This window comes from Miniopterus natalensis, chromosome 21 (genome assembly GCF_054644295.1).
Source record: "Miniopterus natalensis isolate mMinNat1 chromosome 21, mMinNat1.hap1, whole genome shotgun sequence".
Lineage (NCBI taxonomy): Eukaryota > Metazoa > Chordata > Mammalia > Chiroptera > Miniopteridae > Miniopterus > Miniopterus natalensis.
The window spans coordinates 13,599,348-13,711,507 of NC_142101.1; the positions used below are offsets into that span (position 1 = coordinate 13,599,348).

Below are 112,160 nucleotides of genomic sequence, written 5' to 3' on the forward strand. Positions count from 1 at the left end.
ATTGGGGGAGTGAAAACTCCCCTTGCGAAGGCCCCGTGGGGCTCAGAAAGTCAAGAGCAGCCACAGATAAGATGGCAAAGTAATGGTTATGTTTTATCGTCTCATATTTTTCGGAGAATTACAGGCAGTCAGGGGTAGAATTGGCGTCACTGTAAGTACACACATCAGGGTTTTAATATCTTAAGTGGATGCTGCTGCTGGTTGATTTTTAAATCACATACACACATCTCTTGCTGCCCGCATGTGGTGAGGGGAAGTGACGATCAGGGACAGGGTCTCTGCTGATACATAATTCTCATGACCCCACGGGTGCCTCACTCCCAGAGACCTGCTATCCTGGCCTAAGGTTGTGTGTCTCTGCCCCTGGCGGTCATTCCCCCCCCACCATCTACAGCATTTTATACATATGACAATCACATGAAGAGTTATTTATGGGGCACTTTGCAAAGTGCTTTACAAATACAATTGCTATTCAGTTATTCCTTACATCTCCCTTGTGAGGGAGACAGTGTCTACACATCAAGCGCTAGAGGATCCGGAGGCAAGAGAAAAAGCAGAGCTGGGCAGAGCCAACTCCGGGAGGGCCTGTGACTCGGGCATTTTGCGGGGACCTGGTGTGTGTTACTTCAGCCCTATTTGTCCGCACACGGCACCTGCCGCAGTCGGGGACCAGCCCTGGCAGAGTGAGGTTCACCTGGGTAGAAACCGAGCAAAGGCACTGCTGGGAGTATAACTTACAAGACACCCACAAAGCCTCCAGATCAGCGATGTCTGTGGTTTAGGGGTGCTTCCTGGCCCCATTTCATCTCTGCACGGCCTCCCATCTCAGCCCAGGTAACTGAGGATGGATGGATGGGAGAATCTTTTTTTTTTTTTAAATGTTTTTTATTGATTTGAGAGAAAGGAAAGGAGAGGGAAAGAGAGAGAGAAACATCAGTGATGAGAGAGTCATTGATCAGCTGCCTCCTGCACGCCCCCGACTGGGGATTGAGCCCAAAACCCGGGCCTGTGCCCTGACCAGGACTCGAACTGTGACCTCAGGCCACTGAGCCGCTCCGGCTGGGCTGGATGAATCTTTATTATTGATTAGGCAGTTATGGTTGACTTGGCATGTGAACCGAAGCTTTGACCAAGAAGAGCCAGCAGGTGAGGGAGGGAAGGGAGGCCTGAGCACGCAGAGCAGAGGGGAGGGTGCGAGCCCTGGGGCCTGCAAGGACCAGACTGGGTCTCTCTGCAGTTTAGGGGTTGGACAGTGATGTCTGGAACAGGGCTGTAGTCCTTTGTGAAGGGGCCTGCAAACCCAGATAGGCCTGGAGTTGGCCTTTTGGACAAAGATTACACCCGTTGGCACATCACCGGTGTGGCCCCAAGACTGAGCTAGACCCAGAGAGGCTGCTGGCTGGAGTTTCCAGCAGGGCTGGGAGCCACCCTCCTGAACAGACAGGATTCCTCTCCTGCCCCACATCCCTGACTCCCAGGCCTCACCTGCAGCCACCTGAGAAAGGGTGCCCCACTGTCCCATGGGGGTGAGACACTTCTCTCCCTGATTCACTTGCAAGTGCCCATGCCCCCTGCTAGCCGAGGGCTGTGCCTCTCCTTCCAGGTGATCTGCCTGTTACCTGGGGGGCAGGACAGGGCAGGGCAGCCTCAGCCTGGAACGACAGAGGGACACAACTGAAGTCGCTCCCCCTCTGCTCCTACATCTTTTTCCCTTTGGGCAAAGATCGAAGCAAAGTCAATTAAATGAAAAAGTCAGTATGGCTGGGCCGAGAAATTAAACAGAAAATTCAACCAGCCAGCAGAGCGGTTCTTGTAGGAATGTGAATTCAGCCTAATAAGGGTGTTGGGTCGGGCAGTGGGTCTGGTAACTGGAGGCCCGCTGGAGCCCTGTGTTCATAGCGTGATGCTTGTCACTTCACATCGAAGGCATTCATAATACAGAAGGAGCCTCCTTGCCCAGGTCACCGTCATAAATGAGAAGTTGTTCCCAGAGGATCTTATCTGGTACAATAAGCGGATAAAATTATTGAATTTATTAACATCTAAATTAAAGAGTGTGAAAAATGGAGTTCTAATTAATCAGCTTGCAAACAGCTACCCCCAAGGAGGAGATAACAGGCCTCTTAGCAGCCGCTAGTGACTGCAGACATTATATTTGAAAACAATAATAATATTTCCATAGCAGTGCCTATCCGAGGACTTCAAAGCCAGCCCATAAATGTTAATTTTTTAAAGGCTTTCTGAAACAGAAGCAGATAATTACTGTTTTCTCGGGTTTTCTAATGAGGAAAGGGCACTGGGAAGGGAGGGTGAGTGACTTTGCCCAAAGTCGCGGGGCCGAGTGTCAGGAAGAGCGTCAGGAAACTCGCAGTTCTGTGACCTTGCTCTTCTGTGGCCTCCGGCCTCTGGCTTTCTGGTCCCAGCCATGTGTTTGCTCACCGACCTCCTTCCACGCACTCACCCATCCACCACCGTGTTTCACGCCCCGGCCCCGTCTTCGGTGTCACCAGCTTCCCACCGACCGGTCCCCGGACCCGAGCTTCCCCAGGTGCCGTGGCCGTGGGAGCCCCCTGATGCCCGGGCGAGCTGTCAGGTTGAGAGGTTGAGAGGACGGTGACCCGACTGGCTCCCACTCCAGGCCTCCCCCAAACATCCTTTCTCCTCTTTGCCATCTAAATGCTTTCTTTTCCCCTCGCTTCAGCTCCCACCTCCCTCGTGATGGCTTCTCGGACTCTCACCCACTGTTGATTCATTTCTTTGCTTTGAAATTTTATTTCGGTTGGACTTAGGGCTACATTCTCAATGACGATTGCTTTCCGATGGTTCAATGTCTATTGATCTCATTTCCCCGGTTAGGTTATAAGCACCATGTGGGCGAGGCCATGTCCTAACGCCTTGGAACATTCACAGCATCGAGCACAAACCACAGCCCCTCTCCAGCTGGGCAGCCGCTGGCATCCCATCATTACTCCCACGACCCTGTTCTAATCCAGACCCTCAGTTTCCTCCCTGCACCCCAGCAGTAGTGGTTCTCTGCTGAGCCCTGTGTCCCCTCCAACCTCTCCTCCTCCACATCACTTCATTGCCCACATCACCAGAACAGACTTTCCAAAGCATGCGTCTGGTCCCCACCCCACCTGCACTTACAAAGCCTCCCTGCCCCTCTCTCCCTGTGGACTGACATTCAAGGCTCCAGCCCTCTCTCACTGGCCACTGCCTGCCTCAGCCACCTGGTTATCCAGCCCCAGGAGCCCAAAAGAGCTGGGACATTGGGGCCACTCTGCTCCAGCTCATTCCTGTCCTCCCTTCAGTCTGCCTGGAAAAACCCTACCCATCTCTCCAGGCTCAGCAGAAATGTCACATTGGCACTTCAGAGAGGATGCCCCAGGCAGAGTTAATCTTTGCGTTGATTCCACGGCACGCCTTCTGTTTTTTCAACCCGTTTCTAGGCTTGTTGCCTGGGCTGCTAAAGCCCTGTTTGTAAACGAGGCTCAGTGGGTTTTCGGGAGGTTCCAGTCCTCGGACCCCAGCACCCCCCCTGCTCTGGGGCTGAACCTCACGTATGTTCTTCTATAGCTCTCGCCTCTTGTTTTACGATTTCTGTCAAGTCTCCACCTTACAGCGATGCTGCAAAGACAGATGAGATAATATGTATAAATGCCTTAAGCTCCAGAAGATGAACTGTGTAGTATTACGGCTGTAAAACTCTCTATTGGGGAATCAGACTTGACGATGGTGACTAGGGAAGGGACAGAGGGAGGGAGGCAGGGACAGAGAAGGAAGGAGTGATAGAAACAGAGATAGAGGAGAGAGAGAGATAGGAAAGAGAGAAAGAGACATGTGAGAGAGACACAGGGAGAAAAAGAGAGATTAATAGAGAGAGAGGGTGCAGAAGGGCTGAGGTTGTCCATGCTAACTCTGTCCCAGACTCACTGACCAGAGAAGTCGTCTTCCAGGGTGAGAGAGCAGAGCAGGGCCTGGCACAGGGTGTGACCTGACTCCAGGCAGGATCAGGCACAGACCACCTGGCACCACCTGGAGACCCCTGGTGCCTAGTCACGTGTGCTCCGCTTAAAACATGAGCTCCATTTGGACACTTCTCTGGTGCTTGACAGAGCCCAAAGATGAACCCAAGTTCATTTGTCCCCTAGCCTGCTCTCGAAACTCCAAGAACTGCATCTTGAATGGGGGTGTGTCAGGAACCATGGTAGGAGAGCACAGAGGGCTGGTGGGAAATTGTGGGTTTATAGAAAACCATGGAGTTTTGCCAATATAGAGTTAATTCAAGGAAAAGGGGCTACAGGAAAGACCATGCAGCCAACCTGCCAAGAAGTTGCTGGAGATCCCTGGATTGGGTGCCACCTGGAGACTCTAGAGCCAGTCCTGTTCTCAGAGGTCCTGAAGAACCTTCTGCCCTGCTGTCGCCTGAGCACGGCGGCCCCACTGGGATGTGGATCATCTGAGCTGTTCCAAGGCTTCGGTCACTTCCCAGTGGGTGCTTCTGGGTGGGCTGACTTTTTCTCTAACAAGCCCCATGACCTTCATGGGGGCCTCAGCAACTGGTCAATCAGTGGACTTCAAAGGCAGCCACGTGAGGCCTCGGCAAAGGATGGAGCATTTCTTTGGGAATATTCCTCCCTTGCCTTTGGGCAGTGGCTGTTTGCAGAGGCCCGCAGAGCTTTCTCCTTTGCTCTGCAAAAAATGTTAAACAAACATGTGAGGGGTAAGGGTTTTATAATGATGAGAGTAAACATTGAGGAATATCAGCTCTATGGAGCACAAGTGCTTAAAAAAAGAGGAAAGGAAAAATGAGTGGGAACCAGTGCCTGTCCCAAGCAGGCCCCTAGTGACTTGACAGTGGGTGAGTGAGGGTAGAGATACATACAGATTTTCTTAAACTTCACATCTGAGGCTACAGCTCCCAGACCCAGGCCCTGGAATGAGGCTTTTCTTGTTCTCTAAGACTGCAATTGTCAAATCCCTGGCTTTGAACGCCCACGGCATTTGGTGTGTGCCTCTCTCAGGCCGCAAGGAGTTGTAAAGTCATCTGGCCTTGGACTCCTGGAGGCAGGAACCAGGGGGTCTGACAATCTTTGTATGTCCCTGCCATGGCCAAGGGAATAGAGTAGTAATTATTCATTCTTGGTTGATTTGAAAGCTTATAATATTAACCCATAGTTATTGAAGCTCTTGCTACATGGCAAGCATATTGAACAGGCCGTCTCATGGCTTCACAACACAGCTTCATGGGCTGGTGCTCTGATCAGTCCCTCTGCTGTGTTGGAGAAGTAACTTCCTGTTATCATGGCTCCCTTTATTTATTTAAATATGTTTTTAAAATTGATTTTTAGATAGAGAGGAAGGGAGAGAGAAACATCAATGATGAAAGTCATTGATTGGCTGCCTCCTGCACGCCCCCTATTGGGGATCGAGCCCACAACCTGGGCATGTGTCCTGACCAGAAATCAAACTGGTGACCTCTTGGTGCACGGGACAACACTCAATCCACTGAGCCACACCAGCGAGGCCTCCCTTATTTATTTATTTTTGTCATGGTAAAATATACAGAACATCTGCCTTTTTAGCCCTTCCCAAGTGTACAGTTCAGTGGCATTAAGTGCATTCACATTGTTATCCAACCATCACCACCACCCATCTCCAGAACCTTCTCTTCACCCCAAAGAGACACTTGGCCCCCACTAAACAATGACTTCCCATTCCTCCCTCCCCCAGCCCCTGGCAACCACCATTCTATTTTCTGTGTCTATGAATTTGATTATTCTAGGTACTTCAATCTGAGTGGAATATTATAGTATTTGTCTTGGTGACTGGCTTATTTCACTTAGCATAATGCCCTCAACGTTCATTCATGTTGTAGCAGGAATCAGAATTGCATTTCTTTTGAAGGCTGGATAATAGTCCATCCTGTGTTATTAAAAGGAAAAAAGCATTTGTGATACTTGTTGAAATATAGCAAGGCAGAGTTTATTCAAGTTTCCTCAGTTTCCACATCTATAAAGTGGGCACAATGCCTGCCTCACAATGCCTGTTATGAGGGTAACAGGACATGATGAATGTGGAACTGCCGTCAGTGAGCACGGCATTTAGTAAACATTCAGTAAGCAATACTCTCCCTCCTAACCCTTCTTTCCCTAATCTCCGAAACTCCACCTTCCTATGAAACAGATACGTGCATGTAGGGGAAAGGTAAGAGAGAAACGGCTGGAAACACAGGCCCAGGCCAGTTAGAGAAGGCCTTGAATGCCACATAAGGAATTTGGACTTTATTTTGTGGATGGCCGGTGTTGGGTTGAATTGTGTCTCCCAAAATTCATATATCGAAGTCTTAACTCCTAGTGCCTCAGAGCGTGACCTTGTTTGGGAACAGGGTTGTTGCAGATGTCACTAGTTAAGTTAGAATGAGGTTATACCAGGGTAGTGTGGACCCTAACTAATCCCATATAACTGGTGCCCTTATAAAAAGGGGTCGTTTGGAGACAGAGGCACATACAGAGAAAAGGCTGTGTGTAGATGAAAACAGAGATCAGGGTGAGGTTTCTACGAGCCAAGGAATGCGAAGATTCCCAGCAAACCCCAGCCTGGGGAGATGCAGGGAACAGATTCTCCCTCGCAGCCCTAAGAGGGAACCAACTCTGCCAACACCTTGATCTCAGACTTCTGGCCTCCAGAGCTGGGAGACAAGAGTGTTCTGTTGTTTCTAGTCTGTGCTGCTCTGTTCAATTCAACCTGTTGACCCCAAGACGGAACCACCTGCCAAGAAGGTCTCCTTGGGGTGGTTGGGCCCTAATTCATAAGCAGAGTCCAGCAGCCCGGGCCAGTGGGGGGCATCTGTGCACCACAGACCCAGCTGCCAGCCCCCTGCAGGAGCCCAGCCTTTTAAAAGCCTTCCCGGAATCCTCTCTGAAACAGTCCAATCAGAACTGCAGCTGTATTCTCATTTGCATCTCTAGTGACCAATCAGAGCAGCTCCATAACGACCAATCAGAACGTGCAATTCTGACCAATCAGAACGGTGCTATTTGGACCAATCAGGGGCCAGGGCAGGAACTTGCTAAAAGCCTGGCCTTCCCTCTGTCTCAGGGGCCGAGAGCACTTGTGATTGGGGGAGCCCCGTCGATACTAGGTTGGTGGCAGCAAATTTTGGTGACAAGCCCTAGCAAAACGACCCAGCTGGGAGCTTCTGCAAGATGGGATATTTGAGAAAGACAGCCAAATGCAAAGGGAAGGTATGATTTATCCAACCTTATTTGGGGAGCACCCCCACCTGTTCAAGCCCAAGTCAGAATATTCGGGGGTGGGGTGGGGGTGGGGGGCAGGTGCAGGGTGTAGGGGGCAATGGGGGAAAAAGGGGACATCTGTAATACTTTTAACAATAAGGATACATTTTTTTAAAATGTCAGAACATTCAGTAAGTACCTGCTCTGAGCTGCCTCCTGAAAAGGTGGACAGGTGAGGCCGGTTCCCTGGTGACTCCTCTAGAGAGAGCTTGGAGCAGGAAAAGCCCAGGGTACTCAGAGCAGGGGGAGGTGGAGGGGAGCAGTCTCATGACCATCACTGCCATTTGTCATCAGCAAAGGATATTGGTCAAGTGTCTAATTGAGCCTGATCCTTGCTTGTGTTTTATTTTGCTTTCCAGAGCTCTTAAGGACCGAACGATGCTCAGACAAGTCAAACAAATATCCACATAAGGCAAGTGGATCATTAATTTTCCCTTCCTCTCTTCTCTCTCTTCTAGTAGTTTCTGACTCACAACCCTGACTCTACTTACAGGTGACTGGCTGTCACTGAGCCGGTGCTGACCTTCCTGTAATGACCACCTCATACCTGTCCACGTCGCCCCAATACACACAACCTCACAAACACAACACAGCATCGCACACACTAACACATGCCACACATAGGTGCATGTGCACACGGGGACACGGCAAGCCAACATACCTACCACACATGTACATTCTGCAAGATGCCTATAGGTGGTGGCTGCTGTCTGGGGTGTTGTGGGGAAAAGACGGAGCTCTTAGAGACCCCATGGGCTCAGAAATGGAGGGAAAGAGAAGCTGTGAGAAGCAGAAGAGTTGAGGACAACTAATGGGGCAGCCACCACCTGTAGGGGGACCCTCCCCAGGCCCCCAGATGGGTGCTTGTTTTTCTTGCACAACCCACTTAACCTTGCCAGGCCTCAATTTCCCCATCTTTACAAAGGAGGCGGTTAGGTGTTATACAGTTGTTTGGGAGCTCGTTGTGAACTATAACACACACATATGTATGTACATGTGTATGTGTGTACATATGTACTTATGTATCTCTCTAAGCACACATATAGTATATTGGTGTGAATTCATATATATGTCAACTTGGAGAGATGCTCTCAACTTCAAACATTCCATTCCATTTGTCATACACAGGTGTCCCCCAGTTGTCTTTCTTCCATTTCTCTCTCCAGTAGTTCCACTTAAAAACTCTACACTGAAGGGGATGCCGCACCCTCACCTGACAGTGTCTTCCAGCCTCACATCTTGCAATGACTCCTACCCATCCTTTAAGACCCTCACTCAAATGCCACTTTTTTCATGAAGGGCCGTGGATCCCTCCTGTGACCTTCCCTATGTCCTCTGGACTTGCATAGCTCTTCATACCTTCCTGGGGGCCTGTCACCTTCAGTTTGGGGTTATAGATATTTTGTATGTGGCTTATCTGTGGATTTATTGGGTAAATGAATGAGACGTGAATTGCTTGTTTGTTTGTTTTTTATTAAACAGTGTTGGAGCATAGATTGTGTCCCACTCATGGTGGCTAAGCGCTGGGGTATAGAGTTGAGAAGAAATGGTCTCTGCTCTCAAGGGAGTTACCGTCCATGGAAGAGTCTAGAGAGTCAGTGATCATGGTGGCCTTCAGGGGCCATATCAGTGCCTTTTCAGGGTTAAATCAGAACCTGCACTTAGCTGATCCCAGGCTGGTACTGTGGGACAGAGGTTGTTTAGAATCTTTGTGGCCAAAGCCAAAGATGCCAGGCACGTGTGGATCTGTTTAAATCAACAAAAGCCCTAAGTCGGGGGCGTTGGGTGCAGGACCTACCCCAAGAGCCTGCTCCCTCCCTAGTCTCTCCCACATTCAGATCAATTCTCCCCACTTCCCTTATATATTCACACTTTTATCTCCATAAATTCTCGGGGCTGGAACATCACACTGCATTAGCGCTTTGCCTTCAGTGCGTTACCGCCCTAATTCATCACGCTGCTTTCGATGACGGAGGCTCAGAGCCCCATAAATCACCCGCACGTCCCGCTCACGGCCTAATGCATATGGAGCCTGGGAAGAGCCTGAGCCCATCCTGCCTCTGCTCCCCTTGGCATGCTCTTTACGTCAGCTCCTTTTAACCGAACTGGGGGACGGGAGGAGTTAGGGCGGGTGCAGTGTGGGGACAGTGTAGGGAGGGGCAGAATCAGATTCAGATTGCGACCCTCCTTCCCTTTTTCAAAAAAATATATCTTCATTGATTTCAGAGAGAGGAAGGGAGAGGGAGAGAGAGAGAAACATCAATGATAAGTCATTGATCGGCTGCCTCCTGCACGCCCCCTGCTGGGGATCGAGCCCGCAACCCGGGCCTGTGCCCTGACCGGGAATCGAACTTTGATCATCTAGGTCATAGGTCGATGGTCAACGGCTGAGCCACACTGGCTGGGCCCTCCCTTCCTTTTTAACACTATTTATTGAGCACATACTGCACAGCACTGTAAGTACCCCTGAAATTCCAGGTAGCAAGTACTTGGTGTTGGTGTCCTGTCCTTATACATATGCGCCATCCAAAGTCTCCTCTGGAGAGTTAACCCCTGTTCCCCACGAACACATCAGTGCAGCATGAACTGGTTGACCTGATAAACCCTGGCACGCACAGCTCCTAGGGGACTGGGGCATCCAGTGCAGGTGGGTGACTGGGAGGATCATGGGTAACTCTGGTTTGAGAGGCTCAACACGGTGTGGCTCAGTGATTGAGCATCGACCTAGGATCCAGGAGATTGTGGTTCGGTTCCCAATCAGGGCACATGCCCGGGCTGCGGGCTTGATCCCCAGTAGGGGGCCTGCAGGAGGCAGCCGATCAATGACTCTCATCATTGATGTTTCTCTCTCTCCCTCTCCCTTCCTCTCTCTCTGAAATCACTAAAAATATATTTTGAAAAAATAAATGCCACTAAATTGTACACTTCAAATGGTTAAATGGTAGATTTTATGGTTATGTATATTTCACCACTACACAAATGACTAAAGTGATTAAAATGATAAACTGAGGGCTCTCTCAGGTGCTTCCAGTGGCCCTCCCAGGTCTAACTCTACGACTCTCCTCCTCTGACACTGACATTGGAGAGGTTGAAAGGAGCAGACAGCTCACATCCTCTGGGATGGAATTTGAGGCCCATATTTCAAATTGTTCTTTTCAGAAGGGACATTGGTGTATTACAGAGAGAGGTGCTGTTTTTTAAGCTAAGACTCCAATTGAATTCAGCCGCTGTACATCCCAGTGCACTTTTTGGGGCTGTTACTATAAAACATGAACATCTGACCTCTCTGTGGAAGAGAAACACAGTGCGTGGGGCTCTCGCTTCCGATCTAATTGAAATGATTCGTGTTCCAGATTTCAGTTCCTACAGATCTCTCAGCAACAGCACCCAGATCCAAGCTCCGAGTCTGGCTGAGCCCTTGTATGCCTGCGTGTGCATGTGGAGGCCCACAAGCGTGCTAAAGAATCAGACATAGCCAGCAATGCTCTGGAGATAGTGAAGTCGTGCTGGGGGAAAGCCTGAGCTCCCAGGACTCTGTAAGACAGACAGACAGACAGACAGACACACAGGACTGCTGAACTGCACTGGGGAACTCACCTCCGGAGTAACAGATGGTGTTCACATTTCTTGGTCTCAAATTGTGAGACCCGCAGACTCTCTTTTGGGAAACAAACTTAAAGGTATGCCAGAAAAAAAAAGAAAAAAAGATAGGATTTGAAATATGCAATAGGCAGCTCGAATACCCCCTATGGTGACTTTTCAGGTGGGAAAGACAGAATAAAAAACAATGCATGTTAATTAGTTTACATTAATCAGAATTATACCCAGCTTCTATTTTTTCTTTCCACAGCTCTTAAGTGTTCAGAAGCAGTTTATTTCAATTTCACCCCTGTTTTTCAGAAATTAATAGGGGCCACACATTAGTGTAACATTCTGCCTGCTTCATAAAATACATTAGTAAAGGTTTTAATTACTGAAATTATACAGTCATAGAAAGATGATTTAATGAAAGCAATCATATTATTTGCATTCTGAGCCTGCCTGCCTGCCGGCACCACAGGAAACGCTAAATTACACTGAAGTGCACAGGAATGATTACTGCATTGTCCTTCTGCCCCAGGACCCTGGGTGACTTCAAGTTCCCAGCAAATACCTGCTCCAGAGATAAGAAAACCAGCTCCAGTGAGAAGCAGGGTTAGACATGGCAATGGAGGCCTAGAGTCCCTTTTCTTTCCCTATTCCCAGAGCTTGTCTTTCCTGGAGGGATCCATTGTGACCTCCCCTCAGATAAGGGAAATTAATTGCTGTGCTCTTTTGTTGAAGAGGGTTTTGTGGTGGTTAAAATAATTAGAGCTGAGTCCAGAAGTGATAGACTAGGTATGAAAAAGAGATTATTTTATGACTGTCATTTCCCCCCCACATGCGACAGGACAACAGGTGGGCCTGTGAAATCGTGCACAGAGAAGGGCTGTGCCCATCTGTTTGCAAAGCCAGGTTCTAAGTGTGGGCAGGTGGGTCTAGACCTGCCCCTGCCCTCAGGTCCTCCTGGGTTCTCCCCACAAAAGAGGGGCCAAACGCGGTGAGTGCTGTTGAGTCCTACTAAGGCCTGATTGTGTGTGGCAAGGGGACCAAGGGGCCTGACAAGTTCTTGATGATCCCAACCAGAGGCGGGAAGTGCGTGGGCAGGGAGAGGCCTGCTCCTTGCTTTGCTCCAGGGCAATGCAGTACACGGCCCAGGCAATGATTAGAAAATCAGGGATTGCCAAGAGAGATGTGATATTCCTGTGTTGCAGCCTGGGGACAGATCAATAGGCACAATTCACTGGGGATTTGGGCTGCCCTCCTGTCTGTCTGGGAGGTCAGGGTGCTGGAGGTGGCTGGGGCTCCCTTTGCACTAACATCAGTGGTGCCAAGGGTGGTTAGAGACCCAGTGACCTGGAGGGTCTCACCACAGGACAAGTTAACTAGGTCCGTTTGTAAGTGCCTGGAGGTACGGGGTCCCAGTTAGGGCCTGCCCTGTTCCTATCCCTGGATTCCACATGACAAAGAAAAATCTGCTTAAGGAACTGAGGTGTCCCTGGAGAGAAATCCCCAGGGAAGAGAGCCAGTTAGCCAAGCATGGGCTGGTGCTCAGAGGGAGGGCAGTTCTGAAAAGAAGTGATATTACTGAATATTTACTCTATGCCACACCCTGTCCTGAGCACGTTACATATATTAATTTTTAAATTCTCCCACCAACCCTCCCGAGTAGGAGGTATCAAAATTCCGCCCACCAGATAAGAAACTGAGACTAGCCCGGCCGGTGTTGCTCAGTGGTTGAGCCGACCCGTGAACCAGGAGGAGATCACAGTTTAATTCCCGGTCCGGGCACATGCCCGAGTTTCCGGCTCGATCCGCAGCAGGGGCCGTGCAGGAGGCAGCTGATCGATGACTCTCTCTCATCATTGATGTTTCTCTCCCTCTCTCCCTCTCTCTGAAATCGATAAAAACGTATTTTTAAAAAAAAGAAAAATTGAGGACACGTGCCAAAATCAGCAACAGGAAAACACAGGATAAATGCGGCTCTAGTTTCTCTGGGGCCGAATTGAATTTAAAGTGATGACAGTTCATCATTCAGGAAAAAACCAGTCGACAGTTCTTTATGGGCTTATCCAGATCCCACTCTGATTGCCTCCTTGGGGAAGCCAGATAAAAGAGCAAATGATCTGAAAGCAAGAGATGTGTTGTCCCATGACCTTGGGCAGCTTGCTTCCCCTCCCAGGCCCTCGTCTGGGTGACAGAGGTTTCTCTGTGCTGTGTCCCATGAAACACCCGTGTCCCATAAGACACCAACCACTTACCATGTAAGAAAGTCCTGTGACTGAGTGAGTGTGGGAGAAGCTGCATCCTGTGGTCCCCTCTGGAGCATACACGGTGCGTACATTACCGCACATCTTGGTGGCATTTTTGACGACGCTGCACACACCGAAAATGATATTCTATTTCTATGGCTCACTGGAGTAACCAGGCGGGGATTACATGCACATGTATTACACTTTCTTTACATGATAGGCGTGTGATGAGAAAGCGAAATACGAAGTCTTACTTTTCCGAAACAATCTTTAATGAGAAACTTGAGCCTGCTCTCATGAAATTTTTAATGTTTTAAAAATTTGTCTTTATTGTTGAAAGTATCACAGATGTCCCTTTTCCCCCTCCATTGACCCCTCCTCCCCAGACCTTCACCCCACTATGGTCCGTGTCCGTGGGTTATGCACATACGCATACAAGTTCTTTGGTTAATCTTTTCCCACCTCCCCCCCCCTTTCCTCTTCCCTCTGAGAATCCTCAGTCTGTTGCCTGCCTCCATGTCTCTGGATCTATTTTGTGTGTCATTTTCTTTTGTCATAAACTCTCTTTTTCTTATCAGGTTTTTTATTTGGAATGGCAGCCTATAAGTCTTCATCAAGATGTTAATAGTTACCCTTGGAACGCGTATGTTGTAGCAAACGGCAGAAGAGTATCTCTTATTTCTCAGCTGGCAGCAATTTCCCCCTGGCCATTAGTCAAAATTTTTATCATTTGATCTCTTTAAATTGTACTTTAAGGGTAAGATGATTCTTTAAATCCAGCAGCTTTTCCTTTTTGTTTTTTCATTGTCACATGTGACCTCTTCTGATAATGTGGATGGATTTAGAATGCAATCGAACTTGATCAGATTGAGTATTTCTAGGTAATAATGAAGCTTTCCCCTAAGCTTACAGATGTTCCTCTACTGGTCTTTAACCATTTCTGGGACTCCTTTATTAGTCTTGATTAATGCCACTGGCACATCACATTAACCCCGCTTATCCAAAGTTAGAGTTTTGGCTTTGAATTCATAAACTTCATCCATACACATTCATATGTTTTCTTGCTGTTCTTATAATTTTTAATTCGTTTCTGTCAGATGCTCAAAAGTTGCTAATTAAATAAACCATTTAAAGAATCATTAACTATTCTTGAGTACATCACCATAGTGTGAATGATTTATTAATGAATTTTAAATTCTTCCTTTTGTTCATAAAGGCCTGACACAGTTCTTTCCCTGGCCAGCCAAAGCATATCAGTTTGAAACATCAGAAATGGGTATTATGAGACCATTTATTTAGATAAAGCTGAAAACAGATGGGACCGTGAAGCTTGAATTTCATTAGCTTCGCCATTTTTGTGGGATCATTCAATATAAAATTCACATCTATAAGTAAACTTGCTTGCCCATCGGAGGGCTTCTCTGTGAATGAAAGATGGTATTACTTGCATCTCATGATTTTCAGAATAAAATCTTGATGTGCAGCAGCTTTTCCTTTTTCCTGTCTTTGCATTTATACCAACAGCACACAAACAAACACAGTGTTTCCATTTGTCACTTTGAATATTTCATCACCTGCGGTTTGCTTTGGCCCTTCTTTGCAATCCACATATAAAAGTCAGTTGTATTTCTAAACCCTAATAACGAACTATCAGGAACAGAAATTAAGAAAACCCCATTTGCAGTAGCATCAAAAACAATGAAATGCTTAGGGATAAATTTAACCACGTAGGGGAAAGATCTGTACACCGGAAGCTGTAAGATGTTGATAAACAGAAATTGAAAAAGATATAAGTAAATGGAAAGATATCCTGTGTTCCTGATTAGAAGAATTAATATTGTTTAAATGTCCATACCACCCAAGGCGATCTACAGATTCAATGCAATCCCTGTCAAAATTCCAATGGCATTTTTCGCAGAAATAGAAAACCAGTCCTAAAATCTGGAATCACTGAAGTCCCCAAATAGTCAAAGCAATCTCCAGACAGAAGAACAAAGCCGGCTGCATCACATTTCTTGATTTCAAACTGTATTACAAGCTATAGTGATCAAAACAGTGTGGAATTAGCATAAAAACAAACACATAGGCCAAGGGCGCAGACTAGACCAGAAACAAGCCCACACATATATGGTCAGCTAAATCCTGACAAGGGTTCACTCTGTGAAAACGGGGGGACGTCTGTGTCCTTTCCCTAGCAGTGGCTCTTCAGAAAGAAAGCGAGGGCTGGGGCTGGGGTGATGGGGGAATGGGGAGGGACTGGAGGAATCCTGGAGAAAGGATTCCTCGCGGTGTAGGGAACAAGAGGATGGGGCCCTCAAACCCAGGTTAGAGAATTTGGACCTGCTGCCACAGAAAAAGCCACTTTAACAAGCTCGATGGAGCACTGACAGTGTGTGGGACACAGCTCAAGACCTAGACCCAGATCCAGTTCCCGCTCAAGCCCTATAAGCAGAGTCCACTTTTCCCCTGGCCTTTCAGGACCACCCACAGGAGTGGTGGTGTGTTGGGGTAGAACTCATTGCCCTTGGTGTCTGAGTCTCAGACATTTCACCAGGCTCATGTTCGGGCTTTGTACACGTGGCTTTATGCACACTGTTCCCATGGCAGCCATAAAAAGGTGCCGCTCAGATCTTCCACCGGAGGGGGCCAGATGGAAGAGGCCTCCAGGTGGATCCACCATCGCCCCTGTGTGGAGGCCCTGCTTCCCCGGGGCTGGTCCCAGGCAGAGGCTGAGCAAGGTGGAGGTATGGCAGGCCCATTCCTGCACAATGGGGACTCCTGAGATGAGCTGTGTTGGCTCAGAGACTCCCCATCAGCTTGGTGGAAGCTTTCTTAGAACATGCTGGAGTCTGAGACTTCCAACCCCTTGGCCTTCCTTGACCCTCCCTCCGCAGGGGCCAGTCTGAAGTCTCTCCAACATTTCCTGCTCCCTCCCCTTTACCATTCAGACATTTCCCCTGGTAAACATCTCTTGCCATCTTGGCATCGGCCTCCCAGAGGGCCTGAGCTGATACAATTCTGCATAATTCTAACCGATGTGGCCCATTGTGAAGGCAGAAACAAAGCTGTGTGACCTCCAGACCATTCAGCCTGCCCCTTGGACCTGAAACCTGTCCTCAGACACGGGCGGCTAGACCAGCACACCTTTTCCCACATGGGTTAGGTAAGATTTTCCCCTTGGCAAAAGTTTCCACTTGGCATGTGTTTATCTCGCTGACTGTTCGGAGCTGATTTTGCTCCCAAATAAACAGCAGCTCAGATCAGAGATGAAAACACCGAGGCTTGGCAGCCTAAAGCATCTACTGTCCAAATCAGCATCTCAGCGCCATTCATTGTTGTAAATAGGAAACTGAATCTCGAGTCCCGCAGATTACACCTGGTGGTGTAGAGATAATGGGGAATTACACGCCTTCAGAAAAGCCAGCCTTTAAGGAGGGCACGCCTGTTTCATGGTATTAAAGTCAAGATTTGAATGTCAAAGGGAGTGTGTGTATGGCACTTTATCATAAATAATATGATGGATTCTCAGTCATCACCCCTAAGATACCAAAGAGAGGGGAAAAAATAGTATGGGTGCTTCCAAATCACTACATGGTGAGAAATTTGTGAAGGGGCTGAGTTGAGGGTGCTGATGTAGGCAGAAAGGCCCCATAAAAATTTTTAAACATATTGCCCTGTGGCATTTCTGTGCAAAGAGGCCACAGGAGCACCCACCAAGGGGCGCCTGCCTCTCTGAGGCCAGCAGGCCAACCCTCAGAATTGTCCTGATTGTAGAATCGAGAAGGTTAGAGACACACAAAGGGCTGGAGTGCGAGCTGGGCCTGCTGCTCGACCCATGTTCTAACTTTCCCTGGGGAGCCCTAGTCCCAGTGCCTCCCAGGGCCCAAGTACCCCACCCTGGGCTCAGTCACTAATTGGGTGGGAAAGATAGGGAGGAGGGAAGGAACTATTTGGGGAGGGGAGGTAAACATCAAGACTTGTGTTTTGGACGTGCTAAGTCATCTAAGTGGGTAGCTCAGTGGAGTCCAGAACACAGAGCTGCAGACAGGACTCTGGGCATGATCAGCTCACGGATGATATTTTAAATCTGGATGAGATCACTTAGGGAGAGATTGTGAGGGAGACGAGAAGGGGCCGTAGACTCCCTAGGTGTGTGATTTTCTGAACTTGATTTTGAACTTGACCATCAGGTGCGTTTTATAACATTTCCTTGCAGAGTTGTTATAGGAATTAAGTTAGCTCCCTAGCTAGTGTGGCTCGATTAGTTGGAGCCTTGTCCTGCGCACGTGAAGGTCGCCGGTTCGATTCAGGTGTGGGGGGATGCCTCGGTTGTGGGGTCGCTCTCTAGTTGGAGCTAGTGTGGTGAGTGCGGCATGGGGGTTGGGGGGTGGGCAATGGGGGATGAGGGGTTGGGGGACCGATCAGTGTTTCTTTCTCTCTCTGTAAGATCAATTTAAAAAATTTTCAAAAAGGAATTAAGTTAGCTAATGTATTTGAAAGCATCTGGTACAGGGCTCGGTAGATTCTAAAGAAATGTTCTTTTTTTTCACTCTGAACACCCTCGTTCCATTTTGTTAGGTAATAAAGTTATTTATGTGAAGCATTAAAATTGGATCTAGGCAAAGTGAATGTCTAGGACTTGACGTTCCTTTCTCTGATTGATCAACTTCCAAAAAATTATTCTTGGGTATTGGGGGATGGATAAAGAAGATTTTAAACCTCAGTCCCTCAGAGAATGGTGGCACCGGCCAGGAATGGAGACAGGGGTGTGGAATTTGGGGTGGCGATAGAAGTGCTGATGGGGTTGGTGTTAGCCAGGCCGAGTGAGGTAGGGCATCCTGGAGGAGGTACCAGGCAGACAGCTACAAGGCAGGGAGTTTTTGTAGCTCAGGAGAGGGCCTGAACCAAGAGCCCGAGATTTAGGGAGCCCTGCAAGGAGGTGATGAGGCCTTGAGAGTGATGAGGCCATTGACAAAATCTATGGCGGCAGCTTTCTCCAAAGAGCCCTTTTATTGCTGTTTAATATTTCATGGGGTTGTTTGGCTTCCCTGTTTCATGGTAAACTCCTTAATTGCTTTTCCACTTTCTCAGAGGTGACTTGGTGAACTGCGGCTCTTAGTTTCAGTTTCCTCAGTTCCAAAATGGGCCTGGTAACACCTCCCACTCAGGCTGTGGGGGGGCTCAATGGGGTCATCCAGGGGAGTGATCAGCACAGTGCCTGGAGCCTTGAATGTCGCCTTGATGAAATTCATTTGATTCACAACCAAGAAGTGTTGCTGCGTATCTGATGGGTGTATTAGCACCTCCTGTTCACGAGAGGCGTGGGACAGTGGGGAGGGGGTGCTGAGGGGTTGAGGTAGGGGGCTCCCCTCTTGTACCCCCCTCCTGTCTAAGCCTGAGGCCGCTTTCTGACTAATCTTGGGAGAACCTCCCTTCCCCCAGTTTATAACTGTCACTCTTGTAGGTGGGGAGTGGTAGATTGTTGCAGATTCAACCGAAAGTAGTATTTTCTGGTTGTCACAGTCCCGAAGCTTCTCTCCAGCATAAATATCGGGCTCTCCTTGCCCCTCGAGGGGCTGCCCCAGCTGGCCATATGGGCAGTTGCCAAAGGGCTGGGGACCCCGGAACAGAGGGGAGAAGCAGCAGGGACCCATCTTTCCTGGAAACCAGTGGCCGATAGCTCAGAACACCAAGGATTTCCCACCTTCCCCACTCCTTGGCTGGGGTTCAAGGCCATCCCGCCCCTCAGGAGACACCCAAGTTGAACTGACCATTGCTGCTTGTCTGTGCTCCCAGGAAGGGGAAGGAAGGCGGGTTTAATTAGGTATCTCTGAGTTTCCTGACGCCAGCAAGAGGGCCCTCGGGGTGTCTGATGTGTGAGTAGCTTGGGGCCGGCTCTGAATTATTTTTAGTCCCAGAAGAAATCAGCTCCTGAGGCTTGAGTTGCTGAGCAGGCTCACAGGAATCCAGGGACATGGAACTCTTTTTTTTTTTGAGAGAGAGACATCGATTTGTTGTTCCTCTTATTTATGCATCATTGATTGATTCTTGTATGTGCCCTGACCAGGGATCGAACCCACAACCTTGGTGTATCGGGATGACACTCTCACCAACTGAGCTACTCAGCCAGGGCGCAGGCCACATGCTTGTGGCTGTAATCCCAGAGAAGCAGTGATGTGCTGTCCGTGAATCCGATCGGGAGGCGAGTGACACTTTGTGGCCATGACTGGTGATGTTGGCTTCGATCACCCGGTTACGGTGGAACGAGCCACGGTTCTCCAGTGCAGCTTCTTTTTCCCTTTCGTAAAGTTACTTCGTAATTAATACATATCTTATGGGGAGACACGTTGAGATTTATAAATACGCTCCAAATGTCACTCATAGTTTGAGCATCCACTGATGATTCTGGCCTGAATCTACGATGATGACAGTTGCCAGTTGCTGGTGGTGTAAATCTATCGTTCCTTGTTGGTTCTCTACTGGAAGGAAGTACCTTCTCGTGTCCCACCCCCCGTATTTGTACATAAGCATGTGTATGTATATATGCATGCATGTGTGCATGTATTCATTATCTCAGTTTTTTTCCAGCAGAACAGTCAGCATAAAATTAGTCATGTTAACTAAATAAAATGAAGCATTCCTGCTTGCGGTGTCCTTCCCTGAGCTCTCACTGAGTAAGCGTGTCTAGGCCTGCCTGGCGAGCTGGTGTCTGGCAGGAGGAGTCAGTTTGCAAGAACACGGGGCTCGAGTGTTGGGGATTTGTGCTGGGCTCCTGGCGAGGGGTGGGGGGTCGAGGGCAGCAGGCAGGGCTGAAGGAACTGTCTTGAATTAGAAGCTGAGAGTAAGAATCTGAACACCATGCGCGTGGGTCCCAGTGACAAAGCAGGACTCACGGTGGGGGGCAGGGCCATTTACTCTACATATTCTGGGCAGCAGTGGCACAGTGAAGGGGACAGGGACACACTGCCACCACTCTCATGTGGGCTTTTGGGAAGAGGGTGGGAGTAGGACAGAGGGCAGGACACCTCTCTGGGTCTTCCAGAGGCAACTTTGCTGGAATCTAGCATCATCTGTGAGCAGGCCAACATAAAAACCAAGGAAAATTAAGGGGTGTCTCATGCTAGAGGCTGGAGAGGCCATGGGACACTGGAGTTCCTATCCCTACAGTGCTTTTGGCCTGGCAAACAGTCCCTGGAAAAGTACACTAATTGCAATGGAGGTGGGGCTTGCTCCGATCCCGAGCACGGTGCCAAATCGGTGAGCTGCTCCATCTGCCAGCCTCCCGTGCTTGTCAACACAATTTGGTCATCTCCTGCTCACTCGTCGGTGCTCCCTGAGGGTTTGAACGACAGAGTAACAATCACTGTCCTCCCCTGGTCACCTCTGAAGGACCTAACTCTGAAGTAGGCAAAGAGTGATGGATGCACCAGCGGTTTGTTTAGAGGAGAATCCGCAGGGAAGAGAGCAAAGGAGGCGTTGGTCCCCAGCAAGAGCATCTTTACCAAATCCACCCATTAGCTCCCCAGGAGATGTTCCACCCCATCTTTCACTTCATGGGAGACCCGGACCTCATCCTCTCTGGCACGGGAGGAGTTACCCTAAAGACAGTTTACAGTGGCATTCATTTATCACCGACGCAAAGATAACCCGAGCTCCCTAAATTGCACGTCAGTGGTAGTTAAGTAGCACATCAAATCAAGGCCCGTGCGCCTGTCCTGAAGGCGGAGGAAGGAGGTACCGGTGGGGACATCTTCATTTGAAATGCTGGGTGCATTTCCCACTGTGGACGCTTCGGTAGTTCTCATTTGGGAGTTGCTGGTGGTGCCGGCTTTTCTATAATACAGTTTTCACGTCAGGGTTTTGAAAACATGCCAAGATTTACAATGTGGGACAGCCGTGCTCTCTCAAATGTTACTTCCTTTTTTTTTTTTAAAATTGATTTCAGAGAGAGGAAGGGAGAGAGAGATAGAAACATCAATGATGAGAGAGTCATTGATTGGCTGCCTCCTGCATGCCCCTTGCTGGGGATCGAGCCCAAAACCCCAGGCATGTGCCCTGATCAGGAATCGAACCCTGACCTCCTGGTTCCTGGGTGGATGCTCAAGCACTAAGCCATGCCGGCTGGGCTCAAATGTTACTTCTTAAATGATTTCTTGCAACCCTTTGAAAGAAGCCAAACTACGCTCCTACGGCAGGACTGGATGGTGCCCCAGGGCCTCAGACACCTGCCCCGCCACCCAGGGAGCACCTGATCTGGGTCCCTCTTTACAGGGTGGGGACGGGCACAGTTGGCTGATCTGAAGCTACAGTGCGATGCCTCCGACCCCCCGCTGTGCAGAGGTCATCCCACCTGGGTCGGGGCCTGACAGGGAGCTCAAGGAACAGCTGTCAGAGCCCTGTCCTAGCCAGAGGGGAGCTTCCCGCAGAGCTGTTACAATTCAATTTCAGTAAATATTTATTGGCAGCCAACAGGAGAACAGATGCTCCAGCAGGAGTGTTCAGGAAATACAAAACAGCACCTGCCTTCCAAGGATGGACAGCCTACTTGGGCTCCAACCAACATTTCTGGAAGAAACATGGTTGAGAGCGAGCAGAGCCTGGGGCTGGGATAGTCCTATCTGTGCTTGGGCCTGGATCCTGGCAGTTAAGGGTTTTGGGGCCTCAGGCATGCTGCTTGACCTACGAGCATCTTGGAGCTTCTGGGTCTTTGTCCTAAACAGAGAATAGGAATTCTTATCTCATAGTGTCTTGTGCAGATTAATGGGAGACCGGACACAAACACTCAGCACGGTATTTGGTGGCCCCAAGTAAGAGCCCAGTGAACAATAGGTGTTTTCAAGGGCCTCCTGTATCCTCGGCACTTTGACCTATGTGGCCTCCCACCAACCCTATGAGCGAGGTGTTATTACACCCCATTTACAGATGTGGAAGCTCAAGGCCAGGGAGGCAGGGGCTTGCGGGTCATTAGCGGTTAATCCGCAGTGGGCCTGCTCTTGACAAGCTGCAGGCCTGATGCTGTCTTCATCCTGAGCGACTTGTCCTTGTGGTGTCCTGATCACGGATGGTAAAGAAATATTCTGGCATCTCCTTAGCAAACATGCTGCTGATAACAGGGATCCCTCCCTTTTACGTAACCCAGCTTTTCCAAAGTGCTTTTGCATCTCTTATCATTGATCCCTGGTGCTCCCAAGAGAATCCTTTTTTTGTTCAACCTGCAAAAATCACTTCCGCCAGGGCTTTTTCTGCCTGAAAGACTAAAGCGCCACCGAATGAATGTTCTGGACGGTGTCTTCTTCAGTCAGGGAAGGGGGGGAGGAGGGCTTCCTTCTGGTTTTATTTGGGTTTTGTGCAGCACCCCTAGCCCAGGGCAGCCCACTGCCAGCTCCCTCCTGCTTTGTCATTAACTAGGGAAGTGTTTCCTATTTTTCTTGCTCCTTTAAATGCCTGAGACCCATCTTGTGCTGCAGCACAAGTCACATTGGGAGGATGCTGGGACCGATGCTCCTTCCTATGTCCCTTGGGACGTGAGTGTGCCGTGTGTATATTTGTTGTTTCCCCACTTGCCCTGTCGAATGAAGGAAGCTCAGTGAACACTAATTGGAATAACTCTGTGGAGTCTGGTAATTCATGTTCACGGTTCCCTCCCAGAAGCCCAAATTTTGCCCCCTCTCCATCTCCTTCAGTTTGGCTCTGGGGTGCTCCCATTTCTATAGGTTGTATTAATGTTTTTAAAAAATGTTTTAAAATTTACTTTAGAGAGGGAGGGGAGGAGAGAAGGAAACAATGATGAGAAAGAAACATCATCGATCGGCTGCCTCTAACCCCCCACCAGGGATTGAACCTGCAACCAGGGCACGTGCCCTGACGGGGAATCAAACTGGCGACGTCCCGGTGCATGGTCCATGCTCAGCCATGAGCCATTGTATAAATAGGCACATTATATTCCTTCTCTTTGAGCAAGGTTATTTTTCAAACACTGGGCACAACTAATTATTCAAGAAACACTTGGCAAAAACAGCATTGTATGAAAACTATACAATTCAGAATCTATTTTAGAGGCTTTCATGAAAAGCAGGAAATTTAGGGGGGAAGCTGCGTTCTTTCCATGCTAAGTGCTTGTGCACCCACGGGCCTGGGGTGGGGTGGGACTGCTTGAGGAGTCCCTGAGTGGCATGAGAAGGCATCCCAAACACAGCCGCTTTCAGAATGCCCAGGACTCCAGCAGATTTGGTCACAAAGGCGAGAGTGAAAGGCCTGTTTTGCTGGTTCTGAGATTTGTAGGAAGCACAGTTAAATAAGCAGCTGAATTAGTATCTCGGGCCCTCATTGCAGAATTTACCCTCTGACCATTGGTGCATGTGACCTTAGCAGGAGTTTCAATGACCAAACACCTCCAGGGTAGGCTGAACGGGACATATCTGGGGTGCGGCATGTCTCCAAAGCAGCTTTGGAGGAAATGTCTTGAAATCCAAAGCTCCCCACGGAGTGAAAACTCTATTTCTTGTGTTTTACCTCCAGAATCACCGAAGTCCTGGTAGAGGGGCTATGAAGAAGAGGAACACTGATAACAACCATAGCCCCCGTTTTCCAGAACTTTCTGAGCCTGAAACGGACTTCACCTGCGTTATCTCTTTCACGTCACAGCAACGCAGTGAGGTGAGGCCCGTCATTACGCCCATTTCCCAGTGGAGGAAACTGAGCCTCACCGTGGTTATGGCCCTTGTGAGTAGTCAGACAGCTGGTGACTGGCAGGGCCAGAGTTTAAACTCAATATTGATTGACTCTACTTCCCATGTTTTGCCCCATGACTGCAAGCTGCCTTCCTGCACCCCTTCCAGCCACGAGCCCCCCACCAAGGGACACCACTGTCCTGATTTCCACAGTGGAGATTAGTCATGTCTGTTTGTACTTTATATAAAAGGAATCATACAGTGTGTGCTTTTTGGTGCCTGGCTTCTTCCACTCAGCATCAAGTTGGTGAGACCCATGCATTTTGTTAGTATGGCTGTTGGTCATTTTATGTCTTTGCTGCACAGAATTCCACGTGTGACTGTGGCTCAATTTATTTATCCGTGTTAACCACTGATAGATGTTGACTTGTTTCCGATTCTCGGCTATCCCCCAAAAGAATCGCTATTATGAATATATAAACTTTTAAGGTTGAAGATAAAATACTTTATGGGGACAAGCATATCATGTGTGACTGAGAGTTTTAAGGTGTTTCTTTTTTCTTTTTCCAAACCTCTACCTTTTAATTTTCTTTTTTCTTCCTGATTTTCAAAGCTTTCACTGTTTCACCATTAAAAGTAACATTTGCTGTAGGTGTTTGGTAGACTCCTCTTATCAGATTAAGGAAATCCCTGCTACTCTGAGCCAGTTTGATTTTTAAAAAATTATAAATGGGTATTTTGAATTTCATCAAATGAGTTTTGTTCATCTATTGAGATTACCATATCGTTTTGTTCTTTTAATATGCTAATGTAGAGAATGATAATTACAGATTTTCTGAAGTTAAGCCTTATGTTCCTGGAGTAAACCCTGCTTCGTCAGGATGCGTTATCTTTTTTTCTTGAAGTGCAGGGTTCATTTTGCTAATATTTGTGTAGGATTACTGCCTTTATGTTCATGAATGAGACTTTCCTATGATTTTTTCTTTATTACATTTTTCGAATTTTAGTATCAAAAGTATAGTGGACAGAATACTTTGGGAAATATTCTCTTTTTTCCCCCCTCAAATGATTTACATAAAATTAGAGTATGTTCCATGAACGTTTGGTCGAATTTACCTGTCAAATCATCTGGCCTGGTGATTCTTTGTAGGAAAATTAAACAATTGGTTCCCTTGTTTTAAAGGTTATGAGCTATTTGGGCTTTTTATTCTGTTCGAATTGGTTATTTTGAAAGGAATGTCTTCGTTTCTTCTAAGTTAATGCATCCCTATGCATTCTTTGGCTTATAGTGTCCTTTATAGTACACTCTTATCTGTCTAGTCTCTGCTGGGTCTCTATTATAGCCCTTATTTTCAATATTATTTGTGTCTCTCTTTCTTGAACTCTGCTAGAAGCCTGCCAATTTTACTCATGTGTTCAGACAAGCAACTTTTCATTTTTGTTGATCACGCTCACTACATTGTTGCTCTCTATCTCATTAATTTCTGCACTCATAGTTATTTCTTTACATTTATTCTGCTGTTCTTTTTCTAATTTCTTATGCTCAGAAAAATCAGACTTGGATCTGATGGGAGGCAGTTTAATGATGGGTGTGTATTAAGTTCTGGGCACTATGCCGAACACCTTATGTTATATAACCGCCCCTCACAGCATCCCTTTGAAATATTAATTATATTTCCATTTTGCAGATGAGGCAACTGAGGCTCATCAGTTGCCTCATCTGTAAAGTAACTTCCCCGAAGTCACATAATTATATTAAGAGGAGTTAAATTCATGCCTGAAGCATCTTAAGCTGCCCCCTAGGATGCCCAGGATGGCCATGGCTCTGGGCCAGAAGGGGATTAACTTGGGCGGAGAGAAGAGAGTAAGACTGGACACTGAGGTGAGATGTCTGAGCCCTTCCATTTCTGAGCAGAGTAACGAGGGCCTGAGTAAGCGTCTTTGGGGACAGCAGGTAGAGGGGACCTAGAGCCGGGGAAGAAAAGGGAATAAGGGAGAAGGCCCAGTTCCCATTACAAAAAATGAGAATGTGACTCACCCTGACCTTTGAACAAATCCCTCGCCAGGCTACCTTTCACGTCGTTTCTAAAACACTAATATGACAAAAATCTTCCACCGGGGCCTATTCTGTTTCTCTCTCTTTTAAAGATAAATGTTACAATAGAGGCTCTAAAAGAAAATCTTTAGAATTTTTTGACTGAGACTTTGTGAGATGTGATGGGTTAAATTCTACTTGGCTCCTGGCTCCTTTATTTTAAAATGTCAGGGTCCTGAATCATGCACGCTTAGTCATTCATTGAAAGCTAGGTTAATTAGACACAACATGGGCAGACAGAATGACGTCGTATACCTCCAGCGAAAGACATAGAGGAGACATCGGGGCAAACAGAAGGACTCCAATATATATATTTTTGTTCCAAAAGACTGGATAGTACTGATCAAAAGGGGGTAAAAAATCAGAACAAAAGATTGCAGTGAGCTCTTGGATCATGGGGCTGTGGTGGAGCCGTCAAGTGGTCGTGCTAAAGAAATTGAAAACATTCTTTGTCAGTGCAGGGAGGGAAGACCAAAGAAGCTCCCAGCCTGGAAGGAACTATAGATAGCCATTTCCAAAAACAGTTAACAGAACACCATGGAATGATCTGAGAAAAAAAAACAACACAGAAAAAACCAGGGTTCCAGGATTTGGGAAAAACATTGGCTGAAATCAGTTTCTTTACTGCAAGCCTTTTCAGAGCCTTTAAAACTTTCATGTATATTCTAAACTCCTCAGAGGGGATGCAGTATGCAGGGTTCCCAAATCTGCTCGTTTATAGGCCCTCCCCCTGGATTTCTTACTCGGATATTTCATTCTTTACCCTTTCACAAATTCTGGGAGAGGAAAGGGGCATGCCACACAAGTTTTTCTCCTACTGTGTAGGTCTTTCTCTGGTTCCTCAAAAATGTGCCTGATGTACCGCTTCTAAGACTACTTGAGAGCTAAATGCATATATCCTATTTAAAGAAAACCCCCTCAAAGGCCAAGTAATTCTCTTCAAACCTGCAAACTTCCATTCCCAAGTTTCTCAGCTATCCAAATGAATCAATAAACTAGTTCACGAGAGGAAACTGCAGCTATTTTATACATTTATTTTTTTTTAAACCCATGCTCACTTATAATCAGATTATAAAACGAATCCCATCGCCACATCTCCTCCTGGCCGCCTGGGGTGGACCAGAGCTCAGTCGCCCGGCCGGTGCTGACCCACGCGCCCCGGGGCCTCGCCCGCCAGCCGAGCGCAGCAGCTGTTGACCGACACGCTCTCCCCATCTCTCCGCGAGGCCCTGGAGACCTTCTGGAGCTCCTCGAAGGGGGCGCCTTTCTCCTGCGAGAGCCTCTGCTCCTTTTTGCGAATGGCTTCCTTGATGCCCTCGATGTGGCACTTCTCTTCCTTCTCGGCTTTCAGCTTCAGGATGTGATGGGTCCTCTCCCGCAGGGCGTTGAGCTCTCGGAGGTGCTGGGCTTTGTCGCTGAGGCTCCTGCGGGCGGCGCCCCGGGCCTCCTGGATCTTCTGGTCGGCCAGCTTCACCAGCAGCCTCTTGCGCGCCTGCCGCTGCTGCTCCAGCTCCTCGGCGCGCAGCTGGACCTGCTGGTACTGCGCCTCCTCCCTGCGGGCCTTGTCCCTCAGCTCCCGGTGACGCTCCTTAACCAGGCCCCTGTGGATCTCTTGGGACCGCTGGGAACTCTGTTCCAGGGACAGCTTCCTGAGGAGCTCCTCGGCTTTGGCCTGGCAGTCCCTGAGCATCTTGCGGGCCTGGTAGTTGACTAGGGAGCTGAGCTGGGCCTCCCGCACCTTCTTCTGGCCCATGGTGGCCCGCAGCTGCTTCTTGGGACAGGTCTGAAGCAGCCTCTCCTGCAGCTCCTGGATGTCCTGCTTCCGCTGCTCCTGCTCAAGCTCATGCTCATGCTCCTGCTCAAGCTCATGCTCCTGCTCAAGCTCATGCTCATGCTCAAGCTCATGCTCATGCTCAAGCTCATGCTCATGCTCATGCTCAAGCTCATGCTCATGCTCAAGCTCATGCTCATGCTCAAGCTCATGCTCATGCTCCTGCTCTTGCTCCTGCAGGCGCTGCACCTCGCCCTGCTTCCTGAGCGTGGCCTGGGTGCGGGCCCTCTCCTGCCTGGCCTGGCGCTGGGTCTCCTGCTGGGCCGCGTTTTTGGCTTGACTGTCCCCCTGCCTCCGGGCCCGCTGCTGCTCCCGGCTCAGGCGACTCTTGCGCTGCTCTTTCTCCCGCTGCCACAGGGCCCGGTTCTGTTGCCACTGGGCCCGGTTCTGCTGCAGCAGCAGCTTGCGTTCCCTCTCCAGGGTGACCTGGACCTTGTGGTCCGAGCGCTTGAGCTCCTCCCAGGCGGCCGCCGCCAGCTGCTGCAGCTCCCGCATCCTCTGCGCCTTCTTGAGCCGGGTCAGCACCAGGGCCACGATCTTCTGGTCCCCGGAGGACGTCACCGCCTCTTCCAGCTTGTTCTTGAGGATCTGGGTGCGCTGGCTCTTCAGCTCCTGGCCGGGGACTGCGGGCTGGGAGCACCGGCCGGCTGATGACGCCGCCCGGTCACCACTGTCCCTGTCCCTCTTCGGGGTGTACACGCAGGCGGACAGCGCAGAGGACCTCTCCGAGGGGAGAGAGGAGACGGACCAGCAGTCCAGGCCCGCGCAGACCGGCACTGCCCACAGGTCTCCGCTCTGCCCCTCTTCTGCCCCGAAAGTCCCACTTAGGGACGTGTACGCGCCCTCGGGGTACGGCGGGGGCGAGGCTCCCCGGGCTGGAGGGTAGTGCGGGCAGGGCGCGGGCTGTCTGGCTGGCAGCTGGGACTGCAGCCGCCAGGCCGGGCGGTGCAGGCTGCCCCGCAGCGGTTGGGGCTGGGACCTTGGCTCCGTCCAGGCATCTTTGGGGCGCCAGCTGCGGGTCCTGTGCTTCCTGGCGCCGTCGGGGGGCCTCTGGGCCACGTCGCTCAGGCTGCGACTTTCCCGCGGGGAGTCGGGGGACCGGTGGCGGCGAGGCCTGGGGGTGGGCGAGCAGCGTGGGGGTGGCCAGGGCCCCGGGGCCTCGCTCCCCGCGCCCGCAGTCCCGGCCCAGGAGCCCCGCGCCGGCTGGGGCCGGGGCCTGCGCAGCCGCCCCGACGACACGCGCTCCCCGCTGGGCGGCGGGGCCTCCCACAGGTCCAGGAAAGGCCGCCCGGAGAAGTGGCCGAAGCCATCCATGCTCCCGCCCGGCGCGCCCAGCATCGGAGCCAGGACCCCCGAGCCTCCAGGGGGCGCTGCCGAGACTCCCCCGCCTCCGCGCGCCCTGCGATCCAGGGGCTCAGGGCGCTTGTGACGCTCGCGCTACTTCACAATGACGCCCCTGGCCGCGCGGGCCCCGCAGCTTTTGACCGTCTCCCTAGAACTCGGCTTCCCTAGAACCCTGCACCTCGGGAGCGGGGATGGGGGGGCAGGAGGCTGAGGAAGGGCTCAGGGAAGAAGGGGGTTGTAGGAAATGAGGGGTGACCCTTAAAGCTAATGATGCGCACTGAGCCACCGCCAGTATTTTAGGCAGGAATTTGATCTCGCATCTGTACACCTTAAAAACGTCAGGCTTCTAAAAGAACCCGGGGGGAGGCGTGGTCACCTCCAGAATGGAAGGGGGGAGGGTCCAGGTGCAGTGGCAGGGAGGGGGTGGGGTGAGGAGCCCTCTGAGTCATCCTTAGGTGACCTCCGGGGACACCATCCCTACCTCCCTGCACCTCTACAGAGCACGCAAATTAAGCGGCCTGTGGAAGCACATTAATGGGACGCACCACACTTTTGCCTTTTTAAGTCCAAAGTATGTTTTGTTTACTTTTTAAAACTCTAGAACAGGAAAAAGACTAGTAGGCCCTTCTATCCCTAATACGGCAGTTACTGCTTTTGTCAAAATATGATTCTCGGGTGCATGTTTCGGAAAGGGCATCCGCGAACACCGTGCTGAAACTGTATTTATTTCTGTTCTTTTTGTCCAGTTTGGTGGGATCCTGTCCTGGTTCAGGTACCCTGGGTGAAAGGGAAAAGCATGGGGCTTGACTCTCCTCTGTCACTTTCCAGCTGGGTGGCCTTGGACCCAGCAACCTGCCTTTCCTGACCCTCGAGCTCTGGAGAAGTAGATGGAGTGGAGGAAGGGCTCAGCTTCGTGCGTTTAACAAACATTTTGATGTTCTGCTAGGCTTCAGATAAAAATTGTAAGACTTAACGTTCGGGTTTACAAAAGTTTCTACAGACTCCTAGCTCAAGAAAAGATGAATGGAACTAAGGTAAATCCTAAAAGACCTTAGGTAAAGGGTGGCACACTAGGGAGGGGCCATCCCCACACTCTGTCACGTTTGTTCTGTGGATCTTGGCCAAGTCACTTCCCTTCTCTGGGGTGCAATGACGACACAGTTCTGGGTGGCGTTCTCCAAACAGGGTCACTCCTTCAAGAAGAAAACTGAGCATTTACTCACCCAGGTCCTCCTTACTGCACCTCCTGGGAGTCTCATAGGAACCCCGGCTGGATGGGAACAGTAGAATTGACATTTCCTGAGTGATGTGGCCCAGAGACTGGCCATGATAACTGATTTCCTCTAAGGTCATTGGGTCAATGGTGGGACTTTTGACTTCATTCACTTCTCTTTCCGTGACTTCGTGCTGCTTCTCAGGAAAGCACTTTTAATTCACACACGTGTTATGGATTGAATGTTTGTGTCCCCCAAGTTCATAGGTTGAAACTTTACCCTCAGTGTGTTGGCATCTGGAGGTGGAGCCTGATAGGTAATTAGGTTTAGCTGAGGTCGTGATGGGATTAGTGAGTGTCCTTATAAGAAGAGGAAGAGACCAGAGCTTCCTCTCTCTGTCCTGTGAGGACAGGGCCAGGAGGTGGCTGTCAGTAAGCCAGTAAGTGGGCCCCCACCAGAACTCAATGTGAGCGATGTCCTAGCAGTCATGGGGGGAGAGCATTTCCAGAAAAAGTAGACACCAGGAAGGTGGGCTGGGCCCAGATCCCATAGGGCCTAAGGAGCATAGGCTTCCTACTGGGGAGCAGGGTTCTGGTGTTCCAGAGAGTTCCAGGATTCCTTGCAGCTGCCATGGGCTCCATAGTGGGCGGGGCTGGAGGATTTTAGGGCTGGTTCTGAGGCCTCTGTCTCTTCTTCTGTCCCTGTCTTTCTGTCCCCAGAGCAGCTCATATCTTATCTGTTTTATATCCTGGGGCTCCTGGTAAGATCTTATTGAAAAAATTTGGGGTTCTGCTTATAAAAATGTGGAAATCCACTATGTAGACAGTGAGGGGTTAATAAAAGTCTTGAAACCAAAAAAGTGACCTGATTGGGTTGATATTTTAGAAAGCTCACCCTGGGCACAGTGTACAGGATAAATTGGGGGCCAAGGGGAGGGAAATTGGAGACCGTGGGCCCGTTAGGAGGCTGGCTCAGCAATCTGGGTGAGCAAGCAGGAAGTGTAAACTGGGACAGTGGCAGGGGAACAGGAAGGGGTGGATTCAAGGGACAGTGCAGAGGTCAAGGGACCATGACCTGAAGGGGAATTTGATCTGGAGAAAGAGGGTTTCTAACCTGGGTGTCTGGGCAATCTCCATCTAAGTGACGTTGGAAACAGTGATCTTGGAAATCAGGTGAAAGAAGCCGTAACCACAAGTGAACCCCTCACAGAACAGCAAACAATGTCCGGGAGAGACTGACAAACTGGGAAGAGACCCTTTTGCTCCGAGGGACCTGGTGGGGAGGCTCCAGGTGAGCAGGAAAGTTCATTTCACCTGCATCGTTAGCATCTGATTAAGACCCCCGAGGAGGGGGGGGGGGACCACAGCAAGCTGGGAAGCCAACATCAGCTCTTCCAGGAGGCAGATGAAAGAGATGTTTTGCCAATGTTAAACTGCCAAGCAGTCCCTTGGTATTAAGAACAGTCAGCCTCCTTTTTATTTGGCAGAAAAATCCTCAGCGTACTTCACTGGAGGCCTCAGAATTCGGGCCTCCTGCCAAACCAAGACCTGCGCCTCTTTTCTTCCTTTGCCGGAGACCTGGAAACTATGGCAAAACGTGCCCTGCTTCCACGATTCGAATTAACCCCTGCGCCCTGTTAGTTACTGTTGTGACTTCCAATTTTACTTCTCAGCAAAGCTCCTAGTTCTTGGATGGGTCTGGGTCAAAGAGCTGCCCTGTCCAGTAGAGCAGCCAGCGGCCACACGTGGGGATGAGCCCTTGAATGTAGTTGCAGTTGACACGGGCTGTAAGTATAAAGTACACACTGGGTTTCAAACACGATAGAAAAAAAGTTAAATATCTCATGAGATTTTCTATATTGGTTACTTGTTGAGATGGCATTTTGAACACAGTGGACTAAATAAAATATATTATCGAAATTGCTTTCAAGTTACTTGTTTTAGTGGGGCTACTAGTAAACTTAGAGTCACATGTGTATGTTATATATGTCGTGGTATATTCCCATTGGCTGGCACTGCTGTGGATCATTGAGTGTCCCCAGTATTTATGTGGTAGTGACAGCTTTCAACATCTAGGTCATTTTTATTTCATGGAAATGTATTGCTTTGAAATCACTCTTTCCTAAGAAGATGATATTTGGGCCCGGCTGGTGTGGCTCAGCAGTTGAGCGTTGACCCGTGAACCAGGAGATCACGGTTCGATTCCCAGTCAGGGCACAGGCCCGGGTTTCGGGCTCGATCCCCAGCAGGGGTTGTGCAGGAGGCAGCCGATCAATGACTCTCATCATTGATGTTTCTCTCTCTCTCTCTCCCTCTCCCTTCCTCTCTCTGAAATCAATAAAGACATATATATATATATATATATATATTTATTTATTTATTTATTTATTTATTTAAGATATTTTTTAAAAAAACAAATTAAAAAAAGAAGATAATATTTGGGTCAGAAGGCTTTTTCCCCCCTCAATGGCTAGATGACAGGATAAATTATTAATTTTCAAAATTCAGCTTTGCAGTACAATTTCACAGGAATTCAGTTCCTTCATGCCCCACCTTCACTCTTTTCTTAATCCACAGGAAAACGGATGCCCTCAAGTAACAGTATGTGAGAAGACAGAACAAGTGCCTATGTGATAGGAACTCATCAGAAATAGCAAACCCACAAAACAGTGAAAAATATATACATATATTATGTAAACACCCAGGGCAGTAAATGAAAAACTTATGTTAATGCAGTACTAAGGATGAAAATTGTAGATCGTAAGCTTCTTTTTTAGAAAAGCGGAAAATAGTGGGATAAGAGCCTGGGAAATAGGAGTTAAGTTTCCATGGAAACAATCACTTACCCACAATGCCAATATTCCATGTGTATGAGAGCTTGTGTGTGTAAAAATGATGGCTGACACATATTAAGCACGTGTGGGAGCGCTGCTCTGAGTGCTTTATGTGTAAACACACAGCAAGACAAAGGAGGCACCTTCCTTCCCTGAGGTCCAGAGAGAGAATCTCAAGATCAGGTAGGCGGTGGAGCCAGGATCGAATCCCACCTCACCCCTCATCTCTCCATTGGGTGGTCTTCTGACCTTGCACTGCACAGTTATAGCCGAACAGAATCATGTGCGGCCAGGAGAGCATTTTAAATATTTCTAGTTTGGTTACATCTTAAGATTTTAGTGTTTTTCACATTTGTAACCTTAATGCCAAAAACAGCTGGAGATGGTAATTAACAAATTCTTTTAAAAAGTAAATATTTTTATTGATTTTTAGAAAGGGAGGGAGAGAGAGAGAAAAACATCAATGGGAGATTGAAACATCAATCGGTGGCCTCCTGCACACCCCCTACTGGGGATCGAGCCCAAAACCTGGGCATGTGCCCTGACCGGGAGCGGAACTGGCCACCTTTCAGTGCACTGGATGACTCCCAATCAACTGAGCCACATAGGCCAGGGCACAACCGATTCTTACGAAGAAAGGAAGGACTCAGAATGAGTACTTTTGGAGCTGAAAGTGAGTTCACTTCTACCAGGAGATAACAGAATGCAATTACAGGATCGCTCAACAGCGACACAGAAACACCAGGCTGCACAATGAAGTTATTGATTTTTGAAATTTTATCACAAATCGTTTGTCATGTTCAACACGGGGAGAGGTTTTCCCAATGGAAACTTGGGAAAACCGGTGCACTGAATAATTGATCTCACTTGAAGTTACTTCATCCTCAACATAACATAGATATTATATTAGATTTTTTTTTTTTTTAAAGGATGTGCTTTGCTGAAACTTTAAAAAAACTGTGTGGGTTTTTAAAAGTCTTGTGTTTTGTTTTGTTTTTTTCTGGCTTTGCTAAGACTGAGCCTGGAGTTTTTCACTTCCAAGGAAATCTGTTTTTCAGAAAGGTCTCCGGGAGGGAAGATAGCTCTACAGGAGAGCAGTGATGGATGGTCCTCCCTGGCTGCTGACTCCGCATGTACTGTGATAGGTTGTGCGTGGGGACTCCGCTGATGTGCTCAGCAGGGCGAACACCCTCCGCCCACTAAAACTCCAGCCTCTGCATCCAGCAGGCTTCTCATACTTCGAACAGATTTTCAACGGGCACTTCACAGTGTTCTTTTCACTCCAAGCCCCTCACACCCGGGGCTGGAGTAAGATCTCTGCAACCAGGGGTGGCTGTGGCTGTGGACTGCGTGGAATGGTGCTCTTTCTTCAAGCCTGGGCTCAAGGGAAGACTTCTCTGACCTCCCTGACCCAATGAAATCCTCACTGTCCACTCCCAGCCCCTTGGAGCGCCGGCCTCTCTCCTTGGGACTCTGCACCCATTGCAGGGCTACAGGGCTATGCACATATTTGAAACTAGCACTCTATATATGAGTGCATGCATACCAGGTGGTGAAGTAAAATATATTTCTTACCACAAGTTGCAGAAAAAGTTGTTTTTCTTTAGAAGTGTTCCTCTAGAGTTGAGAAGGCCAAGACTGATATCCTTGAAGCCAGGTCTATTGGCCTCTTCTCGGCCTTGTCTGAATTTCTCTGTTCTATTTGGCACTGGGGTCCACCTCCTGTTTCAATTTCTTTCCCCTCCCGTCCCCCTTTCTCGGCCAGTATTTCTCTGAGAGTTACTTGCACAGAAAGAACTCCAGGAGTGTAGGGAGACGTGGTAGTCAGCCTCTAAGTTGCCTCCCCTACCCCTGATTTTGTTTCCTGCCACCCCGTGACCTCTCCTCTCACAGTGAATGGGACTCAGCTGTGCAATGAGTAGGATTTTGCAGAAAATGTGACTTCTGAGGCTGGTCAGAGAAAGACATTGTGCTCTTGGCTTTTCTCCCTTGGATCACCTGCCCTGGGGCATGCTGGCTACCATGTGATGAGAAAAGTCATCTTAGAATCAGATTCTCCAGCTCGAGGAAGTCGCCCCGATGTCTGAAGCCTGGCTGACAACTCGACTCAACATCACGAGACACCAGAGCCGGAGCCACCCCGCTGAGCTGCTCCCAGGTTCTTGATTTTCAGAAACCATGAGCCCAACAACGTTGCTGACTTAAGATGCTAAGTTTTGGGTAATACGTTAGGCATCAGTAGATGAGGAAGGGGGTATGCTCTTTAGATTGTATGTTCCCAGACCCACCCCAGGCCTACTGAATCTGTTCTCTGCAGAGGGGCTGGGAATCCGGGTGAATATCTCTACAGTTTGAGAACCACGGCTCCTGCTTTTTTTACTGACTGCCCTCCCTCTCCCTTCCCTCCCGAGGTTCCTTCCTTTCCCTACAGTGTGATTCCGAGAAGTTCTGCTCGGGGCCTCTTGTCTTTTTATTGTTCACTCCCCAGGCAAGCACATCTATTCCTGTGGCTTTAAGGGACAGCCTTGGGGCAGCTCGGGGACTCACTTCTCCTGCTCTGACCCCTCTGCAAAGGCCCTAAGCTCTAATTTCCAACCACCTACTGGGTATCTCCAGGTGGATTTCCCTCCAGCTACTCAAATTCAACATCAAATTCATAACTATCCTCATAAAACTTCCTTTGCAATTGTGTTCCCTATTTTTATTAGCAGTTGACAGCTTGGTCTCCTAGACCGTAAATCTTGATACTATCTTACATTCTTTTTTTTTTTTTTGCTCACCTTCAAGCCATCCTGGTCCCTGAGACCTGACATCCCCCCTCTTCAGAGCCTTCCCTGGTCATGGCCATGACCATGACCATGACCTTGTTTACCTCACTCCCCCTTCCCTGGTCTGTTGCCTTCTCACTCTACCTGTCTCCCACCACCTCTTCTGTTCCAACCTTCATTCTTCCTAAAAGACTAGTGTCTGATACAACTAATCATGGTACTTTCTCACTCAAAATCCTTTGATGGCTCTCCACTGTCTTTTGAATAAAATTTAAACTCCTTGGTGTGGCACATAAGGTCCCTAACTTTGTCGCCCTAACAGAACCTTCCACCTTTATTTCTACCAGTTACATCAGCCACTCCCAACCTACCCCCAAACACACATACTCTTGGGGTACAAGGGGTTATCCACAATTTCCCCAACACACCCCGAAGTTTCCTGTATCGTCTCTCAAATTATCCTGGCTTTTATAGAATTAAAATGCTCCCTTGAGGTTGAAAAAAATCATAATCTAAAGCCCTTGGCAAAAATTACCTAGAGCAGCATCTCACACATAGTAGGACTGAAGACAAATCTTTGAGTGAGTGGGTGACTGAATAAAAAATATTGTGCATATAAGAAGCAGAGCTTCAGGTTCATAACTGTCAGCATGCTGAAGGCTGAGATGGTAACTATTTGCATTTTTATGGATTTGCATTGTGTTGGGCATATCTTAGGCACTCAGTAAATGCTGGCTGAATGTTGAATAAGTTCCAGCGAGGTTTGTTTCCTCCCACCCCTTCCCCTGGTGCTAAGTATTTGCTGCCCTGGAGAAAATATTTATGCCAAGCTGACAGTGGTTTTAAAGGGAAGAAAGCAAGAAAAAAAGGCAAGGTGATAGAAGATAAGACAAAAACAAGGTCAAAATATATTCAGAATAACTTGTTCTGTAGACCTTGCGGTGGAAGGTATTTATAGCAGTCGCTGTGGAATAGTGGAAAGGGCTAGGATGGAGCCAAACTGCTTCAGATTGAAGTGCGAGGCCTTCTTTGGCGGGGGGGTGTTGAATAAATGGATCGGCTCCTTCCTTTGTCATCATTCTCGCCTGTAAAATGAGTGTAACCTTGGCTTTATTTTTGTTGTGAGACGTTATGGGCTGAATTACACCCCCTCAAAATTCATATGTTGAGGTTCTAGCCCCTAGTCCAGAATGACACTGCTTTAGAAATAGGATCTTTAAAGAGGCAATGCAGTTTAAAGGGGGTCGTTAGGGTGGTCCCTAACATGACTGGTGTCCTTAAAGGGGAGGTTAGAACACAGAGAGACACCTGACACGTGCACACGTAGCAGGGCGACCATGTGAAGACACAGCAAGAAGGCGCCCACCTGCAAGCCAGGGAGAGAGGCCCCAGAGGAAACCAAACCTGATAACACCTTGATCTTGAACTTCCAGCCTCCAGAACTGTGGGAAAAGAAATCTCCGTTGTTTGTGGCATGTTGTTGCGGCAGTCCTAGCCAACTAATACACGAGGCAACGCACAAAACTAACAACATGGCACTCTGTGGCTGCCCTCCAAATGTTAGTCTTCTTAAGTTGCATTAACAGAAGGAAAGTATTTAAAATAACGCATCAGTCCTGTTATGTGTTGGTCAGAACCTTTAGTGTAAAAATAGTCCTTTTCTAGAAACAAACTTGACTGTTGGGGATGGGTGGCCACTGAGAACCTGGGTCACATCCAGAGAAGGCTGTAAGGCTGGTTAGGACTCTAGGAATTTCCACACTGAAGGAAGCAGCTAAGTTTAACCCAGAGAAGGGAAGACTCGAGGGGACACGAAGCCATCTGCAAAATGAAGTGCTGTCTTAAGAATGAAGACTTTGATTTGGCTTGTGTGGGCCCAGGGGGAAGGGCCAGAGTCCGTGGGTAAAAGTTTCAGGGAGTGGATCTCAGATCAATATAAGGAAGGGTTTTCTAAGAGAGCGGTGGGCAAATATAACAGGCTTCCTCAAGAAGTATTCAATGGGGCTGGATGACCGATTCTTTGAAATGTCACCGAGGGGACACAAGCATAGATCAGTGTTCAGACCAGACAAACTTGATGTTCGCTTGAATCCTGACACTCTGATATACAAATGCATTGTGCTCCAGCTGACGAATAGGTTTTGAGAGGACGTAGGTGTATCTCTTATGAACTGAAAACCACGTGCATGATCGAGCTTTGTTGATTTGGTGGCTATCAGAAGAGCTTTAGAAAATTTACTGAGAAAAAAAACGAATGAAATAAATGTTCAAACTGTAGAGGTCAGCCATGGCACCTTGGAAATGCGAAAGGGTGACCAACTGAGAGCCGGGAGCCCCAAAGTACAGGCGTTAAGCAGGGACGAACTTGTGCCAGTCAAATTCTTAAACCGATTCTGTGCAAAACTGCCACCTCGAATTTTACAAAGCAAAAATAAATATATAAATTAAAAGGCTGAGTTTCACTTAGCTACTAAAAGTTAATCTATCCTGAAAGAATTTGTTAAAATTAATCCCAGCAAGAGTTGACCCAGTGAAAGCTGGAATTTCCGCAGTATGTGAGATTTGGGGAAAGCCCACTGGAGCAAGGGATTCGGTGGGTGGTGTGGAAAATATAGTGTTCGTAGCCCTAAACTGCTGCAGACTAATGGGGTGCCCTTAACTCCTGTGGCAGGAATTTGGGGCCGCCGAGCCAGGCTGGCTGAGAAAGGCCAATTTTGGGGAGGGACAGTGGGTGGCCAGAGCTGGCGGGGATGGAGGGTCGAAGCGCTGTGGGGCGAACACGGGCACCAGACACGGCGCGGAGACAGCACCGACGGGGCGAACTCGCTCCACGGGGGGCTGGGAGAGCAAGCACCCTAGGATCCCCTTGGGTTCTGACCCACGGCCCCCCGAGAGGCCCAGTCCTGGCCCCCCAACTTCCCGCAGCGGCACTGATCACTCTTCCCCCGAGCCCCCGACGGCGCCCCCGAGCGGAGGTCCGGCGGCACCAGTGCATCCCCAAGACAGGCCGAAAGCGTCCTCGCGCAGGGCGCCTGGGGTGGGCCAAAAGGTCAAATAGCCAGGGAGCTGGGGAGGGGGACAAGCGTCCTTCAGGGTCCAAGGGGGCACGCAGAGCCTTGGCCCTGGGGGGGAGGAGGAGGGGAGACGGTCGACGACGGTGGAAAATAAGGCTGTAGCAATGGCCCTCGCCCGCCGCGCCCCGCCCAGTTGACCCCGGTGGCGGTGGGGTCAGGGCGTCAGGGCGTGGAGACCCGCCCCGCCGCGCGCTCGGGTCCCACGTCCCGCGGTTTGGCGCCACCGCCATGGCAGCAGCCGCGCTGCGCCGGCGCTGGGGGCACTAGACACCGCGCGGAGGCCGCCGCGGGCCCCGGGCTCCGGCTCTGCCCGGGCGGGGACCGCGGTGCGGCGCCAGGGAGGGGGCGCCCCGGCCGGCGCGCGCGTCTGCCTGAGCGGTCGCCCGCACTCGGCGCCCCGACAGGTGCAGGCGCGCGGGCTTCCCATTGGTCGGGGAGGCGGCGGCGGGGCCGCGTCCCACTCCCGGCCGGCGCGGGCCCCGGTCCCCCGCGGCCGCCGCGCGCCCCCGCCCCGCCCCGCCCCCGCGCCCTCCCGCCCCGCCCCGCCCCCGCGCCCTCCCTCTTTCCGCGCGGCCGCCGCCTCCGCGCGCTCGCGAGCGCAGGTGGCGGGCGCGCGGGCGCCTCGTCGGGGGCGCGCGGCCGGGCGGCTGTCCTCCCCCACCCCCGGGCACCCAGCGGCTCCGGGAGCCTGGGGAGGGAGAGCGCGGGCGGGGGGAGCCGAGCCCGGCGCCGCCGCCGAGGCTTCCGTCTCTGGCTCGCGCAGCGGCGGCGGCAGCAGAGGTCGCGCACAGATGCGGGTGCGACTGGCGGGGGGAGGAGGCGGAGGAGGGAAGGAAGCTGCATGCATGAGACCCACAGGTAAGCCCCGGAGCCCCGGCGGGGGCTGTGCATCTCGGGGAGGCGCGCGCACACCCGGGAGGGCGAGTTGGCGCCTGGTTCTGCCCCCGAGCGAGGGAATTTTTTGGCAGCGCGGAGCAATCCTCGTTGGGGACCGGGCTAGAATAGGACACCCATTCCCATCGTGGGGAAAACCGGAGAAGTATCCTGGGGGACCCGGTGCCACGTCTCGAGATTCCTAAGAGTGCCATGCCTAGGCCCAGGGAAAAGTGTTTTTGCAGCCCCGAGACACTGGAAGGCTTTAGACTTTGCTGTCACGGTCACAGCCGCCGGATCCGGGGACCGGCGCAGAGCCGGTGTGCGCTCCCCCTGCCCCCTCCCCTCCTCCATCCCTCCCGCACGCGCAGCATCCCGCGGCGGCCGTTCCTCAGGGTGCCCGCGCTGGGGGGAAGCGGGGATCGCGCCGTGGGAAAGGGGGCGGGGGAGGACCGGGGATGGAGCCGGGGAAGCCGAGCCCCTACCCCCCCCCCCCCGCACTCCCCCGGTCCCACGGCGGAGCAGCGGAAGCGTGGCCCCCCGGAGCCCAGGCAGCCCGGGGGATTGTCGTGCTCGTTCCTGGTTGCAGACTCTTGCAAGCCGGATGCCCTCTGTGGATGAAAGATGTATTATGGAATGAACCCGAGCCATGGAGATGGATTTCTAGAGCAGCAGCAGCAGCAGCAGCCTCAGTCCCCCCAGAGACTCTTGGCCGCGATCCTGTGGTTTCAGCTGGCCCTGTGCTTCGGCCCTGCGCAGCTCACGGGCGGTGAGTGACTCCGCTGCGACCAGAGGGCCCAGGGCAGCAGGGAGGGGGAGCCTGGCTGGCAGGACTGCCCTGCGGCTCCCCTCAGCCCCTGTGCACCCAGACTTCTGGGGTACGCGAGGACCTCAGGAGTCCCATGTCCCAGCCTAAGACCATCTTTTTCCCAAACCCCTGGAGTTCCCAAAAAATTCCTCTGGAGTTCCCCTCCTTCCCCGCACAGCTTCGCACACCACCCACCTTCTGTCTGGAGCCTCCCACCAGCTGCCCAGCCTGGCATCTGGCTTCTCTGAAGGAAAGACAGTAAGGCTGGCCTTTTATTTTCACTTTGGCAGGGGGAGAGAGAGAGGGAGGGAGGGAGGGAGGGAGGTGTATTTGTGCATAAGGTATGCTTGAGGACCTCTGACCCTTGTCTATGCCCTCAGCAGACACAGGTCAGGTTTTGGTTGCAAGAACCCCCTTGGTGAATGGGAAGGGTCTGAGACCATGGTCAGACTGGCTGCAGGACAGGTTTACTGGAAAGTTCACTTTCTCGTTCCTTGGGAGGCGGTGTGCTCAGGCGTGTCTGTGCGTGTTGGGGTGGGGAGGGGATTCAGGGGTGTTTTCCAGATGTGTTTCTGGAGGATTGCTTGGCTTCTCCAGGCCCGATTTACAGGGGGAGTAAAGTCGAGGGCTTTTCTATGAAGTGGAAGTTGGCCGAGATAAAGGTGGTGGCCTCAGACTCCATAGGTGGCTAACCTATGACATACTGGGTTCTGGGGGAGGGGGCTGTCTTTGGGTTGTGGGGGAGGGAGAGAGATGCAGGTCCTGTCTGAATTTCAGAGCCTAAGAATCTCTCTGCCTCCATGGATCACTGCCGTGCATCACTGTTTCCACTCCAGACTTTCTAGGAGACCTTGCTGATGTGTTCATATTAAAAGGACAGAATTGTGTTCCAGAGCCCAGATACTGTTAATACATTAAGAAGGTGTAATTGGTGGAGAAACAGCTATGGACTGATGTACATAAGCCATTTAAGTGCTTTAAAATATTGCTATTTTGGAGAATCCTAAGGTGAAGATGGGAAAAAAAACACGAGTGAAAATTTCGCGAAAGTGGGGGAGGGGACTAACAAGTTGGACTTGAACTCAGAGTAACCAATGACGCAGGCCTCCCACTTAGAGACCTGAAAGATGCTCAGACCCTAAAGGGACTCTCTGTGACGTGCTTGTCAGTTAGTGAGAAAACACTTGCTTTGGATAGGGGCCCTGTTTTGGTTTTCGGTTTCATTGTTTAGGAAGAGGTGCTCTTATTTTTGTAGGAACGTCTCTGAGGCAGGTTTCATCTTCATATTCTGGCAAAGTCAAACGCAATGCCAAGGCGGCACCTGTGCGGCCTGCCTGGGCTCGGGTCGGAGCCTCTGACGGGCCCTGGACATTGTTAGCTGCGCCTCCTGGGTGAGTGGGCATAGGTGGGCAGGACCGCACTGAGCAAGATGACTCATTTTCTTGCCCCTCCTCTCGCCTTCAGTCTCGCTTTCATTCCCTCAAACCAGGTCGGTATAATTTCCCATCCTCTTGGTGCTTTCCTCCCATGCAGATGGCAGATTAATCAGGGTTGATCTATGTACATTTTAAAAGTGTGTTTTTATTGATATTAGAGAGAGAGGAAGGGAGAGGGAAAGAGAGAGACATCAATGAGGGAGAGTCATTGATCAGCTGCCTCCTGCACGTCCCCTGCTGGGGATCGAGCCTGCAACGTGAGCATGAGCCCTGACCGGGGATCGAACCGGTGACCTACCAGTTCATGGGTTGCTGCTCTAGGATGGTACTCAAAGGAAATTCACCTAAATTCTAGACCTGTGCTTCTAACACTTGAATGTGCATACGAATCAACCTGAGATGTTGCTGAAAGGCAGGTTCTGGTGCAGTTGGTCTGGGGCGGGGCCTAAGAGTCTGCATTTCCAACCAGCTCACAGGTGATGTCCTTACTACTGGTCCAAGGACCAGACTTTGATTATCGATGCTTTAGATTAAGGCATTGCTTAAAATAAGTCAGTCTGACTCTAGACTCTCGGCCACCACTTTCAGTGACCCACATGCAGATGTCCTGTGAGGAAGCAGGTCCCACCCAGTATCTAACCTCCGGGTGATACACAGAGCTGAAAATCAGCCTTCCGAGAGCACTTTCTTTTTATTTTACCCACAGAAAGGTGCATATTTAATAGACACTGTTCCAAAATGTGGATTTTCATTTTTGATTGCTTTCAATGGAAAAGGAACACAACAATAGCAAGATATAATAGTCTCAGCTGGGAGGAAAAAAGCATGTGCCCGATACAAGTGTGACAGAAAAAGCCTGAACTAGCAAGGGAGAAATTGAGAAAATGATCAGTTGAAGAAAGAGGGGGGAAGGAACTCTATAAAAATGAAGTGTTTTGTCCCCGAATGCCAGAGAGTCGGTTCAGTTCTTTGAGCCCTAGGAGAGCTTTCAGGAGCTTGAATTGACCTCAGGTGACTTTTGGGTGGCTCTTTCCAGTTTGTCTTTTGTGAATTGGGGGAAAGGGCCCTTATCTCGGGCTGCTAAGACCAAATACCCTGAGAGGACTAACATCAGGTTGATAGGGAGACACAGGACCCCACTGATCCCAGAATCGGCACAGAGCATGGCTGTGGAGGCTTCTCTTTTCCTCCATCCAGTCCGTGTTACCAGAGTGATATTTGGGGCGGGGGGGGGGGGGCACTGCCTGGAGTGGTGCACCTTGGCATAGAGGTAGAGGAAGAGAGCTACGAGTTTCCTCTATATTTACTTTTATTTTTTATGTTTTTAAATATCTTTCTTGATTTCTGAGAGAGGAAGAGGGAGAGATAGAAACATCAGTGATGAGAGAGAGCCATTGATCAGCTGCCTCCTGCACGCCTCCTGCTGGGGGTTGAGCTCACAACCCTGGCATGTGCCCTGACCAGGAATCGAACCCCGATCTCCTGGATCATAGGTTGATGCTCAACCGCTGAGCCACACCGGCTGGGCAAGCGCTTCCTCTATAAATCAGTCCCTGAAGGCGGGCTCATTAGCACATCGGTATATTATCAGGAACCCCGGCCAAGCTCTGCTATTTGATAGCTTTGGGGCCTTGAAAACCTGGGTTTCCTCACCCATTCATTGCAGATGACACCGCTTAACTTACAGGGTGGAATGATGGATGGAAATCATGTAGATGCTCCATAAATGTAGATAGTGATAGTGAGGAGGGGCTAAGACAATGCTATAATCATCTGGGCCTTTGCTCCACTCATTCCATGTATATTGAGTGCCTATCCGCACCCTGTTCCCAGCGCCGTTGTTTATAATATTCTTTTTATTTAGAAGAGCCTTCCTTTGCTCTTTATTTTTTGCCAATGAACACACTTCTCTTTAAGACCCAGCACAAATGTCCTAATATGTTTCATATTTCCCTGGTCACTGAAGTCTCCCCTCACCCGGGCTCCCACTGCGTTAGGTATAACCCTCCTTCCCAGTGTTGTCGCATCCACCAGACCCTAAGCCCACTGAAGGCCAGGACCTTGACTTTATTCATTACTCATGAGAGCTGATGGCCTGAGCGTAAGATGCTGAGTGTTAGGGAAGAATTCGGCCCAATATTTCCTCTTCTTTAAGAAAAAGGGAATCCCGTGCTACTCTAAGACGGAAGAAATTACCCACTCACGGGGCAAAACAAATAGAAATAATTAAGCGAGATGCTCACAAACTCGAATTAAAAGTGCATTTTAAAATAGCTTTTTAATCGAGAGGGTTGTAATTGCTTTATTAATCTTAAGGTAAACGGGGGACATCAGAGAAGTAAAACAAAATAATTCTGGACGTTGTTTGGAAGTGACAGTGAACTTGGGAGCGCCGTGGTGGACGAGCCTCCATGACCCCACTCCCGAGTGAAGGCACGTCCAGGCCCAGGAGGGCAGGGGCTGTGGGCAGACACTGGTGTGAACCTGCAGAACGAACATGTTTATTCTTAGAATCCAGAGGAATTGCAGAGCTCAGTAAACTTGATCAATGATCATTTCATCATTACCCCACTAAACTGAGCTCCTCAGGAGAGGATGCCTAAGTTTTTTTGGGGAACGGAGGTTGGACCTGGCTAGCTCATGTTTCTGTTTGAAAATGGTGACTTTAATCTCCTGGAATTACCAGCGTGGGAGAAGCTCCACAGCGAGGGTCACTCCTGTGCTCTATGCCTTTTTCTCAGCGTAACGAAATCCAAAAAGACCTATTTCTTCGGTCTGATTGCACTTATCAAAGATATATGTGATTGAATCGGGTGAACCAGTAAGAAGGAGGTTCTTTTAAGAAAGAAATGAAATCCATCCTTGCAGTGGGCCCTATAAAATCTGTGCGTGTGCAGCGTCGTTACTGATCCAGCTGGTTTCCAGATTCAGATTCTCAGTATGTAGAAGGATCCGTAGGACTTCCCTGAACACTTAACCTCAGAAGGTTCTGCTCCTCTTCGGGCTAGAAACAGCAGGCCCTGCTTGTATTGTGGAAATTTGATAGGTTTAGAGGATTAATCCTGTGAGAGATTATTCTATTAGACTGCTTCTGTTAACTAGCTCTGTGTCTCAGTGTTAGAATCTAATCCAAGGATGCATTTTAAGTTTCTTTCTCGGGGGCACATCTGCAAATTTAAGCAATAGATTGACAGCATATACTCGATGGCTGACTGGGGCCACCTCTATGTTTAAATCATACTTAAACAGAATGGGCAAATAATCTTTGAGAAACATGCACTTTCTCTGGTGTAGGGCAATCCAGTTCTGAATCGCTACGCGGCCTTTAAGGGCTTGCCCAGATTTTCCCCTTCGTAAATGGGGCACCTGTTCTTTTCTCTCTCCCTTCTGTTGACACCATTGTTTCGTAGACGGGAGGGGCTCATCTGCTTGTCACAATGACTTAGAGGAAGATATATTTTAGTTTCTTGAGGCAAAGAGCTGGAGAAGTATAGCAATGCCCAGTGGAAGGTACACATGGCCGTTTGCTACTGTCCCCAACTGGCTAAGTGGCAGTAGCCTAACTTCTGCCTCAGTTTCATTATCATTGTCTGTGAAATGGGAATAATACTTGCACCACCTGCCTCCCGTGGTGGCTGTGAGACCCACATGCATTAATAGGGGAAAGGGTAGTTACTCGAGGTACAAACATTATCACCCACAAACTGGTAACGAATGAGTGCTGTTTTCAGTGCGCCAGGGTTACCAAGAGCTTCCTTTGCCCCGAAAGGCCGTAGCATGACAAATACATAGTAATACCCCGTGGCGCAGGCCGAGACAGATATGTGGCATTGAAATCATTAGGTGGCCGCTGATCCGAGGCCCCCGGAGACCCACACAACTCTCCACCGTGATACGGTATCGGAGGTCCTATGTCAGAGACTCTGGGGAAGGGGCAGGCTTACCAAAGAGGATGACATTTGAGCCAAGTCTTGAGTAATAAAATAATTTTGCAGGCAGAGCAGGTGTTGAGAGGTGCCTTTTTCCAGGAGAGAGGATAGCAGAAGCAGAGGCTCCGAATGAGGGAGCATATGTACCGGAGACAAGGACGAGCTCAGGGCAGCCTTAGTGAAGGGCAGAGAGTTTGAGAGGAGAAGAGACTGGGCAGGCAGGTGGGTCGCGCATGGCAGCCAACTGCCAGGCTTAGGCCTGTGACTGTTACACGGTAGTCAGCCGGGAGACTACATGATAGTCTGCAGGGGCCTGGCGTGATCGGATCTTCGTTTTAGACGAGAATTTTTTAGCGTTGTGGAAGATGGAGGGGAGACAGAGAGGCCCTTACTCATTAACTGTTTAACAGTGACTAGGTGGAGGTACAGTGGCCATAAGACTAAACCCTGCCCTTGGGGGACTTATTTCCAGTTGGGGCCAGCTAGGAAACTCTTGCATTGCCCCAGGAGGGACATGATGAGGGCTTTAACTAGGGAGGAATAAATGCATATAAAAAAGAGGCCACACAGCTGGCAGGATGTGGGGATGGAGGAAGAACCGTGCCCGGAGCCCCGGCCGTGGTCATTGGGAGGGAGGCTAATGAGTTCATTTTGGACGAGGGCACTTGCGTTGCCTACAGGATGTCCGTTTGGGCACCATCTGGCCGTCAGGCAGTTGAAAACTCGCCTCGGTGCTCAGGAGAGCGATGAGAGCTGGCAACATAGATTTGTGTGGCGTCTACGTGGAGAGGGTTGCTGGGCCTGCAGGAGGGGCTGGGCTTTCCCGGGAAGAGGGTGTACACGAGCCAAGAAGAGGGTTTGAGGGTGAAGCCCAGGGAATATGCACATTTAAGTGCCAGGAAGGAGGAGGAGCCACTGTGCTGATAATCAGTATTGGTAATAATACAACAACCACACACGTCTTGGTCCTGGCTGTCGATTGCCCATTCTGATTTGGGGGCAGGAGATTCATTCTTATCTTATTGGTAGTATTTTGTAAGTACTTCGAGATCTGGGTGTCCGTGCCAACTGGACCGAAAGGAGAGCAGGGCCAGGAAAGGGGAGGCTGTGGTTGGGAGGGTGGCGGATCTGCACAGAGATGGTTGAGACTCGAGTGCAGAATATTTTCCAGCCTCCCCTGGGAGGTCACAGCTGACCAGAGAACTGGAGTTCAACAGGATCACTAGGTGGCTGTGGGAAGCTTTGGGTGGTTCCCTCCTGGGGATGTTGAGCAGAGGGGACCGTGTGCATGAGTGTAATGCTGCTGGCCAGGGGACTTCCTCCCTGCTGTGGCCCCTTCTGATCTCCTGGGCACTGGGATTTGTTAGGTTCCCAGCGCTTCCCATGCCTGTCTTCCCGCCACAATCCTTCGGCAGCCCTGCCCTCCAGTCCTCCAAAGTGTCATCTTCCCAGGCTGTCAGTTAATCGCCAAATCCCTCTGTCACCCACACCCCCTGCGACCAGCTCTGTCACCTCTGCCCCAAGTCACTTAACCTCTTCAGGCTTTCATCTGGAAGGCAGGAGTAATAGGGCTGTTCCCCTACACCTCCCAAGGGGTGGGATGCGTGCAGATGCAGGAGGCAGGGTTGGAAGACAAGGCGGTTTATAAATATGATACAGTTGTGATGGCGAGTCTGGAAGGACACCTCTCTCCACTGCACCTAGGGCCATTTTTGTCTTTTGCTTCCCTACGTGGGAAGGGAGGGGCAGGGATGCTCGGCACAGTGTGCAAATGCCTCCCCACGAGCAGGCCCTGACCCGGGGAAAGCTCATTTTGGTGGATACGATGTCAGGCGGCTGGAGGGGCTCTTTTGCTGCAAATGAGATGTGCCGATCTGTGCTCCATCCCTGCCACTGGTGTGTTCCGTGAATATTCGCGTCTGGAGATGGAGAAGGTCCTTGTACCACTGAGAGAGACTCCTCGACAGCGGTTTGCTGGGCCCAGTGGTCTCCTTTGTGGGCTCACAGAAGCCTCAGGAAAAGGAAACTGAACGTGTGAGGCAGGTGAGTGATTCAGAGGGAGGCAGGCGCTCAAGTCCCTGTCTGCCTCTCTGTCACCCTGCATGGCATCGTTGCAGCTGGAAGCATCTGGGCGCAGTGGGCCAGCATCTTTAGGCTCAGGCAGGACAGTGGGATGAATGGGGAGCCGCGTTTAGATCTGTCTAGAGAATCACTCAGCGCTTTATCCACGCGGAATGCCTCCTCTCACCTCCAGCTGCCGGCTGCCTCTAATTCTTGCGTCTCTTTATAGCTCTGCAGGTGGGATGCCGCTGTTGGGTGCCTGTGGGCTGGAGATCTCGGGGTTCCTAGTCTTTAGCAGGAATGCCTGGAAACCCTCAGTCTCTGTTCCAGCCTCAGGGCCCTTCAGGAAAGCGGCCTGCCAGCCAGCCCAGGGCACCTCGCTGCAGCCTTTTTGGCCCTGTCTTCAGTTCTTTGCCATGTGTGGGCTCCTGGAATGCCAGGGTCTGATTAGGGGAAGGAGTCCTCAGAATAAGGACCTGATCAATGGGCTTTGAATGAACAGAAGAGGGTCTTGCATGGATTGATGAGGCAGCCAGGCATTTTCCCTTGAGAGTGGCTTTGCTGGACGGTCGCCTCTGCGGATTTCCCTTACAAGGTAATGGGTATTCAGAGCTTCTGCCCTTTGTCATCTCCGGATGAAGGAAGACCCAATTCTTCGGGGGCCCCCCCCAAACACACCGAGGACCTAGAAAAGGGGGTGAACCTACCCTGTCTCTGTCGCCTTTGTGCCTTGGGTGAATCAGGGCCACATTCAAGGGCAGATTCCCGCAAGTCTGTGGTTGCCACCGCTGTTAAAATGGTTCTCTCTCAGTTTCCTTCTTGCAGTGTGGCGACCAGGGGCTCTTTTCAAAAGCAGAGCTGGTGGCTGGTCTCTGCCTCCACTTCGCCGCGCGGTTTGTGTTCATCTCACCTCCTACGTGCCTTGGTCTTCTAATAGTTGGCATTTTCTCTAGGACCTGCTGTGTTGATGTTGCTAAATTGGGTCATGTTCTCGGCGATGTAGCAGAAGCTAAATTCCGCGGAAATGTACCAAGCCCCTTTCTCCCTGGGCCCTCAATTTACATTTAAACTTGACTTTTTCAGTCCTGTTCCTGGATTAAGAGAGACACACACGGTTGCTCTCCCATGGTGGAAGAGCAGGAGGGCCACAGATTCACTAAGAGTCCAGAAGGTGCTGTAGTAAGGATGGTCCATTGACCCGGAAAAACAAGGGTGGGGTGAAATTCAAATCAGACCTATTCATTGGCTTGGCTCTGGGTGCTGGCCTTCACACAGCTGTCCCCGGCCTGGATGTCCCTTGTCCCCTTTCTACCTTCACAGAGCCTTCACATCCCTTCAGAGACCGGTTATATCTCTCTTCCACCCTTTCTGTGACCTCGTGGCTGGTCCCTGGCTTCCCTAGCTCTGAGATTCTCAGAGCACTGCAGTCATGCACTGCTGGGCTAGGGAGGACCATGGAGAGAGTCTGGTCCAAGGTTGATGGGGGCCCCTTGGCTCCCTCACAGGGTCTGCCTGGACAGAGTGGGAACTGTGGGACCTGGCTGAGCAAGCTGCCCCAGAGCCCCCACCTGCTTGCCCCTGAGTGTGCACCTGCTTTCCATGCAGTGCCTCCTCTTAACCTCTCCCCAGCCTGTGAAAACCCTGCACCCAGTCCAGCCCTGTCATTCTAAAGAGGAGGGAAAAAGGTCTCTGTCACCCATGGGGCACGTTAGGGCGGCCACTAAGAACAGGGTTCTAGAGACAGACCCCCTGAGATCGAATCCCAGCTCTGCTGCTTGGTTGATTTATACGTGAGGCAAACTGCTTACTCTGTCTCTGCCTCAGGTTCCTCATCTGTAAAATGGGGGTAATAGCCACGCCATAGAACTGTTGCGAAGATTCAATGGGTTCATCTGTGGAAAGCACACAAAACAGTGCCTGGCATGTGGTGAGATTTGAATATGTGTTGACTGGCAGGCTCCTGGTTATTTTTATCATTGTTGTGGCAATTAGATGAAGAAAGGGGGAGAGGAGCAACACGGGCAAAGGCAAAGATACGTGAACTTGCCTGTGTGGGGGTGGGGATGGGGGCATTGAGGAGTTTACAGGCTATTAACTTACCTACTCATGCCTTTTGTTAAGACATTCACCGAACATTTCCTAAGGTTTGCTCTAGACTGACTTAACATGCTGACCCTGCTGGCGGGGTCCAGAGATCATCTGGAAGCTCAAATTTGCAGAGTTTCCCAAATACAGGGCCATAATGTTTGCTCTAACCTAATCAGCCTATTGCTAGACACTCCCATTATTCGATTACAGCTGCTGGCCACTCAAAAATCAATTGCAAGTGGCCCTCCAGGCCACCAGTGGGCCTACCCCTGGTTTAGGTCAGGTAAATATTGAATTATTACACAGCGTTAGTCTGAGGAAAAGTGACTGGTTAATATCTAGGGTAATAGGAGGTTATCTCCAATTGTGTTTTTAAGTCATTTCAAGTTTCTCTTTCATGGGGCAATTTCTTCTCTCCTGGTCCAAACATTTCCTTTGTTTATTTTTTTCATCTTCTGGTATTTTAAGTTGAAACAAACCTGCGTCCAGGTTTGGTTGTGGTTCCATCCTAAGGAGCTCGTGTTATGAGACCGGCAGCCCTTTCCATTTAAAAAAAGGCCCTCGGCAGAGAAGCCAGTGGCCAAGGCAGCTGGGGTCAGGCTCGCTTTGCTGACCATCTCTGCGCCCCACATTCTAGAATTCTTAACCTTGTGCCATGGACCAGCTTCTGGGGGTCTATGAGCCACCCCTACCCCCACCCTACTCTCCAAAGAGCGTCTACAGCTTTCAACAAGTTCTCCAATGGGCTCATTACCCAAAAGGGGTTAAAAAAAAAAAAAATCCCAGGCTCAGAACCAACTGATTAGAGTGAATCTGTGGCTGAGCTACCGACTGAGACCCTGCAGAGGGGAAGCTGTTTTCAAGGGCTTGGGGAATTATTTTTCCTATTTCTGATTGCCTCTCTCTTGAAGTTTTGGGCTTTAAATGCCTATGGGCTGAAGATCCAGGCGTACCGGGGAAAGAGGGGACAAAGGAGAAAAGCAGACAGGGAGGCTGACAAGTTCATCTGGACTGAGGGCCATCAGAGACCTGCCCCTTTAACTTAACCCCTCACCCTCCCTGGCAGTTGCAAACACTGTGCCATTTAGAAAACCCTGCTATTAAGTGTGTTCTCTATGAATATTAAAAAAAATAAATACAGAAGAGGTAGGATGATCATTTATTCAGCACACACTTACGGAGCTTCCGTTATGGGCAAGGCGCTGGACCAGGCGGGATGGGGGAGTCAGAGATGAATGGCAGGCAGGACCCAAACGCCTGCACTGTTACTGAAAATTATGTGTAGAAGATATCCATCTTCATCCCCCCCCAAAATGTGGGCAGAATGAGAAATATTCTAATAAACAGGCGAAAGCAATGCTTGGTGTCAGCTACGCCTCTAATTCACCATGTTGTTATGACATATTGAGGCATTATAGCCTTTGTAACCGTGATTACGCTACTGTTCCCAGTGCTCCACGCGGATGGTTTTAGTGCACATGAAAAAAGTGGGGTTTCTGTTGGCCATAATGAATATTAGAAACGTAATAAATGTCCCTGTCGCTCAGCGCTCTGGACCCAGCCTGGGCTTTGGGTGGGTGGAATCGGACTGTCTTCGTTACTGGCGTGGGAATGAGGGCCTGGGGAGGGGAGCGCCTTGCCGGTTTCGCAGCTGGTTAGTGGCAGAGCTGAGACTGGGACCCCTTTTCCCTGGTGGGACTTTTCTGTCACTTCCTTCGCCATCCTTCGGGCAGCTGGGGATTATAACCACGGGACCCGGCTCTCGGTGGGTTATTTGGATTAAGTGAGATAATACATGGATAAGCATTTACAACCAAACCTGGCCCAGAACACAAGTTCAGTGAATGCCAGCCCCGATCGCGTCTGTGGTTCCTTCCCTGCGAGGAATCTTGTTTTTCATGAAGTCATTCATGGACCGAGGGCGAGAAACCTGCTCTGGGCTTGAGTCTGGGTGTGGTGGGGGCCGAGTGCACCGGGGGGAGGTGGAGGCAGGTAACCAGGAGGGGGTGTTCCAGGTGAGGGTGCCAAGGGGCAGGAGGAGGTGTAGGCAGCCAGGATGGCAGCGGAGAGAAAGCCAGAGAATTCGAGGGAACGGGGGAGATCAAGGGAGAAACTGCAGCCAGAGGTTCCTAGCGTGGGTGTCAGAGAGAGGCAGGGATCGCTCACTGTAATGGAGACGTCAGGAGGAAAGCTTATTTTAGAAAGAAGATGAGTTTGGCCTTAAGATATTTAAATCCTCACACACAGGTGGAATTGCCCAGCAGGCATTTGAGACTGTGGACGGCATGAGAGAAGTTGGGGTTATTAATCGGGATTTAGGAGTCATCTCTTGGGAAGTGGTCATTCCAAAGCGTTGAGTAGTTTAGAGAGAAGACTGAGGGTTGGGGTGCGGGGGGGGGGGGGCCCTGTGCGTGACACCCCAGGCGGCTGGGGGAGAGGGAGAGCCAGGAGGCCTGGCTTTGAATCCCGGCTCCGCCTGGTAATAAGCTTGTGATCTTGGACAGGGCCTTGAACCTCTCTGTGCCTCAGTTTCCTCACCGGAGACCCAGGGACTGTCCAGAGAGATTGATGGGGAGCCGGGATAATGTGGTGTTGCCAGACTCAGGGACGAGAGGGTGTCGGGAGGTGCAGAGCTGGAGAGGATGGATGGGAGCTAAAAGCAGCCCCTGTGTGAAGAACACATTAGTGACCCCGGGGACAGCGTTTTCATGATTGGTTTGTGAGTGTCTCTTCAATATAAGTTGGCCTCACCGGCCTCATCACGCATCCAATTATTTATTTGGTTTTTTTACAGTGAATAACAGAAGCTGTGCCTGTTTGCACTTAATAGCAAATTACTGGTATCATCTCCCCCCCCCCCCCCTTAAATAAGAAAAAGAAATATAGAGGAGAGAGAAAGAGATGAACAGAGAAGTTAAAAAAGAGAGGAGAGAGACGACAGAGAGGAAGGTGTATTTCTGCAGGATCTGTCTGTCTTCTAACCCCCAGACGCCTGGCCTTGGACAGAAGAAATAGTGCTAAGTGTTCAGGAAAATTGCCCAGGCGGCCTCCAGCTTAGAGCTTGGGGAAGGAGAGCGTGCCTGGCCTCGAATGGGAGCTGTGCATCCAGATTAAACCGGGGCCTCGGGGTCCCGAGCACACGGCGCGGGGCTGGGACGTTTTCCTGGGGTTGAAATCCGACGTGCGGGGCTCACACAGATGAGGAACGCGGGCCTTGTCCTTGGCTGCTCTTCAAGGGGAGGCTTTTCTCAGCCATGAACGGTTCTTAAAAGCAATTTCTTTGGTGGATGAAGTGCAGCCGGGCTTTTTCCTTTCCTCACAAATAAGTAGGCCAATTTTATACTCCAGAAGGAAGCCCCGGGAAAGTGCAGTGTCAGCACAGCCTGGCCGTGATAGGAACATCAGATGGGTGCAGTGCTTGGACTCTGCCGTGGTGTGAGCCCCTCGCCGGGAAGCTGGTCCCATAGCCACCCCACCCTGACCTCTGACAGTGACACTTTCACCTGCCCGGCTCCTCCTGCTGAACACACGCCATCTGCCCATCCCTGAAACACTGTGAGAGTGATCTCTGCCATCCGATGTTAAAACCTGCAAATGCCCCTTTTGCCATTTTATTAGGGGGTCAGCTGTCCGCACAGATGCACCGACTGGAATGTGTAATCCACGTGCCATTCGAACCGTTCTTGGGAGTCTGGCTACTTAGCGGGGATCTAAGGTTTTCTTAAAATGGGATGTGCTTGTTTGGATTTTCTGAAGATGGGTAATCCCGGGCTTAGAGGTGGCGAAACAGGGTTCTACCCGGTGCCTTGGAGCTGGGCTATGTTGTCTTTCTTTCCGTTGGTGGAAGTAAAGATGAAGGGCCAAGGGAAGGTCAGGGAGAATTTGGGGAAAGGGACACCCATCGTAGTTCCTATAAAAATCACACAGGGACTCCATGGCTTAGAGTGAAAAAACCATGGCTAGTTTTAATAATTTCTCCTTACTTAAAAAAATATATAAATATTTATTATTGAATTTTTAAAGAAAAATTGGATAAGCAAAATTAATAAAATAAATGTCACTATCCCTGTGTTAAAAACATGATGTATATCTCTTCCCTATGTGTGCACATTTCCTCCCAAATGGTACTATATACATGATTTTGTAACCTGTTTTGTTACTTAACAATACGTTGTGGTATCTTTCATACCTTGTATGACATCACTTTAACTTGCTGTATAGTACTCCATTTTATGCATATCCCGTCGTTGATTTAACTCATGTGATGCATGGACCATGATCAATAAAAACCAGAGGCAATTTGTCCACTGGGGAGACGGCCTGAGAATTACAGAAATAAAAGGACACTTACAAGCTGTGGAGAGGCCACGAGGCATGTGGCTTGGTGTTGAAGGCGCTTACGTGGGAGGAGGGTGAATCTGGTTTAGTCTGTGTTGGGGGTGTTCACAGAAGGCTGTCCTGGGGAAGCTAGCTTCGAGCAGAGCCGAAGGGTGTAACGAGGTGAAGGTCAAAGGAGGGGGTGTTCCGGTAGAGGGAACAACCTGTGCCAAGACCCTGTGCGAGGAGGTAGCACAGAGTGGCCAAGAACCCCAAAGAAGGGCAAGGCGGCTGGAGGGAAGAAAGCCTCATGTCTTTATGGGCCATTTGCATTTTTTGGTTTGGTTTTGAATCGTTGGTTCATGTTCTTTGTCAACCTTTCTATTGACTTAAAAAATCTCTTATCCATTTGTTAAAACTTCTCAAATATTCATCCTTTCACCTATATTACGATAATTGTGCTTGCAGTTTTTTCTTGCCTTTAAATGCACCTGTGATCATCCTATCAACCTTTCTCCTCTCTGGTTTCCTCCATCTGGTGGCATGCTTAGAAAGTTCTTGGCCAACTCAAGGTAATTTAAACATCCACCTACCTTTCGATAGTTTATTTGTTCTATTTTACTTAATCTGGACGTTCATGTCTGTGTCTTGGGTCGAGACGTGGGGATGTAGTTTCTTTTCATCACAGTGGCTGGCCGGTTGTACCAACACTATCTACTGAGTTGTTCATTTGTTTTCCGCTGTTTTGAAATACCGCCTTCATGAGATACTAACATCGTTAGATATTTGGGTCTGTTTCTGGACCCTTTTATTATATTCCATTGATTTGATGTCTCTCCCTGTGCCATTACCGCACAGTTTTACTACTTGTGCCTTTTGAAATCTGATAGAGCAAATCCCCACTCATTACTCTTTCTTCTCCAAATGTTCTCAGCTAGTCCCATGAAATTATTCATCCAGATACATTTTAGAATCATTTTGTTAATTTTGTAGATTAATTTGGGGACCAGTGACATCTATTCAATACTGGTATTCTCTGAAAAATGGCAAACCTCTTCGTTATTTTAAATCTCCTTCGGGTTATTGGGTAGAACATTTCTGAAGGCAGCATCAGCCCCGAGGATACTGCGGTTTCAGCTAGAAAATACCATGGGCCCAGAGAACACGACTGAAATGAGAACTAGCCCGATAGCGGGACACTGAGGACCCTCCAGTGGTCTTCCCCGCCCTGTGTGCCCCAGGTCCCCCACCTGGCCTCCTGACTATGGTTTCACTGTCACTGTGGTCCCCCTCGGCCATGACCATCAAGAAGCCTTGACCAGGACTCCTTTGTGCTGGGCATCCTTCTGGATGCTTTGCATGTTGCCTCATTTACCTTCCACATGACCAGCAAATTAGTGACCCTTAGCTCTGTTTTACACCAGAGTGAGACCCTGAAAAATGACAGAATTTGGCCAAGACAGGGAGGGGTCGTGATGGGCCAGCAGGAGGCAGGTGGTTGACAGGGGTTTTGACCCAGGCCTCTCTGAACCCAAAGTCCCACCTCTCCCCACTGCACCAAGATATTTGCTCCCCTCCTCCGGGCTGAGAGTGGCCCCTTGCTGGTCATTACCTGGGCAGGGAGGAGTTGGGAGCGCCCCCTATGGGTGTGGATGCACACACAGTTGTCATCGTATTTGAGACGCAGGGGAGGAATGCCGGTGGTCTTTCTGTTGGTGTATTTAAAACAAGACCTGGACCTGGGAACACTCAGGCGCCCCATCGGTGGATCCAGGGACCACCGGCACTTCCAAGCTGGCTGTCCTGCGTGAGGAGCTGAATGGAACCGCCCCTTCAGTTTCCCACGAAGCTGTCGCAGCTGGAAGGCGGCCCCAGGGGTGTGGGCGGCGGGACCCCCTTTGGGCTCTGCCGGTGGCAGCTGCCCTGCCTCTCGGGGAGCCTGGGCTGGTGATCCAGCCGCAGCTCTGCTATTTTTAAGCCGTCCGCTCTGCTCCAGTGGAGGCTGCCGGAGCCCGATGCTGAATCATGATCCAGCTTGCTAATTGCAGCAGCGCCTGTGGCCTGCCAAGTACCCAGACAGGCAGCTGGCTCTGCGTTTCGGGTCCGGGATATCGTGGGCGGGGGGCAGGTAGAGTGATGAAAGCCCTGGAGACACGGGTGCCAGGCAGCCCCAGCACTGCCACAGTTTTGTACACATCTTTGGATTTTATAAATTTACAACAACACTTCCCTAAAGAACCCCAGATCATTCCTGGAGCTGCTTCAAGATGAGGACTTCGCGGTCAAACATATATTTTCTCAATCAAACTTGCTTTTATTCCCTCCCTTAGAACAGATCCCACTGGCGTGCAAACCGGATTAGCACACAGGAGGCCGCGTGTAACACACAGGAGGTTAAATGTATGAGGTCAAGTGTGTCTTTTTCCAGAAGTCAGTTTTGGCTGGGCTTTGATTATATTTCTGAAACAATGGAGATTTAAGGAATATTCTACAGGGAGTTTGCAGCTTTGGACCTACTGTCTCCCACCGCAGGCCTGTCTGCACAGGTTCTCTCTCTCTCTCCCTAAGCCCCTTATTGGGTTGCAGGACTGAGAGGGCCCACGTTTCGTGCTATTTGCCCCAGATCTTTTCACTGGAACCTCTTAGACCCAGCTCCCCGGGGGTCAGAACAGGCTGAGTGGCGTGGCCTTCAGACAAAGGCCCCCTGTGCATGAGCAAGAATTTAAAGGACTCAGCGTTGACAGCCCCTTCTTGCCTTTGAAGGTGGCGTGTCTGCTCTCCAAGCCTTCTCTGCACAGGATGCTCTTCCTGTCTCTTTAACACAAAGGTGACTGGGGTTTTCAGCGACAGCGCCGTGCTCTCTCCCAGCTCCGCATCCCGAGTGGAGGTCCCCTGGGGTCAGGCCGTCCTTTTGTTCTGCCGAGACACCCATTTCTTCCCGCCACTCCTTGGGAAGGGCTGACAAGCCATGGCTCTTCCAAGCTTCTGGGGCCTGGGTCCTTGTCAGTTCCAGGGGGCAGGTCGGTTACACGAGAGCTCGGCTGTCTCGGGATAAAGAGTGATGAGCACGTGTGTGGCTCCCCTGTTCTCAGGCAGACGGGGTGTTGGACTTCCTGGCATTGTTCATTGTGTTCTCAGGGCACCAGGCCTGGCACCAAAACCCCTGCTACAAGCCAGAATGTTCTTCCAGGCTGGACTCTATGCGGTCGTCTTCAGAGACTGTCATCCCAGCAAGACGACTGCAGGCTCTGTTACCTGCAGCTCTTCCCAGCCCAGTTGGGGACAGGAAGACACCTGTAGGGAGATAAAGGGTTTCTGTGTCATTGCTCAGTCTGAGGAGACCTGGTGGGTGAGAGCCCCGTTCCCGTCAGCTTAGCAAATTAACATCTGCTTCTTTCAGAACTGTGTGAGGGCAAAAGGGGTGGGCAGGCCTGGGCACCCACCAGTTCCGAGTGATGCGTGGGACCGGCTTCTGCTTCCTGTGGACCTTAGGGGTGCAACTCACCCCTAAGGTGACCCAGTGCGTCAGAAACCGCCAGGGAATTTCTACAGATTGCTTCACCTCGCATGCACCAGAGGCCCTGAGAAGACAGATGCGGGTGGAAAGTAGACACCTGTCTATTCAGCAGCTGCCATGAGGGTCTGATGGGTAGCAAGCTAGGTGTGGGGACTCCCTCAGTCCCCCATGGGATCTGGGAGGACTTGATGTTCCCGAGGGAAGGTGGCCGCAGCTCGAAGACAAACCAGCTAGTGGGAAATGCCATAGATCCCAGGAGGCACAGCGGATGCGGTGGGAGCTGGCGTGGTGGGGAGTATGGGTCCCTCTGTTCCACCCTCCACTCCCCCTCCTGGCTCCCTCTCAGAGCACAGGCCCAGCATCTCCAATCAAAACCCCTCCTCGATCCTGGCCCTCCCCTGATGTTCCCTCCCTCCTAAGATGAGCTCCTAGAGATAATAGTCCAGTTTTAGTCTCTTTCCTCGCCTCCAACTCACTGTTCAACCCACCGCAATATGGTCTCCACCCCCACCGCTCCCCTGAAAGTACCCTGGTGAATGTCACCACCACGTCCATGAGCACGATGAAGCCTCGTCTGTTCTTTCTCACAACTCTCCCCCCCCGGGACTGCTAGGACATCGCCGTCTTGGTCTTCTTCGTGTCTCAGTCCCCAGCCTGCCCGAGCAGCTCGTGTACCCCGTGACTCTCCTCACCACCTGGAACTGGGTGTATTTGTCCCGCTCACATTTTCTCCTGGGCCTGATGAAGATGCACAGCGGCCTACTGGACATTTCTACTGAGTTTCGCCCACGTGCCTCACACTCAGCTTGTCTAAAACGGAACTGTAGTCTCCCTAAAAGCGCTTCTCCCCCCGAGTCCCCCAGCTTGGTGAATGGCATCATTAGCTGCCGAGGATCGAACTTGCAACCTGAGACCCTCCGGTGCTCAGGCTGATGCTCTGATCACTGAACACACCGGCCAGGGCTCATTTCTCCCGTTTTTGATCAGAGATGCGTGTTCGTGTACATATCCGTGCGTCCACCATGAGCTGTCTTTTCACCGCACTGTATTTCCAACCGAACACCAAAACCTGCGTTTTTACACGAGCCTGTGCAGATCTGTCCTGGATAAATGTACTATTTCCATTCACCTTTTTTTTTTTAAGACATGAAAAACAGTCCAAGCAGTCCCTGGGAGCCCAGGGACCTTGGGTGGAACCGATCTCGTCCTGTTTGAGAAAGAGGCCCTGCTCGGAGGGCTGGGAGGCCTCAGCCGGGAGGGCTTTCAGGGCTCCTGGGATCTCCCCTAAGGGGGCTGGCGTGTGCTGGCTTCATTTTCTCACTTGGAGCCTCCTTTGTTTTTGCCTCTGTTTGGGCTCAGAACGACAGCCCAGCCTCCTGAGCACAGAAGCCAGCCCCAGTGATGACTTTGTAGGCCGATCATGTAGCAGGTAGCCACACAGCTGACACCGCGAGGGAGCGAGGAAGCGGGGCCTGGCAGCTTGGTGCGCAGCTCACGGGCGCACGCACGTGGCACCGGGCTTTGGGGGCGCAGCGCCCTGATTGCCGTCTTCAGAGCAGATGGCCTGCTCTCTTGGTGCTAAGGTTTTGGCAGAGCGTCTGCCGTGAAGGTGCAGTTGTGGCAAGAGCTTCCGTTTCCTCCCACCCCGGATTTCAGGGTTCAGTGCGTGGATCCTGTCTCTGTCCCTGAAACCTCAAGCTAAGTCTAGACATTTAAGGCTTCATCCACTCAGCGCAGTCTGCGGGAAGCCGCTAGGCCACGCCATCCATGCTTTCTACTGATATTTCAGCACCAAGGGAACCGGTCGAGAGGGAAGATGCCAATAAAACGAGGAAAATGAATTGTGAAAACTTCCTTTAAAAAACTATGCTGTTGCCCGGCTGGTGTGGCTCAGGGGTTGAGCATTGACCCATGTACCAGGAGGTCACCGGTTTGATTCCCGGTCAGGGCACATGCCCAGGTTGCGGCTTGATCCCCTGTAGGGGGCGTGCAGGAGGCAGCCGATCAGTGTTTCACTTTCACATCAGTGTTTCTCTCTCTGCCCGCCCCCTTCCTTTCTCTCTAAAAAATCAATTAAAAAATCTTTAAAAAAAGAATTGCAGAATAACTCATCCAGTACGGCCAGGCCATGTTTCAGTGCCCAGGATGTGTATTTTAAAACCTCAGATCCAAATTACAGCCTTAAAAATAACTGAGGACCTCTAGTTGAAACGAGCAGATCCTAAGAAACTTTATATCTCTGTGCAGTGAACTAGGAAGGTGGGCGTTAGGTAATGGGAGCCCCTGAAAATTGTTAGAGATGCCAGCAGCAGTAAATATCCAATTTTTGCAAGAGAGCAAGTAATTTAATCCCTTTGATGCTTGTTGGAATTCAGGTACTGTGCCTGAATATAGATATGTCATTTGTATATACACTATGATATTTTCTGCAGATAGGTGGGTATCTGGTCACGTAGAAAACAAGTTGCTTTGAAGTGGCCTAGCTATGCTTCCTAATAGCATCCTCCAAATATTTTATGAACCAAATCTCATGTATTTTATGGCCGCATATTGCGTCCCTGGCATACCACTCTGACTGCTGCTTTACTTAGTAATTGGCGTTTGACTAAGTAGACTAGGACTCACAGCTGGAGAGAAGGGACACTTGTAACCAGTGCCTCTGTCCCCAGGACTCAGCCCTCCCGCCAGGGTCTATGGACTCCCTCTAGACCTGCCACAGTGGGATTTCCTGAACAGAATGTAGATGGGGGGTCAGCCGGGTGACGGGGATGGGAGCCTGGAATTGCAAAATGCCCCCTTAGGATATATGAAGGACTGTCCCGGCCTTATGCATTAGCAGTTGTCTTGTTGCTTTTGGTGTCATTTTCAATACCATGTGGACATGCTGTTGCTGTTCTCCGGTGTTTTTGTGGGGTGATTTCTTGCTGAAGACGTGGTGAGCACACGTTCTCCCTGGCACCTCTGCTTCGGCATTACCAGGCCAGGCGGGGGCTCCTGGGGCTCCCAGGGCTCCTCGGGTTCCTGCTTATGGAAGCAGATGGCTTTGTTGGAGTCTCTCTGACTGGCTAAAAGGCCACACAGCCCTGGATGGTGTGGCTCAGTTGGTTGAGTGTCGTCCCATGCACCAAAATGTTGCCGGTTCGATACCCGGTCAGGGCACATGCCCGGGTTATGGGCTTGGTCCCCAGTAAGGGGCTTGCAGGAGGCGGCCAATAGGTGTTTCTCACATCAGTGTTTCTCTCTCTCTCTCTCCCTTTCCCTTCCTCTCTAAAATCAATAAAAACCTTTTAAACAATAAAAAGTCACACAAAGCCATGTGAGCGGAGGCCTTGCACAGTGTGTGAGGCAGGCCAGTGACTGCTGAAAAGTCTCAGGCCCCAAGGTCCTTGTTTCTGCCTCAAGCAGATAGTATCAAAGGCCTTGGAGAGAAACCAAAGGCTTTTAAGTCGACAGTGTGGGGTGACTGCCATTTCCAGGCCATGCTTGCATTTGCTTTTGGGGGGGCCCTTTTAGTTGTGTTCAACCCAACCACGTGGGGACACAGGCTCAGCTGTGTCTTGCTGGAAGTGACAGACTCTGTTGGCACACAAGGTTTCACGGCCAGTTGGAATGGGAATCGAGAAAGGGAAAAGCTGGCCTTTGGGACCTCAGTGGCCCAAGACTTTGGTTTCGGGCTAAGGATCAGGTCTCTCTGTGATGCTGCAGGTTTGAAAAGAGCTTGTGACCGAATCAAATCTAAGTTGTTGTTATTATTACTCCCTCGATAACGGGCAGTAGCCGCCTCTCGGAGCAGTTGTAATGGCCAATGTCATCAGAGAAAATAGTACGAACCTGCTGGGAAGCAGAAGCATAGGTGTTTAATAGGTGACCTTGAGCAGACCCATTAAAGGGCCTGGGTGGGCCTGTCATAGAGAAATGCCCTCTCTGGCCGTGAATCGGTCAGTCTTACCTCCAGCAGTTATAAAAATGGGGGGCAGGCTGCAGCGAAACTGTATGTGGGCGCAGGCATTCTTATGGAAACAAAGATCCCAAATCACCATTCGGCAGGACTCATTCCATTCCCCTCTCTCTGCCATCCTTCCATCTTTTGTTTCTGGCAGGTGAATACTTCTGTGACAGGGAGGCCCTAGATGTCTACATGGGGCCGTTCCCCCCTAGGACTCTCCTCTTTTAACATAAAACCCACCAGCTATGGTGACTAGTACCACAGTCAGTTGCGTCTACAATCTGTTTACTTGAATTTGTCTCCACCGTACTTGAACTCGACGACTCTGGTTGCCTGGGGTGCTAACTGTACATGAGCTACAGGAGGCTGGAGACGAGCAGTTTTATTTCTATTAATGCCAAGAGAGAGAGAAAGTTAAAAGCAGTAACTAAGACAAATGGCGTTGTTATTGGCAGATCTTCCTTCAGCTGTCAACTAACCTATTTCATTTTTCTTACAGTGGACTTCATTTTGTTCTTTGTTGTTTCTGAATCGCCTTGTTTAAGATTTTAGATTTAATGAAAATAGGCAGTGAGAGTCTAGGAAAGAATAAAGATATTTCAGGAGAACTTGGAAAGCATATTAAGCAGGTGAGAGAAAGAAGACCTGGGGAATTTTCCAAACAGAATACTTTTATTTTTTTTTTAAATATGAAGTGAGAACAGTGACATGGGTTGTGGTTTAGCCCTTCATTTTTGGGGCCTTTGATGGATGTCCCTTGCTGCAGCCTGCCAGTGTGCCTTTAATTGAGTGGTGGCAGCAGAGAAAATACAAAACTCTTCAACTGAGAATGTGCTTAGAAATCAAATGAGTGTGATAATGAGGGTGAAGAAATCTTTCCAAAGAAATCTTTCCAAAGAAATAAAAAAGAGAGTAAGTTGTAGTAGCGTGTGTAAGAAAGAGTCTCCCTTCTCTCCTCCATTTTTCCAATCATCTGTCATTTACCCATATGTCTATCCTACCATTCATCCATCCATCCATCCATCCATCCATCCATCCATCCATCCATCCATCCATCCATCCATCCATCCTTCCATGCATCTGTCCTGCCGTCCAGCCACCTGTCCATCCATTCATGCATTTGTCCATCCATCCATCCATCCATCCATCCATCCATCCATCCATCCATCCATCCATCCATCTCTCATCCATCTTTCTATCCTGCCATCCAGCCACCTGTCCATCCATCGATACTTTGTCCATCTGTCCATCCATCCACCCATCATCCTTCTGTCCATCCATCCATCCATCCATCCATCATCCATCCATCCATCCATCCATCCATCCATCCATCCACCCATCATCCATTGATCCATTTACTAAATCAACTTTGACTGAACTCTACCAATGTGAAAGGCCAGCAGTAAACACTTTAATAAATCAGGAGTGTGCCCCTCTAAGAGCTTAGAGTCGGAGATGAGCACAGAACATAAATGACTATGAAACAGAAAGTGAAAAAATGGAATATGTAAATGATATGGTGAGTAAGAGAAGAAGAGGGAAAGTTATAATCTTGGGGAACAGGACATAAGGGTGTGAACATCTGGGGAAAGGCAAGACAATTCCAGGCAAAGGTGTTTTCAAGTTTTTTGGAAAGAGATTATAATTATTAAGTCAGAACAGGCAACTCACAGTCATTTTTGTTCCTTTATTGATCAAGAATTGGATAAGTTGTGGAAATGAAGGCCATTCATAACCCCCAAATTTTATCTGCATGTGTCTTAGCTTTCTCCCTGATTAGACATAGAAAACTGGACTTAAAGTCCCTCTTTTCTGTCCCCTCTTCATACCCACTGATAAGGCTGCTGAATTGAAATGGAAACTGCCCCCAGAGAGTACAGAGGGCTGGACATGAGTAGATGTTAGCAGAGGAGGCACACCGAGCACCAGGACAGGATCATCAGCTTCACTCAACTGAAGGTCAATAGTCAGGACTGAACACGGGGCTGATTTTCCCTTTCTTGGCACAATCCAGTGACAGGTGGATTTAGAAGCCTGGTGGAAGGTGCATGGTGCTAAAGGTCATCCAACTCCAGGCCGAAATGAAAATTTGTGGAATGATGTTAGGGAAAGATACCTCTATAGCCAAGAGGATCCATCAGGGAACCAAATTTGACCCTGACTGATAGTCCCTGACCGATTCTGAGGAGCCAGCTGGTCTACCAGCCAAGAAAGCAGGGACTGCCCTTGAGGCCGAGCTGTTGACATGTGGTCCTGACAGCAATGACAGAATCAGGCTTATACCAAGCAAGGCTTGCAGATGCTCCTGAAGTCACGATGTGGGGAAATAATGAGACACTTGGGAAAAGGCTGCTGAATAGCAAAGGCGGCTATATCATTGGTCTCCCTTCCCTGGACAGGTGCACTGAATCTTTGAATGGTGTGGGCAGTCAGCTGGGAAAAAAGCAAAGAGGTGCATTTTGACCAGAGAGGAGTCCCTAATATGTCTCAAGAGAGGAATCAGGAGCTTTTTAAGAACAGAGTAGGTGGATTCTGTACTCAGGCCAATTCAGACAACCTGTGCTGAGTATTGTTGGGTGGCCAGAGCAGGAAGGGGGCCGGAGTTGGTCTTAGTTCTGGAGCTGCCACCCACCCTGAGAACATAAGCAAGTCACTTAACATCTCAGAGCCCTGGTGTCCTTATGACGTAAGGGCCCAGTAGGAAGGACTGAGATACCACACCCAAGAGCCCTTGGGACAAGATACGGAGTCAAAGATATTTTAATAATAGTCATACTTGGGCATTTTGACACTGTGATTATCATGTCTAGTAGCACAGCTAAAAAAAAATACGCCAATTTTCTTAAATTTTTTTTTTACGGAACACTGATTATTTTACTCCTGACAGATGACATTACCCCGCTAGCGTTCCATCTCCATCCAACCTTGTGTATGGAGGGAAAGGTGGTCTTTGTGGATAGATATTAGCGTGGGCTGTTGAGAGCTCTGCTCTCTGCTTAGTGCTTCCCTGTAGACTGGAGCCAAGTAGAAATTACTCCTCCAGAAGATATAGTTTCAGCAAACAGATGCTTTCTAAACGATTAGAGGATCTGACCAAGGAGACTTGGTGTGTAAATGCAATTTCTTATTGAATCTTGGAGGCTGGTGACAACTCCCCATGATAGGGTCATGCAGGTGGCCCCTGGCCCAAGGGTTCTAGGCAAGGAGAAGATTGTGCTCACGGCTGGGCTCTGGCCTGGAGCCCCGTCTGCCTTTCTCCAAATGCACAGAGGCTCCCTAGGGGCCAGCAGTGGCCTGTGCCCTTCACCGAGTTAGAGGAATCATAGAGCAAGCGGGATCTGAGAGCTGCTCTCCAGAGCTCCTCAAATTCCTGTCCCCAAGCACGGCCGAGTCATCCAGTCTGGTTTTAACCATACAAAAGAAAGTCATTTTCTTTTGTTCTCTGTGATGAATTGGTTGAAGTCATAGGATGAGTTAAAGGTAGTTTAGAAGAAACTGTACATGGTCCAACTTACGAATTGTCTTTCCTTAGAATTCTGTAAAATTACCACCAGTTTTACATTTATTCTCCCTTGTCACTCTCAATATATTTCTGTTAGAAGCATGTCCTTTCCAAGTTTTTCTTATGACTAACTTCATCAAATGATGGTATTATTTGGGAATTCTTTTTTTAAAAAATTAATTTGTTTATTTTAATTTTAAGCCCTCAGCACACAGGAGGGCTTTTCTTACTTTCTGGGGGAGACAGGAGAGAAAGGACACTGATGCCAGCCACATGCGAGAGATAACTTTGATGCCGGCAAGTCGCTCAAATTTTCTAATGCCCTTGTCCCTCCCTCCTTGGTAAATGGAGGCAGAGGATTGGTAAGCCCATCTCAGCTGCTCTGTGGGAGCCGGTGTCACAGAGACACGCAAGACAAGAACCCCACACGAGCGCAAGGCACTGATTTTGGGTGGGGTGGGGAGGGTGAGTGTGTGTTTACAAACAAAAGCTCCATTGGTGAGAGTAGCAAATGCTAGGTGGTCCTACCCTTGCGTGCCCATCCTCATGACTCGTTCACTGAGCCCAGGTTCACTCCCTGCCCTCCTGACTGCTGATGTGGCTTTTGGGTGTGGGGAAGCCTCGATGTCCTCATGGCAACCTGGAGGGGCCACGCTGGCTTTGAGATCTTCCGCCTTGCCCTCTGGTCACTGGGCATCTTGCTGGAGGACAGGGGCCCACCGCTGGTGAAACTCTTGGGCTTGAAGTCCCTCAGCCCTGCCGACTGTGTACTCTGAGTCTTGCCCACAGTCTCCATCCTGTCCCCAACCTGGGTGGTCCATCCTGCGGGGTAGCTGTGAACCCCCCTTTCTTCTTTCCACAGCATCCTCATGGCGTGTCTCCTGGGTCTCAATGTGCAGCTACCGCTCACGGCCCCCACTGGGTCCCTTCATGCCACATGGAAGCCAAGGGACCCCTGTGGGTGCTGTGTTGGGCCCTTGCCTGACACATCACCATTGCATTTCCCTCTCTCTCCCTCCCCCTCCCTCCCCCTCCCTCCTTTCTTTCCTTTGCCCTCCCTGCTGGTGGGGGTCAGACCCAAGGAGAAGAGCAGCAGGTCCCTGGTTCTGCCCTTTGCCCCTCTCTTCTGTCTTCTCCAGCCCCAGACCCGAAGGTGGAAGGGCTGCCCGCTTCCTCTGCCTGTCGGCTGGCAGGTGGCAGCCCCTCGGTCCGTGTCCCCTTCTCCCCTCTCTGTGGCCTTCCCTGTGCTCCGTTCCTCCTCCCTGGGGAACGGCTTTGCTGTAATTGCATGAAGTCTGCAGGGAGCACGATTATAAGGAAATGAAAAATATATCAGTTTAATATTTTCAAAATACCATTCCTGCTGCACAAATATAAATAAAACATGGTCTGTGTCCATGAAAAGCTTACTCTAGTCAAGGAGATGGATTCATAACCTACAATTTCAAAATAATTTAATAAACGCACAGCTCTCATTGCAGTTCTACACTCCCACCACGCTCACACACACGCACACACATGCACACACACACATGCACACACATGCACACGCACACTCACACAGGCCACCTGCCCTTTCTGTCACTTACAGTGTAGCATTTACCAGCTTTTATCTTGTATCACAGTTACTGGTACAGATTTTAGCTTCTAGAGGGCAGGAGCCTCATCTATTTTGTAGCACTTGGCACAGCGTCTTAAGTTCATTCATTTAAAAAAACCACACAATATGTTAAGTCCTTCCTGGTAATCAAGCTCTATATTCAAGGCCAAGGTTCAAAGATAAATAGAACAATGAACTCTTATTAAACTCACAGTCTAAGTCAAGGTTCTCAAGAGAATTCCCAGGGTCTGTGAACTTAGATTAGAAAAAATTACTTTTTTGTTTTCACTAGTCTCTAACTGCAGCGTGGCATTTCCTTTCCTTATGAAGGTGGGGATGGACCAGAGCTCTCCGTGTCGCACGATGTGGTTTGTTGCTGAATTTTCAGTGTGTTTGGGGTGCGTGCACATGACCCAGCAGAAGGGCAAGAGTTCACTCAGCCCCCGTGATAAGGGCAGGACCTGGGGGTTCATTAACCTCTCATGCAGGTGGTGGAGCGGCCAGAGCTCCTGGGGAAGTCGAGGCCAACCCAGGGCAGCCACAGCCAAGCAAGTCTGGAGCAAATGGGCTTCGTGGCCTCATGAGAAACAGTGATTTGAGAGGAAAGAAGGCTGTTTTCAGGGGCGAGAAGAGAGTCCCAGTCCTGCGTAGTGTCTGTTGTAGCTTTTTCCTCATCGCCCTTCCTCCAGGGTTTCGTCTGGCCGGGAGTAAAGAGGTAAAGAGAGAGCCCCAAGACTGAAGGAGCTGTTTCCAGTGAGAATTCTGTAAGCCACGGATGCAAGACTGTATTATGTTGGCACCTCCATCAGGATAATGTAAAAAGGAGAGACTTTCTCCCTCCCTCCTCTCCAGAAGCACTGGACCTTGGGCCTGGTTACTGGATACTGGATAAATATACGAACAGACTCACTCTCCCTCCCTCCCCCATCAGTTTTTGGTCCCTAAGCTTTTTGCAGTCCTTTTAGGTCCACCCTTCTTGCAAGCCCATGCCACACCTCTGGTGTCTTCTTGGTCACCTTGTGCCCTTCCAGCCTTTGTAGACAGGTCTTACCATCTGAAGCCACTTTTTTCGGCCTGTACATTCTTGACTTGGAGTCACATGGTCTGTCTTTTCTGGAGTAGCTGAGCCCCATCCTGAGTCATCGCTTCAGTATAAACTATCTGGGAACCACCATGAATAGTAAAGACACTCATTACTCAGGAAATTCCTAGGATGTAGTGGGCACATGAAGAGAGAGGGGAAAATGAAGGGTTTTTCTTGAGTCTGAATGAGGGAGCCCAGCCTCTTGGGGATTCCAGTCAAATCCCCTTCCTTTGGACCTCAGTTCACCAGTCAGCTCCCTCTCAAGTTGCATTTGAATAGCTGTTCAGAGTATGCAGATAGTTTAGGGATCTTGGCTTCCTGGGGTGCCCCACATCTCTGAGAGGTACACAGGTAATTCCAAATCCCTCTTTTTAGGATAAGGGACCAGGGCTCTGGAATCTTCTGTAATTTGCTGAAGACACGTGGCACTGAGGTGGCAGAACCAGCCTAGCAGCTAAGACTTATACTAACCCTCCCTCCCCTACCACAGTGAGTGATTCGATACGGGTCACTTTTTTCTCTCGAGCATATTGAGGCTGGGACTGCTTTAGCTCCCAGCCTATCCTATTTGCTAGCTAATGAGACAAATTGTAGGCTCCATAAAACATTAAATAGCAGCTGCTTCATTTTCTTGCTCTCCAACTTTGATGACGACCTCATTTGCATGGCAGCTCAAGGTGTGACTGGCCCGGCCTGCAGGAGCCAAGGGTCCTTCAGTGTAACCAGAATCATATGGTTTTTCCCAGATTGGCTGGTATAAAATATTTTGAGCACCAACCTCCATGAACTGGACCATTAGCGATGCAAATGGGGCACGTGCTTCCTGCTCACCCTGTTGGCTGCTAATTAACACGACCAGACAGGTGGAGACAGAGACACTACCTGCCCTTCTCCCTGGAATAACAGCCGAGAAATGAAATTAGAAAATGAATTGAGCTTAGAGAAAATTAGCAAACAGCCGACTCCTGGAGTGGAAAGTTCTGTGCTGTTCTTTCAGCGATAAGAACAGAGACACAGTTTAAGCCCCAGTTTACCTCAATCCTAAATGTGGATTTTCCTGGTTTCCTTTCTCTCCAGCAATGATAGTGAAGGATGCATTTGGACATGAGAGAAAGATTTATTGCAAGGGTGGGGAACCTTTTTCTGCCAAGGTCCATTTGGATATTTATAGCATCATTCTAGGGCCATACAAAATTATCAACTTCAAAATTAACCTGTTATATTTGGTCAAACACTTAATTAACTCACCCCTGACATGATGTCTGGAACTGCTTCTCTTTGGTGAGGCCTTGGCAGGGCCAGACCAAATGATTTTGAGGAATATATATATATATATATATATATATATATTCCTCAAAATCATTTATATATATATATATAAATCATATATATATATATATATATATATATATATATATATATATATCCATCCCATGGGCCTGATGTTCCCCACCCCTGACTTATTGGCTTCTATTATAGAGGTTTGGGATTTCATAATATTTTGCAAGAAAAAAGAAACAATAACAGAAAAACCTGAGCCTATTTCCGAGTAAACAAGTACCTGTTTGCATTTTTTCTTTGCATTCATCTTAAATGCACTCGTTCCTATATTTGTCTGCTCACAAACTCCCTCTACCTCCATCGCTACTGTAGCACTGCTTTTTATTAACTCTCACCAGAGGATATATTTTTTTTTCATTGATTTTTAGAGAGAGTGGAAGGAAGGGAGGGAGGGAGGGGGAGAGAGAGAGAGAAACATCGACGTGAGAGAGACACATCCATTGGTTGCCTCCTGCACATGCCCCGACTGGGCCTGGGGGACTGAACCTGCAACCCAGGTGCATGCCCTTGACTGGGAATCGAACCTGTGACCCTTCGGTGCCCAGGCTGGTGCGCTGACCACGGATCAGCACCTGCCAGGGCTGTAACGCACATTTTAAACCACAAATTAGGGCAGGAACCTGCAGATAAAAAAGAGCCAACTTTTCAACGCCCTTTAGTGACCGTGATTATTTTGTTCTTTGAAGCAGGGCTGCTGGGAGAACGTCTCCCATCGCCCGGAGTTTTTGTCTTTACCTTGCAGGTAGTTCAGGGGTTAAGAGCAGACATAAGGATGCTGGTTTTGGGAACCGGCGGAGTTGCGCCCAAACGGCTTTTATTGACCTCGCCGAGGTCCACAGGCAGCATATTTGTAATACGGTGTTTGGGAAATTAAGTGACTTCAGATGGGATGTAACGGTTCATTATCAGTCCCCACCAGACAGCTGTTTTAGCCTCAGCGCCCATCTGTTTGGCTTCTCTCCTAGTCTCGTGGTGCCTGCCCGGCGTGGGCACCGTTTATTTTCACTGTGCTGGCGACCCTCTTGGGACAGAGGACTGTCAACCACGCGGCCTCCTAGGTGTCAACAGCCCTCAGACGGTTCAGAGTCTGGGCCTCGGAGTTCACGCCGCGCCTCCTGCAGGGAGATGGTTTAAGGGGGCCACTAGAGTGACGTTGTGCTACTTGCAGGCGTCCCTGCGGGATTTAATGCCCATCCCAGGCACTCTGGACCCCGTACCACGCTCTTCTAGCAGAACCTCACTGCTCTGTTCTTAATAATATTCGAGACTGGACCCTCTGACATCCCCCCCCCCCCCCCCCCCCCGTTTAACACCTTTGCCATTAGCATGCATTTAAAAAAAGGACATTTGGTTTATGATGAGACATGTTCATTACAGAGAATTTGGAAAATACAGGCCTATGTTAAGAATATAAAAATGAGCCATCAGCCCAGGCCTATGTGTGGCCCGGTGCACCGAGAGGGCACAGGTTCGAGTCCCCTGCTGGGCACATGCCCGGCTGGTGGCTCGATCCCCAGTAGGGGGCGCACAGGAGGCAGCCGATGGACATTTCTCTCTCCCTCTCTCCCTCTCTCTAAAAAATCAGGTTTGTTTTTTTGAAAAACAACAACACAGAAACAAACAGAGCCCTAAACTCTTTTTTCCTTGACTAAGCATGCACGGAGGTCAACCTGTTCCTAGGAAGGAAAGTGATCTCGGTGGTGACAGAGGACAGTTTTCCTCCACGATGCTGTCCCAAGTTGGCCACTGGTTTCCTTCCCAGTTTCTCTTTCCTCGCTGTCCCCAGACCCTGGAGAAGTCAGGGTGGCACTTGAGAATGTGACACCCACGGTCTGGACCCCAGTTTGTGAATGAGCCACCGTGGGGAGGGAGCGCGTGGGGTTTCTGATGCGATCGGTGTTAGCAGTCGGATGCTCACAGAGCGACGGTGACGAATGTCCTCAGACTGTCCCCTGCGTCTCACGGGGCCCGCCTGCGGCTGAGCTGAGATCGCACGTGCAAAACGCCTCGTAAGCTGCCAAGTTCTCGCACGTGGAGACTTGCTTCAGTTTTGCCCTAAAGCTGCTGCCCCCAGAAAAGAAAGGAAATCTTTGTTTTTAAAAACAGCAAACAGTCATTTTGCAAAGAGGCATTTTGAGAATGTTTCCTGGGACTTTTTGTTTGTTTGTCTAAACCACCCTTGGGTTGTCTTCCGGCTGCTTCCGTTGAAGTGTTTGTGTTGTTTTGGGAGATGGTTACCGGTTTTTATCAAAAGGAGTCTAGAAATTCTGGGAATTAAAAGCGGAAGGGATCTGAGAAATCAGCTGCCTTGTTCAGTGATAAGATGCTAAAACCCCCAAGTTAGGGTCACAGGCTTATTGGCTAGACGAGCAACCTCAGTATACTCTGTAGGGATTTGCTTTGTAAAAGAGCCACATTTTTAAACGTATGAATCAGTTTTTTGATTCCACCTCGCCTTCTGCAAGTGTCCCGTCAACAGATAGTCCTAAAGTTTATCTCGACTGGGAAATTTCCAAGCCACCGTCTTCCCATTGGTGGAAGAAATGCTCAGACTTCTCTGATGAGTGCTTGTCTGCGCTTGCTTTATTTGGAACGGATAAAGGTTTATTCTGTTTTTCCGTGTTACAATATCACGATCTGGAATGATTTTGCTATGTTGCAGGGCATCCTTTTGTTCAAAAGAATATGTTTTCATTGATTTCAGAGAGAGGAAGGGAGAGGGGGAGAGAGAGAGAAACATCCATGATGAGAGTCATTGACCGGCTGCCTCCTGCAAGCCCTCTCTGGGGATCAAGCCCAAAACTCCGGGCATGTGCCCTGACTGGGAATGAACCCTGACCTCCTGGTTCATAGGTCAACCCTCAATCACTGAGCCACACTGGCCGAGCAGGGGGCATCCTTTTATGAAGCAGTATCTTGAGACTGGAGTGAAAAATTGCATTCTGAGTTAGTATTGTTATCAATTTTATTGGAGCTGAAACTGAATGAAAGGATTTAGGAATAATTGGGGAATCAGAGCAAATCAAATCGAGAGGGAGGAGACATCAGTCTTGGCTTCAAGTGGGGGACGTTGTGACTTCCACATCTGTGGTCTTTATCCATTTTAATCAAGTCCAAATTATGCTGTTAAGACTTATTTTTGCTGTATTTCCTCGCTCAGACATAGCAGCCTTTCTGTTCATCACTGGGTCTTTCTTGAAACATGAAAACATGCTCCCTATTTCTAGGGAACAGTTACCTAACTTGACTGCCATCCAAACAGTCAGAGTTGCCATTATGTTGATAACTAATAAGTATAATATTATCCTGGTGCCGCATTCAATGTGTGCTCTGGGTAATAGAATTCAGAATACTGAGCCCTCAGCCCACATAGATAAATTCCGTATCCCCCAACTTACTGTTCTGTCTTCCCAAACTAGGTTCAAGTGGTATCTTGTTAGTATAAATTTGCTGTAATAAATAGTATATCGTGCTATTGCTATGGCAGAAATATTACTATAGTAACGAGCCTGGTCTTTGCTGTATTTCCCAAGGGACGCTGCTTTTATAGTGAAAAATTCTGTTTAGCCTAATAACTGGTAACAGTAATCAGCTTCTCTTTCTTCCCCCTGATACCTCTTAAATATGCAACTGATAATACACTGAATTATGGAATGACCTAGCCTCAAGTTCACAGACAAAATTAATTTAGAAAGCTTTGATTTCCCTGTGTTCTCCCGAATGTTTTGTGTCCTGCCTGCTGAAAAATTTGTCTTAGCCTGGTTCTTTTGCTCTGAGCTCTTTCCCCATGAATCCTGACATTCTTGGTGTCCTCTGTTTGGTTTTGGTTTGACTCACTGGTACCCAGAAATTACACGTCCTTGTGCCTGGGTCGGGGGTTGTGGGGGGTTGGCTGCTCACCCTAAGAGAGGGGCAGTGGAGAGGTTTCCACCGGGAGCCGGCTGCTGTCTGTGTGACAAAGATCAGAGCTGTCCCTGCACTGAGAACTGCTTGCTGGCCTTCAGAGTCCCCCTCCGTGCTCGGGTCTTGAAAGAAATCAGGGTTCAGGTCTCTGGATGTTTGTGTTACCGCTGACTGACTGATGGCTTAACCATTGGCCAAGAGAAGGACCCTGTATTCTTCAATTCAACAGTCATTTTCAAAGACACTTAATTCTGGGGCAAATTAGGACAAAAATAAGCTTGAGTATTGTTATTAACCCTCACCCGAGGATATGTTTGCCATTGATTCTTAGAGAGTGGAAGGGAGGGAGGGGAGAGAGAGAGGAACATCGATGCGAGAGAGACACATTGATTGGTTGGCACTGGCCCAGACTGGGGCCGGGGATCCAGCCTGCAACTCAGGTACCTGCCCTTGACCGGGAATCAAACCCAGGACCCTTCTGTGCATGGGCGGGCACGCTGACCACTGAGCCACACCAGCTAGGGCTAAGCTTGAGTATTTTTGGAAATTAAGTTAACTCTAGGGAATTAGGAGATTGCCTGTCTGTGAAGTTATATTTTTCATTTTTTAGGGAAAGAACTGCTCGAAAATTAATAACATAAGCACTTATATTTATTGTGTACCTACCACCTGCCGGTCATGCTTCACCTGTATTCCCATCTCACTATAATTTCACAATAGCCCTAGGAGTAGGCACTCTTCTCATAATACTCATTTCATATATCAAGAAACCAAAGACACAGAGAGGTTAAGCAACTTAGCCAAGGTCACACAGCTGGAAAATGGCAGAGTCAGGATTCAGAGCATCGGCTTCAGTCCAGAACCCGTACCCCGAAGCACCAGCTACATCAGTTGAAGTAAATTGATGTTTTCAAATAGAATGACCAGGTTAAGCAGCATTTCTCAACCCTTTTTGACTGTGAACCACTCACAGGAATATGTTTTACACTGCAGACCAGCGTGTGTGCACAATTCGAACCAGTAAAAACACACAGAACAATCCTCACCCGCCATGTAGGAGGCCCTCTGACTTTTCTATTTCACTTCTAAAAAGTGCTGGCTCTGACCCTTAAAGTTGATTTCATGACCTACTGTAAGGTCACATCTTGCAGAAAAAAACTACTGAAAGTCCCAGATCTAAGCTCACCCCTCGGGAGGCCCTGGTTCATACCCTTTGTTGAGTGGACACCTGTCAGCTCCTTTTACCCCCAGCGCCCGGCACTGTTTGTTGATGGGGTGAATGTATAAATAGATTATACATTTTTATTAAATCTTCCTCCATCTCTATTTTTTAAAAAGCCCCAGGACCCTCTCACTAAGTAAATGCATAAAAAAATCCATTTTCCTGTCTATATCCTGTTTCTTTCCCCAAAGAGCAGTTTACAGAGAAATTGAAACCCGGCTCCAGCTCTCAATTGATTTGGCCGCTTTCTATACATTCTGCCTTTCCAGAATCTGACCTTTTAGTGAAAATAAGCCAAAAGATGGCTTTTCACACCTCTTTCATTTTTCTGATTCTTTCCAAAGACTGCTGTTGCTCACAGGAAAACTGTCTGGTAGGGTTCAGGAGACTCAAAAGTAACCATCCAGGAGTGTCAAGCCCTCCTGATGAGACTGAGGGCTTGATGGGTTCTTTGTGTGAAGATGGCCACTCTCATTCCCTGTTACTCCCACAGCTTTGGGTCTGGAGAGAGGAAGAGGAGAGCTTACCTTCCACTGACAACCAGACTTTTTCCTGGGGTCATGAACGCTGGGCAGGAAAGTCAGTGCCAGCGACGGAGATGCCAGGACCCAAGAGGGTGACACGAGCCAAGGGAACACCAGAGGGGACTAGAGGCTGGACTCTACCAAGGGCTCTTCAGACCCCAGGGCCCAGGCACTGCCCTCACCCAATAGGAGGCTTACTTGAACCCAGGGCTCCAGACAGAAATAGTGTCCTCTGTAGTATGGGAACATTTGGCATTCATGTCACTCTTATTGTTAAAGGGCCTGATTACCTTTAGGAAAACTGTTTTAATCTGGGTTCTCCAGAGAAGACAGAACCAATTGGAGTCTCCCTCCCTCTCCCTCCCTCCCTCTCTCTCTCAATCTCAATCTCTCTCTCTCTCTCTCTCTCTCTCTCTCACACACACACACACACACACACACACACACACATTCATAAGGAATTGGCCAACGCAGTATGGACACTGAGAAGTCCAAGATCTGCTGCTGGCAGGCTGGAGACCCAGGAGAGCTGATGGTGTAAGTTCCAGTCTGAGTCTGGGTGTGAGTCTGAAAGCAGGGGAAGATTGGTGTCCAAGCTTGAAGCCAGTCAGGCAGAGAGAGCGAATTCTCCCTGACTCAGCCTTTTATTCTGTTCAGGCCATCAACACATTAGGTGAGGCCCACCCACATGAAGGAGGGCAATCTGCTTTACTCAGCCAACCAACTCAAATACTAATCTCATCCAGAAATACCCTCACAGGCACACCCAGAATATTCAGTCAAGTTAATTCATAAAAATGAACCATCACAAAGACTCTTGCATATCAGTGCTGCACGCCAAAGTGAATTCAGGAGGAAGTGCTGGGGGATGCCATTTACCAGGACTTATTAAATGGAACGTTCCACTCTCCTTCCCCCCAAAACCAGCACATTGGAAATCACTCTGCTAATTCCTTTCTCTTCTCCAAGCTGTGGCTCCTTAGTTCCAAACCATACGCAGAATTCGAAGGATGGCAGGGAGATTGGTTGGCATTCAAGGCTGCAGGATCCTAGGGTGAGGTTATGTAGTGCCCCAGCATGCACATGCTTTCCCACTGCCCCCCGACGCCTGAGCCAGCCCACCTCCTTATGGATACGTTATCTGATGGGGCTGCTCCTCAACATAACAGAAAGACACGAAGAGAACAGCTCTGCAGAAAAAATGGCCCAGGCTGGGAACTGACCCGCTAGGGGGCAATTTGAAAAGTGGAATCTGAAGCTCTGGCAAGCCCTAGAAAATTGCTATCTTGCTCAATGGGATTAGTTGTCCAAAATGAAGAATATTTTCTTCATATGCCTCCCCTCCTTCTGATTGCTTTCCTTTCACTGCCTGTTCTCATTCCCCTCTTCGGTGCCAAAGGCTAGATGCCACTGCCAGCAGTGTCCTGATCATCAGCACAGTCCCAGGCTTGGACACAGAGTCGGGGGTAACTATGGTTACGTGAAAGCAGAGAGGCTGGACAGGGGATGCTCTTAAAGGGAAAGGCAAATGTAAAGGAAGAGTGTGAATTGCATTCACGAGGAAACTCTGCTGTTCTCACATCCTAATTATCATGATGTGTTCATTGATTTATTAGAGTAGGAGCTATTTTTCTGATGGATTCTGGGCTGGATCTTCATCTCTCCCTTGGATTATCTGTCCTTCTCAGAGAGAGCAGTTTTGTGGCCCAGGGTGGGGAGGTGTGACAAGCAGAAGGGTCGGTGCCCAGGACTCAACAGTCAGCATGGCTCACTTGTTAGCAGGCTGTGGCTGGTTGAAAAGTGTGTGTTGGGGGTGTAGGGGGCAGAGACACATGTTTCAGCCAAATCTCTGGCATACACCTAACCCCGGCCCTACGTTGTTGGAGAGGGAGGAGGGGGTCTGAGCTCTCTGGGGATGTGGATTGGAAGATGTTGAACCACCATGTTGTATGCCTGAAACTTAGTATTTTATGTCAACTACAATAATAAAAAAGCATCCTCCAGTTGGTAAAATATCAGGCCTGTTCACACTTAAAGTGTAGTGGGTCAGGTGTGGCTGCTGTCCACTGCCTCCCTCCTTCCCTTTCCACTCCCCCCCCCCCCCACCTCGTGGCCTCTGCACAGAGTGTACTTGAACCATGACTTCTGGACATCCTGCCATTTGGCTTTCAGCACCCGCATCACTGGCAGGATGTCCTGGGTCGTGAGGCCACTCGGGGAGGGAGGCAAGCGAGTCCCCCGTGAGCTCATGGAAGCTAGTTCGGTCTGTAGAACTCGCACCCGCCCTTCAAGGCCACGCTCACATTCTGTCTCCTCCCTCGGCCTTCAGCACCTTGTCCACCTGTTGGGGCAGGTACCCTCTTGTGTTCCTCTCGAAGCTACTTTGCCTCACCTCCCTGCTCCTATAACCTCTTCAGAAAGCCAGCTTGGCCGTGGAACTGAAAGCTAATGAGCACTGCGCTAAGCGAAGAGCAAAAAAGGAGAGTGAAATGTGCTAGATGCTTATAGTGTTGGCTTTCTGGTTGGTGTAGTTGGGTGGTGTGAGGTGTTGGAATGAATATAGTACCTGCCACTTACCTAAGAAGTCCCTTGGCATTGGAATATATTCAGAGCCACTTCTTCTCTCTGTCCGTGTAGGGTTCGATGACCTTCAGGCGTGTGCCGACCCGGGCGTCCCCAAGAATGGCTTCAGGACGCCCAGTGGAGGGGTTTTCTTCGAAAGCTCTGTCACCCGATTTCATTGCCAGGACGGATTCAAGCTGAAGGGCTCTACGAAGAGACTGTGCATGAAGCATTTCAATGGAACCCTGGGCTGGATCCCAAGTGATGGCCCCATCTGTGTGCAAGAAGGTAAAGTGCTCAAACCCACCGCCCTCCCCCCTTCCATGGAAACCTTGCGGTGCCCTGGCTGCGGGGGTCGGGGTCCGAGGCTGTGTGAGCCCGGGGGTCACTACCCTGGGCTGCTGTTTTTGTTTCCAGGCTGACGGAAAAGCACGGGTGTGCAGTGAAGGCTGAGTAAATAAATTCATCTCGGCGTTAGAAGTAACCATCTTCCTTCTCTATCTCCATTACCCTCCAATTTATCACCATTTTTGTCAGTGCGAGAGAGAAACTCAGATAACATTAGGGCTGTTTATTGTTGGGCTGCCAACTCCCCACTCATTTCCATGTTACTCAATAAAAAGCGCGGTAAATACATTGGGTGAAAACTATATATCACGATACAGACAATGCCTGTTACTCAGAGGATTAAATCAATTACTGCTTATCAGTTCTCTGTTAGACGTGATTGATTTAAGGAAAGAAATAACCGTGACAAGCAATGATGGACTGGCAAGGTAGACATGTATTCTAACAATCGCCCCTAAATTTATTGGTCATGACAAGATATTCCTTTACTTCTAGCAATTATCCCTAAATCTGTTGGTTGAAACAACTTTATATGTAAAGTTGTTTTTATATATAACTATATATATAGTTTTTACTCTTTGTAGATACTTTTAGAGTTTAAAGAATGCATTGAGTTTAATTAGTTGGAATGCCAAATTGCTGATTATGTATCTCCAAGGATTGGCAAGGCAGAAGTAGGCATAGGTGTGCATCTAGGATGAATTCTAGCCCTAAATTTCCATGAGGCATAGAATTTACATTCCACTGAGTTCATTAGAAATGAGTTTCAGTTTCTCTTAACACCATTATTGATTTTTTTGGGGGGTGGAGCTTTTATAATAATGTTATGTAAACTATTATTCTGATTCAGTGTGTATCTCTATATGAAACTTGTAAAATAATTTAATTTGTCAAGCATTTATTATGATCCTCCTTACGGGAATTTTAAAGGATGGATAAGATGGTGTCTTTCCCTTAAAGTACTTGCTATCATTGCTTTTATTTTCAAGGTATTTAAAAAAGAGCAACAGCAACAATAACAATAACAAAAATTATGTCAATTCTTTAATTATGCAAACTGAAATAAGACCACAGTTTTCTAAAGGAGGGCCCAGGACCCTGCCTTCCCGTCATAATGGTGTGCTCTAATCACATTTTTCAGAAAGTTTGGAAGAACAGGCATTGCTTTTCTAAGTACGATGGTATATTGATTTTTAATACTAATGGTAATTTTGTTGGTCTTTGACAGATCTGTGTAAAGAGATTGCCTTTGTTGCCCTGATGGTGGAGAAAATGATCATTGCTAATGTCCTAATACACATTCTTTATTCTAAGTGGTTTAGAGGGGGCAGGGACACCTAGAAGTCTCTACCCTGGGTGTCACATAGCAGTGAGGAAGCTGCACTTCACCCCTCACCCCCCCACCCCACCCGAACCCAATTTATAAATAGCTTTTACTCCCTGATCAGAATTAATGCTGGAAATAGTAAGGGCTGCTGAATTCATTTGTATCCCTTGTCAGGTAATTCTTAGAAGGCTAATGAATTTTTGCGTGGTGGTAATAGTAATACAATAATAGATTATCTCATTTTTATAGTTCATTACAGTTTAAATTTTCATGCTCACGATCTCATTTAATATGCACAACCTCCCCACGAGATGAGTCTTACTGTTCTCTTTTTCTCAGTAGGAAACTGAGGCTCAGAGAGGTTCTCTTACTTTGTCAAGGTCACACAGCAGATGAGTAACTGGCAGAGCTTCAACTGCTTCTCAGCCAGTATTTTCCCCCCTATAAGGTCGTGTCTAACCTTCTCTGTGTCACAAAAGCCCACTCTAATCGGTGAGAAACCAGCACAGTGTTACTGTAAATGGCATCTTTGAAATTCAGGGTTGAAGGGATGCATAGAAATCGTATAATCCAGGCCCTCATTCTGGTTTAGTTTTTGTTTGACTAATAGGGAAACTGAGTCTTGGAGAAGTCAAGAGCGTTCCCAAGGGTGAATGGCGATTTAGAGACAGACCTGTTCAGCCCCAGGTCCCTTTCCATGGGTAAATACAGTCCTTTCCCACGTTTCATAAGAAAAGGTGGACTCTGAGTAAATTCACTCTACAAACACTGAACTCGTCAAATTGGGACGTGGGAAGACGCTGTCTCGGCCTGCACACCCTCATAGGGACAGGGACAGCATAGCGGTGGTTCAGAGGACAGCTTGCACGAATAAAGAAGTAGTATTTAAAAGAATCAGTATCCCAAAGCGACTAAAGTAAAATGAATTCAAATCCATCTGTGTTATGAACAGCCCAAACCTATTTATGATCAATATTCATGGAAAGATCTCATTACTTAACCACCCCTGGGTACAGCTGGGATAGAGAATACATCTCAGCTCTGAGGGCGTTAGTTATACTGGCTGGATAACAGTTTTGGGTTTTGTTTTTTTTAAAAAAGAGACAAATAATGGCCTATAGTCCCTGGGTAGGTCAAGAGCCTTCCTTCGTTCTACCGCTCCCACGTCCCGCCTCCCTTAAGATTCTCATTCCTGGGGAGGGTGTTTGGATGTTTTTAAAGGCCAGATGCATCTAGCTGTGTCCTCTGGGTGGGTTCGGGGTGTCCCTTGAGCACCCTCGGGTGCAGAAACAGAGCTTCTCTTTTCTTCTTTGACTTTCCCCTTGGAGTTGCCCTTGGGGAGGGAGGGGGAGACCCACCTGAGCTGTGGCAGATTTCCATTTCACAGAACAGGGCTTTGCATAGTGCAGGGCCTTTTTCACAGAGCCCTTCTCTGCGAGGTGAAGGGGACCTTCCTCTCTTCTCACCTCCCCTGAGCAGCTCTCAATAGTCACTGCTCACATTGGTTACTCGCTGCAAGTTCAATGCAGATAAATCCATCCTGAGGCAATGAAAGGGGACTTGGGGGAAGCTGGAGTCCATAGGCCTCACAGTCAGCGTACGTGGGGATCTTCCAGAGCAGGGTCCAGACCAGCTCCTGGCCCCTGGGATGTCCTGCTGAGCAGCCCCAGCCTAAGGTCATTCCCAGAGCTCAGGTGGCCCGTGCAGGCCACGCTGGCTTGAGGATGAACCGGCTGAGCAGAGGCCTTTCCCACGAAACCCTTCCTCTGATCGGTGCCCAACTCCCTGTGGGCTGGATAGGAGCAGAGGGATAATCTCATTTTCCATCCTCAAAGGTAAGTGGGTGGAAAGGGGGCAAGGTGCAGTGTGAGTTTAAGCATTGCTATTACATTATAAATTTTTAATTAAAAGAGTCAACTTGACTCACGAGCTAAAGGCGGCCGTAAAGATGGGAGATGACTCCTTCATTCATGGAAACGGCAGGGTGCAGGCATTTTTTCGAAAGCAGGGGAGTCACACTCGTTTGTTATAGTTCCTCCTGTGTTAAAGTGGGTTGTCGCCCAGCTCCAGAGACTTCACCAAAACAGATGGATGCTTTAAAAATGTTTTCTTTAGAATCCCTTTCTTCTTTCTATCATCTAAAATTTCTTTCTTGCTGCCTTAAGACGGGGTTTATCAGAAAGAGCAGCCTGTGCCCACAGGGCAAGTATTTGCATGTTTCCCCCTAAGATATTCTCTGCTCATTTGCCATCTTCTAAGATAAGAGGGAGCAAAGGGGTGCCCCCACCCCCTCAGGACCACTGTCATTTCTTATTTATGCCTCTCGTAACTGGAGTCACTGCTCCCCTCCTCTCCCTTCCTTGTAGTTTCCCTGTGAGTTTGGTTTTTGTTCTTAAAAAGATTTCTTTAACTCAGATGTGGTCATGGCTTGGAAGGGAAAAAAAATATCCAGGGGAAATAAGGTCAGGTCAGACGGGGGCAGGTGCAGCAGAGGTAAGTGACGGAAATGATCAGCTGTCAGCGTGGCAAGATGACAGCCGGGCTGCCCCAGACAAGGGCTCGTGAGCCTGGGCAGCCAGCCCCCTTACGTGCCGAGGGAAAAGCCAAACCAGAGCAGCCTTGACCAGCTGCCTCATGCCATCTCCCATGTTACGTGAGCACTGGGACGTCACCCTTCCTGTCCAGGCCCCTTGGAGGTAGGGAGTTGCTTGAAGTCACAGAATTATTAGGCAAACACAGAAAAACAGCATCAACATGTCACATCATGTAAAAAGGCCACGACATGATTGTTGGCAACCTCGAGCACCAGGCTGATGGTGACAGTTCCCCAGAAAGCAGTGTTCACAAGCTCGCGATGGAAACTACCCAGACTTAGGTTGGCTGCTTATGAGAAATGCAGGCCCACCCCAGGGGTGTCCTTCCAAACTATTGCAGATGAAATTCATCTTCTCTCCTGCCAGTCTCGAGCAGTTCAGGCCTGGCTGCGGCTCCCCGGTCAGCACCTGAAAGTCCTGTTGCTAATGTAGAGCTTCTAGAACCCCACCGTGGGCTGGGCCTGCAGCGAGAGAGGCCTCCGGTGCAGAGCTGCCCCCAGCCCACGCAGGTTAGATTCTCTTCTTTATTAGATTTGTCCGATACAGATGCTAAGGGGTGGGCCGGGGCTTGTTAAATCGGAGCCAGCCTCTGCGTTTGGACAGCTGTCTTCGATCTAGTCAATCCCCTTGCCTATCTTACCAAGCAGTGGTTCTCAACGGTTGACTTCATTGGAATTGCCCAAGGGGCATGTGAAAGATGCACATTTCCAGGCCTACTCTTACAGGTTTTTATAAACTAGGAATCTGAATTTAGGGGGCTCCTCTGGGAGATTCTGCTGGTGAGCCTCAGAGCGCACCTTGTGATACTTGCCATAGGCACCCCCAAAATAGAACATCAAAATGTAGGGTGGAGCCTCTGTAAGTCATCTACTATAGAGAACAGCACTTGAACTACCTTAGTTTATTTTTTGTGTGAGCTCAGCTCTGGCAACCAAGTGCTTTCTGTCACTTTGTTGTTGTTTAAAGGGAAAGTTCCTTTAAATGTAAAATAGTTAAAGCTCTGTTTCTCAAGAGGAAAGCAGGAAATCAGGTAGATTTATCTTCTAGGGCAAAACTCTCTGAGCTAAACCCAGGTTCCTCCAACAACGTGCATCTCTACATAAGAGGCCACGTTGCCTTCGGAAAATTTTCTGGAAAAGCTTTTATGCTTTTGGGCGTTTAATTGCCACCCTAATACGTTTAGTCATTCATTTCCCCAAATTCTGTGAAGCACTCAGTAGGCCTAGAGGCTCCCAGTTTAGTTGGGAAAGATCACTTCCTTTCCAGTGAGTGTCCTTAGTCTTCTTTCTGGGTTAATTTTGTTGTTGTTTTAACCTCTGATGATCCACAGAAGACAGAGAATGGCCACCACCCCTTGGCTCCTCTGCCGGGGAGGCCCCTTGTGCCCCAGGCATTCTCATCACTGATATTCTGTTTTCTAGAGCCCATTGTTGTCAGATTCCCTAAAGCTCCCAGTAAACCCAGCCCCAGCCCACATCAAAGCTTCTGGGACGTGCTCTTTTTAAAGCCACCCAAGCTTCCCTCCGCATCAGGGTTCCCAGGGCTCAGGGCTGACAGCTCAAAGCTTAGAGGAACTGGAAGGTCACGATACTATTCCAACCCTATCGTGGAATTCTGTAGGATTTGGAGAATGGCTGAGAAGCCTCCAATCTTTTAGAGCATTGAGAAATTTCTGGAGGAAGTTTTTTTGATGGTCGGTGTCCTTGGATTTTGCCTTGATTCAAAAAATTTAGAAGCAGCAAACTCGGACTGGAGCTCTTTCGTAAGCCAGGGCCTATCTGATTCTAAAAGTAGAAGTAAATAGCTCCTGCTTGCAAGCACGTAGGCATGGAACATCAGGGATAGTAAAGAGAGATGTGCCAATAAGAGATGGAGAGAGATGCCTGGGGACCAGTGTGACTTAGTGGAGACTGGGTGGATGGTATTTAGGGTGGGAGGGGGCAGAGGGAGCAGGATCGCAACGTGGCAGCCCAGAATGGAGTGGCCTGTGTGGTCAGCTGGGTGTAGAGGGAGTTAGAAGTGGGTAGTCAGAGTTAATTCGTTTTACCTGGGCCTCTCGTCCCTCCACTGCCCTCCTCCTGGCTCCCAGCCTCGCCTCGGCCCCTCCCGTCCGCACGCACCCGCTCTCCCTCCATCCTCAGCGGCAGCAGACTGCTCGCCCTGAGCTTTCCTGAGATTGGCTGTGGTGCTGTGCAGCTCTATTTATTATCTCCTCCCAAACAGATAAGGTAGGTGCAGGGGGAAATGCTAATAGATGCAAAGGAGGCTGAGCCCCTTGCTGTTCTTCAAAGCACCTTTCCTTATCTGGCCGGGGTCCTGGCCCCGCGGGCAGTGGCTGGGAGGGGCCAGCCCGCCTGACTGCACCGGGCTTCGTGCAAAGCCTGGAAACGCTTGGACAGTCCGGGCGGATCCCGGGCTCGAAGCCACGAGCCAGAGGCATTTTCAGTTCCAAAAAGAACGTGTCCTTTTTACCCGACTGCAGATTGCCGTATCCCTCTCATCGAAGATGCCGAGATTCACAACAAGACCTACAGACACGGAGACAAGCTGATCGTCACCTGTCACGAAGGCTACAAGATCCGGTACCCCGACCTGTACAACCTGGTGTCGCTGTGTCGCGATGACGGGACGTGGGACAACCTGCCCATCTGTCAAGGTACGAGATGGGAGCTGTGGTCCTCGGCTGTTCCTCTCGCAGGCTGTTGTAACGAGGGTGCCCCCGTGGCCCAGCCGTATGCTCCCCAATCGCCAAGCTCTGCTCTCGGAATCGTCCCATCACTTCCTGGGGTTTGCTCCAGCTCCGTACCCCCAGTTTTTGCTTTGTTTGTTTTAATATGTTTTTATTGGTTTTATTGGAAAGGAGAGGGAGCAATGGATAGAAACATCAATGATGAGAGAGCCATTGATCGGCTGCCTCCCCGACGCCCCCGTGCTGGGAACTGAGCCTCAGCCGGGGCACGTGCCCTGACCGGGAATCGAACTGTGACCTCCTGGTTCATGGATCGATGCTCAACCACTGAGCCACACCGGCCGGGCCGTACACCTAGTTTTAAAGTAGAAAAGGGAGCTGCCTTTAGCAGGTTGGGTGCCTCGTCTACTGAGAAACCACAAATAGGGTAAGAATTAAGAGACTCACAACTGGGCTGTGAACACAGTGATGAACTACTGTGTACTTAATGGAAATCACAAAACATTTGTCACTATTCTGGTAGTGGTGAGACTGTATTTCAAGCCAGTCTTACCGTGGCTATTTCCTCTTAATAATGGTATCCCTTTTTATAATGCATGAGGCGCAGGAAAATAATCCAGTTCCTTCCAGACCACACGATGAATATGTATCCCCTTCCATTTTTAAAAAAAATAAAATTAACAGTCAGGACTGACATACAGGGCCCTGTGTCTGAAACTAAGCCCTCGAGTTCACATTAATTCTGATTTTATTTTTCGACACCTGCCTCGGACCGAAGGACCAAGGAGCCCAATGCATAATTCAGGGTTCGAGGCAGAGGGAGAGCGATCTTATTTCCACCAGAAGCACTGGCGCGTTCAAGTTGAGATGAACGTTAACTTGGTGCTCGGAAATCATAACCACCGGCAGGCTCTGATATTTTCCTTGCGTGCCCCATAGTTGGAAATAAATCATTTTCGTACGTGAGAGCTTACGAGCCGTGGCCCCTGGAATAAACAAAGGCTTCGGATTAAGACAGAAGCAGCCCCGGCCATCGCACCCTGCATTTCTCCCCTGAAACTCCCTGTGGTGTTTAGCATGTTATATATTGCATTTTAAAAATATGTTTTTATTGGCTTTTTAGAGAGAGGGGAAGGGAGGAAGAGGAGAGGGAAACATCCATGAGAGAGAAACATGGATCGGCTGCCTCCTGCACGCCCCCTGCTGGGGGTTGAGCCCACAACCCGGGCACGTGCCCTGACCGGGAAGCGAACCCATGACCTCTTGGTGCCTGGGACGATGCTCCACCAACTGAGCCACACAAGCAGGGCTATATTGCATTTTTCAAGGAGGCACGTGATTCATTTACACTTTCAGAGACAATCCACAAGATCAGCAGCTTGCTCTCAGGTTGGGCTGTTTATTCAGATGAACTTTATGAACCATGAATTTGTTCCAGTTCCTTGGCGGTGAACTCCAGCCACTTCTTGCTTTGATATCTGCTACTTATCTTTTTGTTCTTCTGCTCTTCCTAGTTCCTTTTATGTCACTTAAATACAATACGCTTCCTTAGGTGTCCTTTTTGCCCCCCAGTGATGTCTATTGCCCCGCCGGGCTTGGCTCAGCCATTGAGCATCGACCTAGGATCCAGGAGATCTTGGTTTGATCCCGGGTCAGGGCACAAGCCCGGGTTTTGGGCTCGATCCCCAGCAGGGGGCATGCGGGAGGCAGCCGATCAGTGACTCTCATCATTGATGTTTCTCTCTCTCTCCCTCTCCCTTCCCCTCTCTGAAATCAATAAAGATATATTAAAAAAATATTAAAATAAAAATTACCCTATGGTGGTGGTGTACATCTTGGGGTGTCATTTTCAGGAGGGCAGACACAGGTGTTCCCCTGCCCTGCCTGGCCACTCTCATCCCTCCCCTCCACCACCTCTTACTCAAATCTCAGCCAAAATATAGTTTTTGAACAGTGAAAAAGCTGGCCTGCCGCTCTTGAGAGGCATACTTCTTAGAACAACAGTAGGACCCACAGCCCCCCTCCTTCCTTCCTCCTCAGAACCCTCTGTCCCCACAGAGGCGGTTGGTGCCCCCGCTCTGTGCCCTGGTCTCCCCTCCACCCCCTGTGCCTCGCGGATGCTCCAGCTTCCTTAAACTGCCCACCGGCCCGGGCACAGCGTGAACGATGGGGAATCAGGTTTCCTTAGACAACCTGCCACCCCTCGAGCCCCCGGGGGGAATATAATTGGCCCTTAGAGTGACATTTCGTTCTGTAACTTTTATTTGCACCTATAGATCCAGGAACTAAAGCCCGGGGAGCCTTCTTTCTATTTCCTAGACGTGCAAATAGAAATCATGTTGAACTACCGAGTGGAAGCCGGTTTCCTCCTGTTATATTTAGAGCAGGTTGTCTCCCACCAAGAGGGAGCGTATCTTTCCTTCCCTGATTAACCGTACGAGTTACAACCCTTCCGTCTCCTTTTGGGGCGAGGGGAGGGGGGCTGTTGTGGAGAGCAGAGTCCCTGTGCCTCTTGCTCGCTGTGAGTCAGAGGTAGTTTTTACCTAGGGGAAGCCAGCTTACTGAGGTGGGTAGCTTAGAACTACAGTATACATTTTGGGGGTTCCTGGAACTAACCCCCCATGGATACTGAGGCTCTGATAGGACCAGTTTGCCGAACGCCAAGCTCCTCGATGCCGAGTGTGACATCTAGCAATCAGCTTAGGAGAAGGGCTCAGTCGTCTGATAGAATTTGTCCCCGGCGATTGGAAGGGAAACTAGGTATTTCCATTGTGCATTATTTACTTCACACGCAATTACTTCTCCCCGGGCAGATCACCAGCCCTGCGGGGTCATTATACTCTCCAGTGAAACCGCTGACGCCAGTGAGACATCCCAGGATTCCAGTCCCACACCGCATGGGACTCTGCGCCGGGGGGGATCGCCCCCCTGGGCTGCACAGGCTTCGAGACAAAAAAGGCAGCCAGTGTTTTGCAGAAGTAGGAGCGTGGCATCTGGGTCTCAGTCCATGTGGAGAGCACTTGGATTTTCAGGGTGCTTGGTCTCACCAGGGGGGGTTCTCGGACCCTGGTCCCCAGGCCTCTAGCAGCTGCACCACCCCCCTGCCCCCAGAAACCTTAGTGATGCAAATCCTTGGGCCCACACGGACCCACTGAACTGCAGCTCTGTGTGCTAAGAGACCCCCTCTCTGGGTCATTCCCAAGTTTGAGCATCACTGCACCACAGGGTCCCTTACCCACGCCACCTTGAAGCACAGCTGGATTTTCGAAAGTTTCGCCTCATGGTGTCTCGCAGGCATCTGCTCCATATTCTGCGACAGCTGATCAGAGGTTGTGTCCCAACCTCCTCAAGACCCCACCGTCGTCGCTGAAAACAGTGGGGTGTCTTTTTCCTCTTTGGCACCTCAGTGGTTTTCAACCCTGATGACACATTAGGATTCCTTGGGGAGCTTTAAAAAAGATCAGGGTGCCCAGGCTGTCCACCGGCCCCGGGTACAGGACTGGACATTGGTGTTTTGTAAGTTTCTTGGTGACTCCAACGTGCAGTCAGGGCTGGGACCACCTGCCAGGGGACGCTGGATCCCCAGCTACACCCAACCTCACTGCTCCCTACTCCTCCGATTCTCTGGTGCCATTTGCAGCTATAAAGTCAAATTTGCACATTACAAATAGAATAGGTAAGTAGATAAGGGGTCTGGACATTTATGACCAAGGCGTTCATTGCTCAGAGGCCGCGTTTAGAGAAGGGGGGGGATCGGAGAGGGGCCCGGAGCTGTGTTTATCTTCAGGTCTCCTTTTCTTTCCCAGGCTGCCTGAGACCAATGGCCTTTTCCAATGGCTACGTGAACATGTCCGAGTTCCAGACCTCCTTCCCGGTGGGGACGGTCATCTCCTATCACTGCTTTCCTGGGTTTAAACTCGAGGGCTCGAAGTACCTCGAGTGCTTACACAACCTTATCTGGTCGTCCAGCCCACCCCGGTGCCTTGCTCTGGAAGGTAACACATCTTACTCTTTTGCAAGTTGAGTTTGGGGTGATTAAAGCAGATGTTTCTGTAGCAGGTGACGAGCTGAGAGTGACGGTCGGCGCTAACTTGTGGTCTCCGAAGACCTCCGTCCTGAGCGGGGGCGGCAAGGCCGGTCGCCTGCCGTGAAGCCACACTTACAACCAGACGTAAAACCCGCTGCCCCCGTCCAAAGCGTAAGGGATAGAAGAGAAAAGTTTCCAGCGTCAAAGTTTCCACTGCAAAATACTGCAGAGCTAAATGAGATGTCTTCAAAAATTAATTTTCTCTGCACCAAATGAAAACAGATTGTATTAGGGCGTCATTAATCTCACACCTCGTTCGATTATGGTGTCAATGTTCCTTCCCATTTCCATGCATTTTATGGCTTCACGGTAAGTACTTTTGCTGCTGGAACAGAGCGCTCTTTCCTCCCCGTGTTTGTTAAATAGATGTGATTTTAGAGTGTGGCTCGGTGATGATCACTAATCAGCAGTGTGAAGCGAGGGGCACAGACAGGCCCGCGCCTGTGGGTGTAGACGCCCTGACAACTTCTGCCAGGCAAGCTGGACGTGCCGGCTCAGCCCTCACTTTGATTCAGGTTTTGAAATTATGATCGAAGGGCACAAACACCCATTTGTTTCTTGGCGTCTATTGAATACAGTAGGCGGGGGGGGGGGGGGGTGTCTCTGTGGGGAAAGAAAAAAAAAAATACAAGGAAACCTCCAGTCTGGAGGCCCTCCAAAACCTATTTGTAGCTTTTCTTGGGAAACAAAACAATGCAATGTGGAAACGAACAAGTTCTTACAAGCGGCGTTTCTGCCACGTACCCCTGTGTGCGGGAAGGGGTCAGACTGGGAGGTGTTGTGCAGGGGACAGCCAGGGGAATGGAGAAGGCGTCTCTCACATGAGACCATGGGACTTGGAGTGGGGCAGGGAGGGGCCAGGATGCCCAGCCATTCTCCTGGGCTGGTAGGTAGAACCCCCACTCACCCCTACTTCTCTCACCCATCCCAAACCCCCTAGGGGGTCAGAACCTACAGAAGAAATGTCAGGTAAAATAAATCTGAATTTCAGATACACAACTATAAATAGTTTTTTTATATGAAAATGTTCTAAATATTGCATAGGACTTCCTTACGGTCAACAATTAGTCTTTGTTGATCTGAAATTCTAATATAACCGAGCCGCCTGTGTTTTTATTTGTGAAACCCGGCAACCCTGGTCCAGAGGGCTAAGGGCAGCCCCTCTGTTTCCATGGGAACAGCTTTCCTGCCGTCTGGATGGCGCTGGCCCGCCCAGGTGAGCGGGGACCACTGATGAAAGGCGCTTCTGGGCAGCATGGACATTGTAATGATGTTAATTCTTCCAATCCATGAACACTTTCACTTAATGCCTTTTTAACTCAGGTTTTTGTTGTTTTGTTTTTAAATCTTTATTTTCAATATATGTCCCTTTAAGTTATCTGATGGAAATTCATTTGTGAGACCCTTAGATGCTCCCCTGGCTAAAGACACCACAGTTCTGATTCTAAACGGAGAGGCACAGAGTGGACGGAAGGATTTTTGTCTCAATACTTGGCAGAAACTGGGTTAAATTAAGCTCTGGGTTAAGACAAGGGTTCATGAAAAACGTATCCAGATGCACCTTGGTATTGGTAGCTCTTTAACTCTCACTCGAATTGCATGTCATCTTTTAAAAAGGCGGGGCCTCACTTGTGCAATATTGTCATCGGGTTTTCAACTGTCCCGAGGGAATCTAACCCTTTACCGCATCACCCACGCTGGTGTTCCCCCCTTTCTCTGTCTTTCTTGGCACACAAATTGATTTTTCGTGATGGCATTAGTGAGAATTACTGCACTGAGCTGTGGAATCATGATGCTGACAACGGCTTTTCATATAGGAGGTGTCCTGACCCCGAAAGTGACCGAGTGTGGACAGCTTTGCTGTGGAAGCCTTTCTCCTTGAGCTTTGATCTCCTTCTTTCTCCTGTCTCTCTGTTCATCCATCCATCCATCAGCTGTCAGTGTACCTGTGACTGCAGCTTCCCTGTCCCCAGCTCCTTTTCTGTCCTGCTCTGAGCCAGGAGATGGGATTGCCAGGGTGATCCCGTAGGCAATGCGGTGTATTGATTAAGAGTGTAGATTGACATCGCACTGTCTGAGTTCACATCCCGAGTCTCCTGCTGAATCATTTTGTTCCAGGACAAGTCACTGAGCTTCTACCAGCCTCCATTTCCTCAGCCATAAGGTGCCTCAGCCAGCTCTGCCTCCTTAGGACCTGGAGGCCAGAGAAATAAAATGATTTGTCAGCTTGCAGAAAAACTCCCCTATCTCCTCAGACTCCCAGCCTTCGAGTAAGCAAATAGACAATTTAAAACCCTTATTTGGAACCTAGTCTGCACGAGTCAGAGTCTTATGGGACTTTTAATTTATTTTATTCTCAAAAATGAAAGAAACCTTCCGTTCCCTTTGCAGACGAAGGCATGTTCCCTGGGCCTGGGAAGGAAGAAATCTTAGGGACTACCCTTGTCCTATGTCAGTGACATTAGCTAGGGAAGCCCTGTTTTTTTTTTCCTGTCAATTCTCACCCAAGGATATTCCTTCCATTGCTTTTTAGAGAGAGTGGGAGGGAGAGAGGGAGGGGGAGAGAGAGAGAAACATTGATGTGAGAGAGACACATTGATTAGTTGCCTCCCACAGGCACTCTGACCAGGGCCCGGGATCAAACCTGCAACCCAGGTACCTGCCCCTTCAGTGCACGGGGCCGACGCTCTAACCACTGGGCCACACCAGCCAGGGCGGGAAGCCCTGTGTTACTCTGAGAACTGAAATCATGTTCTGCCATCTCGGCCCACAGGTTAGCACATAACAGCCTCTGCTCTTTTGTTTCCTGCAAACATTTGTTTCCTGCAGACATTTGTTTCCTGCAGATTCCTCTGTGTGACACTGTTTGTGTTATAACCACCTTGCCCGTGACCCTAGCAATTGCGGCGTGTTTTTTTATTAGAGGGAAATGCAAAATAGCAAGCAGTCCTGTTAATGTATTGTTCACATGTGATAGTAAATTATTGTCATTCCCTTTCCGTGTACTGATCGTCCATCACAGCCCGGGGACTGCAGGGACATCACCGCCTGCGTGTCACACCAGCGCGTCTCAGGGATCACTGTGCTTCATTCTCTCTCTGTCGCTCTCTTTTTTTCCATAATAAGTAATTGTCACTGTAGCTTTTTCCTCTTGTCGGTCACACATCGCTCTTGGACTGGAGAGTAGACTGTGCCTTGGCATCAAGAAGCTTTCTTATATTTTTTCTATATTAGAATCTGGAAACACTGACCTTCCCGTGCTAAGAGGCCTTGTTCCTGTTTTTCAAGTAGAACCAGGTTTTCAGGCTTCCTTGCTATTTCTTTTGTTGTTTTTCACCTGAGGATATTTTTTCCCATTGATTTTTAGAGAGCATGGAAGGAGGGAGGGGGAGAGAGAGAGACATTGATCTGAGAGAGACGCATCGATTGGTGGCCTCCCGCCCGCGCCCCAACCAGAGCGGGGGATCAGACCTGCAACCGAGGTACGTGCCCTTGACTGGGAATCGAACCAGCGACCCTTCAGTGCGCGGGCCGATGCTCTAACCACTTAGCCACGCAGCCCGGGGGCCCCTGCTTTCTTTCCAGGCTCTTTTTCTCTTGGGTTTTATGAGTCCTGGCCTGGTAGATGGCCCTGAACTCCCCCTCCCTCTCTCCTCCGTGTCCCCTGGTCACTAGCCTCAGCCCCTTGCCGGGTCCTCTCAGCACCTCACCTTCCTTTTAGCCTTGTGGGAAACGCGTGACCATCACCCTCCAGCTCTCTGGATTCCTAGAAATATTTTTTCCCCCCTTGTTCAAATGCAGAGACTTACACTGACATTGAAGGAAGAAGCAGTGGGTCTTCGTCCCACCAAAGGGAGCCAAAGTGGCAGAATTCTGGAATGGTTTCTCCCGCCAAATCAAGAAATGAGGAGACCACCAATGGAGGACTCGAGTAACCCCTGCCCCCCGCCATATGCTCACATTCAGGGGTGGGATCCCACCAGGCTCCAGCCTGGTTGCTCCAAGCCCTCCGTCCCTGGGCTGTCACCGGGCAGGTAGCCGATCTGGGAGCCCCCATCAACCCGGGGGGCACCGTGGATCCGGGCCCAGGTGCCATCCCTCGTGTCTTCATGGAAACATCTCTTGGGGACAAGGCACGGGGATGGGTTGACTCATGAGTCAGTGAATACATCTAAAGGCTGGAAACCCCTGTATGCTGAGGGTCTGGGGGAGCCCCTTGTCAGACTGTGCCAGTAGGAATTGCCATGGGTCCATGGCAAGAATCCTACACACAGCGCCTCCGGGGTGCACCATTGTCTGAGTCCCACACCCTCCTTGCAGCAGAGGGCCACCTCCCATTGGGCCTGTGGTTCTCACCAAGAGGGTCCTCGCTTTGCCTTGTAGCCACCTCATAGTGAAAACCTCACAGGCATGCAGGCAGGTCTTTACTTTGTGATATTGAAATGTCAGGTCCCTGGAAGGTGCAGAGCTGAGCTGGTCGCAAAGCTGTGACCAGTGGTTTGAGCCACCAGTTCGTGCCAAGAGGGTGACTTCATGCCACTCAGAGAATAGATGAGCTGTACAAGTGGGGAAATTGCCACTTTAGTCCTTAAACTCTAGACTATCTTCTCCATGCCTGCTCCAGGCAGAATTTATTTCCTTCTTTCCTCTCTGGGAAGTTAGGGAACTTGTATTTCATGACAATAAAAGCTCTTGCAATCGGGGGCAACACAGAACACAATAAATAAATTCTGTGGTCAATCCCTGGGCCTTTTTCAGGCCAGGAATTACTAGAAAGTGTTCCGCAGGATGGTTTGGGGGTCATTCCTCCCCAGCTTCCAGCCCATGCCCAGTTTTCTTCATAAATGACTACCCAAACTCCCTGTCTTTCCCCCTCAAAGTAATCAGACAAGTAAAATATTCATTCACACCTTTCCTTGTCCATTTTGGTGTCCCGTGTCATTCATTTTTTCCCCCTAGGACCTGTTATCATAATTAACGCCTGTGTTCACAATCATTTTCTCTTTCTGTACAGGAGGAAGGTGTTTTTGTTGTTTTGGGTTTAGTTTTTGCAAAACAATGGTGCCCGACTCTAAACTGCACCCAGATTTCTCAGGCATCAAAGTGCTTAGCGGAGCCAGAACTTCCAGCAGCTGACCGTTTTCTTAGTAACCATGGCCCCTGCAGGAGAGTCTAGGACTCGGCTCGCACTCTGGCCAGTTTGTTCTTTGATGGATGAAACCTAATGCATTTTCTAACGCCGTCTTTTCCACTCATGTGAAGGGATTTAATAGGTCCAGGCATTAAGAAGGTGGGAAAATAGCTGGAGTTCTAAAAACGAAGCCAATTATATTGGAATTCAGATTTTAAAACTAGTCCTTTCCTCAAGCGATCACAAGCGAACAGCTGTGCCTACATCAATCTGTATTTTCATACCATAAATATCGTGTTCGGAGGGAATTCTTTTTGAATTGGGAAGAAAAGTAGATTTGTAGGAAACTGAGAAGCCAAGAATTCTGTAGACAGTTATGGCTAAAATAGCTTGTGAGAGGAACCTTGCTGTACCACACTACTTGACCACACTGCTCAGTGACACTGTGGCCCTCTGAGCTGGCTGTGGCTGACCCTGCTGTCCCCAAACATAAGGCTCCCCAACCTGGTTTCTGCCAGCACAGCCCAAGAAAAGAATGACTGATATCTCCCCAGGGAACTTAGGTTCAAGGCCTGGGACTCAGGCTTCCTGTGTTACTTTACTCTCCTGCACACTGCACCGGAGATCATGAATTAACCACTTTAATGTACACAGCTGTTTTTTACCTTACTTTGAAGAAATCTCAGTGTCTAGTTATCTCAGACAAACATCTTGTCCCCCTGATTTCTTCCCCTTTCAAAAAACGAAGATGCCCCAATTACCATCCACAACCCCAACAGCAGAGAAGTTCTCTCTCTATATATTTTTATTGATTTCAGAGAGAGGAAGAGAGAGGGAGAGAGAGAGAAACATCAATGAGAGAGAAACATTGATTGGCTGCCTCCTGCACGCCCCCTACTGGGGATTAAGCCCAAAACTCAGGCATGTGCCCCGACCTGGAATCAAACCTGCACCTCCTGGTGCACCCGACTCCCTCCAGCCAACTGAGCCACACTGGCCAGGCGGAATTCTCTTTTATAAAAGGTACAGACATCAGGACACCTTGAACTATAGATGTCTTGTGATTTATTGTCACCTTGCGGTGACGAAGGCTGCACTGGACTAAGATGCTGGGGCTCAAGTTCCAGCAAAGAAAGAGGAGCAGCCTCGTGAGAACCCAGAAACCCTTGTCAGCTTTAGATCCCAGCACCAGCCTTTCCTCGATGCAAAAAGCTGTCACGGTAAATCATGGATTCACACCTGTTCCCTCCTCCGTGGCTTTGTCCTGTCTCCCAAACCAGGCACACACCCTGGGTGTTCAATATACAAGCAGAGACCACAGCAACAGTCGAGGTAAAAGGGGGTGTTTATTATAGGGATCGGCTCGCATGATTGTGGAGGCCAGCGAGCCCCACGATGTCCAGTCTGCAAGCTGGAGACCCAGGGAGCCAGCGGGGTGATTCAGCTGAAGACCTGGGAACCAGGCCGATGTCCGAGGCAGGAGAAGGGGGGTCCCAGCTCAAGCAGAGGGAGCAGATTCGCCTTTCTCCTAGGAGTGAAGGGATATAATCAGGGTGCTTGGACGGGACCGTGAAGAGGCTCTCCTTTCAGAGGGTCTGAAATGCAGCCTGTCCGAGTCTACTCGGCTCCCTTGTCTATGCCCAAGTGGCTGCCACAGTGCTGATGACGCAAAACGGGAAGCGGTGAGCACCGCAGGCCTCCTGAGAGCCAGGCCCCGGAGAAGGAATGAGCTCTGGAGAAGGCCCCGGTGGAGGAATGACCACAGAGCCAGTGTGCTCCAGAGGGGACATCTGGCCAGGGGACCCTCCTGACTGGTACACTCGATAGGACATATTCTTGCTGAGGGGCAGGGAGGAAATCCACCTGGAGGCACAGACCCCCAGAGGCAGGAATCGGCAGGGTGGACACCTCGCCCATTGTCAGAAGTGGACCACAAGGAATCCACCGGCACTGGGCAGATGCTTTCTTCCCCTCACCCCCCACAGCTTCACCTGTGGTTGGAGGGGAGCACACGAGGCCCTAAGAGTGCCTGTTATGAGCCCCCTTTGCAGGCCACTTACTGAGGACCCTTAGCTCAGGCATCCTCACAACAGCTCTAGCTGGCAGGCGTTGATTTCTCCATGTGACAGATAAGACTGAGTGAGAAGGGGAAGTAACTTGCCTGAGGTTATCCAGCCAGTGAGGGGCAGAGCTGCTCAAATCGGACTCATCTGCCTCTCCAGCCACCACCCTGCGTCCTGCCTGCTGGGGGGACGGGGCTGAGCCTGGAGCCAGAGCTAAAGGTGAGGGTCAGAGAGAGGTTCCAGGCGTTGAAACATCTGGGAGCATTTTGGGTTGTTCCGAGGACAGGAAGGTGCTGGTATTTCCCAGGAGCCCAGATGTTAACCCCCTGCAGGACACAGCGTCCAGTGACAGTCCCACACGAGGAACCTCTGCCTGCTCCAAATGCCACTGCACCCTGGTGGGGGCGCTGCAGGTGTAACCCTTGCTCTCTCTGGGGTCTTTGAGATGCTACATAAAAGGGACACGGTGGGATGTCTTCCCTCAGGAAGACTTAGCACCAGTTCCCAGGGTTCTGAAAGGCATCCTCTCTTACACTGGATGGCGGTCACCTTGAACCTGGGCTGTGGGTGTCAGAGGTCAAGCACAGAGCAACCACGAGGTCAGAGGTCAGCTGTGGCCCAGTCCAGGAAGGTCACTGTCCACAGCCGTCACTGGGTCCAGTCTGTGAAACCTCAGTGGCCCCTTGAAAAAATGTTAGGAGTTTTTCCCTTAGAACTAGAATCTTGGCACCTTTTTATTTTTACTCTTTTTTGCTGGAGGAAGACCTGAATATCTATTCCCCTGCCCTTTATTTTCCACACCTCACATCGGCAGCTGGTGCGCTTTCTTTTTATATTGTGTTTAATTCTCCCCCTGCCCCAACACTCACCTTTTTCTCGGTTAGCATCACACCTCCAGGCTCTGGCATAAAGCGGGGGGAGAGCTGGATGGTGATGATCCCCTTCTGCCCGAGTCTCAGCCGAGCCTCCCTTGGGCTCCGCCTGCAACCACCAGGGTCCAGACCCCAAAACCCGCAACTATTGCTAATAATTTCTAGGTGGTAAGAAATATTTTTTAAACATATTTTTGTTGATTGTAGAGAGAGAGGAAGGGAGAGGGATAGAGAGATAGAAACATTGATAAGAGAGAAACATTGATCGGCCGCCTCCTGCACGCCCCCTACTGGGGATCGAGCCCACAACCCAGCCATGTCCCTGATAAGGAATTGATCTGGTGACCTCTTGGTTCATGGGTTCACCCTCAACCAACTGAGCCACACTGGCTGGGCAGAAACACTTCTTTAAAATAGTGTTGCACAAGAATCTTTATTACTCCCCCCCTGGGTTTTCATGGTGTTATTTTGCTTATAACTAGCAACTGCTGGGATCTGAGTCATTGGCTGAACCTGGGGGGTTCGAAGGCCAAGCAGTTGCACTTGGACCAGCCAGAAGTTCTAGGAGCTGGATCTGTGTGCTTCTCAGAGGAGGCAGGGGGAGGACAGGGTAGCAGAAGCCAGTCTCACCCCATAGCGAGAGTCTGTGGAGAGAGGTGGAAGTTCTCCAAGCCTCGGTATTTCTCCACTGTTACTTGGAAGTGAGCTTCCCAAGTTCCTAACTAACAACACTCCCAAGGTAGCAGAGTGCCCCCTACCTTCTGCTCCTGTCAGGACACGCAGGGGTTTCCACTTGCCCCAAAGCCAGTGGCCGGCCCAGTGCAATCCTTGGAAATACTGCAAGTCGTGAAGATAAATGTTCCCACTTAGGGGGCAAGTGCATCTCCATTAGTGGTCGAATAGGACAGTCTTGGAATGGAGCCCCTGCAGTGGGTGGTTCTCAGTGGTCTCTGAGAAAATGTGCAGAGGACACATTCAGACCCTCTGGAGGGATACTGGGGCCAGCCAGGTGTGACCCAGGGACCCTGGCTGCTTACGGGGCCTGGCAGGGCCCGGGCACCCGTGGGCGGTGCAGGAACTCCAGCCAGTTGGGGCACCAGTGATACAGCTGTTACGTGTTAAGTGCCTACTGTGTTCTGGACATTCATCCACCTTCCGACCCTCCCACAGTGCTGAGGGTTAGGAAGTGTTTCCCTCTTTACAGGACAGGGGAGCTACAACCCCGAGAAGCTAGACAAGCTGCACATACCCTGTAGCTCCTCAGGACAGAGCTGCGATCGGAACATTCATGTGCATGATGTCACTCAGAGGGTTGGTGGCAGAACCAAGCCCCAGAGCTCCTGCCAGTGCGGCTACTCACGGCCCACTGGCCGGGTTGCCTGCGAGGGGGAGGCTGCGGCCGGGTCGCACCCAGAGCCAGCAGAATCGCTGCGAATTTGTCACGAGCCGAACCCTAACAGAGCATTTAGGAATCGGGTTAGGGATACTGCCTGGGAATTACTCCCAGGCAGACAAGGGCTTGGGATAGCTGTTTTTTTTGGTAAATATTTTGTCCATAAATATCTTAGTTTTATTTCCTTCGTTGTCTGGCACGTAGCAGTATGCATTATTTTTTTTAAATATTTTTAAAATATGTTTTTATTGATTTTGGAGAGCGAAAGGGAGAGAGAGAAACATCAATGATGAAAGAGAGTCATTGATCGGCCGCCTCTTGCACGCCCCCTACTGGGGATCGAGCCTGAAACCTGGGCATGTGCCCTGACCGGGAATCGAACCGTGGTCGCCTGGTTCATGAGGCAACGCTCAACCCCTGAGCCCCCCAGCCGGGCCATGCATTATTAATGGAATAGCTTAATACTATTTATGAAGTAGGCATCCTCTTTGCAATGGAAAACGAACCTCTCGGACCGTGTACTTTGTAAGACCATGTGATAGCAGCAGGTGCTCGGAACGTAGCTGCTTCCCGTGACAATGCAGAGGGGCCTGTCTCGGGGACAGCCCGCTGGTCTGGCGATGGACGTGTCAGCGCGTCTGTCTGTAAGGAATATAGTCACCTGGCCCCATCTATGCTTGGGGGGCTTTGCATGGCATGAGCACGTGGTACTCAAACACTTATTCCTCCCCACTGCCCAAGTTTGTCCGCTACCTCCGATGGTGAGTCACGGCGATTTCGTCTGCCACCCGCGGCCTTGTGATCGCTACAACCACGGGACCGTCGTGGAGTTCTACTGCGACCCGGGCTACAGCCTCACCAGTGACTACAAGTACATCACCTGCCAGTATGGGGAGTGGTTTCCCTCCTACCAAGTCTACTGCATCAAGTCAGGTGAGCTCGCCCAGGGCCTTGCCCCAGCCCCAGGGTCCGGGGCCCACAAAGCTGGTACCATTTGGGGTGAGACGTGCTCACACTTATAAAAACGTAAGCCGTTTGCAACCGTAAGTGCTTCGTAGTTAATAACAAGTTACTAGCAAACCAACCTCGTCACTGGTTTCAGGGACCCAGGGTAGGGACCCCACGGAAGAGCCCCGAGCCCCGGCGACACCTGCCCGCTGTCTCCTGCTCGCTCGCCCTGCGGTTTGCCAGGCGTGCCTGTGGCCGCCCAGTGGGGGTGGCTGCACACTGTCCCCCTGGACAGAGCGGGTGAGGGAAGCATTTGGTAACAGGGCACCTGGAGGCCCACAGGTGGTCGTGCGAACCAGCCAGAGGAGGAAAGCGAGGTGTTCGGGGGGAGGGGGGTGTTTCTGAGCAAGACGAGGGGAGGGAGGAGGAATTGGCAGCAGCTGGTGTGCCAAGGACAGGACTATTTGGGGAGGGTCAGCCCTTTCCTCCCCTCACCTCGTAGACGTGACCTTCTAGCCTCTGTGCCTTTCTTCTCTGCGCCCCAGTCTGTTCCAGACACTCCCAAAGGCCTTTAGCTGAGCCCCGGCTCCTGGGCCATTGCAGGACAGGACTTCTCCAGGGGAGAGGGACCCTCTCTCAGTCTCTGCCCAAGAAGCGGGTACTGAGCCCCTGCCAGGCTCTCACCCTGGTCTGGAGGGGACATGCAGGTTGTCCTTCAACCTGGCAGAGACCCCTGGAGACAGGGTTCGTGCTGCGGATCCCACGGCCGTGTAACACTGGCCGGCCTGGGGGCGCCCGGAGGCAGTGGAGAGTGGATGAGTGGCTCCCGTCCAGGCCTGTGCAGCAGACGGGCATGTGGGAGCCTTCGCACCCGTTACAGCCTGGGGGTCTCATGTGCCCCTTTGTCATCCCGTCCTCTCTCTCTCTCTCTCTCTCTCTCTCGGCAGAGCAAACGTGGCCCAACACCCACGAGACCCTCCTGACCACGTGGAAGATCGTGGCGTTCACGGCGACCAGCGTGCTGCTGGTGCTGCTGCTCGTGATCCTGGCCCGCATGTTCCAGACCAAGTTCAAGGCCCACTTTCCCCCCAGGTCAGTGCCCCCCGCAGCCACCAGTCGGGCTCTGTGCAGCCCCCTTGGGCAGGAGAGACAAGAGGGGGAGCTGGACCCTGGATGAATGCAGGGCTGAGGTTCACAGGGAGAATACGGGGAGAGCTGAACACGATCCTGGGAGTTAGGGGTGTCTGGGGGTCAGAGCGCCAAGCTGGAGGCAGATTTCATTTCCCTCTTTCAGCCCCCGCCCCACCCCCTGTGAGCCCGTGTGTCCCTCCTTCCCTGGATAGACGGTTCTTGAGGGGCATCTTGGGGTGTGAGAAGGAAGCACAGAGTGGGGGCTGCACACTGTGCCTGTCCCCAGGGGCGCCATGTCCACTGTCCCCTACGTGCATGTGGCCCTGGAGTGATAGTCCTTGGAGCTCCTGGTCCACAGAGAGGATGAGGAATGTGCAGGGCTAATTAGGAGACAAGGTCAAAGATGTGTGACCCAGCGGAGGTCCGAAAACAGAGTCCGATGAGGAGTCTCAGGAAGGGACTCTGGATGGGGGGCCTGGACCGGGCTGGAGAGAATCGGCCTCAAAGCAGGACCTGAGCGTGGGAGTGGGGCCTGTGGAGGGCGCCGCCCCTCCTCCTCGGCTGCAAAAGGGGCTTGGGTTGGTGTCTTCATTCTCCCAGCCGTCAACCCCCAAGAGGAGATTGTCACACTTCCTCACAGCCTTGCTGCTGGCAGGTCACAGTTCTGGAAGAATCAATTTAGAAAGCAAAGGGAGTCCGGCCGGCGTGGCTCAGCTGGTTGAGCGTAGTCCCAGGCACCAAAAGGTTGCCAGTTCCATTCCCGGTCAGGGCACATGCCCAGGTTGTGGGCTCCATCCCCAGTAGGGGGCGTGCAGGAGGCAGCCAATCAGTGTTTCTCTCTCATCGATGTTTCTCTCTCTCCCTTTCCCTTCCTCTCTCTCTAAAACCAATTAAAAAAAAAAAAAAAAAAAAGCAGAAGGATGGGTTCATGAACATTAGAAGGAGAACAGGGCACCAAACGTCACAGGACACTAGCCAGGGCTCAGGGACACAGCAGCCTGTCACCGAGGAATCATTACATCCTTGGGTTCTGGGCCCATGTCAATCTTCTCCTATTGAAACATTATGCACCAGAAAAGGGTACTTGTCTTTTCCCATAGGGGACAGACTGACCCCCAGGGCCGTGCCTGCCATGCCCCGGAAAAGAGAATGCTGCTTAGTGGAGAGGGGGCTGCCATGTGCAGGGCGTGGGGACCGCCTGCACCCCTCACCAGGCCCAGCGTGGGTCACCGAGCGCCGGGACCTCCTTTCCGCTCAGACCTGCCATCCTCTCTCTCGGTCCTCAGAATTATTATTTATGAATCGAGGGACCATGTTCTATCATTGAGCAATTACACGATTCTGAAAAAGGCCTGAGGATTCCAGAGAGAGTGCTCGACTACATATTGTGATTTATGCTACATTGGAGCCCCTTAAAGTGGCCCATGGAGCTATTTTTCTACATCCGCTTGGAAGAAAAGTTATCACGACTAAATATTAAGATTTTAAAAAAATGTTCCCAAAAATTCTTCACTTGATTTTTTAATCCCTTAAGTAATTTCATCTGATATGATGTTCTAATTGTTTTGGAAAAATTGGGCTCATCCAACCAAATAGATAAGACTCTCAAGAGCAAGACCAGAAGGGTTTGTGGGTTTTTTCTCTCCAGGTCCCACAGGTGTAGACACTGAGAGATGCGTGATGACTGTGCCTGGGAGCTGGGTGTCGTGGCTGGGACACGGGGAGAGGCTGGCCATCCGTTAGCCACTCGGTTGTGTTAGGAGGGCAGGAGCGGAGAGTGGTGGTCAGACAGGCTGGGGCTTCGGCTCCACCTGGGCTCAAACCCACTGGGCTCAGATGTACAGGGTGACGGGACAGAGAGGCAGGGCCGGGAGCTGCGTGGGTGCCACGTAAAACTAGCCGCCCTCTCCCATGACCCCTTGCTGCAGGCAGCACACCTGTAGCTAATGTTCAAGAGGCCGCTGGGCCAGGAGGTGGAAGCGAGTCCGACGTAACTTGAATCAGGTGTGAGATGGTGCTCGGAGCTCCCCCCCCGTTGTTGTTTTTCTATCTTGACTAAAAATTAGTGATTTTTATACTGTAACAGGAAGCAAAAAAGCGTAAGAATCACATGTAGAGTGGGCCCGTAGAGTCCCAAGTTCCCTGTACTCTTTAAAAAAAATTATTGATTTTTTAGAGAGGAAGGGAGAGGGAGAGAAACATTGAATAGCTGCCTCCTGCACACCCCCTACTGAGGGTGGAGCCAGCATCCTGGTTATGTGCCCTGACCGGCGGAATGGAGCTGGCAACCTTTCGGTGCACTGGAATACACCCAACCAACTGAGCCACACCAGCCGGGGCCCCTGTACTCTCAACGGTGCTGTCCTGTTCCCAGCAGCCTTCCCGAAGGACACCACAGAGGCACACTGATGCTCAGTTGGAATGGGCCACATGGTCCCCAGCCCACAAGGTTGTGGCCGTAAGGCCAAGCCCAGAGGTCAAAGAGGGAGGAAGGAAGTGTGAGGAGAGAGCAGAGGGGCCAGGCAGGAGGACACGGGACAGGAGAAGAAACCTCTGCTCCCCAGAGTGGCCATGGAGACAGCGCCATCTGCCAGAGGAGGCCCAGATGGGAGGCCGGTTCTCCACAGCGCATCCATGCGGGGCTCTGTTGCCCGTCGTGGGCCCTGAGGACCTCAGCTGCAGCGGGGGGCGCTGGTGGTTTCATTCCTGGGGTGGCGTGGCATTGACATGTTGGCACCGCTCTTCTGTGCACAGGGGGCCTCCCAGGAGCTCCAGCAGCGACCCTGACTTCGTGGTGGTGGACGGCGTGCCCGTCATGCTCCCGTCCTACGACGAGGCTGTGAGCGGCGGCTTGAGTGCCTTAGGCCCTGGGTACCTGGCCTCCGTGGGCCAGGGCTGCCCCTTACCCGTGGATGACCAGAGCCCCCCGGCATACCCCGGCTCGGGGGACACAGACACAGGCCCCGGGGAGTCAGAAGCCTGTGACAGCGTCTCGGGCTCTTCCGAGCTGCTCCCGAGTCTATATTCATCTCCCACGTGCCAAGGGGGCGCCCACCCCGCTTCCGACAACCCCGACACAGGTGCCAGCATGGCAGGGGAGGTGGCATCCACCAGCCCAGGCATCGACATTGCCGATGGTAAGCGTTTGCCCTGAGGCCCGGGCACCCTGGCACACTCCTCTGCACCCAGCACCGAGCGTCTTCAAGGCAGCACGGAGCAGAAGCAATCTGCTTCCCTCTCGCTCAGCTTAAATTGCCTCCTGCTCTCTCTGCGTGTGGAGGCCAATTAGGAGGAGTGATCATCTCACAAGTGATGAGCCCATTAACGGAAATTACAGGGGCTCCAAAGGGCACCGAGCCATCCAGAGCAGAAAGGCTCCAGTGGCCGGCCCTTGGTTTTCATGGCATCTTTCTGATCCAGGATGCTTTTCTGCACCCCTTAATTAGGCAGGACTTCTGAGAGCGGCGCCTAGCCTGAGGGTGGCACACGCGCGCGTGCCAGGAGGGAACACCCAGATGTGTGCCGTAGGGCCTGGTCCCGGAGAAGCGCTGGGCACGTGCGGGTTATTTTTACCAGGTGTGTGTCTGCCTGTCTCGGGAAAGGCAGGCTGGAGCGCATGGTAAAGGAGGAAAATGCACCAGACTAAATAGGGCTGTTTCCCAGGGGAGGGGGCGCCAGCTCCACTTCCCAAATGCGACACTAATTGCAGCTGGTAACAACAGTAAGTGGCAGTAACGACGTGGAAACAGGGGTCTCCTGGTGCCCACTGAGTTCCTTTTCTGCAGTTCCTGCTGCCTCTCTGCACCTGAAATTGTTACATGGTTAAAATCTAACATTTTTGTTTTTTAAATTTTTTAAATAAAATATGTTTTTATTGACTTCAGAGAGAGGAAGGGAGAGTGAGAGAAACATTGATGAGAGAGAAACATAGATCGATTGCCTCCTGCACGCCTCCTACTGGGGGTTGAGCCCATAATGGGGACATGTGCCCCAACCAGGAATCGAACCATCGACCCCCTGGTGTGTGGGGTGATGCTCGGCCAACTGAGCCACACCAGCCAGGCTAACATTTTTGTTTTTATGATCTGGGTCTGAGATTTCCCAGCAAATAGAGGTTATACGGAGGAGTTGGTTTTTTATTATTAATCGATATGTGGAACTTAACATTTTCTCCTCACTGATTTCAGGAATTGTAGATATTCTAATAAAGCTTACAATTACTGGTTGTTTTCTGTGTATTAAATAATAATAACCTTTTCTTTCACAGAGATCCCTCTAATGGCAGAAGATCCATAGCCAGGCCAAGTCCCAGTGCTTCTACTGCCCCTTTGGGAACAGAACCTTGTACCTTGGAGTGAGGCACAGAAGGACAGAGTACGGGGCATGGGGTCGTGTTCTAATTTGTCTACACAGAGACAGTGACTCACATCCTACATCGCAGACTCAACAGAGGGTGACAGACACTGACACACTTCGGTGGGACCTGAGGACTTGCCAAGACCGATGGGAAATAAAGGGAAGAGGGGAAACCCCCATGTGGATGAAGGTGTCAAGTGTGTTTCATGCTGGGGACACGAGACAGTTCCACGCACGTGCCACTGAACCCAGGGTCCCATTGAATTATGTCATGAGTACTACCTGCGTCCTCTGAAAGCATGTCACATTATGTAAATTTGCTTCCAAAATCTGCTTCACACTGTCTCTGGATTCCAAGTCAGGCTGGATCGGCCTCCACGGGAAGCCTGGGTTGAGCTGCAGGAAGAGCAGCAGAGCGCCCCCTGGAGGCCCCCAAAGGGAAGGTTCTCCTAGGACTTTGGGACAATCTTCCTCCGTCTGGACGCTTCTACTCCGAGCAAGACTAAAGTGGGATGTGGCAGTCCCAGCAAGAAGGGAAAGACTCAGGCAGACTCTGCTTTCTGGAAGTTTCTTCACAAAGTAGAGTTCATGTACTCCGTGCTGTCCTTTGGTGAAATAGCGTCAGTATTTGTGCTCACGGTCTAGTCCTTGGATCCATGGCATTGGACAAATCTCGTGACTTGACAAATGGTCAGAATGTGTTCAAATACATCTCATGGTGGAGACAGTAACCAAGGTAACGTCCTTTTTCGGCATTTTGAAAAGATTCCACTTGACAATATATCTCTCTAGTCAACTGTTATGACTGTGGCCCTCACTCCCAAACTCAGCCATATTTTATTTTCCGAAACAGAAATTGTTTCTGTAAACACATTCCTCCTCCAAATAAAGTATGAGGTTGGATTTAATTTCTTTCCCCCCTCTTATTTTGTCTTATAAAATAAAGCCTGCAGGCCCACCTCCCAGCCTGAAGACAGCTCTGCCCTCCCACTGCTGGGCCTCTGGCTGCCTCGCCCTCCTGCGCTCCTACAGCGAGGGCTCTGGGGCCCGCTGGGTGTTGTTCCTAAGAAAATGACTGATAAAAAAAATTCCCCGAGTCCTGAGATGTCTCATCAATACGTGTTGATATGTGGACTTGCTTCCTCTCTTCCTCTGGGTTTTAGATAAATATAAACAAAACTCTGACCCATAAAATTGCTATGTCGATGGAGCCGGGGGAGCTGGGAGCCTGATCAATACTGTTTTTTCCTGACACGGACTGATTAAAAATTAAAAAGAAAATGTCAATTTGAAGCGTGACTTTCATAGAGGAGTGGAGTCGGGTGGACAGGAGGGACAGTGACAATGATCACAGGTGGAGATGAGGTGTGGGACTAGAACCCGAGGCCTAGCCCAGTGCCCTGGGACATGAGCGTGCAGGGTGGGCATGTTTATAATTATAACTTTGTTCACTGATCGCCTCACCCTCCACTGGCACACTCTGAACTACAATCCCCATAGAAGGAGATGGTTTTTGCTAGTGTTTGTGCTTAAACGCCATGTGGTCCACTCAGAGAGAGAAGACATGGGCGGCTGGATGGGAGTGGGGGCATCCGGGGCTCACTTGGGGCGACCTCCCCCAGGCAGCCTCCCCAGAATCCCTGTCAGGCCAGGCCACTGCTCTTCTCCTTGCCTACACCTGCCCTCCCTTCCATGCCCCCTAAATGGAGGGTGTGTCTCAGAAGCCACCAGGTAAGGGCCTCCTTTCCCACGGGACAGGTGGGAACAGGCTTGTGAGGCTGTCTCAGGGCCTGGCCTCACCTCCTTCCAGAAACTTCTTTTCCCCAAAGCAGACATGCAGCTGCTCACCTGGGAGCTGAGTACATCCAAGGATGCCTGTCTTGCCTGGCACCTGAGAGACAGGTACCACAGGTGCCACATACGTCCAGGTATTCGTGTCAACATTGTCCTAAGGACCGAGGCTGGTAGGAAGGAGATTGCCTGCTCAGTGGCCCCATCAGACAACGTCCAACCAAATCACCTGGGTCCTCCCCTCGGTCCCTTTAGTGTGTGGCCACATCAGCATCTCACCCACAATATCATTTACGACGACTGATTTATTTTTCACCATAGTGGGCAGAGGAAGCCGGAGAGAACCCTCCTGGTGCCCTAAGCAGGCCTTGATTCTCTCTGCATTTCAAAGTCCTGGGAGGCCCTGTGGGTGTGAGTGGAATAGATCTTTCTCGAACTGCCTCGGGAAGAAGTAGGTAAGAGCACACACGGGCCATACTGTGAATTGCGCCCAGAGAACCATCCCGATGCTGCTTCCTGCAAGGGGGAGGGAAGCACCTGCAGGACAAGGGCCAGGAGCCCGCAGGGAGAACCCCGGGTGTCTGCCCAGGGTCCCCTGAGGTGCTCACGTAAGCAGGTATTTCGAGGAACCACCGACAGTCATTTCTGGCTGATGTGCTCCTGGTCACAAGCCCAGCAGAAGTCGCAGGACATCCTCACACTTTTGCTCCCGTGTAGATTTTTTTTTAATTGCAAGGCTGCAGTTTGCCGGCGTGGGGCCTTTAGAGCCATCCCGACCTCATTACAGCCATCGCAGCGGCTGGCACCCAGGCAGCCTGCCTCCCATGCCCCTGGCCACACAGCGGGCCAGGCCAGTGGGTGTCACTCATGGGCCACCGCTGCTGGTCCAGATGCCCCTCCCCTCCTTGGCTCCCTCCCCGCATGCCGGATGGTGCTGGGCCGCCTTCCACATCTGGCCAGGTCCCTGTGTATCCCCCACAGAGGCAGCGACTTAGCTGGGGAGAGCCTGGGCTTTGCCATGGGCGACACCTGGCTTAAAACCCCCACTAACTGGTGTGTCCTTGGACTAGTAATTGTCCTCCCTGGGCCTCAGCCTCTTCCTGCAGAAATTAGAATTTCCCTCTGCCTTCCTCGCCGGGCTGTGGTGAGGATGACAGCTGATGTAAGTCAGAGCGCACAGTAGGCACTTGGTGAGTGGCAGCTGGTCTCCACTTGCTGCCCAGTGTGAGGGAGGGTGTCAGGTGGGTGATTAACCCAGACATATGTCCCTAGGCACCTTTGACCTGCCTTTGTCCCTGCCATCCTGTGACAGGTTGCAGGCAAGCTTGTTTGGGGCTGCCCCAAGCGATGGACCAAAATGTGCTCTGCCCGGTCCCCTCGGTCCTCTCCCCAGGAGCCCCATCCTGGCTCCTACATGGGGGGCTACCCAGCACCATCCGGCATGGGGGGGAGCCAAAGAGTGGAGGAGCTTTCTGGGAGAGGGAAATTGTCAGTCCAACCCTGGGCCCTCTGCCCTCCCTCCCAGCACAGCCCTCTCAGATGCTACAGAAAGTTCTGCTGGGATGGGGGCAGGACAACCTCAGAAATGTTCCCAGGGCCTCTGAAGGACTCTGGTCACCTCCACAGGCAGCCCTCGAGATGAACACCAACCTGCTCCCCTAATTTTATTGTCTGTTTTGGATTTGAGGCATTGAAGTTAATGCCCATGCATTTGCAAGGTGATAAAGAGGAAGGTCCCCGGTAAAGACGCCTGGACTAGCGGAACAGGGCCCCGGAGAGCAGCAGCCACTTGTCGGGGAGGGCGGCGCTGCTCGCGACGGCCCTGACATCATAAAACTTAACACGGAGCATGGGCCGTTGTGTTTAACTGCCAGGTGGGCAGCGTGCCGCCTCCACACTGGGCAAAAGCCAGGCCTGGGGACCGCAAGGCAGCGTGAGTGGCTCTGATCCCTGAGTAGGAGCCTCACCCACATGTTCAGAATCCGCAGGGGTCCCCGGGTCCTGCTCCTCCGAGGCCGAGGGATAAAAACCCAAAAGCCAGCAGATGCATATAGAATTTTGGGGCAGGGGACACGGGATGGATCCTAAGGGAATAACAAGACTAGTATTTTCCGCTTGGATCCTGTAAGAAATATTTATAGACCCAGTTACAGTCAATAAGCTGTTACCAAGCACCTGCTGTGTGCGGGGCCCTGTCTGTGTTCTCTAGGCCTAAGGAAGCGAGGACCAGCGACCAGGCCGGGCATGCTTGTCGGAAACGGCCTGGAGAGGCTCTGGAACCCTTTTCAGAATAATATTTAAAAAAAATTTTTTTTAATATATGTTTTTATTGATTTCAGAGAGAGGAAGGGAGGGAGAGAGAGAGAAACATGGATCGGCTGCCTCCTGCACGCCCCCTACTGGGGATCGAGCCTGAAATCCGGCCCTGTGCCCTGACCCAGAATTGAAACCGGCGACCTCCGGGTGCACGGGACTACGCTCAAGCAACTGAGCCACACCGGCCGGGCTCAGAATAATATTTTTAAGTGCACAAAATAAATTAAACCAATGGGTTCTAGGGAAATACAGCGATCAAAATGTCTTTTAAAATTAATATAGTTACATTTTTATCTTAACACATTCAATGAAAAGGTCTAGCAGCCAATCTGATAACCACGGTGAATGAGCGCGACCGGTTGGCGTGCCCTGTATTGTGAGACCTCAGTAAACACTGTCATGTGATATGAAAATATCTAGCTTCTTCTGGTGGCAAAGTCCCAGGTACATCTGATGGTGTGATCTGTCACTTACGTGATGGTGAAGGAGACACTGAACTCTGTTAGAGGTTAGTGAGAATGAGACGCGTGTGTCCCATCCAAGTCCGTGGCTCCCGTGCGTTTTATCTACCAACCCGGGCTCAATGTGACTTTGCTGAGAAAGACGTACCTCCGAGGGGTCTGCTTCCAGGGGGAAAATAGATGTGGGGTCTCTTGTGGGGTCCCTTTGGAGGGTCTTGAACATTAGTTACCCTCCCTCTTCTCTGAAACAGTCTCTCTATGGCAGCACTTTTGTAAGTTCACGATACTAATAGATGTTGGGTGAAAAAAGCTTCCTGAGGTTAACGGGGGGGGGGGGGGAGGCTCTGTTAAGCACATCACCGGGGGTCCTTACTAACGGACATCTCACTTTTTTATTTTGTTCTTTTGTTAATTCTCACCTGAGGATATTTTTTTCCATTGATTTTTAGAGAGAGTGGAAGGGAGGGAAGGGAGGTGGAGGGTAAAGGGGGGGGGAGAGAGAAAGAGGCATTGATGTGAGAGAGACACATCGACTGGTTGCCTCCCACATGTGCCGAGAAATGAACCTACAACAGAGGTACATGCCCTTGACCAGGAATCAAACCCGCAGCTCTTTGGTGTACAGGCTGACGCTCTAACCACTGAGCCACACTGGCCAGGGCTGGTCATCTCAGTTTTAATACGGTGATGCTAGCACAGGGTTCCCCATGGGACCTTCTTATCACAGAGCATTCCCAGGGCCCCTCTTGGAAACTGAGGAAATGCTAACCTGGGATCAGAGGGCGACTGACCGTGAGGCCACGAGGACCCACACCAGACAGCTCTGGCCTCGTCCTGCCCTGTTTTCCTCTGGGGTGGCTAGGAGGCCACAGTGGCCCCAGGTACAGTCACATGCCACTGCCCAGCGGGGTCCCCGGACTGCAGCCCCGCTCTGCCTCCATGGCCGGGCACCCACCTGCTTCTGGAAGATCTCACTAAGGCCCCTCGCGCACACCTCGGCCCCAGGAAGAAGGACCAGAAGGAGACACAGCTCTGCTCCCTGCTCAGAGGTCACCGTGACCCAGGTCTCACGGGCACCTTGCTCCCGCCCCAGGACTGGACCAGCAGAGGCCGGGAGAGGTGGGCAAGGATGTGCCTGAGCTGAGCAGCTGCTGGGGGACACCTGTGACCAGGCAGAGTGAGGACATAGGCTGGGGTTCTCACCAGACCCCCCACGGCCAAGGTCATCACCAACACCAAGCAGAGAAGTCAAAAGAAACACGTTTTCAAACTATCGACGATAAAAAACAAAATGGGGTCAACCGTGCTCACAAGAAAGACGGAATTATCTTTTTTTTTCTCGCTACAGAAAAAGATAAGACAAATAATTGTCTATAAAGAGGAGGTCAAAGACTATACAGCCGAAACCTGTAGGATACAATTATTACAGATGAGTAGCAACAGGTGATCAATAATCACAGTTTATAAAATGTTTTCTTTTTTTTCTTGTTTTCTGTCATGTCTGCGTTGTCAGCTTGCATAATTTGTTCTGATCTCTCAATCTAAATCGTCATTTTTGTATTTACACCACATTTGCACTTTGCATTCTTTTCGTTACGGGGGGGGACCCCAAGATTGCGGGCCGGCCCTACCGGAGCCTGGCTGAGAGGCCCGGGTAGTCCCAGTGACCTCTCGGAGCTGTCATTTCATCAGTCTCCATCAAACCCAGGTTTTAGGAATTCAGCCTCTGCTAATAAGGTGACAATTAGGACTAATGCCTGTAGGCCTAAGTTTTCATAGCAGGTTCAGGTCCACGACCTCCCCTCCCCAGCCCCAGGCCCCCTCCTAGGGGACCCATGCCCTGTCCCTCCCGCCTCCCTGCTCTGTATTCCAGTCGGGCCTGTTCCCAGAGCCTGATTGTCCAGGCGGCTCCCTGACTCACTGTCTGTCGGCTGGAAGCCTGACTCCCTGCCAAGTCCTTGCCCTTGTCAACAAACCCGGCCGCCTCTCTGCACACCGATGGCACTGAGGAAGCAGACACGGCCGCTCTGGGGGACTCCTCACAGGTCGCAGAGAGTTCGGCCCATCTGTGTCCCGATTGATTTCCCTGCTCCAGCCCCGCAGGTTAGGGAGGTGCTGGGCCTTCGGAGGAAGAGGGGAGGCAGACTGGGCTGCTGGGAACAGCACGACACCCTCCCTGCCTCGCCTCTCCGGGCCTCAGTTTCCCCATCTTACAAGACGGGGTGGACATAGACGATCCCTGGGGACCCTTCTGGCTCTGATACCTTCTGCTTCCACTTCATTCCGTGTCTGCAGAGCCCCAAGTCCAGCCTCCAGGGAAACAGGGATCAAAATAAGGCACAAAGAACACAGTACTATTTCTAAATATTTCGGAGCAAGTCGTTAGGTGTGGGAGTTGTGGGTGATGACGGAGAAAGGTGATCGATGACCTTAGAGAAGGTGCCACTCGTCAGCTGAGTGACTCACCCGTCCCTGGCTGAGGGAAGCGAGGCCAGCTCAGACCCCATCACACCGGGCCCTCCGGGGCCCAGCTACGAGGTATGGGGACAACCTCCTTTAGATATTTAGGCTTTTGTTTTTTTTAACCTTCTACGTATGGAAAGTGAAAATACTTTTTCATTATATCATAAGTCATAAGAAGACAGCCTCCTTTTTAAGTTAGTGTATCAGCAAATAACAGCACATTCAAAGAAGGCGAATGAGTGACGCTTGGGAACCCCTGAAGCAGAGAGATGAATTCTAGGGTCCCCCCTGGCCCCAGCACTGGACTATTTACCGCTGTGTCCATAGTTCCCAGGAAAGGACCACTTGCTGCTTACGGAAGGGAGTTGCTTAGCCTTTAGTGCAAGACAGCAAAGCCCATCTTCCAAGCTGGGGTGTGTGTGTGTGTGTGTGTGTGTGTGTAGGTGGGCTAGGAAGTGGTCCCAGCACAGAGTAGCTTACCTAGTGTCCCCATCAGCCCTCAGTCTTAGCCCAAAGCCC

At 50.2% G+C, this 112,160-nt stretch overlaps 2 protein-coding genes across 2 annotated transcripts; one reads left to right on the forward strand and one right to left on the reverse strand.

Annotated features, from left to right (window-relative positions):
- Positions 1-27,020: 27,020 nt before the first annotated feature.
- Positions 27,021-29,039, reverse strand: CCDC185 (coiled-coil domain containing 185). Its single transcript, XM_016221147.2, has 2 exons — positions 27,891-29,039; positions 27,021-27,737 (listed from the first exon to the last, which is right to left on the reverse strand). The coding sequence occupies exons 1-2, from the start codon at positions 29,037-29,039 to the stop codon at positions 27,021-27,023; spliced, it is 1,866 nt and encodes a 621-aa protein (XP_016076633.2).
- Positions 29,040-39,739: 10,700 nt separating this feature from the next.
- Positions 39,740-105,890, forward strand: SUSD4 (sushi domain containing 4). The gene is made up of 9 exons (XM_087828886.1): positions 39,740-39,816; positions 40,421-40,600; positions 77,747-77,959; positions 84,423-84,596; positions 88,436-88,624; positions 98,917-99,108; positions 100,071-100,215; positions 103,009-103,391; positions 104,522-105,890. The coding sequence occupies exons 2-9, from the start codon at positions 40,456-40,458 to the stop codon at positions 104,548-104,550; spliced, it is 1,470 nt and encodes a 489-aa protein (XP_087685012.1). The 5' UTR covers positions 39,740-39,816; positions 40,421-40,455; the 3' UTR covers positions 104,551-105,890.
- The last annotated feature ends 6,270 nt before the right edge of the window (positions 105,891-112,160 follow it).

Excerpts from the sequence above, each read along its gene's own strand:
- CCDC185 (XM_016221147.2), bottom strand. The coding sequence starts at position 29,039 with ATGGATGGCTTCGGCCACTTCTCCGGGCGGCCTTTCCTGGACCTGTGG. Across the intron at positions 27,738-27,890 it reads AGCGCCTGCAGGAGCAAGAG|GAGCTTGAGCAGGAGCAGCG; the intron begins CAGGAGCATGAG and ends GAGCATGAGCAT.
- SUSD4 (XM_087828886.1), top strand. The coding sequence starts at position 40,456 with ATGTATTATGGAATGAACCCGAGCCATGGAGATGGATTTCTAGAGCAG. Across the intron at positions 88,625-98,916 it reads CCGGTGCCTTGCTCTGGAAG|TTTGTCCGCTACCTCCGATG; the intron begins GTAACACATCTT and ends CCACTGCCCAAG. Across the intron at positions 103,392-104,521 it reads AGGCATCGACATTGCCGATG|AGATCCCTCTAATGGCAGAA; the intron begins GTAAGCGTTTGC and ends TTTCTTTCACAG.